The sequence below is a fragment of the Hydractinia symbiolongicarpus genome, chromosome 6 (assembly GCF_029227915.1).
Source record: "Hydractinia symbiolongicarpus strain clone_291-10 chromosome 6, HSymV2.1, whole genome shotgun sequence".
NCBI classification, from domain to species: domain Eukaryota; kingdom Metazoa; phylum Cnidaria; class Hydrozoa; order Anthoathecata; family Hydractiniidae; genus Hydractinia; species Hydractinia symbiolongicarpus.
This window is the reverse complement of record NC_079880.1, coordinates 22,115,646-22,216,804: the sequence shown is the minus strand read 5'-3', so window position 1 is coordinate 22,216,804 and position 101,159 is coordinate 22,115,646. Positions and strand designations below refer to the sequence as shown.

The following is a 101,159-nucleotide window of genomic DNA, read 5'->3' as shown; positions in this document are numbered from 1 at the left end:
ATATCAACACCTGTACGCCAATAACCATAGACAAAAAAAGTTCGGGGTCTAAACACTTGTCCGTGCAGAGTTTAAACATCTTAAGAAGGCTAATGCAAGGCATATGTTTGTCAATTTCCTAGAATTTTCGATTCCAAATATGCCTTTTAAAAATAAAAAAACAATTTGAAGGATGTCAAAAAGAGAAGATACGGGAAGAGACTGGTAATTTGGTCTATATTACAGGAAAATGCTGCAAAAGTTGTATAATGTGGTATCGCCGTTGAAATTGCTATTTTGAGGTTATAAATACGCCGCCAAAAGAAAAGTGAATTTTGGAAAAAAGTGACACGGAAATGCCCTTAAGCAATAGATAAATTATTCAACAATACGAAAGGTCTGGAAAATTGGCAAAACTTGTGTACATGCGCGCGGGTTCTTGTAGGTAAGAAGTAGGTAAACCATTGGTAAATTGTCTATTATTAAAATTCATACTGTTTCTTAAAAGCGTAAGATCCGAAAGGCACCGAGATTATTTTTTTAAATTTTTATTTTGTCTATTTTAAAAGAGGTTCACCAATGTAAAGCCAATTTCTCATTTCTTAAATGGATTTTTTTTTACGAATAAGTGCGCATGTCCTTTGCTCATAACGTAAAATCAAAACATTACGTCAAACATAAAGCGGTCTATACGTTCATTCCCAAAAGGGCAAGAGTCAGCAAAGTTTTTTAAAGTTCACTGCCAATTTTGTAGTAAATGAAACCAAATGATGCTGGAAACAACATATCTTGCGATCAACATGTACCGATTCAGAATCTGTGAACACTGACATATTGACAAGTAACCAACTGAAAGCTATGTCCACGTCAAACAACCGCGTTGTTATCAGCAATTACCTAACACTTTTTAAAAAACCCATAGGTATTTAATTTCCAACTCCACCATGTTTTGTAAATAAAGACGTGCAGATTTGGCATAATGTACGTTCCGCGCCAGCAAGTAAATCAATTCCAGCACTCAATTGCAAATTCCATTTGCCTGTTCCCTCAGCTCCAATAAACATTTTTAGAACATCTACGTAGTCTAAAAATTATAGCCAGAACTTAGCTGTTCGAGACATTTCTATTAATCTATTTCTGCGATCCTTTTATCTCAACGTCAAAAATCGCAATTTTGGTAGATTCTGCAACGAAAAGAGGTGACTTTTTAACCGTATTTGGTATGAGGGGGGGGGGGGCATAAAGTGCCCGCGGCATTTTCAAAGTCTAATAAATTTTTAAATACTGAATGAAATTACCTGAAATTTTTCCTAACTTTTATTGGACTTTTGGAAAATAAAAAAAAATATTTCCAAAAATTGTCCTGTCAATGTGACCTTCTCCTTTTTGACAGGTGGTCATATCAACTTTTTTATTGTAGTGCTAAAAATAAATGCTTCCTAAACTAACAAGTGGTATGAATATGCGATTATGTATGTGATAGTGACAAAAAGTATGCATGTCAATATTGAAATGCATACTGTGTAATTTGCAAACTGGAATGCTTGTAATTTCCTATTTCTCTATTTCTATTGTCATATGATAACGTCATAGGTCATTTTGTCACATGCCAATCTAAATTCTCTTCATTGTGTAGCTACTGACGTAAGTGTTAATAGATATATACCAAGTTTAATCCATAAAGGTGGATCGAGGAATAATACTAGCGTTTCTATGTTCAGTGACTTGGCTTGAGGAATGACAAAGTATAGCGTGGTGAAGGTGCAGGGTGGATCAATTGGAATTGGGTCTATTATCAACAGAAAGGCCACGTTTGATCTTCCTGGATATTTGAAATTGGAGAACTGAGTCATAGACCTAGACCATTTGGACGAACATGACCTTTAAAAGGAAAAGAACTGTCCCAAAAAAATCCATGTGACAGTCAAATGATAAATTTTGAATTTATTTGAAACTAATATGTCATTGAACTTGATGGTAAACAGACCAATTGTTGATGATGGAAGATAATCTTTGATCATGATTTCTTTATTCTTGATCACTTCACTGATACATTAGAATTTTCCTCTTTTAAGAAAGGCTGTCTGCAGTGGCATTCTTACATGCTGGTGATTAAGTACACCATTCCCATAGCATGCAACGATCCATTTTCACTCAAAGTACACACATCATGATCAACATTATGTGCTAACCATTGCACAAACCCTCCTCGTAATTGTTTTGTCGTAAGATAGCCACGTCTTAGTGTTAATTGCATTAATCTTCTGACTTAATTATAGCTACAGCTAAATCCAAAACGTAGAAGTAAATCAACTAGTCATCGCGACCCAAGTACGTGATCAGCATGATTTCCAATTCCAGGAAGTACTGGAGAGAAACAAAAACTTCGGTTTCGAAGCTTGCGTAATCGCCTATCTAATTGCGACTTGTTTAATGTTACTTCTACAAAGGTTTAAATAACTTTAGATATGGTGGCAGCCATTTGAGTGTTTCATCTATTTTTCACATACTTTCCTTACGTGGGTAGTATTCCTAATCATATTTTTTTGATATGAGAGGATATGAGATCCTTTATGACTAGCTTTGCTGCAGTAATGCTTATTCTTCGAGCTTCGTCGTTTTTCTACTTTGCTCTGACATCATTTTTCTTTGATTAGTTAATCGATCATATTCTAAAAACACACTTTAGTTAATTTTTACAATTGCGGCAACAAATCTTACATGCTGCTGATAATGCAATTTTATCATTTTTCATTCACTTTAAGGTAAATACATTCTCTGTAAAACCAACTAACTCGACCATTTTTTGATGAATTTCTTGAAGAGTATAAACTTCTGCCTCTTCTGCCACTGGCCTACTGCTTTAAAGTTCTTCTTGCAAGTCCTATCAACTGATCGTCCAACTGATGTTGACAGGCATTTATTAAAGAAATTCTTCCTAGGTTTATCACTATTACGACCTTTTGCAGCCACTAAATCACTGGTGGCGAGCAACCGCAATCTCATTGCTTCCGACTGTTCATCTTTTTCTTTCAGACATATGTGCAAGATATTCTTTTTAATCGGCAATGTTGTAACGTCTTGCCAATTCTTTCAGTTCGAATTGTTAGGATCAACTTTGCACCCTTTACCGCAATAGAAACAGTCGTATTTCCAGTTGGTCCGGTAAAATCTCTTCGAGCAGGTGCGCATCTTTGGGGTGTACTAATGAGCTCGGTAAACTTTCTCTTCCATACGTTGTATATACCCTTCTGCCAGTCACAATGAATCTTGATCAGACCTCTACTACGATTTTCATTAAGAAATAATGTAAGATAGGTGTCTCCGATTCGGACCTTCTTTTATTATCTTTGACATTAAACAACTTTCCATCAACCAATAATTTTAACCATTTTGTACAGATGTCGATGTCGATTACAGATGCTACATTGAATACGCCCCTATATGCCCATCTTTCAAAAAAAAAAATTATACCTAATTTCAACTTTTGTGCACTGATGCAATTGAAGTTATAATTCAATTTTTTTTGATGTTTTTTAATATGCTCCTTAAATTGACTTTCACTAAATAAACGTCATATATTCAAATTTTTTGACATTTATAATTCCTTGTTTAGCTATTACGCAGAATCCCATATTTTACGCAACTCTGCGTTTAATTATAACGCAGGAATGGTAATATGCAACGTCGCAAAAAAATGAGTTAATTGGGAAAAATAGAATAATTTTGTTCAACTCTGGACAAAAGTTCTTTTTTCCAAATTAGGAGTGCAACATCACAGGAAGATGGCATAAGCATCAATTTTATTAACTTTTTTACATTGGGAAAATATTACTTACTTATTTACTTACATGAGGTCAGAAGAAGACTAAAATGATCCCTAAATTCCAATTTATGAAAATAATGTTGTTTGTGTTCCCTTCTGTTCTCTTCTCTTACACGCATACTACTCGGCCCCGAAAAAGTTGAAAGTATCAAGTCGTGTTTAGAATGTTTCCAAAGCTGAAATTTGTTGAATATGACTTTCATTGTAGACAAAAGGTGCACTTGGTGAAGAAGAATGTAGCAAAACATGCAGAATTGCCAATAAGCCTTACATGTTTACTTTAACAGGCTGAAATATATTACAATTTTATTACTTTTTTTCTACAAGTGCCCTGATATGTTATGGTGTCATGTAGGAAGCAGGGAATTGAGACTCCAGAGTTATAAGTGAATTAGGATTTGCAGTCATTTTTTTTGTTGAGATTTTTAAGTCTTAGGCAGTTCTAATTCCCTAGTGATTTAGGAATGCATCAGTGAATTAAAACTCCAAGGTAATGGTTTGTGAAGTTAATGAATAAAGCAATTTTTTCAAAAAAAAATCATCTTTTAAAAGAAATCAAACAAAATTACAAATAAATTGTATATGTTTATACAATATTAATATTGGGTGTATGTATGCATACATGCAGAAGCATAAAAATATAAAAATGTGCTTTAAAAATAATATTAACAATGGAAATGATAATATTTCAACAAATTCCAAAAATAGTTCCACTGAAAGTTAATTTCGCTCAAGGTACATTATTTCGTTGTACTTTTGGAAACGGTTGCAATTCCTTCACCACTAAATACGAAATGAGATGGCTTCTCATCTGCTGCATATCAAATCCAGCTTCAATGGGCGATTTCCCATCCAGAATTTCGGATGCGTAAGCAGTAGCAAATACGCCACAGTTGATACCGTCTTCTTGCTTTCGAACAAAAAGAAATGATATTGCTTTCCAGTTTAGGTGTCTTTTTCATAGATTGTGTTTAAACTCCTCAAAGTATGCTGACCAGGTTTGTCTTTCAGGCTGTCGCAAATTTGAACACGGTTACAGGAACAAAGGGAGAGTAGCCAATGTTGGTTTCCGTCATGTAACAACATGTAACAATGTATATGCTCGTTACTCACTAATCATAATTTTTTTTTGGTGAATTGAGCACTGACTGGAAGCGGTCTATTTTGCCTAAAGCTTTGCATATAAGTTTTTGGGCACCGTCTATTATGTCATTATTAAGCCAGCTTAAGTTCGGAGTTCAAAAGATCTATTTCATAACAAAAAGGCCTAATTCACTAGTAAAACATGTCTTCATTATTACAACTAGTCGTATTTCTGGTAGAGTCCTAATTCGTCAGTGGATTCCTAATTCACTAGGGTACTAAAACTCCCTAAGTCAAAAATCCCTAGGGATTTAGGACTCATGGGTCTTAATTTCCTAGTCCTAATTCCCCGTTACACCGGAATAAAGCTACATGCGCCTATTTTGAACAAATTATTTTACCCAACCACTTCTTAATAAGCAACTTTACCAAAATCTGCATGTAGAATGTCTGTATGGATTTACTATATGGGTTAAGAAAGTAAAAACAAACAAGTTAAAATTTCGGTATAAAACCATCGTCAGTGCATATAAAATGTTACCAAGTTACAATTATTTAGTAGGTATATATAAAATGAATAGCATAATGGTCCTAAGGGATCAAACAAAGTAAAAAGAAAAATAATTAACTGGCACGTCACGCCATTTCTAAATGTGTTTGGTGACGTGATTAATCACTAGATTTCGTTCAGCTTGTTTTTGGTCAACTCTGTTAATAAATAGACCTTTGATCTCAGCTATATACTCTGCGAGGTTTGGAAATTCATTACCGGATTACATTGATTTAATATTGTGTAACTTTCTCTCGTGTTCCTTTGTTTAAACTCATTTGTAGAGCAGATCCTTTTTCCTGATTTTAATTCGAGAAAGTAGTGAGTTATTGAGTGATGGATAAGACTTTACAGCAAATGGTTGTAAGCAAACTCTGGCAGAGTTTTAGATAACCTTTTTTTTCTTCTTTTGAGCAGTTTTTAAGCAAATTTTACTCTACGTCTAAGCCTAATTCAAGGTTTAGGTGATATAGGCACAGTCCAATAGCCAAGAGAGCGAGAAAAGTTTCGTCAAAAAAGACTGACATTTTTTCTAACTTCATATAATATATGGCGCAATAATCTCCTCTTCGTCATTTAGAGGAAATGTCAGGTACAATTTAAATACAAAGTTATGAGAACATGAAATGCTGATATTGGTAATAGCTATATGTATGTCGTCAGAGTATGTCACGATTCTGTGTTCTTATAAAACCTCTACAGCTTTAGAAATCTGACTGTTTAAGGATATTACTTTAACTTTCACCTTTTCAGGATAACCTTTGGTACGGCAAATCGATTGCAATAGTGAATTCCATGAGCATGAACAGAAAATATTACATCAAGCATTACAGCTGTTCTTTAAAGAAGTTTTGCGAAATATGTCGCAAAAATATACTCCGAATTAAAGCGTTTTTCATTGTTGCAAAATTTTTAAATTCCGGTTTTAAATTCAAACATTTAAAGTGGATTACTTTTACTTTGTCAACTAAAGCATATAAATTTACATCAAAATTTTGTCTTAACGCTCCAACCTCAAAGGTTACCTCCCGCGAAAAAACAAGTTAGTTATATGAAAGAGCTTGAGAATTTGTGTAAGAAATTGTACATTTTGTTTAAAATTCTTGATTGATTTTTAAGAATTTGGAGTAAGAAGCTAATTATGCATGAAGTCATGGCGCATGGATATGTATTTACTAGTTTTGACAAGACAAACTGGGTTAAAAATGTTTTTTGGCTGGTCGGTTTGGCGTTTTCAACATTTTACATACATTTTAATACAATTATAATAGTTATTATACTTATGCTTAATAACACCTTTCATGACGTCATAATTTCAAATAATTAGTGAAACTTTCAAGACAAATATCTCGAAGACCAATAAAAAATTTTCCCAAAAAAAAAAAAGAAGGATTCTTAGCTTACTTTCAAAGATCTTTTATATGAGCCCTTTTTTTTTAGCAAAAGGTAAGCTTTAGATGATTTAAAAAATATTTACCTGTAAAAGTCAGTAAAGTAAGCTGTACGAAAACATTACTTCGCTATAAACACTTCAATGTTACAAAAATTAAAATTCTTTGCTCCACTAATTTTCGCAGAAATATATCTTCCACTCAGAACAGAGCCATACCAGCAAGTGTATTCTCCGTATAAATTTGTAGTGTGATTTTGGACAGATACACAGAGGGAGTTCAGCTCAAGATTATCGCCATTATTTCCTATATAGAGATTAAGATCGGTAAATCTTTCTTCAACCCCATCTTGATCAGGATTGCGTAGTATGATAGATTCTATTGAAACGTTTTTCCCCAAATCAAGCAAAAACCATTGATCCGTGGCATTCATAAATGCCGCACATGACTGCTCCAGTGATTGTCCTGTCGTCATGTCAACCGCAAAAGAGGGGGCGTCATCGTACCATTCGTGAATGTTAGAGGCATTCGTGGCTGTGAGAAGATTCACGTTTACCAGCTGGACTAAAATTTAGATATATCAAAAAATTATTACAAGCTCGTGAGCTTGTATTAAAACGCAAATGTGTCCTACAAGAATGGAAATTTTTGCCTCTCTGAGCACCGACACGGGAGTAGTCGTGTGTTCGAATCTCATCTTGGTAACTATTTTTACTTTTTTTTTCTTCTTACTATCTCGCCCGCGAGGACGTGTTTACAGACTGACCTAACGAAAATTGAAATTTCGAGAAATTTTCTATCAATATTATTGCCTATCCGAAAAGCAAAATATGTCGTGTCTAACTTCAGCTTTTTATACACTTTTTTGGCGAGGTTGTTTGCGTATATCATACGTCTTGTTTTTTGTTAATTTCCAAGGCTACTTTCTATATACGATCCTCAATTATCGTCACCATCAATTTAAGATAGATATCACTTTTAGAAGCGCTAGACATGCTCAAACTGAGAGCTCTAAAATTAGAATGTAATATGTTTAGCAGGGAATACTTACCGCATTCTGAAATAAGTTTTTTTCATAAATAAACTTATGGTCCGAAACGGTTTTTTTTTTACAAAACTCTAAAAAAGTGGCGATATTAGGGCGGTATTATATTTTTGTTGTGATTTGTAGATTTACAAGTTTTAAAAGAACTGTTCTGAATTTCGTAAAAACACTTACTAAAAAAGTCCGATATAATACAAAAAAATTTACAGAAACTTACTGCACTTATATCCTTGACCGGTACAAGTATCTTCGCATTTTTCTGTTGCCGTGCAAGGTTCTGTACTTCTGCACAGAGGACCTTTCTGTTGAATAAAAATAATTTCATTGTTAGATTAGAAAAATAAAGAAATTAAATGATGGATAACAATACGCTTTTCCAGTGCACCTGACAGGTAAATATGATTTTTCAGTTTAGTTTCAGTTCTCAGTTTAAACCGTTCCAGATAGTGAGATATTTACTTGAAATATTTCTGAAATAATTGAAAAAAGTATTTATTAACCCACTGTTGAGTATTTTCGAACGTTCTCGGAATTTTTTTTCAAGTGACTAGTCTACATGACGCCGTATTAACCGACATCAAAACAAAAACAAAACAAGAAAGTTAATTTAAAGTGGTAAAAAATGTTAATTACTTCTTTTTTTCGTCTGATAGACGATAGTTTATTTGACGATTAGAATGAAATAGACGAATTCATAGCAGGATAACAGGCAAAAGCAACAAAATATTGTAATACGTTTGCAGCAAACACCTTTATCAGGTATTGTCAAAACATGCAACAATGTAGACCACCTTATCATATACCAGAACAACGGCACAACACACTGTGTAAACTATTTATTAATGTCAAACAGAAGAACGGAAAAAAATATGAACCTGACTCCCTTACATGACTACATTGGAAAGCTTTTGAATGCAAATGTCCCCGAATTTTATGTAGCCTAACACAGTGGTCACAAAAATATTGATTCGTTAAGCAATTACAAACCAGCTAGTACCACTCACCGCTACAAAATGTCAAACATCTTGAGCTTAAATAATAACCAACTTGACGTACATAGCCATTCGACAGCTCTTAATACTTCCAGTTCCACGCAGTCTTCAACCCTCTCTTCATTTTTTTCCGAAGGAAATTTTAACAATTGTACATTTAATTTTAATACGAACACTCCACCAGCGAAACGACAAAGAATTGAGTTTTAAAACTGTTTTGAAATATTCTGTTTTTAAAAGTTGTATTGTATTGTTTATTTTTGAACTGGTTGTAGATCGAATGTCTGTGTACGTTCGAAATATAAAGAAAGTTACATGGTTTCCACCAAAGCCTTGTCTTTGGTAAAGGTCCCTGGACTGTAAAACCTTATTTTTCAATATTAGGCATGAATCAATCAGTGGGCTAATAAACCTCTGTCACTCACATGGACCTTACTGCGTTCGGTCTATGACGTCATGACCTCAGTCTATATTTTCCCGTATAGACCGGCTAAACGATTATTACGCCATTAATATTTTCTGAAATCCAGATATATAATAGTGCTATTTTTGTCATGAAATAATAGACAGACACGAACACTATTTGCGAGTTATTAAAATGATATACCAAAAAAAATTATTCGTGTTTTAGAATTCCAAATCAACATTTTTGTATTCAGCCAATCAGAATGCAGTTATTATATCGAATTTATTCCTTTTTGTGATGGAATGTTACCTGTTGCACCAAGGGCGACAATTTTCTTTGCGATTGTAACAAAATTGAATTTGTTACTATCGCCTTAAAAATCATTTCGTGGCCTAGTAGCCTTATTTTATTTGCAGGAACCTGTTACAAAATGAAGTCGATGTTACTGGTGACAAAAAATGTGGCTAATATATATAAAAATTCTTACTAAAAGAAAAATCCTTATTCCCTTTTTTACATAACAGAGCAGAGTAAACTGAGCAAATATTAGTCAACATTTTGCACATTTTGATTTGTGGCGCACAATAATTTTTTGTGAAAAAATTATTTTTTGACCATCCGCTGAACGTATATTCCCGCTTCCTGTGGCTTCATCATATATAAATAATTTTTTTCACAAAAAATATTAAAATATTTATAATATAATTTATATTCAAGTAGATAACTATAAAAATTTATTTCGTTGCTATTTTATATCCTAGGTCATATCTCACCATGTAACGGAGCCTGAAAAATAAAAGAAAACCACATGGCTTCTTTCTAGAATATCATTATTTTACATGCATTTTTTTCACAAAAATAAAAGACACACCAAAGCTTAGGGAAATACGAAAAATTCTAAATGTTAGACTGCGCTAGTTCTAGGACTGGGGGAAAAGGAGTTGATACTGCGCACTTGACCATATATTGTACATTAACAACGGTCGACATGCACACAGATCCTAGTGGAGACTCAATCAAAAGAGCTCCTAAAAATGGCAGTGGCAACTTTTGTTTCGTTTCGTTTCGTTTTGTTAATTTGTTTGTTCATATGTTCATTTGTTCATTGGTACTTTGTTCATTCTGTTTGTGCTTCTTTGTTTGCAGCATTCTTCTTTTATGTCTTAATCAGCTGCTTTGACACGCCTTGTGCTTGAACGACCTAGCTTGTGTCGAAATGCCTCAAATCTTTCTTACTGTTGACATCATTCCCACTGTAGTTTCAGTGTACACCAGATGTTTGTCACATGTATGTTGTGAGACGTGAAAGCTTGTGTTATTTTTGAAAAAAGATTACCTTGCTATGGCACTGTACTTTCTACCATTCTAGCAATAATATTGAATTAATTTGAACATTATAGCGCAGCATCTTGAAATAAAAACACAAAATTTTGGCTGGAGCTCATTGGTACCTACCATAGTACTGACAAATGACTTAAGAAGCCAAAATTCACGTGGTTGCCTGAAAAGAAATCAGACTTTCGTCTTAGTCAGTTTGTCATCGTATAAATCAATACTTTTGGAGCAAGAAAAGTACCAAAACTGTTTTTAAAGTCCATGTTGTTTGATGTTTTACATTTTTAAATTTTCTCACTTCTGCCTGGCAATACTTTACAAGTTGCTTTGTTTGCTCAAGGAGCCATGCATACGGTACAACACAGAAAGATAAGCTAGAAAATAGATGATCTTACATTTTGGTTCTGAGAAAGATCTGTTGAGCTGAACATCCATTCATCTGCAGCGTGAATATCACCTCCTGATTGCAAAAACACCAATTCACAATGTTTTCGACTCGTGTGGTAGTTCACAAACTTACATGAGCTTGCACCCACGCAGTGTTTGTAGCAGTCTAATAATGATATGGAATCGATGGATTTTCCAATACTGCCATTGAAATATGAATTTAGTAGTTTGATCGAAAAGTTGGCATGATGGTGACATGGCAGTCGCGTGATGTGTGCGTTCAGTGAGGACCAGAAAACGCACACGGTGACGAAATAAAATGTAAAAGGTAAAATTGTGACTGGATATGCGTTTATTAACAGAAAATTTCAGGTTAGGGCTCATTTGATGAAATTCATGTGTTTGCTTGCTCAGTTAGGATAAAATGCTGGCTTTGCATCAATTAAAATAAAACTTTAGTTGCACTTAAATTGTTTATATGGATCTTATTCAAATTTAGACAAAAACATGTTTCGGAATCTATTACAATTTTTATAACTTTTGTTTTTATCCATACTCATTCTATATTTACCCAATTTATATTGGACTGTTGCTTAAAAGTTATTTAAAGGATATGAGCCTCTTGTGGCTATTATATTGTTTAAAACATGTATATTTTGTAACCCGTTCATTAAGTCTAAATCCTAAAATTTGTTCGATGTGTATTTCGCTTGTTGATATACATCATGTCACTCATACTTCCTGCACCTACACGTTTCTTATAGAAATGCATTGTAGCCTAATGGCAGAGCGTTCCCTTCCAGTGCGAGAGGTCTTGGGTTCAAATCCCGCCCGAGTCATGCCAGACACTAAAAAAGTGTGAATCTATCCTTTCTACTTAGCGTTCGGCATGAGAATAGGATTTATATCTAAGGCTGTTGCGTAGCTGAGCGATTGCTGTGCTTGCACGACTTTTGTAGTTGAAATGGGAGGTTTAATGTACTAAGACCTCCTTCGCAGGACCCTCTTTGATAGCAGTATCAATAAAAACAGAGGAGGCTATCCTGGGTAAAAAAAAAAAAAAAATTAAAATGCAATACAATTCAGTAACGCTAAAACACCACAAAATCCATGATATTTTTGTGGTAAAACTTTGTAATGACGTTCATAAATTTGTCTGTGTCCTATTTTATCGTTTCTAATAAACAAATAAGTGTGATTGTTTAGATAAGTTGATTTTGAAGAGCCCAAACGTAAATAATAATAATGAAACAACAACATATCTTTGGATATTTTTCACTATACTACTTAACACTTTTCCAAATACTTATGTTAGAAAATCTGACGCGGAAGCTTATTTTGTTTAGTTAAAAAATCACTTCATTACATTTTTGCTTTACATTTGACTTAATAATCAACATTTATATTTCGAAAATAGATCTTGAATAAAAAATATTTGCGAATGTTTATCGAGCCACGGTTTTCTATCTTCACAATTATTTTGGCGAATTAGAGTCGCCAGTTAGTGAAAAAATTTTTACTAGTGGCTAATTTATCATGTTTAATATAAATCTCTAAAAATGTGAATCATTTTCCAGTGTACTTGCAAAAAAAATTAAAAAAAAGATTCATACATGATTTTTCTTCTTCTTTTGATTAAAGACATTCCATTTGGTTTGTTATTAACGAGAAATAGTATTTTATCAACATCAAGCAGAATGATACAAGTTTTATACAAAAAAAAAAATTCTATTAACTTTTATATTATTAATTTTTCAAACAATTCCTCACAACAGTTTCAATTCAAGTTTGAATTATCTCTTTAACCTTTATTATAAATATTTTCTTCTTTTAAAGTGTTAATAATCACTATAGTTTGTTCTCCCTCCTAATGTGTCCTAATTCCCTACAAAAGGCTAGTTGAATGTTGTTAAGATGGCGGCGAGAAAGGTCGCACGTATGATACTGCTCTTTCTAATTTTATTACATGGAGTTGATAGCGAACCAACTTATGTAACAGAAGACGAGGTTACGTTAGTAATATTGAAGCATTTACAAGTAGGAAAGGAATGAAGATATTTCACCAGAACATCATAGGTATCTTTACGAATTTCGTACATCTTCAGCAACTTATGCACCGATGTAGTGAGATCGGTATTATGACCCTTTCTGAGACACTTATACAACGTAGCGGATTTAATGATAATAACAATTTATATCAAATCGATGGATACAAGTTTGTTCAACTATGTGAACGACAAGGTAAAGGAGGGGGAGTTGCAGTTTACATGAAGGATAGAATTAATTGGGAGAGGCGAACTGATTTGGAAACAGAAACTGCGGAATGTATATGAATTAAAATGATCATCAAAAAAGCAAAAAATGATCTCTTAGGTGCTTCTTATAGACCACCGAATTCTTCAGATTATTTGTCCACGGACTTTAGTAAAACATTTGACGAAATTTTATTAAATGTGGCAAGAGAAGAGAAAGAAGGAAGGCTTTAATGTCAACTATAGGGAACGCAATGATAATAAGGAATTTAAAGACATAGTACAACTATATGGTTTTAAACAACTTGTTAAACAACCAACTCGTACTACAGAGACCTCGGAGACACTTATTGATATAATTGCGAGTAACAATGCTAAATCAATCTCACATACCAAAGTATTTCCCATGAGCATAGGAGATCACGATATGGTAGGATGCGTCAGGAAAATAAACAGTATGAAACTCACACCAAGAGTTGTTACCTGCCGTAATTACTCTAAATATGACCCAGAGGCAATGGATAAAGATTTTGAACGAGTGAACTGGGATTATATGTACGAAATGGAAGATGTAAATCAAGCGTTAAAATATTTTAATAGCACTGTGAAGGAGGTTTTTAACAGCCATGCACCATATATCGTAAAAAGAATAAGAGGAAGGGCGTGTCAATGGCTCACTCAGGATTTGAAAAACGCTATTACTGATTGATACATGGTGTATTGAAAAAAGCAAAAAATACAAACAGGAAGAAGACTGATATTATACAAAATTAAGATGTCACCATTATGTTCAGCATACTTTTTTTGTTAACTGTGCCAAACTTTGTCGAAAACAAATACCAATTTTGGGCTGAAACGTCATTTAGATGACTTCCCAGTACTTAGGGAGCTTGGGTACGAAGTTCAAATCTGTGACGTTGCAATTGACCATAGGGGAAGGGTTAGTAAGTAAGTCAGTTATACCAATACTATCCTCCTCTCAGAGGAATGTGAAATCCCAGGGTCGATTTTTTCTCAAAAAATGCTCCGAAAGAAAAAAACGACGGTTTTAAAGAATTTCTTACGCCTTCGGGCGCGGAAATTCAATTAGTCATGTGCCACAATGCTTGATTTATCTAGCAGCCAAAAGGCGAAAAGGTTTTGACAGATTCGAAGAGTGGCATCCAGAAAAGACTATTTGTTGCAGATTGATTATATTTTCCAAACTGTGAAATGAACTTATATAAAAGTGTATATTTTCAGAAAGCCACATAAATTTCATATAGAATTTTTGTCATAAAATAATACTACTATATAAATCTACCCAAATTGAAACCTTATATTCTAATTTTATATTTTTTGATGTTTTTTTTAAACAAGTCGCCTGTGCCCTGCAAACTTAGTTATGGCACAAAAAGAAGATTAAAATGCCTTGGTAATCGTGTTTCTTCGTGCTTCTTTGGACCCCATAATGCTTAGATTGTTCAAGCACCATAAAAATATTTCTGAGATTGAAAATGTTAAACATGTTTGTTTTTGCTTCCGATAAAACCATTTCCAAAAAATATTTTAACCTTTTTTACAGAACAGTCTAGAATTTTACACGTGCAAAAAGCGGAATAATGGTGTAACTCCTGCTAGAACTTTAATTGTCAAAATTAGGAGCGCAATATCAGAGGAAATTATTAAAGATTAATCTCATTTCACTTACTTACTTACGTGAAATATAAAAAAAGTCCTGAAGTGCTCCCTAAATTAAAATTTACGTAATATTATATTATAAAATTATAAAAAATGCCCCATCTTCCGAAAATGTTAAAGTATCAGGTCTAGTTTAGAATGCTCTTCAAATTAGAAATTGTTGAATACGTTACACGTTATATGTTACACAAAGTTGTTCAAGGGACCCAAAAGTTGAATCTCTCAAGAATGCTAATTTTCAAGAAATTCGTGTGTTTCATTATTACACAAGCAAAATATGACAATTTTAATGCAAAAAGCGGAATAATACAATCTGTTTTTTCCACTACGGCTAATAATTGGTTTTTAAAATTTCGGGCGCAATATCACACAAGAAAATTTATAGATCGCATAAACATCAATTATTGGAATTTTTTTGATACTTACAATTCGGCGTTTAATCATTACGCAAAAGACCGTATTTTACGCATTCGGACTTTAATTATTACGCAGCCATGATAAAATGTACCATATGCAACTTAACATGTAATTAATTCAATGCAAAAACGGGATAATACGGAAAAATACAATATTTTCGTTTATCTCCGGACAAAACCTTAATTTTCAAAAATAAAGGTAGCAATATTACAAAAAATTACTAAACAACGCAGAAGCATCAATGTTGTTAACTTCTCTTACATTGAGAAAATTTTACTTACTTGCTTACGTGAAATAGAAAAAACTCCTGAAATGCTGCGTAAATTGGAATTTATGTAATATTATAAAAAAATGCTCCCGCATGTTGTCTTTACTCTTATTTTACTTGCTTACTTACGTGAAAGAGAAAACAGTCCTGAAATGCTCCCTAAATTCTAATTCATGAAATGTTATAAAAACATGCTTTTTGTGTTCCCTTTTTCTCACTCGCATGGTGTACTCTCAATCCCGAAAAAGCTGAAAGTATTAAGTCGAGCTTTTTTGTTAGACATTATCTTAAAAATCACGTAGAAATTTAATACAAAGTTGTTTCAGGGACCCAAACTTAAAAGTTGCGTTGAATATTTAAAAAATTATGCAATCCATGTTCATTTTAATCCCAAAGGCGGGATAATACAGTATTTTTATTTCAATGCTGCTAACGAAGACCGTGACCGAAGACGTGTGTTTAATTATTACACACGAATAATAAAACTCACCATATACAACGCAACATGTAATTCAATGCAAAAACGGGATAATACGGAAGAATACAATATTTTCCGTTTATCTCTGGACAAAACCTCAATTCTCAAAATTAAGAGCGCAATATCACAGAAAAGTATTAAACAACGCATAAGCTTCAATTTTATTAAGTATTTTTTCATTGAGAAAATTTTACTTACTTATATGCAAAATGGAAAATTCCTGGCTCATTCTACTTACTTACTTACGTGGAATAGAAAAAAGTCTTAAAGCGCTCCCTAAATTGGAATTTGCGTAATGTTATAAAGAATTGCTCCTGCATGTTACTTTACCCTGATTTTACTTACTTACTTACGTGAAAGAGAAAACAGTCCTGAAATGCTCCCTAAATTCCAATTTATAAAATGTTGTAAAAACATGCTGTTTGTGTTCGTTTTTCTCACTTGCCTGCTACTCAGTCCCGAAAAAGCTGAAAGTATCAAGCTGAGTTTAGAATGTTCCCTAAATTAAAATTTGTTGAATACGCCGCTTATTGCCCACTTTGTTTGACATTATCTTAAAAAATCACGTAGAAATTTTACATAAAGTTCTTTCAGGGACTAAAACTTAAAAAATGCGTTGAATGTCTCCAGAATGCTTATTTTTATGCCATTCGCGTGTTTCACTTTAATTTTTATGCAAAAAGCGGGATAATACAATCTTTTTATTTCACTGCTGCTAATAATTGATTGTTTTTAAAATTTCGGGCGCAATATCACACAAAAACATTTATAGCTCGCATAAACATTAAATATTCAAAAAATTTTAAAATTCACAATTCTGGGCTAAATCATTACGCAGAAGGTTGTATTTTACGCATTTCTGTGTTTAATTATTACGCAGACATGGTAAAACGTACCATGTGCAACTCAACATGGAAAAACTACCTAAATATCATATTTTAGTGCAAAAACCAGGAGAACGCAATATTTTTGACAAGCTTTTATTAAAACCTATTATTTTTAAATTTAGAGGGCAAAAGCACACAATTAATAATTATTGATATTTTAAAACATAAAAACAGTCTTTTTTTTAAAAAAATTAATTATTAGCAGCAGTGAAATAAAAAGATTGTATTATCCCGCTTTTTGCATTAAAATTGACGTGGAACACACGAATGGCATAATAATAAGCATTCTGGAGACATTCAACGCATTTTTTAAATTTAAGTCCCTGAACCTTCGTTTTGTAATTAAGAATAAAAATGTCCATATCTTTTCAAAAAGTGGTAAATTTCTAGCCTCTACGTACAACCTCAGTTCAAGAAGAACTATTTCTTTATGATTATTCCTGATGCCTCTCCGATGGCACTGGCGCGACCGAAACTTTTCTTGTCGTTGTATAAAATGGTCAAAAAACTAGTATCCTTTGCACCAAAATGACACAGCTGAATGTAATTTAAGAACTTTTTCATGAATATACGCTACAATGTATGCGACATATATTTCTATCAAGGAGACCCCCACGGACTTATAACCGGAGTGAAATAACCTTGCTCAATTACAGATTTCTTGTAACTTTACACCTATATTAACACCTATACGCCAATAACCATAGACAAAAAAAGTTCGGGGTCTAAACACTTGTCCGTGCAGAGTTTAAATATCTTAAGAAGGCTAATGCAAGGCATATGTTTGTCAATTTCCTAGAATTTTCGATTCCAAATATGCCTTTTAAAACTCCTATAAATTTTTTTCAAATATTCTGAGATCTGCGGGAATTGTCTTGGTGAAACATGTAAACAAACTTTTTCAGAGAAAATAATCTATAATTTTTTATTTACTAACAATTTGAAGGATGTCAAAAAGAAAAGATACGGGAAGAGACTAATAATTTGGTCTATTGATTTGATTGATTGATTTAATTTATTTACCGTCGGTTATTATATACAATAGTTCTTTAAAAAAATAATATTTTGCAAAAAACTAATCAAAACCGACCAAATATTTTTATATATTTACAATTTAGATGAAAATTATAATAAATAAATAAGGAAAAAATAAGAAATAAATAAATAAAAAGATAAACATTCCCCCTCTCCCATTTTCGTGTTGATTACGCAAGTTATGGAATCAATTGCCGACACTCTGTGCATGAACAGTGAGAGCCATTCCATTTTTTAATCATTTGCTTAAATTTAACTAGATCTTCGCAACTCTTCGTATGAAAAGGAAGTTTATTCCAAACTTTTGGGGCTAAACATCGCAAACTGTTTAGACCAAAGGTGCTTGTTTTTACACTGATGGTTTTTAGGTTGTTCATGTTTTGACTTCTTACTGGCCTATCAGTTTCCTCAAAAAGGAAAATATCTTTCATGAAAGAAGGACTGATGTTTCTCCGAATTTTAAATATTTCTATGCATAAATATCTGTGCCTTAGTAATTCCATATAATGTTTATTTGGGAGGCAATCAACTGGTCTTGGGTCATCATGAATAAAACTTAAAGCCCTGTTGTGGAGTTTTTCAATTTTCAAAAGAGATTTCGAAGAAGAGAAATGCCAAACTAAGGGACAATAATTAAAATTTGCATACACGAAGCTTTGTGCTAAAATAGATCTTGTTTGCAAAGATAGTACATTTTTAAATCTAAATAATACATTCAGCTGGGCTGAGGCTTTTCGACAAAGATTACTAATGTGCAAGTTAAAATTTAATTTATCATCAATTGTTACTCCTAAAAGTTTTACGGACCTTTCTGATTGTATGACTCTATCGCCAATGTTTATTTCAAGCTTCGAGTTATCAATTTTGGCTCTTGATAGAAGGATCGAATGAAATTTGTTTGGATTTGCTATCATTTTGTTTTTATTTTCGACTGCTCCGGCCTGGGTTATTTTTTTAAAATATTCCTTAACAGCTATATTTCGTAATTTGTTTCTTTGTCTTTTATAATTGGCATTGTTTTCCTCAGTTTTATCATTGTTATATTTATTTTTAAACCTTGACCTAGAGTATATAGCCTTTCTTAATTTTTTATTCATGAAGGGAGCATCGTTTCCACGCAATGTTTTCTGTTTCAAAGGAGCATGTTTATCTACAATATTTCTAAAAATTACTTGAAGATTTTCATAGTTCAAATCAGGATCGGCAGTGTCACAACAAAAGTCAGCAGCTTTTACATCAGCCAAAAACGTCTTTTCATCGAAATTTTTATAGTTTCTATAATACAGAAAAATGCTGCAAAAGTTGTATAATGTGGTATCGCTGTTGAAATAGCTATTTTGAGGTTATAAATACGCCGCCAAAAGAAAAGTGAATTTTGGAAAAAGTAACACGGAAAAAGCCCTAAAGCAATAGATAAATTATTTAACAATACAAAAGGTTTTGAAAATTGGCAAAACTTTTGTACATGCGCGCGGGTTCTTGTAGGTAAGAAGTAGTTAAACCATTTGTAAACTGCCTATTATTAAAATTTCTTTAAACCGTAAAAGCCAAAAGGCACTGAGATTATTTTTTTAAAATTTTTTATCCTGTCTTTTTTCAAAGGAGGTTCACCAATGTAAAGCTAATTTCTCTTTTCTTAAATGGATTTCTTTTTACGAAAATTGGAATAGAACTCAGCCACACCAAAAAGGTTTAAGAGAGAAGGAGATAGGGGGGGGGGGGGGTTCACACTAGAAGCATGCTGTATATTTAAAGCACGATTTAAAGCATGCTTAATAATGTGAACGCATTTTTGCTTTATTAAAATGTTTTTCAAATTATGTTTACTTTCTTTAAACATGCTCTAAATAAAGCAAAAATAAAAAGTGCTTCGAGGCCGAATCCGTTTCGGAATGAACGGGTTGATGACGTCATCAAAAATTATTCAATTTCCAATATATTTGCAACCGTTTGTCAAAGATACATGATCCTATGCATTTTCTTGATCAGCGTTTCAAGATCTATACGAAGACAACAGGCATATAAATTGTTAAATAAAATTTTTTGTGTTTTCACGGGCCTTTGCTAACGTCAGCACAATTTTTAAACCCTTATATCTCATTAACCGTTCATAGAGCACATGATCATATACATTTTCTTGATCAGCATTTTCAGCTCTGCACAATAGAGGCAACGTGAAAACAAGGTTTCAATTTTTTTAATTTGTGGATGGGTTGCTGACGCCATGAAATCCAATGTGTCTCCTTCTCTTTTTAAACATCCTTGGCCACACCAATGACGCTTTCACGAGGTCCTTAAATTTGGTTTTGGAGAACATTCTAACAAACTTTGAATTCGATCAAGGCAAACGCAGAACTACACTGTATGAAGCTTATCCGAATTCCTACCGTGCCAACGAAATCCTTAAACGCTATGATTTCATGATGATTTAAAGTTGAACACAACTTTACTTAGATCATAGTCACAAGAAAAAGACTAAGCATAGTCTTTTGACTATGCTTAAATCAAAGTAGCAATAACGCTTTTAAAATCCTGTCATTTACCTTTTAAAGTCAACCCCCGTCGGATGGCTAAAGTAAGCTAAAAATGGCACCAGTAAGTTTCTTAGCCAAAGTTACAAAATACAATGTTTTTAAAGGATCTCTTGTTTTTTTCTATGAAAAAAGGTACAGACAGGTTAAAATACAATAGATTAAAGAAATTAATTTTTTGTATGTCAGCTAAAATTTAAAATTGATGTATATATAATGTAAGAACAAATTTTTAAATACAATATACGAGAGAAAAACAAAATACGGCTGGGCAGAATAACAGTGAAATTCATGATAAAGTTTTGTTTTCCTGTACTTTAGTACAGGATTGCGGTAAAAAACTTTATTTTTGTTGACTTAAATATGTACTTACAATTGAATAACTTATGAGCATAACTTACTTTAAAATTATGCATTCTGAGCCAAAGTAATGAAAATGTGTCTTTTCATGCAAACATTTTTTATCACATATACAATGTACCAGGTTAATTTCAAATGTTTGTGTAACTGCCTTCCTCCATATAATTAGAAAAAAAAACTTAAAAAATATAAAAAACAACAACAACAACCACGTGGTTAACAAAAACACTACAATAACAATGACAAAGAGGAAAACAACAAATTACACAGACTTCATTATATCAGCTTTCCCATTTAAAAAGAAAACTTTCTTGTGATTTTTATTACTGATGTTATGTAAAATTTATTAAAAATAATCTTATTAAAACAGTAAAAAGTTTTTAAATTTTCAAAACATTTTGCGAAGAATCACGCATCTTTTGGTTTTCTAGAATCGCACATTGGTAACGAAAACAAAAACAACAGCAACAACAACAGCATCATAGTGTAAATATCTACGTAGTCAAACTTATAATATATCTAATCTTTACTTGCTTAGGATCTCGTGCAACTATCTCGTTTTCGTCATCATAGCAACTAAATAAGTCTTCGTCCTCTTTCTCCATCGCTGGATCAGGAATTAGTTTTCCAGTCAGCAATTTCGCACCATAAGGCATAGTAATATCGTCCTTCGGGTCTGGATAATTTAATTTCTTTAACCATAGTGTGTGAGCAGAGGCTGGTGGATCCCAACATTTGTTGGTGATTTTTCCCAATGCGACCTTGGGAAAATATATATATATTTTTAAAATTAATTCCGCAGCAGTTAAATACTCAAAACTTTGAGTATGTTGCTTAAGACTTTATTTTGGCTTTTGAAGAAAGTATTAGTTAAATTTATTGAGCTTAAGAATACTATGTTTTTACACCTTCAGTACATTTCAGTTATTATTTTCGCCTGGATATTTTTATATCATTTAAGGACACTCATTTAACCTATTTCGGTTAACCAAGTTCAAAGTTTCTTGTACTCACAAAATATGCCCAATGTGATAATATATTACCTCACAAAGCAAAACAAAACCATTTTTGTAATCTGTGTAGTCTTGTGCTTTGGCAAATTCGTAACTGAAATAAACTCCCTAAAAATAATGCGGTGTAAATGTAAAGTGAGAACGAACGAACGAACAAACAAAAGCACAAACGAATGGACGAACGTGCAAAAACAGATGAGCATCATCAATTAAAAACCTACATCGCCGAATCTTCTTCCAATATTTCTGGCATACATTGGGTTAATTTGAAAACCATTTCTAAGTAGACTAATCAAGTGGACAGCTTTTGTACCATGCCACAAAAGGTACTTGTTTGCTCTTTTTGCATAATACTCAGCATTCGGTTGGTCAATTCGAAATATACCAGTAACTTTCCTTTCTAACAAAAAACAATAACAGAATATTAATTAAGATACTTCTGGGAAATTCAAGACCTTTTAAAGTGATCCATAAAAGCTTACATACCTGCGCGATTGTTATATATGCTTTTTAAGATGGCTTGTGACTCTTCACTTTGTGGTGCCAATACTTCGATGTGGCAATTTAATGCTTTAAAACAATAGTCGAGCGGATTGATATCTAAAAAAAATAGAGTAAAATAGTAAGATACGCTAGAATGTCAGAGTTGAAGTCATACACAACAATGAAGTCTTCCAAATTCGATGCTTTCGCAAATGTCATGTTTGGATTGATAGTTTTTGATTTCACTTCTCGTAAAAACATCGTTTTCCTTACTTCAGTTGTTAAATGCAAATGTAAAATGTAGAGGAGCACTGCTATTGCATTAAAGAAAACGAAAAAATGAACAGTACTACAAAGATTTGATCAACCGACTGGTGGCCTTGTGGTAGATCGTTCGCCTTTATTGCGGAAGGTCTTGGGTTCAGACCCCGACCGAGTCATGCCAGAGACTATAAAAATGTGAATCGATCTTTTCTGTATAACGTTCAGCATGAGAATAGAATTGATATCTTAGGCGGTTGTCAAGTTGAGCGGTTGTTGTGCTTGCACGCCTTCCGTAGTGTAATGGGAGCTTTAAATGCACTAGGACCCCCTTCGCAGCACCCTCATTGATAACAGTTCCTATAGAAACTGAAGAGGCTAACCTGGGTAAATAATAGTAATGATTGCTAAAATTGCCAATCCGAAACAAATCCATTACGACGTACAACAATGTGCATACGTGACGCATAGAATGTTCTTGAATACAAAGGTAGATTTTCACGCAAATGTAAGATAAATCTTTGCTCGCATTCAAATTGTTAAGCAAATATTATACAGCAGTCGCATAAATGTCACGTAACAGTTTTACAACAGACACCACTTTATTGGCATCAATGTTCCACAACAAAGCGACACAAAACTTTTATATATCTACAACAATTTCACAATAACTATGAACTCTCTTTTAAGCCAAAATTAAGCCAGCATTTACGAAACAAAAGGTTACAAACTAACCTTTAGCTTTATGTTGGGCTGCTAGCAGTATCTTCATGGTGGAGCTCAACTCTGTTACATACAGAAGATTCTTTTCTTGCTCTTCCAGCGCATTGAGATTGTTAATAGGTTGAACGCTGGTGTATTTGTGGTGATCAGTAGGCAACAACATGAAAAATTCGTTACTTAAACGTTCAATCTGAAATAGAAATAGTTGTCGTTTCAAATATTATGTATCTGTATGCACAGTTAATTTTAATGTACGTTGAAATTAAACAGATTTTGTAATGAAAGTAAGATAATAGAAATGTTCAAGAATTAATTAATAAATAAGTAAACAGATCGATTAACAAATGACTGGATGACGAAATGAATTTATGACTGGATGGATTAATGACTGGTTGACTAAATGAATTAATGACTATATGAAATAATGACTGGATGAATGACTTAATGGATTAATGACTAAATGAATACCTAGATGATTTTAAGGCTGGATACATGAATGAATGCACGACTGGATAAATGACCGAATAAATGGATGAATAAATAAATGATTTAAGAGATTTATGACTGGATGAATAAATGAATGAATGACTGGAGAAATAACTAAATGACTGAATGAATGACTGGATAAAGGATGACTAGATAAATGAATAAAAGCACGTCTGCATACTTGACTAGATAAATGGTTGAATAAATAAAAGCCTGGATGAAAGAATGATTGAATGACTGGATAAATAAATGAATCACTAAATGGATTAATGACTGAATAAATGAATGACTGGATAAATGAGTTTGTGAATAACTGAACGAACAAACGAATGAAATTAGATTACCTCTGCATACGCTGTTTCTGTACTATCCCTCGCAGCCGCACCAAAAACATCTTCGCTATTTTCTAACTTTTCCAATATTTTCCTGAAAGTAATAAACTGAAAGTCTTAAGAAAATTTTTCTTTTTTGGCAATAAAACAACAATATCTTTTTAAAACCAAATTCTATAAATGGAAATGTTTCATTCTATAAATGTTCAGAAGGATTGTGATGTTTCCCGAATTTTAAGTTTATTATAGGATTCTGCATGGAGAGAAGGGATTACGCGCATGTGCTTTTAGTAGCACGTCTAATAAATTTTATAGTTTAATACTGTTTTTTCTTTCTCGCAAAAGCTGTTGTCGTTAACTTAATAAAAAGATGTACTTAACATTTGTTTTCATCTTTTATAAATTATTTCGACCTTGACGCAATCAAGAAGCACCCTAACTACTAGCATGCAACATTGCTCTAAAATAATCTCCCAACCAAACATCTCCCTAAAGTGATCTTCCAAGCAACCGTACTTAAAACATCTCTCTAAAGTAATCTCCAACCAAACATCTCCCTGAAGTAATCTCCCAACCAACTGTACTTAAAAAAAACATCTCTCTAAAGTAATCTCCCAACCAATCGTACTTAGAAAACTTAATATAATATTCTATCGAAACATTACCTTTCGTTACCAATAAGTAGCAATGTCGAAGCTTTTTTCAACCAAACAAGGCGTAAGAACCTCTAATTTGGCAATTAAAGAGTACGGTTTTTATAGTGGAGTAGTAAACCAATACAATAAAATAAATTGTCGCAATGATGTCAAGCCGACGCTCTGTAAAGTTCACTTGTATTACTTGTACTTGTTTACGACGATTTCAGCTAACGGAAAATACCAATGTTTATCAAAAAGTAGTTGTTTTTGTGCTTGTTAAGAAACTGTTAAAAGAAATATAAAAAAAACATGAGTTGGCTCACCAGCGTCAAATAACGGTCTTAGCATAGCATCCGATTTTAAGAAAAGAAAATGCTGGATTCGCTTTCTTCTTTTTTACGAGTATGTATTTATTGCCAATATCTTTAATCTCTTTAATTTAGATTTAAAAAATTCCCCTTTTTTAACCTTTCCTTCGTCAATGCTTATCTCACAAACTTGACTCATGTTGGTGCGATTTAAGATTACACATTTCTTCTTCTTGAAATCATATTACCAAGGAAGAAAGAGACGTTACCCACCTAATTTTCGCCAAAACATCTTTCGCCAGGTCTGTTTGTTCTTTTTTAACGAAACAAATTAGGCTAGCTGAACGTTGTGTATAGGATTCCAGGTTACAAATCTCTGTTACATCACACTAAAAAAAAAACAATGATGATATTTCAGGTCCATTAATCATATGTGAAAAACTGTGGATATAAAAACCTGTTTTTTCGCCAGGACCAAACACCTATTTCATACTTTTTTACTCATTTTTCTTACAACAAGACGTAAAAATTCGTAACTCTATTGAACTTCAATAAGCACAACTTAATGGTCATTTTGTCATGGTCAAATTGTCTTAGTAAGTGTCTATAACTTTAACCAAAAATCCTGTTTTTACAACTACAGCCATTAGTTTTGTTACAAGCGAACGTGGAAAATCTAAAACTTGAAATAAGCATCTGGTACATATCATGCCGTGTTTTTCATTTTACCTTGGTATCCAGTGGTAAAAGTAGATTTTTAGAAGAAGGACTTTTAAACACGTAGGGGAGTAAATTGAGATGATTTTTATATATTCTGGTCCAAAAATAACACAATTTCGAATCATTTGCCAATTAATTTAAAGGTGTCCTGTTACGTCTCGTTTTAACCAAGATTATGGAACAGGCATAGTAATAATAAAACAGGCAGGTTATTTTTTGCCTATTAAACGAAAGTATTTATCAAATATTCATTTTGCTCATAAATCTTTTACTGACAAGGTTTTTTTTTATCATACATTTAACTCTTCGACATTCGTTTAGGCTTGGGCAAGAATTTTTAATATAAACATCCACTTTGGTACATATCATGCCGTGTTTTTCATTTTACCTTGGTATCCAGTGGTAAAAGTAGATTTTTAGAAGAAGGACTTTTAAACACGTAGGGGAGTAAATTGAGATGATTTTTATATATTCTGGTCCAAAAATAACACAATTTCGAATCATTTGCCAATTAATTTAAATGTGTCCTGTTACGTCTCGTTTTAACCAAGATTATGGAACAGGCATAGTAATAATAAAACAGGCAGGTTATTTTTTGCCTATTAAACGAAAGTATTTATCAAATATTCATTTTGCTCGTCTCGTTTTAACCAAGATTATGGAACAGGCATAGTAATAATAAAAAAAGGCAGGCTATTTTTTGCCTATTAAACGAAAGTATTCATCAAATATTCATTTTGCTCATAAATCTTTTACTGACAAGGTTTTTTTTATCATACATTTAACTTTTCGACATTGGTTTAGGCTTGGGCAAGAATTTTTAATACAAACATCAACTTTGTTATTAAAACATACTTACAATTGGTTTCATAAATTCTTCTAATTCTTTTGGAAGTTTAGATTGTGCTGAGTTTTTAAGATCAAACGGCTTCAACACTTGCTTATGATGCTGTAACATCTTCTCAGGATTATGTTCATTTCTTATCAGCAAATACTTCTTTGGTTTTTTAGCAAATCTTAAAAAAGGAAGAAAAAAGTTAAACGCAGTTATCCTTAGATTTAATTGGTGGCAACACTAGTGAGTTAATAGGACGGCAGACAAGGAAGCATATAGATTCGACCTGTATATGTGACCAAAGTATCCGTTTCTAAAAAAGCGGGGTGCCTTTGAAATCAAATTCAATAAGTTAATTTTCCTTTCGTTTAAGTTTTATTTTACGCTTATTATATGCTTACATTAACAATTTAAATATTTCTAATTTCAAATTGATCTTTTTCTTTTGTAAAAAATGTAATTTTATATCGCTGAGTCTTCAATATTCCAAACTGATATGTCGAAAAATTTCCATATATTTGTGCTTAAAACAAGAAGCTTAGAATTGCCTTTCGCTTGGTTGTTGTATCACTTTCTAGCGTTAGAGACAAATATGCGAACACTCACGTGTCAATATCCTCCCAATCATTTCCAGTCTTGCTTTTGAATATCTTTTTAAATTCTGCAACTGCTTCGTCCGCTGTGTAATATGGTGTTTGCTGATGTTGGCCACGTAAGCCAATGCGTCCCCATTTGTTAAAAAGTATCCACAGCCCCCGACCTTTATCGCACACGATCTAATAAAACAGTTGATACTGATGTAACTCTTAAAGATGTAAAAAGAATTGATACTGAAGTAACTCTTAAAGATGAAAAACAGTTGATACTGAAGTAACTTTTAAAGATGTAAAAACAATTGATACTGAATAACTCTCTAAGATGTAAAAACAGTTGATACTGAAGTAACTCTCTAAGATGTAAAAACAGTTGATACTGAAGTAACCTTTAAAAATATAAAAACAGATGATACTAAAATAACTCTCTAAGATGTAAAAACAGTTGATACTGAAGTAACCTTTAAAAATATAAAAACAGATGATACTAAAATAACTCTCTAAGATGTAAAAACAGTTGATACTGAAGTAACTTTTAAAGATGTAAAAACAATTGATACTAAAGTAACTTTTAAAGATGTAAAAACAGTTGATACTGAAGTAACTCTCTAAGATGTAAAAACCAGTTAGTACTGAATAACTTTTAAAGATGTTAAAACAGATGATACTAAAGTAACTCTCTAAGATATAAAAACAGTTGATACTGAAGTAACTTTTAAAGATGTAAAAACAATTGATACTAAAGTAACTTTTAAAGATGTAAAAACAGTTGATACTGAAGTAACTCTCTAAGATGTAAAAACAATTGATACTGAAGTAACTTTTAAAGATGTAAAAACAGATGATACTAAAGTAACTCTCTAAGATGTAAAAACAGTTGATACTGAAGCAACTTTTAAAGATGTAAAAACAATTGATACTAAAGTAACTTTTAAAGATGTAAAAACAGTTGATACTGAAGTAACTCTCTAAGATGTAAAAACCAGTTAGTAGTGAAGTAACTTTTAAAAATGTAAAAACAGTTGATACTGAAGTAACTCTCTAAGATGTAAAAACAGTTGATACTGAAGTAACTTTTAAAGATGTAAAAACAATTGATACTGAAGTAACTCTCTAAGATGTAAAAACAGTTGATACTGAAAGATGTAAAAACAGTTAGTACTGAAGTAACTCATAAAGATGTTAAAACAGTTAGTACTGAAGTAACTCTTAAAGATGTAGGCGGGCGGGGGAATAAAAAGATTACATAAATCTTTTATTATTTTATAGACCAGACAAGTTGCACCTTCGTTGACTACCAGGCTGCCCCTGAGACTGCGATGTTGCAGCTGTTTAACACCATAAGTTTTACCTCTTTAAACTCCTATGCTGCACCTCTTAAACTTCCCCGTTGCATCTTTTCAAAGCCACAGAGTTTATAACAGCATACCTTTCTATAAGTCATCCTAAACTGACACTAATTTAAATATTACCTGTAGTTTGTAAAACAAATTTAACCCATATTTTCCCCATCGACAGTCCACTTTACTCAACATTGCATCATAACTAACTTCCGTGATTGGATCAATGTATACTTCCCTGAAAATACAAGAATTCATTGAAAAAAAATTGACGTACAATTTCAGTTCACAGAATAGTTTAACATTAACATGCATCTACTTAAATTCCTAACTTTTTTCCCACCCGACAATTCAGGGTGTTTACTTTTAGACTGCAGTGTGTCCAATTTATATTTAAAATTAGAATAGCTGATTCCACCTCTTTTGTAATAAAAATAAAATTGTTGGTTGGATTTTACTATTCTTGATATTCCAGTCGATTTCAGTGTTTTAAAGAAGACAACAAAAAATAGAGCAATTGTCAATTAAATCTCATAATATTTTTTATTAAATGTGCAACAAGATTGTTGTGTAGCATATATCCCTCCTCCATGAGATATAAAAAACTATAAAAGCTAAAATAGAAGCTAGTGGCAAATTAAGCAGCCTCTTGATTAACACCCCACAACAAAAGCAGTCCCTTTTAACCCCTATAAAAATTGGATAATAAATACAAAAGTTTTTAAGTTTCTTCATCTTCATCATCTTCATTGACAATGTTGTGGTATAAACAGGAGCAAACGTGACGAATTCATAAATGATTTCTAAACACACCTCTATCTCCGCATAAAACATTCTAAGCAAACGACTTGAAGTGCAACAAAAAGTAATTGTATAAAAATGTACTTGTTTGTCCCAAACTGAAATTTTTGAAAAATATAAGAAAGGTTGAGAAGATTGTTTGCACGACATTAGAAGGAACAATTTCTAATAGACATATCTAAACGTATTTTTACATTATTGATGTGTCTATTAGAAACTGGCACATTTTCAAGCCAGAAATTTGCTTTAAATTAAATAAAAAGTTTAAAGAGGAAAAAATTCGAGGTTTTAGGTTTTCGCTGTGGTTAAGAAGCACAAAACTAACAATTTAAAGAAATATGAAAAGCAAACCTTACCCAGTTTCTGCAATTTCGATATCAGCATCAACTTTTGCTACCGTGTTAATATCTTGAACGGTTTCTCCGATGTTGTCTGTTATCTCCTGATCAGCATCAACACTTACGTTAATATCATAGTCACAGTAATCACTTATGTTTGTGTTGAATTGGAAACCAGGTTCTTGCGTATTGTCACCATCAATGTCCATTTTATTACCGCTCTAAAGATAAAACATAAACGTAAAAGAAAATGCAGTTGTTTCGCTGAAAAAAAAAGAGGTGTAGATGTTGTCGGAAATATGGCAGAAGATTTTATAGAATCATTGTTTATAATTTTAATTAAATATTTAATTTTAAGTGCCCTCATGTAAACAAATGAAATTTTAACGATATTTTAGTTGTTGTAAGAAAACGTTTTAATTAATATATGATCTGAGGATGCTTCAGTATAGACTGAAGTGAAAAATTGTCAAATAAAATTTTTTTTGTCCTAAACCCAAACAAAATTAATAAGTAAAAAATTGTTATTCGAAATATTTGCGTTTTTTGTCTATTCAAAAGGCATTTTTGGTTTTTCAAGGATATTTTTTTTTTAAATTTGGCAATCTTGCCTAGTAGTTTCTTCATGTTTGTACTGCTTGTGTATTCAGAACATGGATTTCAAGTTATATTCTATTAAAAGGCAGCTCTAATATGATGTTTTGATCTCGTAAAATGCAACCTTCTCATGTGATGCTTTTGCTACGCACAACCTTTATTTACTGTTATGTTGAAGCTTCGTACAATTTTCATTACTATTATACTACTGTTATCCTTAATTTTAAACACATACAAACATGCAAAATTCATTCAAAACCCTTTGTTAGCTAAAACGTTGACATACCTTTGCTTTTCGTTTGATCAGTTCTTTATACATCACTTGAGATTTCTGTCTGCTTGCTAAATCCAACGGAGTCTCACCCTTGAGATTCAATGAATTGAATGGTGCTTTTGCCTTGATGAGCATTTGAAGCATGTTCACATTCTCATGTGACCAATACTAAGGTAGAAATTTTAGGAAGAAATATGATTGTTGGGCAGAAATCAAGGTTTAACCAAACGATAATTAATATCTCTATAAGAATAGCAAATTGGTACTGCAGTAGCGAGACACACGAAATGTGGTGCATAAAGGACGGGCGAGCTAGTGGATTTATACACGAGAAAACCCGTGGATTTAGGTCACTGACTAGTCTCCATAATAATTGTTGTTGTCTGTCTGACGGGCGAAATCGGATGGTGCTGGATTCTCCACGGGCTAATAAATAGTCTATACTGTAATACTCGTCGCATGGCTCTCTGTGATCTAAAGTATACCAAGTCTCTTTTTTGAACACCAGAGCTTTTTGTACAGTCCCCCGTAAATCCCCAAGGGACGTGGTTTGTGAGTTAAAATATAACAAGTTTCTTCTTTAAATTAAAAGCACGGAATGTTTTGGGTCTAGTCTCTTTTTTCAGGCGAATCTGTGCAGCGGCAGCCATTTTGAAGGTCTTGTTGTGACAATTGTATTACTTAACATTTCATAGCATACTTCATTCTGCTCTGCGTATTGAAGCTTTGTTATAGAATAAAATAGTGTACTAACCGGATTAGGTTGGATACAATAGTGGACACATGTGTTGCCATTCTCATCCTGGTGATCCAATCTTGGTTTTTGCTTTAGCAGAAGCTGCAACTTCTTCTCCATATTAAACGACACTGCACACATCATAGCTGATTTACCATTTTTCTACAACAAAATACAAACAAATCATAAAATTCTATGTGGCTGTATTTTCTACCTCGCCACATTCCTTAATTCAAATTAAGTTACAATTTGTTTAGAGCATATAGTGCCATCTATAAGTTTAGTTAACTAGGATACACAAGTTTTTACCATATCATTCACTTAGATTTAACATCTGTGTTTTATCATTTCTTTAAATGTGGTTCCTTAAATAATGCACATAACTCTAAAAGGTATCAAAGAAGTAGAGGAAGATAGTGATTTGAAACACGTAAAAATTCTAACAAAAATTACAAATACAAATCGTCATTGTTAACATGAATTAAATGATCTATTAACAATTATAGAAATGTTTCACTACATTGTGTTGGATAAGGCTATCATACTTACTGGTACAAAATTTACATCAATCTTTTTCTCCAACAAATATTCCAAACAACTCAAATGTTTTGTTTCATCTGCAAAATTTACATCATCGTCAAGTGCAATTATGTCATTTAATACACTGGTAAAATTGCCATCAGAATCTCCTTGGTAGGCTACATCTAAAGCGGCCTTGTTTTCAATTAAAAGCCTAAACAAAAGTGTTGATTTGTGTTACATTGCAAAATGTATCATCACGTATCCCTAGTTTATGTTCATTGTTGGTTACTCTCTTGAAACTCTCCACTTTTGCGAACATCTAACCATTTTAAACAAATATTATGGTGCCTAGTCTCTTTGATTCTCTTGCAAGTTCAACATAGAAAGTCCATTGTATATATGCCAGATATGCTTTTTTGTAAGACCCAAAAAAAACTGAGCTGAGGCTGGCTTTTTTAGTTCTTAATAGTAAGAACATAACTTCATAGTCCATCCTCCTGTTGTTCTTATTTAAAAAAATATGTGTTTAAATGAGGACGTTAGGTGTCTTGTTACCAATGCATCTCCGTAATTGCGTTAGTAAACAATCGACCTAATATAATATTATGTCATAGTTGTTGGGGAGGAGAAAAACGAGTTCAAGCAAAATTTAATATCTGTAGTTTAAGAGAAAATTGCAAGGTAATTAACATCTTGAAATTTCTTATTTCTGGAAAATTCGGACTCAGATTGTTCGCAGTTTTAGAAACAATAACTTAACCTAAGGCTTGTGTTTTATAAAATGAGTAGCCTGAACATATTACAGTCAATATATCAAAAATGAAACTGAACCTAAGTACAATTTCTATGAAATCATTATTGTGGCAAATCCATGTGGTGTTAATGATAAAACAAATCGTTGTGATAATTAGAAGACAAAGCAAGTTACGTTGTGAAACTTGAATGCAATATTATTAATGAGGTCACAAATAATCACATATCATCATACAATTGTGTATCAGTGGAATTGACACGTAAAAAATTTGATAAATGTAGCTAACTTTAAAAATGACAAGTAATGAATCGCTTAGAAGAGATTGCGGAAATAGGTTTTGAGCATCACTCTTTTAGGAAGAGATTTGACTTTTCATTTCGCTATCTGCAATGCTACATTGTTATCATGAACATTAATTTAGGCACCATGGTGGATATACTGTGGCCTGTATGATTAGACATTATACAAAAACAGTTACCTGATAGTCACAACATGATGTTTATCAAGTTTTCCAGCATTCTTTGCATCATTAAGCACGTAAACCAATGGCGTTCTACCATTATTGTCACATATGTTCACGCATTGTGGGAACATATCTACTATATATTCACACAACTCTGAATTTGTGCTTGCAGCGTAATGTAATGTTGTTGCGCCATTTGTATCTTTGTCATTTCCTTTCACGCCAGCTTCCACTAGCAGTTTTGCGATCTAGCAAGAATAAAAGGTGAATACTTCAATTTACAGATTACACAACAAATTAGTACATAACACTGGGATTGGTCTAAGTTTTTCTTTCTCAAACAAACAAATATTTAAATGTATTCTTCCTTTTTTCACATAGCTTTCCTAAAAACACGTTTGATTCCTGGACTAGAGATCTTACATTGAGTTGACCTTAAATCCTATCATTAAAGCTAAAAAAGAAACTTACTGGTATCGCCTGATCTGAAAATCTTTCAGCACATGCCAAGAAATGGAGTAGATTTTTGTTATCTTCAGATTTCACAAGAAAAACCTCCTTATTTCTCTGTTTCTTCATAATCGTCCACAAAAGTTGAGGTTTGTAAGCAGACACAGCAGCCTAGTTGAAAATGTTAACATTTGTACTAAATACATAAAATATTATAATATCCTTAACATTAAAACAAAATATTAAAATATTTACGCAATTATTTCTTCTTACATTATCATTTCTGCTTACATAAAACATAGGCAGGTATTTGTTCTATACAAATACATTAAGCTTTGTCTTAATGGTATGTGACAGTTATAAAAAAGATACATGTGATCTAATGTGAGCATGACTAAAGCTAGTTAAGCAAGTATAAAGCATGGAGTTAAGAATATCATTTTTTTTTTCGCATTCTTCTTCTTTCGTACTTTTCTGATTTTTGTAGTGTGATCAGTTAGGGCAAAGTGCACAACGGGCGACCCCGTTGATTTTTTACGGCCAACGACTAGTAATAAAAAAATGACAAGGCACAATTTTTTTCTAAATCTAAAAAGATGACAAGGATAAAAATAAAGTTTTTAGATTTGGAATGACGTTCCAACCAAGCTGCATTTACGTTAACCACACTTTTTTAAAAAATCTCGGAGGGGCTTTTTTTCTTCTCATCCATTAAAAACCAAAAACCATTAAAATAATCACTAAAAAGCCTTTTTCTTCCAAGTTTACTAAAGTGATACAAGCGATTTTCTTGTACAAGTGTGAGCTATTGGCTTAATGTCTTGCTTCACTCTTTTCTTCACCACAACTTTGCATATTTACTTCACTTGCTTCTGCATCTGCTTTGTACGTGTGACACAAGATTTTGCTAACGTCAAAAAAATTTAGAAATGATACAATATCAACAAATAATCCTACCTTGAAAACTTCAATAAAGGGTAAACCAGCAATTTCCATCATTAAATACGCTATGCCTTGCCAGTCATTCCGAATGGCAATTTGAAATGCTCCTGTTGTTTTTGGAGCAGGCTTTTTGATCACTGTCTTGTAAGCCCATATATTTTCTTTTAAACTATTTTCATATGATTTAAGTTCAGATTGAGACACTGGTGTAGTAATATTGCAGTTGACGTTAGCTCCATGTTGAATTAATATCATTGCACATCTAACAAAGACAAATTAATAGTCATTTTGACAATATCACAAGACCAGCTTGTAAAAGAGAGTACAGACTTTATAAATTTATATACATACATATCAATGTTAGAAACAGTCAAATTTATTAAGTCGACATAATTTATCAGAAAAAATAATGCAAAGCATAAGCACTGTCAGGAGAAGAAACACCTATGCTGGACATCTGCCCGGAAGTTAGTTGCTGTCTTCGAAATAAAAGGGAGATATAAAAAAGTGTGTCATTTAATTGTACTAAGAGCGTAAATGAAGATGTGAATATCAGTAAAATGTTTGTTATACATAATTTATCATTACAAAAAATTGTTAAAGAATAAAAAATAAACAAAGTTAAACGGGTTAAACATTCTTTCTCCTAGGGGTGAGATACTGATCTTATAATGTAATTAATTTTTTTATCAAAGATGTGATCTATCACTACTCTAGTTAGCTCACCACAATTCTAAAGTTACATAGGTGTTCTACGCAAAGTAAACATGTGATTACAAGCTAAACAATTTACTTGTGCTATTGACTTAGAACCTACCCATGGTGATTGCCTCGCAGTGCAAGAGCCAATGGCGTATTTCCATCGCAGTCTTCTCCTGTATCGGATGCATTCATCTAAAAACACAAAGCGTAATAGCAGATAATATTCTGTGCACCTAGTGGAAAAAATGAAGATGATGATATATGATGGATGGATGATTGATACATTTTAAGAACTTTTTAGATTTTCAGGTATATTAATCACTATGCCATAGACATATTACATTAATTAAAAACGATTGAACCTTTTTAAAGTGAAGGCAACATAAAGTTGCTCCTTGTAGTGCTGCAAGGTGAAGTGGTGTTCTTCCATTTTCATCTGCACAATTAATGTATCTTGTGATGAGTTCTTCCTCTTTGCCTTTTCCAAACGCTGTGAGATCTTTTTCATTGACGTCACATAGCATATTTACAATAGATATTGGATCGGCTGCAGAAGCATCGTTTTCTCTATAAAAAGACGTATTATGGCGAGGTATAAAATGGGTAAGAGAATCAAAACATGTTCAGAAAACCGTGACTGTGTTACGCAAGGAAAATTTAACTTGTTTGTTTGTCATTTCACTGAATTTAAAAACAAACGCAACAGTATCTCTAAAAAATGTGTGAATGCGTCACTGCCTAATTTAATTTCCACTTCCCTAATCAAGGACAAACAAATTCAAGCATGTTAAATGAAAGCTAGTGTGTCAGCTAGCAATTATTTTGTATTAAATAATAGTTCACTTGCCAAAGCAAGCATCTATTTTTTCCAATCGCGGATTAATTTCTTTCTTGTTGCTTAGTTGATATACTTTTAAAACTAATCTAAAAAGTTCGCGAAAAAAAAAATCATTCCATATTCCTTTTTTTTATTTGGTGAAGCATGCAAATATGAAGCATATGTTAAAATAAAATTATGGAGATCAACTAAGTTCAGGCAAAAGGTTAAAAAACTAAAGAATGGTTTAGAGTTAAAAAACATGATAATGACTTCGTCATGTTACAAAAAATTAATGTTAAAAGAGCTGTTTCTGCGCTTCTGATTATACATACACATTCCCTCAATGGCCGGACTCTCACAAAAATTCCCAATAAGGACAAATAGTCTAGGCAACAAAATATCTGATATACAAAGTTATTTAATAATTCATAACAACCCAAAGGTCATCTAGACTCTACTGTCATACCTTCCCATTTTCGTGAAAGCATAATGGAGAGGTAGCCGTCCAAATTTGTCTACCAGATCTCTCCTTGCTCCACTATCCACCAAGAAATTTTCGACTTCTGTCAAAGTTTCATAGTCTCCAGTGGTAGCATTAACAGCATAATGAAGAGCAGTTCGACCTTCATTATCCCTACCATGGACATTTCCTCCAGCTTGCAGAAGACATTTTAAAATAGCCAATGTTGTTTCCTCTAGAATATAATAGCAAGACGAAATTCACCTTCAAAGTTTGTGTACAAAATAAAGCGCTGCATTATGTACAACAGTTTTGATTTTAGACACTGACATTGGCATCTCTTTATTATTAGTCCTATTCTGTTCAAAATTCTTGTGCCTAGCTTTTTTTAGAAAAACAGCGCAGAAGCAGATTTTTTTTGTCGCACGCCGCTAAATTTCGAAATTACGACAGAACCCGAACACAACGGAAACATACTGCAAAGCCTACTTTAGTTCAATAGTAATAGTGTCAGGTTTGTAGGCCTTCTGTTGACCTTTTTCTTTTTTGAATACCTTGTATCTATATTACTTGTTACGATGAATATATTAACACATTTTCTAGCCTTATATAAATCTTGAACAAAGCAGTTTTAGGATTTTGGCTGCATACGTAGAATATAAGGAAGCATTAATGCCAGCCAGCTAGGTGGCTAGCCTTATTTATTCCTTATTTCTTAAAGTTGTTACTCAGCTTAGTAAATTATTATTTAGTAGTCGATTAAGCCCGTGGAAAATCCACTGAGGCGGGATAAAAATGAAAAAGAAGGCTCATTTGAATTTCGATGACATCAGCAACCCATCCACAAAAAAAGATTAGAACGTTGTTTTAACGTAGCCTCTATTTTGTAGGGCTTAAAGCGTTGATCAAGAAAAGGTATAAAATGATGTGGTTTTAATGAACGGTTGACGAGATATAATGGTTTAAAGATTTTGCTGACGTCAGGAAAGACCCGTCAAAACACAAAAAATAATTTTATATACCCATTGCTTTCATCGTATAGATCTTGAAACGCTGATCAAGAAAATTTACAGGATTATATATCTGACGTCATCAACCCATCCATTCGAAACGGATTTGGGGATCCAGGTTTGGAAAACTTACCTAAATTGGTCCCAGGTGGTCCCTAGTTACCCACGCGGTGAAAAATCACTGACGTCACCACATCGTTTCCAAGTTATTTGACCTCAAAGTTTTAAGTGCAGGGTAATGGCTTCATTAATAATGTTATACCTTCCTTTCACGTTCATATTATTTTAACGTCAAAGTTTGGTAAATTACAAAACAATTTTATAGGTGATGTTTTATAGACTATTGATTAAAATTGTGAAAAATATAATCGACTTTACAAAAGTGACAGACAGACAGACGGTACTAGCGTATTACTGTTATAGAGATTTGTATTTGAGGTTGTGGTTATCTATCTAACGCTTCAGCTTCCTATCACTAGAAAATGAAAGTTGTCAAATACAGTTTGGCTACATACAAAAAATTTTAAACTCTATCCAAAATGCAGTTATGTTGCTATAAAAACTTATGCTGCAAGATAAAATTTCTGAGTAATTTTTTTTAATTGGACAGGATTGTTTTCTGAAATTGTTTTAACCAAAGTCCCAATAAAATTTTATGGAAAATGGTAGTACGTCTATACTCCTGTGCGACATGGTGTACCTGTAAAGCACTCAGCCTGGTATTAACAATGGCTGTTTGCTGAATTTTTATTTAAGCTGAAGTTGCAATGAAGTCTTTTTAGAAGGTGTATTACGTCTATACATATGTGAAACATGGTTAAACTGTAGTGAATGTTTAGCCCAGTATCGCGATCGATTTTTAAACTTTTACAAGAAATTTTCCTGGAAAATAAAGCAATGTTGCATGATTGTTTTTGCTATGACAACAAGCAGTAAAATGTGTTTTCATTTCAGCTTAAGTTGCAGCAAACTAATTTTTTTAAAAAAATATTATGCCAGAAACACTATGTTGTGTGCGCCTTACTCCATTTGCGACATACTGGATACCTTTAATAAAGCGCTCCACCTGATTGCTTTAAAGTTTGCCGCTCCTATTGAGTCCTTTACAGAGCGTTCTATGGCAAGTCGCACAGTTACTTGTGGCTAAACAAGGTATTTCGACACCATGCCTCCTGGCTGGTCTCATAATATTATTTTGTTCAAAATGGTAGTCAGATCGCTACCTTGTGCTAAAGATACATGAAAAGTCTGGAATATGTGTGAAAGATGATAATCTGAGGACCAGACAATTTATGACGGGTAAACCCTTTAATTTTTCCACACGATAAAGACTACTCTACACATATTAAGTAACAAAACATGTAATCTGTAACAATACTTTTCATTCTAAATGTTAAAAAAGCGATGTTCACATCCTTAAACACAAAACCTACTAACAATGACTACAGCCCTGCAAATTGTGAGATTTTGCAAGATTATCCATAATAACTTAATTGTATATGTTTATGCGGTAAAGAGCTGCAGTATAAATAATGGTTTTAAATTTGCACACAGACATCTACATCAAAACATAATTAAACATCTACTCAACTATACTTTTAATTTTCGAAAGTAAAAAAACAGTGTTTACATTATCCGTAATTACAGAACCTACTGGTAATGATGCGTGTTTATCATAATTACCATTTTTATTTTCAACAGCATATGATATTGATGTGCGACCAGTACACATATCTTTTTTATTCGGATCTGCAGAAGCAGAAAGAAGTACTTTCACAGCAGACAAATTTCTATAATAAAAAACAAAAATTACATATGAAAACACGTCTATAAGTGGATGGCTACAAAAATTTTCAAAGAAAGAAGAGGATTTTAGAGGATTTAAAAGGAGATTTTGCAGTGAATTTAGACAATTTTTTGGCAAAAATAAAAAATTCCAAGAAAAATAGAGGGATCTAGATCAACTTTTTTTTAATTCTTAGTGTCTTAAGTTTAGCAATTTCTGATGTCAAGAACAAATATGTTTAGGAAAGTATTACTTTCAGGATAGATGATTAAAAAAACAATTGAAATAACACACCTTGTTCCTAGAGAAAGTGGTGTGGCACAATGATCTTCATCCTTATCACCAGAAAGCAAGTTTACATCAGCCCCAGCTGTAATCAGGTTCTTTAACATGGCTTCAAAATGTTCACAATCAGGAATGAGTGATTTTTGCTTGATGCACACATGTAAAGGTGAACGTCCATAACGATCCAGTCTATTTACTTCTGTTTTATTTTGTTGTTTTAACATTTCTTTCAATAAGTTTGAAGTTCTATGAAAGGGTGTCAGAACAAGCAAATGCGTAGCAGTACATAGCCCATATTTGCAGTATTCTTTAAACTCGCATTTATTTTCTTTGCTACAATTTGGTTGATAACTCAATTCCAGTATATCCCTTCTTCTGATCTAAAAATATAAAATTCTGCGAAGATACTAATTTGTGGGAATATTTCATTTTGCAGATTGACAAAATTACATTTAGCAGATAAGATAAAAATACGAAATTTTAAATGATTTCTTGAGTATTTAACAAAAGGATAATTTCGCAAATTTGCCTGCTAAAGTACTAAGCTACTATACTGCAGCGGGAAAGGTATGGTGAAATTGGATTAGGAACTTTTTTAAGAAATATCCTCGGAAACCTGGTCTTAACATAAAAGGGTGCTAATAATAGAAGGCGGTGGTGTCTGACAACTGTGATCCACATAATTTAGCCATATTTTCCATGTTTTTTCCCATGGTTTTTGAAAGGTAATTTACAGGAAACTAATCCATGAAGTACAAATAATAATACGCTAAGTGCTTGTGTTTGTGAGGGCACTGTTGACATGCTCGTTTTCTACTAAAAATAATCAGGCAACTATATCTTAATTGCTGAGTGCCAAATTAGTTATTTGATGTAGATTATAATGTCAATATATCATAATTATGTCAATATTATTATTACAATTAGTAAGCCATTGCATTGCCTTTATATATATGGTGCAAAATAAAAACCTGAAAATGTGTGGTGAAGTCAGTAATTTCATCCCCAGTTACTATGGATCATCTGGTATCAAAATATGGTCAATTGCCAAAAACTGGACTAACAACATCATCAAAACTCTTATATCTCCCTAACTCTAAAATCTATGATCCTATGATCCTACACCTTATTCTGATCAGCGTTTCAAGCTTACAATGCAATGGGCTAGCAGATTTATACAAAAAACATTTTTTGATGCGTGATTGAAATATACCTCCATGGGCCATATTTACATGGGCTTTTCAACTAGTTGCTACATTTCTTTATGGATAAAAATATTGGAAAATGATGAGAAAATAGTGAAGCAAAAATAAATCATTATTTTTTTACAAATTTTTACTTACATTTATTCCTTCTGTTTTCTTACCAATTTGTGCTGCAACATTAATATTTTTGCCAACAGAAAGAAGGGTGGCAATAAAATCCGCTGCTTTTTCCATCTCAGGGTGAGTGCGGTACTTGTTGTAAACCATGCATGCCAAGTGTAACGGCGTTAAACCATTATTTTCTCTTGCATTTACAAAATCTTCAGATAGGTTGTACTACAAAAAATTAATGTTACTTGATATAAGGCTTGGGCATGTTATACTAAGAAAAAATTAATATCTCAACTCTTGTACCGTATTTTCTGGTATATAACCCGCAGGTTATAAGTTGATTTTTACGACTTTCACTGTTGGTGAGGGTTATAATGTGGTGTAGGTTATATACCGGAAAATACGGTATATGGACTATGCTGTTTACTCTAATTTAGCTTTGCTATTCAGGCGAGTTAAGGACTAGGTGCTAGCTAGCCTCTATTTTGTTCGTTAGACAGGCAAGGACTAATTGAAAATACTAGTCGAATTCCCAATAAAGCATCTATTTTTTCTTATTACTTACTATTCATACATTGTTACCTAGCTGATGTGTTTGTTTAAAAAAACCCTACCTAACAAAGTCAGCCAAAGATTCATAGCATGCAACAATAAAATTAATTGAATTTATTGATTTGAATCCTTTCTTCAATGTCAAAATGAATTAATGTCAAGAGAGCTGTTTCTAGCATCTGGACTACCGAAATTCAAAGTTTTATTCTCTGAATGCCACCATTGGCCATTCTCTAAAGACTCTCAAAAAATGGAGGTCTAACAAACAGCCTTAACTGTAAATTCTGACAAAGCAATCACAATTTTACATGACAAAACATTTTACCTTTTTTAGTATCTCCTTCAAAAACATGACAGCTGAAATGCAATAACATTTCCGTGCCATAACATGCAAAAAATTTTCTCCAAATTCGTTTCTACCAAGTAGGGGATTTGCGCCATGGTTTAGTAATAACTTAGTCAGATCACCAGGTCCAGAAAAAGACATTAGCAATGCAGTCTCTCCTTTCTTTGTTATGCCATTCATACTGCATTTACTTCTAATTAAAGCTTCAACGATTTCTTTCCAAGCAATGTTTAATTTCTTCTGTGATATCTTCTTCACTATTTCATTGTTCCAATTGTGATTCGTAGAACTTTCGATTTCTTTTTTAGATTCCTAAATAAATAACAAACTAAAAAATAAGTTTTGAACATATCCAGACTTAAGTAAAGTGTTTCACACAAATATGTCTCAAATTAAGCAATAATTTTATGCAACAAAAGTACAAGCCATGAAAGCTGTGTTTCACGAAGTAAATTGGACATATACCACAGTATTTTTAGAGAAATTTGGAGAAAACTTGCAGAATGTAATTATAGCTTAGAATCAGAAACAGTTTGCTTTTAAAAGTTAAAGATCAAAATTGAATTTTTTACATTTTAATCCGCGATTACCAATTATATTGGTAATTTGTTACTTATATATCTGGCAGCTATCCCAGACAATTATTTGTGCAGAATGACTGACCAAAATATATATGATTTTATGTTGCTACCATTTGTAACACTTGTAGCTGAACCTGATATAATATTACTGAGGAAATTTTATCATTTCTTGAACATGATAGTTTAGTAGGCGACGTTACGGGAGATCCATCTCCCATCATGAATACTGGAGAGACAAACCGAAATAATATCTTCACTAATATAATATATTTGCATACCAAAACACAAAATTCGATCTGCATAGAGGAGAGTTTAATGGCTGAAATTTACGTCATTAGTAATTATTTTTATTGAAGCTTTTGGTTGTTACCGCCGCCATTATCAGTAATACAACATTTCTTTTTAAAAGGACAAGTTTACTAGCACGCACTAACTTATAATTAAAGTAACCATATATCTGACTTGACCAGGAAAAAAATATGTGCGTGGTCAACTACCATATATTGGTAATTTATTTAAAACTCTGTGTTTACTAGCATATATATAAACTTGTCCTTGTGAAAAAAAATTACATTGCTGATGATGGCCACTGTTACTGCCGAAAGCTTTAAAAAATAAAAATAATAACAACAACAAGTGATTTAAAAGATACATTTCATTCCATTGCAAAAAAAAACATCACCTCATCTCCATATAGATCTTCAAGATCAATAATTCCATCAAAATTAACATCATCGTTTTTCAGAACAAGATGGAGTATGTCTTCATTTTCATTTACAGTGTTTCCAACAGAAACGTCTGCCCCATTCTTCAGTAAACAATGCACCAATGGAAAATTTTTCTACAAAAAGGTGAAATTACAATGCTACAAAAAACTAATTCATTAACGTCATTGAAGCTTGGAACTTGCAACTTGCAACGTACCAATAAAACAGAAATTATATTTATTCTACCCAAAGTTGCACCAGTGATGTTATGTTATGACCAGTTAAAATCTTAATTTTTAATATTTCGTACATTCGATGTTTAAAATTTTTATATAGAATCTGGAAAGCCCAACCAGAACAATAGTTGCATACACTTGTTTTATACAATTAACTAGCTAGCTGAACAGGAATGTAAACCTTTAACTTTATTAGGCCCAATAGGGTAGCAAAATATGTGATTTACTCTTTTACGAAACGTGTATAATTAGCCCAATTGGCAAGTTAATTTGAAAAATAATGAAGATAAACTATATGTACACCGCTTCACAAAAAACTAAAATATTTCTCTAAACTAACCTTGTTTTTATGTTAGTATGTAAATTTTGGCTGTTTGTTTTTCAGATTGAAAATTAATGTTGAAATAGACCCATTTATAAAACAGACATATTTATAACATTAATGCAAAAACATATTAAACAAACTACCTGCTGAACAGCAATCATAACTGGCGTCTCTCCGTTTTTGTTCATGGCATTCATTTCAACACCAGACTTTATTAAAAATTCAGCAACAGTCACGCAAATATCACTATAGCTTTTGATGAGCTCTGGGTATGAACACTGAATTTAAAAGCAACCATTTGATTAGGTAATGACAACATCCAGGTTTTAAAATCTACCTTATTATGACCCCTAATTTACTACTATGTTTTAAACGCTCATACTTACGTCATATCCTGTATCCTCATAGATGGAATTTGATGCAAGGTGATGAAGCTAGGCATAAAGAAGTGGTATAAGGGTTCTTATTTCAATCTTCTGTTTAACCAAAAAAAATTAAAAAAAATTCTTAGAGACAAAGAAAACAATAAAGAGTAAGTACTCAAGAGTGGCACTTTTGTGCAAAAAGAAAAAGTTTAGTTTTTACTCACCTAAAACATTTTTTTAAACATTGTGTACTAAGAGATAAAAAAATACTCACAATATTCCAACCCTCGATATCAGTTTTGTTGACATCAGAATGTTTTTCTTTTATCAGAAATTTTGTAATTTTGACCATTTCGTCTGTAAAATCTTTCACAACTTGTTTCATGGCAAATGTGCGGCCCATTTCATCAGCATAATCAACATCGACATCAACGCTTAACAGAAGTTCACTAATTTCCATGTGTCCTTTTAAGATGGATACTGCTAAAGGTGTTGTCTATAAAAATAGCCAAAAACATTTCATTCTTATATGATCCTCTTTTATTCATTCACTTATTTATTTTAATGTATTACAAATTTCCATAAAAATTTCAATATTAGGGAAAATTACAAAACCTATAGAGGATACACAGTATTTTCTCAAAATATTTTTTCATGTTTTTCAAGACCTTGTTTAAAAAAGTTTAAAAAGACTATCCATTTCTGCTGGAGTTGAAAAGTTTTAATTTCCTTCCCCTTTTAGGTGAATCTGTGTACAGTATAAAGGTCAACACAAACTATTCAAGCGTTTCATTAAACATTCAGATTTCCTGGTGTTGATGATTATCAAGTTTGTGTATGGGTGAACCTTTTAACGAAAAATTGTGTTCGATGATTTTTACAAAATAAGTTCTAGAACAACACTTTACTGATAAAATAATTAAAACTTCGATGTTTGATTGAGTTGGTGGAGTTTTTCATCAAATATCTTAGCTCTATATGCAAGGTCTTTTAAAAATTTAATAATTTGCTGGTTTGGGGCAACTTTTTGAATATATATTCGACTTCATTTCTGATCATAACTTGTTTGTTATCATCGGTGCAAGGATAGTTTAATCGTTCTTCAAATATTTTGGAAATTTTCAATTCTCTGGTTGCTAAATAAAGAAGGGTTAGTCCAAGTCTGCCAAAACCTGTGTGGTGATATTACTAAGTTTACCCAAAACGAACCCAAAGTTAAAAATGGCCAACCAAAACATCTATTTCATTAAGAGTCTATCTTTGATTTTTTGTTCTTGGATGATATTGTTAAAATGGTCGTTTCATTTTTTTAGATTTACTCAACTCCTTATTTGAGTCAACTTACTCATTTAGTATGGCCAATGTTGTCCCAATCCATTTTGAATTTGTGAATAAATAAACATTGAAATTTTGATAGACTGTTTGGTCATATACAAAAATTAAATTCAATTCCATCAAACATTCAAGTTTCATCAAAAATCACAAAAGAATGTTGATGAAATGTTAGATTGGTTTGCGACCTCAACACAAGCAAAAGAATCGCTACACTCTCCCCTAAATATTTTAAAATCAGGGTTCTCACTCATTTTGAAACTAACTTTTAGCTTTATTTTTTTTACTAGCAGGAAGCACATACAAAAATTTGTAAGATTTTAGGAGAATTAGAATTAGTAAAAGTGTAACTTAGAATCACAAGAATCAAGTTAAAGGAATCAAACAAGGAAGGCAAATTGGATTGATTGAGATTCAGATTTTGGAATTATAGAATGCACAAAAGAAAATCCATTATAAAAATTGAGTGCGACAAATAGATAATCCTTAAAAATGTATGACATTTTTTGGTTTTTAAAAAAAGTCAGGAAATTTAAGAATTTTATTTCTGGCATTTTTTGGCAAGCATTTCACAATATCATTAGTTTTACGCAAGATCTGTGATTTTTTTTAAAAAAAAATCATGTCAGGACAATAAGGAAGACAAAATTTACTTCTTACTGTTGAAAACCTCATATAGTAGAAGTTGATAACAATATACATATCAAAATGTAAGCAACAGAAAAAATAGATTCAGGCATTACCCTCCAATTATTTGGTTTATCTGCATTTGCACCACCTTCCAGTAATAACTGAACGCAGTGATACCAACCATATGCTGCAGCATAATGGATTGGAGTATTTTGTGATGAATCTTCGGCACTTGGGTTTACTCCGATTCTCAGTAAGTATGCAACAATTTGACTATGGCCGTTCATGCATGCATACATTAAAGCTGTTTTTGAACGTCGCACTGTAAAAAATAACAGTTTCATTTTCATACACTTATAATAATATTTCACAAATTCAGTTTTGCGGCTGAATCATATTGACATTGTTTGATATATATCAATAACATAAAAATATTCTACATTTCATTCATTGAATGTTCTTATTTATTGAAAAATTTACAGAATTATCTTTAAGAAAAGTTAGGTATATGATATGTTTGATATTTTCAAGGGCTTTTCCAGGAAATTATTTAATTAAGTATACTATCATTGAACAAGTTTTTGAAATTTTGATAAACTATAGACTGTATCCTTTACTGTATTACGTTAATGTATCACATGAAATTACGTTTTGTTCTTAAGTTAAAAATAGACTTCTAATACGCTTTTACTTCTTATTTTGAAATAATGATATATTTTTAAATTTTAAAAGATCTGCAAAATTTTTAAAATTATATACTTATTCTTCTTTTAGGTGTGAGAATTACTATAACACCCTGTGAAGCCCCGAATGATAAAAATCTCTTTTAATAATTTTACTTTGATTTTAGGTATGCCTTGTGTTGGAGATTAGGGGCAGAAAAAAATGCTACTAGAATAAATCCTGCAAAATTTCCTTTTGCAGATATTTCCTCTATTATAAATTTGTTAATTAATCATCAGTTGCTCACTTTTCTTATCTGGTGAAGCACCCTTTTCAACAAGAAGTTTAACAACATCATAATGTCCTTTTTGTGCTGCAAAACCAAGTGGAGTCATATTCTCTTTACCAGCACCCGTTTGTAAATCTATACTTGCACCAAGCTCAATAAGCACTTTTACAACATCCTTTAAAAATCACATTATCATTATTGAACACAGGGTACAAATATATTTCACCTTTTACAATAAGATAGATAACCATGTCAAAGGAATGCTGGCTCATAAATTGGTTGCTGTGTGATAAAACAACATTACAAAAAATTTGACATTCACAAAAAAGATTTACTTACAATAAACCCACGCTCTGCAGCATAATGGAGGGCAGTCATGGTACCTTTGTTCTTAAAATTGATTTTTACTTTTTTCTCGATTTTATTTTCACCTTCTTCATTTTCAGTATCAATAGTGCAATCCATCAGTGCACGAATGTTATGAGCACGTCCAGTCTTTGCAGCAATGATAAGAGGAGTATTTAGCTTGGTATCGTGACTGTTGGGATCAACCCCCCTAAAATCAACAAATAAATTTCAAAAAACGTCATATTTTTCTTTTTTATAGATCTCATAATAGCTTTCTTTCGGAAGATTTTCATTATTGTACATAATTTTTTAATTTTTTTGCCAAGACATGCCAAAATTTATCAGCTGTTTGGAGCATATAAACAAGTTATATCTAATTAAATTAAGTTGAATAAACGAAGCCTAGAATGGTAAGGCAATGTGGCTAATCTAAGTAAAATTTAGATCAGAGTCGTCATTTTTCATGTACATCAGTATCACCATTTTACTGCAATCGTACCAAAGCTATCAAAATTCAAGCAAACAAAGCTGTTTTAAATTGGCTATGTCAAATCCCAACATGAATATAAAGGTCTCAACAATTTTTCATCAAAGACAATATTTACACATTGCACTTTTGCAGGATTCAAAACACAAAATATTATTCATTTTATTTTATCTTTTTACCTTGAGAGTAAGTATTTCATTGGACCATCACCTTCACAAGCTGCAGCATAGTGAATTGGCCCTCTTTGTTGATAATCAGGTATCGTATACTCAGGTAGAACAGCAAACAGCTGTTGCATATATTCCACATTAGGGTTGATACAAGCGCAATGTAGAGGATAAATCTAAAGGGAGATTCAATTTTATGAATATTTTACTGATGCAAAAAACTTTTGCAGATGAAAAAATATATATGTATATAAATACAAATATTGTAAAAAAATTGACAATTCATTTAATACATAAATACCTGCTTGGAATATGGCTTCTTTGTAATGGACGGACTTCTAAACTTCGATAGTGATATTTTCTTACTTGACAACACCTCTTTGTGTAAAAAATTATACCCATACGCGTCTGTTTTAACAGCATTTGTCATGATAGCACCAGCTAACTTATAGTGTCCGTTTTCTATAGCTACGTACATCATGTCATACAATTCGTCATCCTAAATTAGTTGATAAGTTAAGTCTCAATAGTTTTCTTCAAAGTTAAAAAATAATTTTGCACGTGTAGCATGGTCTGAAATTTAGAGCAGTTTGCTTTTTAGCATTATTAGGCATATTAATGGTGTTAACCATTAGCCATTACAGTGCACTGAAAACTTTGAGGCTAAATTACTTGGAAACGAAGGTAACTAGGGACTACCTGGGACCAATTTGGGTATGCTTCTCAAACCTGGGTGCCCGAATCCGTTTCAGGGTGGACGGGTTGATGAAGTCATTAAAAAACCTTTAAACCCAAATATCTCTGCAACCGTTTGTCAAAGATACATCATCCTATACATTTTCTTGATCAGCGTTTGAAGATCTATAGGATGAAGGCAATGTTATACAAATTTCTTTTTGTGTTTTCAAAGTTATTTGCTGACATCAGCAAAAGCAACCCTTATATCTCTTTAGGCGTACATTGTCCTGTACATTATTTTGAGCAGTATTTCAACCTCTACACATCACAGACAAAGAATAAATAAATTTCGCCAATTCTTTTTATCTGCACTACACTGCTGACGTAAGCAAAACATCTAAAACAAACTCTCTTTTTATATGTTGCTGTTTACCCAGACCATTGTTGAGTAGCATGCAGAATATTTTTTTATTTTTTGCTAAAAAGTTGAAAGAATAGTTGCAGTATTAATACTCAGTTTATTCTCTTTGTCTCGTGAGCAGCATCGTTATAACACTGAACTTCTAATGAATTAAACGTACCGCTACAGCATATTCAGAATTTAAATTTAGCATCATGGCAAATTGACACAGATCAAGTTATGTGTTTTCTTTTTGCTTCTTTTTACTATATGGTTGGACACTTTAATGGTTATTTTGAGCCAGGGAGAACTACAGATTTTGGTATTGCACAACGCATCCCTTCATCATTTGTATAAATATCAGTAGACATAATCTTAAGAGATCAGACTGAGAATTATACAGGAATGAAATAGGAGTTTATATTAAGCATAGGATTGAATAATGACCCAGTGTTGAATCTGTTGATATTGAAATTATTGTGATTATTTCACAGCACACAAAGCTGTTTTTAATACAAAAATGTACCTTCAGTTCAACATTTAAATTTTCTTTAAGCTTGAATACATGCTGCACCTCCTTCATAAGCCATTTAGGAAATACGTACCTGACGCTTAGAGCATGTCAACCATGATATTATAACTGTAATCATCACATGAATATAAAACATGCGCCTGATGCTCAGGGCATGTCATGTGCCTGACTCTCAGATCATCTTAACTGTGTCGTGCGCCTGATGCTCATAGCATGAAGACTGCCAGTAATAAGAATGTGTCTGATGTTCAGGACATCAAATATACTTATGTGCCTGACGTTCGAGGCGTGAGGTATACTGGTTGTACATATAAAAAAGGGTCTGAGGGAGGCTTCCCTTCCCAAAGATATTTCTTAACTGTTCATTGCAAACAGAATTTGTTGCATCTACTCATTTCAATTGAAATACGTTTTTCCTGCTAAATTCTTAAAATTTTTCATGAACTTAAAGCAATTAAATTCTGTAAAAAATTTGGTTTTAAAAATTAAATATACAAATTAAATAAATAAATTTGATTTTTGGTTAGTGACTGCTTTAATCCAGTTTATCAAATTGAATCAAATTAACAAAAATTAATTATTATTAATAAATTCAAACATCCTTGCTGTTAGCCATTATACAAGTTCATTTTACAGAAGCCTGTGAAAATCAACCTTGGGCTACTGTTCAAACTTTCGTTCCTAATACCATAAGCTTTGGAATTTGGTTTAATTTTTTTCTTAAACTTTCCGAACATTTATGTTTATGGACAAATTAGTTGTTTTACTTGATGATAATATTACACTATTCATGAACTATAGCACTAAAAAAAATATAATGTGTAGAGGTGAATTCAGACTAAGGCTGTTCTTAGCTTTTTTCAGCAAAATTGGATTTTCATGTTCTTACAAAAAAGCGTGCATAATCATATCACATTTTCGTTTTGCTTTGATGGATTATTATTATTGAAATTATTTACCCAGGATAGCCTCTTCAGTTTCTATTGATACTACTATCAACGAGGGTCTTGCGAAGGGGGACCTGGTGCATTTACGCTCCAATTTGAGCTACAAAATTTGTACAAGCACAGCAATCACTCAACTAGACAATCGCCTAAGATATCAATCCTATTCTGCGCTAAGCAAAAAGGATAGATTCACACTTAGTCTCTAGCATGACTTGACGAAGGTTTGAACCCAAGACCTTCAGTACTGGAAGTGAACAGCACTCTGCCACAAGGTTACCATTAGCTTTCATATTTAAAATATGAGGAAAATTAGTTAATTCATTCACAAAGGAGAGTGTATAGAATATGGATAAAATAGAATATGGATAAAAGGGATTTAAATAGTACATGTTTTTTATATAAAAATATGGCTTATAAAAACACTTAGTCTGAGATTTAATACTAAGGACGAAGTGTAGAAATTTCATGATGATAAAAAATAACCACATAACTGAGATGCAGTAATAATGCATCACCATATTCCTTTTTAACGCCTCTTAATACTGAAAAAGTTGAAATTAAATTCTCAAATTAACGCTGAGCGTTACAATGGTATACATCTCTTAGACTCCGTAACTGATTTCAAAAAAACTGACTTGAGTACTGTGTAGTGGGAAATTTAATTCTCTTTTTATGGGCCTCTATTTTAACTTTTCAAAGTTGAATAATAGGGTATTATGGTTTACAGGCAGCAAGTCAGTATTTTACCCTCACAGTAATGCCAATTCGGAGAGATCACATATTTCCAAACAAAGAAAAAGTTCTTACCTTCATTTTTAAGAGCCTTTTAAAGTACCACATGATGAAATCATATGAAAGATTGTGCTTAAGTGCAAATTTTAATTGCAAATCAATGTCCGTAAAAATTTCACCATCATTATCAGACACAAAAGCATTGTTTCCCTCTTGATTTCCTCTACTAACTGTGACAACTCGAACAGCATGCCCAAATGTACGGAAGTCATATCTAAACATAAAATTTTTACAAACATGCACACTTTACCAGGATTCAACTTTGCAGGAATTAAAGGATTAAACTTTGCAGGGATTAAATTACGTATATATATTTCATATATTTTTTTCGGCACAACTCTTATAAAATGTTAGCATTGACGTCATCCAAAAAAAATTAGGAGAAAAGAGATAATCTGGGAATTTTTTAAATCTTTATAAAAACATGTTAGCCTTAAACTAGTGCAATTTTTACAATAGCTTTGTTCCAAAAATGCATGCGAAAACTTTGACTCTTTAATTTAGATCTTAAAATCATGTTTGTAACCTAAAATCCACAATAATGTTTTGTCAAGCATCTACTATTCCAATCCACAATATCCACAAAAAAATTAAGGCAATCCTTAAAATTTAAAAAAAGGGCAAACATTGCTAAATGCATATTAAGATCGCTTGACGTCTCTCTGCAAATACTATTTTGTCAACACATACAGTTCCAGCATCATAAAAGCCCAGGAACTTCAGCCCACATAAATGAAACTGTAACTTTTGAATAAGCACCAGTGGTTAAATTATTGGAGAAAGTATATAACCAATAAGATGTTCCATTCTGGCTTTGTGTTAATTAAATAAATTTAAATTTCTTCACAATGATAAGATTTATTTACATGTGAGAAATAACACTTTTATTGACTACATTTTATGGTAAATGTAGATCATTGAAAATAATTTTAAAAAAATCAAAAAGGCCGGCCAGCTCACTAATCTTTCTGGCCAAAAGATTCTTCACTGTATTTTTTTTTAAATGTTTTAAAAGACTGTTAGTGTGTGTTGTTAACCAATGTGAAGAAGTGCCCCTGCAAACAAGATTTACCTCTGTAATTGCAAATGCAAATTGTGAGGGTTGGAAAGAACACTATATGCAAAATTAAATTTAAATGGAAACATTTAGGTTCTATCGATAAAGCCATCCATCAAAAGTTAATCCCAATAAAGTACATTTCACAGAGGTAAAACAAAAGAAAGTATAAAATGGAGAGAGAGTTAAAAATGAGAGAAAAAAAGGTGATACAAACCCTCCTGTTGATATCTCTTCTAAGTTTGTTTTAGGTCTTTCAGCATTAACATCATCTCTGTCTTCGAGATCATGTAAAATCTTTAATGCTTCCTTATTCTCCATTAACAAGGCATAGTGCACAGGTCCATAACTCAGATGCGGACTTCTTGCCCAGTGAACGGTGTATATATTGGCTGTATCTTTGTGTAAGCGCTTCAATTCTTTCATGTCATCTAGTAAGACAGACTTTATTCCCCATTTTACTGAAATTAAAGGTATGTCATTTGGCTCTCCAAACACAGGGTCTTTCTCCAGTAATTCAATGTCTAAGTTGGGAATCAGATTTTTCTGAATTTTCGTTTTTGTTTTTGCAGAACTTGGCCCTTTTGGCTTGCCTGGTTTAGCTTTACCATCTCTACTTCTTCTAGGTCTTTTCTTCAGTGGTTCCTCAGTCTCAGAACCTATAATGGAATGGACGTAAAAATGGAGGTAAAATTACAGTTTGTTTAGAGAGTGAATATACACAATTCATATATAGTTCCATATCTTTCGCTTTCCTTTGTTTGTTATTGCATGAACCTCTTCCTTCTTGTGAGGACAAACGTATATTCATCAGAAATACTGAGTGCCTGTATATAACAGAAGAGTCACTAACCCTTTTCACTGTCTGCTTCAATAACATTACCAATGTTATCCTGACTCCCAATAACTTTAACACCACCAACTGCTTCTCTCAAAAGCTGATTTGTTTCTTGTAAACTTTGTTTTGCTATAAAATACAAACCAGATTTTTTGTCTTCCTTCACTTTAACTTGTGTAATGATGGTTGCTCTGTAAATTGAATCATCATATGAAACCTAAACCGATTATTATATATCATCAAGTATATATTTAGAATTTTTATCATACACATAAAAATAAAAATATCTTAACACAATTCTGATCAGAATCCTTTTTAACCATACCTTGTATGTATTAGAACATACCAAATCATACCAGGCAACATTAATTTGTTCTGTTTCATCTGACACATCTTCAAGAATTTTTGCCAAATAAAATAAGTTATTTGGTGCTCTAACTGTTACGTGGTCATCTGCATAAAATTCAAATTCATTTTCAGTTTCTTTTGGTTCTCGATGTTTTCCTATAATTCAGAAGCATGCATAAATAGATCATAAAAATTGCAGTTGTACATCTAAAATACACAAATACATGTTGACTATTGTTATTCCTAAACTATTTGCTTAAAAAACTTAAATTTTTAGATTTCTAACTTCACTAAGAATTTTAAACATTTATAATGTCCACATGACGATAATTGGTGCATTCACTTTATATATATACACTAATGTCCATCATCATCACAATTCTTCCCTGCATAACCTACATGTTTACCATGCTAGTACGGGTTGCACATGGTATACAATAATGACCTTCAAACCAGGCCAACCAGGTCTTCCAATCAATGCTCATGTGTTACTACTGTTAACATAACACTTACACAGGCCTGTTATAGCGTACCCTTGACATCAAAAGACAAAGCTCTGCTAGTCAACAACCGAAGTAAGGGCAATCGTATAAGGTGTTTATATACTTCAGGCTGTTTGTTTTCATAAAGTTAAGTGCAAACAGACTGAGAAAAAAGTGTGTTAAAAAAAGAATTAATTATATAAATTATACTACCCAATGTATTATGTATATATGAAAAATAGCTATACAAAACATGGCTGCAACAGCTAAGTACATATGACAAAAAACCAAACAGATTGCAAAAAATTCAATTAAGCTTAACACTTAATTAATTCTGAATTTAAAATTTGACTAATTTGGTTGCATTGAGTAAAATTGATGATTTAAAGTTCAGGATAGTCAAAAACTGATTTCCATTAACACAAACTAAAATTTTGAAAACTGAGATAGAACTTTCATATTGATGAGTTGCTAATGTTCCCAGAAAATTCGCAGAAAAATCAAATCATGAAAATAAATCTTTGCATAATTACTTGAAATGACTTATTCGCTAAAATTAATCATCGCAATATTTTTGAAAAACAGATGGATTTTTTTCTCTTTTGTTCTCAATAAAAGATTTTACAACCTTATTTATCGCAAATTTTAAGTTTTTCAAACATTTCGTAAATTTCTTTGCATCAATTGCTTTACTTTCCTTGCGTTTGGTTTGGGATAAACATCCTTGGCGATGTTAAAAAAACATAATTTTTTCTTCGAAAAGTGCCAATAATAATTTCCTCTTTGAACTGACAGTACACTGTTCTTCAATCATCTTTTTGTACCATTGTATCAAAGAATGGTCTGTTTGCGAAAAAATTGGGGAATTATCTGAAATAGACTGATTTGAAAAAAAATAGTATTCATGAAATATCCAAAATTGATTGATTCGTGAAAATTAATCTTCGCAAAATGCACTTTTTTATCTCACGAAAATCAGTCTTCACGAAAATTAATTAACTAAGATAGAAAGTTCCTCATATGCACATCAGGGCCTCAAAATTCAAAATCTTAGTACATGTCATTTCATGTGCCTCGTATGTTAAACAAAAACTTGAGCCTGTATCACATGTTTTTGTACACCTCAAAAGATTGTAGGCTGTACACATTTATGCACCTCACCATGCCCCTCATCAAACATGAAAATCAATGAAAATTAACTAACAAACTGATTTTCTAGAGAGAATTCAAGTTGTTCCGTTTGGCAATGCATTTAAAAGTTCTGTTTTGAAAACCAATATCAAATATTTTAAACTTTATATTAGCATCATTAACAATACTTGTGGTTAAATTAAATACCACTTGTGGTTAAATTAAATCTTATTATATTATTTAATTATATGTCTTGTTTTACATGGTTGAATTAAATTATTTGCTGCCCATTAAAATTATTTAGACTTTTCTTAAAGACAACCTCACAGAAATTTAAACATTGCACACGCCAAACGAAGATATTTATAAATATTTTTTTTATGGGGGTTATCTCAATTTTAAAGGAAAAGTACTGTAATAAATTTCTTACTTTAGAAGCATCATGAAATTAGGTGCACACTCGTAAGCGTGAATGTTCACTAAATTATTAAAGACCAGAAGATGCAAGACATACCCCTGTGCACATACATGCACAGGGGTATTAATCTTAACACACAACAAAAGGTAGAAAAGCACACCTCTTCTTTTTAAGGATGCAATACGACTAGACAGTCGAAATAACTTTGGAATGGAGCTATTTTGTTCTGGAACATGTTCATCTGCTGCATCTTCAGTATCTGTGTCCGCCAATGCATCCATTTCAACATCAGTCATCTTTAAGCCTTAAACAAAATATACAAGATAGCTAAAGCTAAAATTGCAGCTGGTGTTTTACTAAATTGTAATCAACAACACGAGCGAACGCTAGCTATGGCTATACCTAGCAGTTTCTTAAAAATTAATTTAAATAAACCTGTAGCGATAGAGGAAAACACTTATAAAAACGAGGTTTATATAGGACAATAAACAATTGAATTTAAAAAGGCTGAGTTCAGCTAAATTCATATAAACTGCCTGGGCCAGTTTAAGTCTTAGCAGAATACTTTCATCAAATAAACAAGTTTGCGTAGCCACTCGTCTTACTTACTAGATAAATAAATTTTTAAAAAAATGAATTGAAGAATCAAGCTCTGGTCCAACCCCACGCGTCCAAGTTTGTTGTGATATTTAAGGCAATAGAATATAGTTTTCAAAAAATTAAAGCCAACCTTGTTTCCATGACCAAAAAAACAGTCGACAGTGGCGCTACTTGAATCTTTAACGAGATTGCCGTTTTTACATTAGCTCAAAGTGCATAAAACAACAAAACATGAAATTCAACAAAACCAATCGCTTTTGAAGTTTTAACCGTCAAGGTTTTCCTAATCCAACAAAAACAGAAACGATATGTGAAGATTTTATCAGATACAAACTAACCGCTCTCGCAGTACAAGAAACTCATCTGAAAGGATCCGGTATGATAGCGCTTAAATCAGGTAACATAAAGCCGACTTTAAACCGATATCAGTTCAAGTACATCTCCTTACAATTGCCGTCAGAAATGACTATAAGCTACACATCATCAGCGCTTATGCTACTACAAAAAAAACAACTGAACAAAACCTAGAAGAAACAATTAAATTCTGTAACAGTCTCACTGGAAAAAACCCTGAATATTACCGCTAATAACTCCAGATCATACAACGGAATAGAAACGAAATCGGATCACAAAACTGTAATAACCGACATAAGAATAAATATAAGGCATGAAAAGATTATCAGATCGACAAAATAAATTGTACATATATCGAAATTCTACAAACGATAATGTCAAAAAAGGCATTGAAAGGAAATTAAATACTGGCGAAAATGCATAACATCATAAAATATGTACAAAAGGAAAAGTTAGCCAAGACACTGAAAAATCTAGAGAATACAACCAATGACTCTAAGAAAATGTATGAAGCAGTTAAAGAACTTAAAGGCTAACAGCAAAAAAAATCCTTACTCATACAGACGGAATCTATAAAAATGCCGAACCGATTCCAATTGTTAAGCCAGGAAAAATGATAATTCCTTCACAACAGAAGAAATAAGGAAAGCTGCAAATAAAATGAAAAATAAAAAAAGTCCAGAATGTGACGAAATAACAGTCGAGCTATTAAAATACTCACCTAATGAAATAAATCAACACATTCCTTCAATCCACAATAAAACGGCTGAAACAGGCGATGAACCTAAAAAAAATGATACAAGGTATATTATGTGCATTACAAAAACTCGGTAAACCGAAAGGTCCACCTCAAAATTTAAGAGCTATCATCCTTCTTTCAGTTATACGAAACATACTTGTCATATGTTTAACCGAAAGAATTGGTATGGAACTAGATGAGAACATCCCCCCTGGCCAAGCAGCATACCGTAAAATCAGAAGTACAACTGAACATGTCTTTGCAGCTAAACTAGTAATAGATGGAACAATTACATCGAAAACCGAAAGCGTGCGCATAGTCATGTATGATATGAGCAAAGCTTTCGACTCAATCGTCAGAAAATCTTTGATCACTGATTTTTAAATGATACTTCAACCAGAAGGACTTCATCTTGTCTTTAAACTTATCCAAGTGGAATTAGCAGTAAAAATCGGAAATCATACCACTACATTCTTTAAAACAGACACCAGAGCCCCTCAAGGTTATTGTAGGTCAGCGAATGAGTTCAATTTCTACTTAGCCAAAACCTTGGAAAACAGACACGAAGATCATAACTATTGTAAATCAAGTAATGCAGTACCATACCACCTTCAAGAACATAACTACACTACCGTAAGACCAGGCAAACGTCACATTAATATAAATCTTGAATATGCTGACGAGTATGATAACATCTAATCGACTCGAAATTGAGAAGATGAAACAAGAACTACCAGCTAAACTTAAAAACAGAAATCTAATTATGAGTGCCGAAAAAACAGAAGATTATTACGTCAGTAGATCGAGCTATAACTGGAAAATATGCAAATTATAAGGCAGTTTTTTAGACGCGAACGAAGATATAACCAGACGTAAAGGTCTAGCAATTTATGCAATAAACAAAATTAAGGATATCCTAACAAATAAGAAAGTAGCGATAAAAATGAAAATGAAAACGTTCGATACATACGTCACGCCAATATTCTCTACAATGCAGAAATATGGACACTCAATAAGAAAAAAGAGCTTGAGATTGATGTATTTCAACGCAAACTTTTACGAACGAAAGTGTTGAATGTAAAATGGGCGGAAACAATTACAAACGACAAAGATGGTCAGGACATGTTATAAGGCTACTGGATAACACACCTGTCAAAATAGCCCTTGCCTATGCTGAAGGATGGTATAAAAGACCTATTTCGACATGGCTTTTTATAATGAAGAAATAACTCAGGGAAGAGCATGGCCTTTCCTGAAAAAAGGCATGCACATTTGCTTTAGACCGAGACGTATGGCAGAAATATATATAAAAAAAATTATATGCACGCATTATGTAAATTTATTTTAAGAAACAATGCTTCATGATGGTGATGATTGTTTCCATGATGTTTTAGGTAAAAGATATGCGAATATGGGACGCAGGGACAACCTCGTCCCCAGAGGTCTTCTACGCCGATAATGTTCTGGATGGGACGACTCAGTAAAATCCCTGGCCCAGACGGATCTTGACTGGATGCGTATTTTAAATAGAAACGAGGAGATGGTCAAAGATTGTTTGATCTTAAAACAAGGAAAAATAGTGCATGATATACTAAAATTTAAAATAGGGTTGCGAAGCATGTCGCAAGCTGCATGCAAAATTAAATACTTTGAACAATACTTTGTCCCTAGCGCTTCTTTTGTTTTTGTTCGATATATAACAGCGAGGCGCCTATATCTTGCGGAAATGCATTAAAACTGAATATCATAGGCGTAGAAGAGTTCTGCGGACGAGGTTGTGAAATGACCACTCTGCTGAACAATTCAAAAACTAAAGAGCGCCAGAAATAACCACAATATTGTCAGTGTTGATCGCCTTAAACCCAAGATTAATAAAGATTTTGAGAGCGAATAACCATGCAAAATTATCAGTTTACAAAGTTAAAAACCTTTAAATTGAAAACTTCGAGAGAATGCGCGAACATTTTGTCGAGATTTTCACTGTTTTAACCGGAAGATAATACACAGGACTTTCATAATAACAGACTTTCGCGTTACTTCGTGACATTTTGTTCCGCGGAAGAGAAGACCAGTAAAGTAGCTTGTGGTATTTTCACACAAGATTTCAGAATTTGTTATGAAAATATTTTCTTAAAGTCACGAAAACTCTGCCGAGAATCTGCTGCAATGAGTTTCGACAATTCGCGGGAAATAATCGAAACAAAAACAAACAATCTGCAGAATTCAATGTTTTTTTCAACAAAAACAATTTTTGAACTTTATCAACATTTTAAAACAGCTTCAAATGTGTGAGCTTTCACTTTCTTCCTTTTATCGTATGTATTGAAACATTACATCTCTCACTCTCTTTGTATGCAATCTAGAAAGAAAAAGAACACAAGTTTCTAAATACACTTAAGCCAGAGCTTTTGAGGGATGGTATTTAAAGCTATATTTCCAAACTTCAAATATATCATTTTGACCTAGACAAAAAAAATAGCTGATACCATTGCCACCATGCAGACCATATTATACAGTCCTATTGCCATTTTTGATATCGCATGTATACCAAGTAATATCATTAATTTTAATGCATACACGGATTTTAATGCATACGATTGGCCCGATCTTTTTATACCGCAATTCATACGTCTCGCTACTTGCGGTACCATTTTGCGTGACAAACAAACAGACCGACAGACATATATAGGTATTTTATCATAGATAAAAAACTTAGTGTATATTGCTTGTTAGGTGTACACGCTATCGTTTTTAGTATATTTGCAACAACATGAATCAGTGCTACAAGTCACAACAAATGGGTATAATATATAGAAACAACAGTATATAATTACTATGCAGACAACTAGTTATATGAACACATGAGCAAAATGGTGGAAAAAGAAACTGTAATTAATCTGTAACCAAACAATTAGTTGATAAGACTTATTACAAGGTATATAGTACAGACTAATTAGGGGGCACTCAGGGGAATAGAAGGTTTTTCACCTTAGTACGTATTCACTTAGATCATCCATAGTTCGCCTTTTTACATTTTGACGCCTCTAATAATTCTCTATTACTTCTGTTTCCTTGCACAGCTTTTTACAGAAAAAATTGACCAAAATTGATGAGTTCACCTTTTAAAACCAGCTAAAAGCCAATTTTGTTAATGGAGTATACCTGTCTAGTAAACTCGCCTTTTTGATGAGTTGTAAAATAATGTTTCCTCACAAAAATCCATGTTGGATTGGCAGTGGCATTACTATACATTTTTATTAACATTTCCCCCTAATAGTACATAATCAAAGCCAACAAAATCGCTGATGATCACTGACAAAATAGTCGAGAATCCCTTAAAATTCTTGAAGCTTTAGAAAATTTTCTTTTTATCGTTTTGTGTTGAATGAGGTAGTAGTGTCAACCAGTAAAGTTGTATTGTTAAAAAGGTATAAAATTAGCACGTCTAAGAAAACTTACGGTTTATCAAGAACTCAGACATGTTAAGCACATTTGAAGTTTCGATATATATCACACGTATATATTTATGCCGTAATAGTTTACATAACAACGCTTGCGTATGGTCTACCCTCAAAAAATTTAAACCTAGCCTTTTTTGAGGGTCAAGCATTTTAAATGTTTTAATTAGACCTATCTAAGTTACTTTAAGTATGAGAATTGCTTTTAGGTTTTCTGCACCTGCAAAAATGGCTTACCCCGTGTCTGTAAAAACACCTAAATGCAGGACTAACGATTACAGTAAGTGGAAGTAAAGGGCTTTGGTAGCTTGGGTAGCAATCGAATATGGCTCAGATGTGGCAAGTGTACCTAATCGGCTGAGGGGGCTTGGCTTATCCACCCGGTTTTGCGGTAGCAGTAGAGATATACTTTACATTGTTTTTTGGATTACTACTTGCTCAAATCTCCTCAAAATTAGTCGTTGGCCATCGATCGCGCTGCCTTCCCTTTCAATTATTTATGAGCGGTCATTTGCTCGTCAAGTATCAAGTAGGCGTAGAATTAAACAATTTGCAACAACCGCTAGATGCCGATGCGCGCGAGGCCTTGACTTTTCTCAATAACGCTTCTACTCCAAAGGTCCGCATTGGGGTACGTAAGCCTGCACCAGGGATGTCTCTATCAGCTACTTGAGATACTTTTGTTTCGGAATTCTTCTTCCTCGACGCCACACCCTCCGAACCCGTAACGCAGTTCCTTGATATTTTTTGTTTAAATTTGTTGTTTAGGCTTGGCAATCGTTTCGGTCCGTGTAGTTCAGCACCTAGCTGTGATAGAATTTTAAGTACTTGACATTATTGACAGCACAAACCAAAGGCAACTCAGAGTTTGGATGCTCATTTGGTAATCCACATGCGCGGTAGCGCAATACACAGCAAAAGTTATTTAAGTAGACCAAAGAGATGGGTATTCCGCATATTCACAAGCGATGTAGAATGAAATTCGTAGTCGAAAAATATGCCTGGAAATTTCACCTGATAGGAGGAACTCCTATAATGAATAACAACATCTTTTCCATGGGTTGGTACGTAACTAGTCTTTGGATTATATGGTGAATGTGCATCTTTTCCTGTAGAAGAAAGATGAAGCAACCATACATCACAAATATAGAAAACCCTACACTTTTTGACTAACATTTAGGTCAGTATACGAAAATTGGTTTGAAGTCGAACAGCATTAGATCTACTCAATCTATTGACGAACAATGAGGCCGATCCTAACAAAAGCATTACCCGCATCATCTTCATAAGCGAGCTATACAAAATCCAAAATTTCCGGGCCCATATTAACAAGAAATCGAACAACAAGGCTGTGGTCTGTGTACTTGACAAAGTTATATATAGACTTAGGGTAAAGATGGGCTAAGTGAGCTTATGGGTCTGCCTGTACCTGGTGGCGGCAAGTTTTGTGCCGCGGATAATTACGATGGCTGGTATGATACGAACAAACACCTTCAACTAAGATTTGCTTGCTATCAGTTGAATTCCGAGCACTGCTTCATGGATGGTAAAAAGTCAAAACTGACTTTTTTTTGACTAAAACTTTTTTCTCCGTTGCATTTCCCTTTTGTGTATGGATATTATATTTTGGATAGGGACTTTCCATATTCTTATAAATAAATACGGGCATGCCCAGACTCGCTGTTATTATTTGCGCATGCGCAGATGAGGTTTTTATGGGGTGGCTGTAGAAGGTGTTGAAAGCGCTGATTTATTAAATTTTCATAACCATGTAAGATACGCGCTGATGTGGTACTAGTAGTGGGTAATCACTGATGTTGTAGGAATGGGGTGATTGTTGCACGTAGAGTAGCAGCGCTGTGGACAACGACGTGTTCACCATGCTAACAAATATAGGTTATGTCGAGGACATACAAATTCCTATCCCTTTTTTACCAGACTCAAAGTTTCTCTTTTAAAGTGACATTACAACATAAAACTTTTAAAATCTTTTACATTAAGTTCTGGTTGGTTGCCCCTGTTTTTCTTCTTTACAGAGAATAAATTACTAAAAAAATGGGGTTTTAAATGTGAAGTTCTCTAAATTGTTGCCTTGCTTAATTTGCTTTGATTGCAAATAAGAAACTTCCTCTTGACCCCGTTTTGACGTCTAAGTTTTGTGGAATCTTTTAAAAAAAATCTGATAACATGAATATTTTTTTCCAATTTGGAACAGTTGCCAACTTGTTTGTGAAGAACGTTTTTACACCTCGATAAACTAGATGGACATTTACTGACTCTTTCTTGATAGCTTCAGCACTCTCTTGTATAAAAAAGAATTGGACTTACCTTTGGAATCGGACCTGTTTGATAAGCAGGAGGAGTACTATTTTCAGTTTTCAATGGAGGACATTTTGGCAGATGAACTGTTACAACAATAATCTTTTGCTGCATATTTATTTTCTCGTGCTTAAATTGTTAAAAACGTAGCACGAATCTAAGAACTTTAAAAAGAGGTGTTCGTGCAGTACAAGTACATTTGTTAATTTCCTATAATTAGGTAATAAGTTTTTACAATTATTTGTATGCAGTTTAACTGTTCAATCCCGGAAAAAATATTTGGGAAAAATGTGATAAAACAGCCAATTAGGCCTTCATTCCTCATTTTTTATGTCATAACTCCTTTTAACGGTCCCCCTTTCCCCCAAAGTCAATGTTGTTCCCCTCTAAGGTTCCTGGAGTACTTCTGCAAGAGTCAGCTATGCAAATACCATCTTCAACATTGACATTGGGGAAAAGGGGGAGCTGAAAATGAAATTCCCAATATATTTTTCCAGGGTTGTTGGTTCATTTTTTAAACCGTAGCAATTGCCTTCTTCAGGGTCATTAGGCGGAGTAAATTTCCTAACCAAATGTCAAAATTAGTCAAAAAGGGCAAGGAACGAGGTTAAAAATAATTTTGTTAACCTCGGAAACACCACGCGCCACCTATTTTTATTGATAACTTTCCCTTATATGCTTTAATGAGGCGTTATGTTCTGGAGTACCTACTTTATCTTTACATTTATCTCGCAAATGCTTTTACATGGTCTTTCAGTATTTTTTTTGCATTTGTTTTAACGAGGTTTTATTTAGTGCCAATTTTGCTTCGATATTTATCTCGCTTCTATTTCAACATGGTCCTATGCATTTCAGTGTCTATTTTGCCTTGGTATTTATCACGCCTTCTTTCTAACATAGCTGCAAATTTTAAACTTGGTTGACCATCGGTGCATTAAGAAAAGTCATCAAATTTACGCTTTCGAGCACGAAACAATTGAAAATAATTATTTTCGGGAATGGTAATTTGTATGTATTGCATATCACACTGGCTATTTGCTTATTTTATGGGCCTGATAATAATATTCATTGACTAGTAATACTGAGACTCTGGTCAGGTATACCAGCAGTTCCGTCAAATTTAGGATCGCCTTGGTTGAATGAACAAATTTAATATGATATGATGTAGGTCCTGGATTAATTTCTACATCTCCGCAGATTAACAGTAAGTATAAAACACAGACTAAAACAAAAAATACATCAATCTACCATCAACATACAAAACATGCTTGTTGTCAAAAAACAAATATACCTCAAATACATATGGCGACAAATATAGCTCAAATAAGTTGTTGTTGTGGCTGTTGCACATCCATATAGTTGTAATACAATTTTCCGAAAAAAAACTTTATCCCAACTGAAATAGAAACACCGAAAACAGCCAGCCCATCGTTAAAACTGGGCTAAGCGCCTAGCAGAGGTATATCTTGTCGCACATCCATATAGGCGTAAGACCCTTTTATCAAAAACTATATATATATCCTAATTTCGGATTAAATAAAAACACAGGAAACAGCCTGTGTACCGTTCCTTTCAGCATGATAGAAAAATGCGATTGAGCAATATTTTTATCTCACTAATTCGCGTACACTATTTACATATTTAGCTTTTTATAATTAACTAGTTGTTAACCCTTGAAAAATCCACGATGCGCTTGTCCTTTATATATTGTATTTCGTGGCTCTGCAGTACGACGTTTTTCTTGCAGACAGAGAGATAAAATATAGCTATATATAATATAACATATATAATATATAATATGTTACAATACATAATAATACAAAAATGCCTGCAATATCTAAACTTTCGACATAATAAAATCTTTGATATTTCAATAGTAATACGGTTTAAAACCATTGGAAAAATTTGACCACGTTTTGTGCAAAACTTTTGTCTTGCAGATTAATTTTTTTTTTTTAAAGAGGGAACTCTTTTTTGTCACAAAACTTTTTATGAAAAATCACGGAATTTAAATACGCAAAAGTTTTTTACTTACAAACCACGAAATTAAATCGTATTAAAAATAAATATATAGATTTGAATTAACGCCACATTCAATCGTAGTTTAATTTATGTGAAAAGGAAAAAGCATTATAAATACACCTTTATTGTTAATCAAATGCCTGTTTACAAATAAAAACTTCAGTTTCTTTCAAACCGCGATTTTTTTTGTTGCGAATTTTTCTGACACAAAGTTACCAAAATCCAAGCAGGTAATTTTACTTGACTTTATCTGATTGTACTCCAAACTTTGTTATTGAGAATAATATTAATAAATAAAATCCGATGTATACGTTTTGTTTTTATAAGTAACATGCTTTTGAGTTTAACTTAATGGTTATTATTTAATATATTCTAAAAAATTAGTGGCCACAACTCCTCAATATGATCTTTGTATTTTCCTCGCCTGCTTGTACGGTAGAGTCGGAATTGCATGTCACAGAGATTGGCATCGTTCGTTCGTCAGTAATAGCAATATCAGACGTTGTACACAGTTGTAACTCCAATATATTTTCTGAATTCAGGCAGCACGAAGATAAATATAATTTTTCTAACTTGTTAGTGTTTTCTTTACTTGCTTTCTTGATAGATTCTAACAAGTTTTTCATCGATTTTATGGTCATGTTACAATTGTCAGATATATGCAAACTCTTTAAATGAGTAATACACGGTTGGAGCTGATAAATACCATCATCGTCTAAGTTGCAGTCTGATAAACGCAAGTTTTCTAACTTGTTGGTGTTGTTTTTAACTGCATGTAAGATACATTCTGATATGTTTCTTGCCGAAACTAAATTACCAGAAATATTCAAATCCTTTAAAGCAGTAATGCAAGGTAATAACTGATTAATATGATCAATACCTAAGTCGCACCATTTTAAATCTAATGTTTCTAAATTGTTAGCGTTTTGTTTCACTGCTCGTATAATAGACTCCGATATGTATTTCATAGAAATTGGTGTTAATGGTGGCACATGGAAATTTTCATCAATCAGGAAACCTTTTAAACAAGGTATACACGGTTGTAGCTGTTTAATATGATCATCACCTACGCTGCAATCCGATAAATACAATACTTCCAACTTGTTAGTGTTCACTTTAACTGCTCGTAAAATAGATTCTGATATGTAGGTCATTGATGTTGGCGTCAAATTCCCAAAATTTTCTCTAATGTGTAAGAATTCCAAACTTGGTATGCACGGTTGTAATGCTTTAATATGATCATCACTTATATTGCAAGACCCAAGATGTAAAAATTTCAATGTGAAAGTATCTGCGTTAACTGTTTGCGCATTTGAAATGGGAGAGTTGTGTGTTGTTTTCGGTGCTATACAGTCACTTTGGAAAAGACATAACATATCTCTAGCCTTTACAAGTGTCTCTGAAAACTGAAGACTTTCTATTGTAATATAGGGAGAGAAAAAAAATTGTGATAAGTCGGACATTTCACTGGATGTGATTTGACGGTCCTTCGTTGCAAGAAGAATTTCCAATTTTGTTGAAATTGGTTTTTTAATTGTTTTTAAAAAAAATATTAAATGTGTTAAGGTGTGGTGAAAGTAAATGTTCATGAACACATTGTCTGAATGCCGACTATTTTTGTTAAAGAAATATTTCTTTACCGCATCGCTAACATCGCCATGATATTCATAAAACGCCTCTAAAAATAATTCTTTGTCCATGTATTCAAACAAGTATTCCACGGGTTTGTAGTTACTTGGTTCTTTTATATTGCGAACAAATTGTTTAAGATAATTTGGACCACAATAAGTATTTGCTATTATTCCATGCAATTCAGCAACCAAAGGCAGGCAATTGTTCATATTCCACAAAGAACAACTTAATGCGTCTAATGCACAATGGAAGATGTAAACAGCGCATAGAAATTCCTGTAAAATTAAATGCTTAAACTGGAAAAAATCTCCGTCTTCATTGCCTTCAACCTTTACAATTATACCGGATTGTTCGATTTCTTTTAAACAATCACCGTTTTCAAATTCAAACTCATCTTGAGTAAAATAGATCCTTTTCTCTTGAAGAGACCTGAAAGCAAATTTTGACGTTTCTATAATCATTTTCAAAACCTTCTTGTCTTGAGATATTTTAGCCAGCGTGTAATTCTTTCCTTTAAATTCTGTCATGTGGTCTCGCAAAAATACCAAGCAGGCTGCAATATTTAATTTCGTCATCGTATTTAGCTCTGTAAGTTTTTGTTCCGATGCGTACACATTGCATATTGTGTGCAAATAAACAGGTATGTGACACATTGTTTCAAGACTTTTAATTTCACTAAGTGATGTGTATAGAGATTGAATTTTTTCTTTATTTCCATTAAAGAAATTAACGATGTATATAGCGATATTGGTACGATTAAAGCCAGAAACTTCTATTAACTTTAGTGCCCTACTTTGCAAAAATATACCTTCAATTTTATTGAACGCTTGTGGTCGGCCACATACAATCACTTTGCTGTTAGGTAGCAATGACAGCTTGCGAGAAATTATATTGTATACAATAGAAGCTAATTTGTGGGAAGGATTCCCTGCTTCAAGCCCTTTCATGTCTTTAAGATATCGAAATTCGTCAATACCATCTACAATTATCAAAACTCTGCCACTGTTTTCAATTAATTCATCAAAAATCCATCATAAACGTTGGGGAAAAAGTGTCGCACCAATTCTTCCCAGCTAGAGATGTTGTTCAACGTGTTCAATTCACGACATGTAAATTTAAAAACAAAGTCAATATCTTTCATTATTGTCTCATTTGCCCACTGCAGAACAAAATTATCGACAAGTGAGGTCTTCCCCACGCCAGCAATACCTCTAATGAAAACACATTTGTCGTTTTCCTGCACAATGTCTTTTATATGAATTGTGTTTTTCCGTACAGAAGAAGTTTTAAGAAAATGTTCCTTATCACTATCAAATGTCTCGTTCCATGGACCTACTAGTAAATCTACGTATGCCTCATGTCGATCTTTGATTATATACTCTCTTCCAAAATTAGATTTAAATGCAGAGGGAATGTTCCAATTAGACAACTTTGCCTTGTAGTGCTGTCGTAGCGATCTAGAATATCTTGCTAATCCTATATGAAAATATAAAACACGTAAGAAGTTTTTTGCAAGATTATATATGCATGGAATTATTTAGGATTCTGCAATAAAAAATATAAGAATAGGGAGCATTCTAAAATGAAAAAAGAATAAAAATAAGCCTTATTAAAACTACTCTTTATATTGTCTTCAATTGAGATTTCGCACAAAGATTTAATATTTCATATATTTGTCTCTGGAAAAGCTATGTCGCATTGAATTCAGTTTCCAGATAAGCCGACAGAAACGTGTGGGTAATTTTGTAGATGACGTTCTGAGTGGTATGGAATTTTTTGGGATTTTGAAGTATGGGTGGACGGGGAGGAGGGGGACAAATGCTGCGATCTATAATATTTGAGTTGGAGATATGATATAAAATTTGTTGCACTTGTAGTATGGGGCAAGTTGGCATTATCATTTTCTTGCTGACACCAGCTATTTCTTTGTGACGTCATCAGGAATTTTAAAATCAGGGAATATATTATTACCTACCAAAATGACGTTTGAAAACCTTCTGGGAAAAATATTTACCTTCTAATCTGATTTTCTATTATTAGTATAGATGGTTTATAACATATTTTCTGCTTTTTGCACATAAAAGTAGGTAAGTACGGATAACATTTCAAAATATTCGATATATTTCATATAACGTATAAGAATCATGAAATTAAGGAAAAATGGATTTGACAGGTAGCAAAAACCTAGTCTGAAATGCCTGACTAACAAACATGAAACCTTTAAATTGAAATGCTTTTTTTATTATTAAGCTAGAAATTGTCTTTTTTTTCTTCAAAGGGTGTACTATGATAGTTTCGGCCAATGCCTAATAACTTGTGACGTCATCTGCAGGTAGATTTATTTTTTGGAAGAAGGTATTTTTTATAGAAGGAGTAGAGCAATTAAACGAAAGATAATATAATTTTAATTTGCCGAGGACACCTTACGTTCCCCTTTTCCACATTGAATAGGGTTTAAAAATTAAAAGCCTTTTTATTTAAGAACTTTTCAATGTTTCGCAACTTAGGCAAGACTTTTTTCTTTGGGATGTATTTTCAGGGTTCGATATTTGCATAATTCAATTAAATAGGTTTTCGCAAAATCAATTAAAAAACCTTACCATTGGCGAGATTTTATTCTCGACAAGCTTAAACTACTTAAAGTAATTGTTCTTAATTAAACATTTTTTGTAACTAAACCCTTACCGCAGTAAACACTTATTTGTACTGAGAATATGGAATGAGAATATACAGAAAATGATAGGTAATATATTGTTTAATTAAAACATCTTTATTTTTATTTATTTTTTTTAAATGTGAATTTTAAATGGGACCATTTAAAATATCGGGTTAATTTTGTGCGCTTAGTAGTGGTTCTATTTGTAATCCAAAAATTTGCATGGGGTTTAATAACGGGCTGGCAGTGAGATAGGAAGGTGCGGAGAATTATAGGTAGGAGGAAGGAGTCCAGTTAGATAGATGCAGGGATGAAGGAAGGTGAGGAAGAGGTAAGAAGGTGTCAAATAAATGCATTTTTGATACACTTATGTTGTGTTAAAAAATTTTATTACCATGAGTACAACAAGTTTTGATAGCTATTTTGTCAAGAATGTCTTGCCGTAGCATCTTCTCCAACTGATATTTTAATTCCAATATATTTCGTTGCCAGCTTGTTCGAAGCATTGCATCATTTTATTTTCATTAGATATTTCTTCGCTAAAATTTTTGTCAATTTTAAGATTTTTCACCAATATTTTCCAGTCAGCTCCAATCATTTGTGTGACAATGTTTAAAGCAGAAACACTGGTGAGCTAGTTATAATCAACTTCTTGTGCTAAAAATTACGTTATATATAGTGGGTAAATAAAGTGAGATAGTCTAAACGTCAAAAATGAGGAACTTTTGTGTGATAAATATATAGATGAAAGATATCTACAAAGATATGGATGTTAACTGCTAACATTACCATTTCTATTATACATATAATTTACACAAATGCCTCAAAAATATCTTTAAACTCCGTTGAATACCATTTTTATTAACAAGAGACGTGCAGCGAGAAAAGGGAACATCTATAAGTTCATCCAATTTGTTTAATTAAGATTTGTTTGCTTACCTTTGTACTGGCTTTTTATTTCGCATACTTGACCTTCCAAAGCTTCTGTGCGATTTTGCAAGTTTTGACTTTCTAAGTCTTCCATGCGAGTAGATAAACTTTGATGTTCCAAATCTTCTGTGCGAGTAGACAAATCTAAGCAGTTAAAAATACAAAGTAGTGTTAATGAAAATTTTGGAAAATATATCAAATGGACTTTAAAAATCTTTTGGCTTTCAACATTAGTGTCTTACACGAAAATTGAGTTGATGGTGGTTAAAAAGTTTCCGGGCATTGAAATGAAAAACAATACCTAAACCAACTCAAATATCTTTTTTCACATCTAAAGATAACTTAGAAAACTGAGAAAAAGTTTCCTAAATATCTGGTAGTCATAATATAAATTGACATAGAAATTTTATGTAGCTTCTAAATCAATCCTAAATCAAACATTTCAAATCTTTTTTGAGTCTAGTCAATTCTCTTCATTCTTCCAAATCTCTATAGAAGCAAATAAGAATATTGCACATAAAGCAAGTCGAGACAACAATAACTCTAAAATCTTTCTGGAGGTACTTTTTACCTTCCTAAAGCTAGTAAATATAATATTTGTAAGAAATACAAGCCTCTTATTGTGAATTTGTTTCTTCGTCGGAACAAACATTCGATTCTATTGTTATTCGTATATTTTGCAGACCATAGTTACTTTACCGCCAAAAACGGAAAGGGTTGTAATTTTAAAAATGAGAATAAGATCAATGGTAGGGAGCTTACCCAAAACAGCCTTAGTAATTGAATTAAAACAGATTTAGGTAAATATTCAAACGAAATAATAAAAATATGTAGTTAGTTACAGATTTACACGCATTAATTTTTGAAAATAAAATCAAAATTTTAAACACAGAAGCAAGAAATACAAACTTCATACCTTTTACATAATCTTTTAAATAAGAAATATCATCTTGCATTTGTAATATACTTATATGTGTCTGCTCAATATCTTCTCGAAAATTTTTATTCTCAAAGGAATTACTCCATATTTTACATCGCATGCGTTCTAACTTTTCTTCTAAATTGGTTACGTTTAAATTAGTCTGATTTTGATATGACATGTTTTTATTTCTTAATTGATCTATTTCTGCATCATGGTGGTTCAGCTTCACTTGGTTGCTTAAAACAAGTGCGCGAAGCAATAAGTTATTTTGAAGATCCAAACTCACTGTTTTTAAATCATTGACGTTAAACGGAGTGTTGTATTTAAGTCCATTAATTACAATGAGAAGCTCACTCCATTTAGTCGAAAAATCTGGATTCTTTAGGTCTGCAATATTAGGAAAGTGATTAAGGTAGTTACGTAAACTTTTTGCACGAATGCAAAATGCTCCCACAGATATGTCCATGACCGGTTGATTATTGTTTCGCCAATCCCCGTCATTTGGCTTGATAGATGTCAATGCTTCAATAAGGAGCATAATCAGTGTTATGTCAAAGAGATTAGAGTCTGTTTCATTTTTACCACCTGGAAATAGTAGTCTCCATTGCGGTTGTGTGATTACTCCTTTGCCCTTTAACCGTGCCAATAGAGATTTTTTTGAATTTAAAAAGTTGTACAAATCTTTCGGTTGGTTAGGTACTCCATTGTTGTGAAGTACATTCAACAGTGCGTCTCTAAGTGGTCCCAGTATAAACATGGCTAATCTAAGCCATAATTCACACGAATAAATGAATTTTTGCAAAGTCATATCTAAAAGGTAAAATCTATATCTAAATTTTTAACAATATTGATATATTTGTTGTACATGTTAATGCATCATATTCTCTTTTGATTGATTATTTTCTTGCAAAGAAGATTGATGGTTATGGCTAAAAAAAGGTTGCACTATTACAAAATATTCTTCTTGTTGAAGAATTAGCAAGTTATACAATAAAAATTAAAACTAACGTAAAAGTAAGATAAAAGATCATACAATAACAGGTATCCGCAGTACTTAAATACAAGAAATTGTACAAAATAATGACAAACAACACATAGATCAAAAACAAAACAAATAAGCAATTGAAACCGAATCAAATAATAGGTAAAGTAAAGTAAAGTTGGCAACGAGCTGTATGCCAGTGTTTCTTTGGCTTAAAGTTCTGTCTTCACAACCATTGCTACTATGGATTAACCAAAAGGAAGTTCCAGCCCTGCTTTAACTGATACAGACAAGGGTAAACCCCTTTGGCAGTTCGAAAAAATAGATCTAAAAAAACTTCTCTAAAAGGAGTTTGCTAGAAGTGTTATTTCAGGTGCTCTAAGGTGATTGACAAAGGAAGTCTATGTACTTTTCTTCTTTATACACAATTATAATAAATAAAAAGCCTTATAAAATGGACACGTATGGTGGCCAATGGATGCCATCTCGTTTTCGTCATTACTTTAATTTTATATTGAAACTCAATTCAAAGTCAAATGATAGTCAAAATGAATTTTGATTTGAAGTTGATGGTCCATAACACACTGGTTCAAAGGGATCGTCAAGGTACTCACAATTTATTTCCAGATATTATTGCATTGTGGTGATAACGCCAGTTTCTGTTCCCTTGGCGATGCAAATATATGCAGGGATGATGTTTGCTTTACATGCTCAAATACCATTTCCCAATCAATTCTGGTCTGTTTTTTTGTCTTTTGCAATATAGTTACCCTTCTTCTTTTCTCTTTACGATCTGGTCCACTGGTGAAAGATCGTAGGTCAGCCGCCTGTGCTCTTACTAGATCCAAGAGATGGTTCTTCGAACTTTTTGTTGCATAGCTCGATATCCTCGAAGTTCTCCAGACCCTTCCAACTCATGTTTGAGAACTTCTAGCACACTTTAAGCAGAGACCGTTGTATCCAAATAGTATATGATGCAGTGGCGTAATCTTCTATCAATTGCTCTTATGCTTCAATTAAAATGACCGAAGTTCCTCCGCATGTAGTTCAATATATCATGTCGATGTAAATTTGTGTAACAAGTTTTTTCAATGTTTTTAGGATTTATATAATTTTCCTACCCAGAAGAAGCCGCCATCTTTATTAATCAAATATAACATGCACCGAAAACACTTTTAATTTATACTGGTATGGCAGCGACGGGCCAATGTTGAAATCAAAATCAATTTAAATAAATGTAACTTTTACTTTTAAATTGAATTTAAACGAAGTAAGTTTATCAAAGTTTGATTTCAATTTTAATTTAAAATTAAAATTAAAATACTTTGCTTTGTTTATTTTTTTGCATGGCAGCCATGGACCATCATACACAAGCCACTCCAATTGCTTGTGTGATACACATTCTTTGAACGAACCATCTGCTTCTGACAAACCAATTTTACTAGATTTTAAAATATTTATAGAATTTTGTAACGAATTTTTTTAGTTAGCATTATAGTTTTTGCACAGTAAGGGTATTGTAACTTTAAAAAAGTATCTTGGGACCTTGTTAGTCTTCTAACAGGTGTTATTAACTTTTTTATGTTTAAGTGTTAAATGCTGATGCTGAGAAACTTTGTTGCGTGAATCTTAATAGTGAGCTCAATATTTTTTTTGATAGGCTGTATGGTTGGTCATCGCATCTTTTCGCGATGATGCCATCAATAAAACGGTAATATAGTTCTGACTGTTAGGTTCTTACGTAAAAAAGGTTCTTATTTGAGTAAATAACAGAAGGATCAGGCATGCTGCTTGTAATGAATTATTTCAGTGGAAAGATTTTTTTTACAAAAAACGTAGAAATTTTTCTTAAATTAATTTTACCTTATAAAATAAAGTAAGTAAACAAACAGGCTCTGTATAGCCAGGACAATACGTGTTTTCTAATGACATTAAAAGCGATTTAAAAAGTTAATATCGTATCAAATATAATGGCATAAAGGCAACTCGGAAAGGGAGCTGAAGGGATTCAATTGAAACAGCTTTTGACCAATACGTAGCTCAATTTCTAATAAATCAAGCAAGTGTTTACTTAATAACAAAGTTATACACTAACGTTCATGTGCTGTTTATGTTGTTTGGAAGTTACAAAATTAACAGTAAAAAGACTGCAAACAATAATAGACAATTAAGCTTAAAGGCGCGTAATCACCCTTTTTAAAAAAAATAACATATACATTTTATTTATTCATTTCAAAGTTCAGACGGAGTTATGCCTTTCCTGAAAATTTGAGGTTATAAAACTTACTTGAAATGGAAATAATGGTAGTTTAATATCTTAAATTTATTGTTGTTTTTTTCTAGCCGCCATATTTAACGATCTTGTTGTTCTCTTATGCCCGTCTAATAAGCGGGCCGTTGCAAAATGTTTGTGTGAAACTGTAGGTAAACAAACGAACTTAACTTTAAATGAGCACTGAGATGGAGTTTGATAATATCGCTATTACGGCAGGCTCCGTTCACGCCGTATTTTTGGCTTGCTTTTTCTTTGTAAAACATGGCATAAAAAATGGAAAGAAATTTTATCCCAGGAGTTTCTATTGGAAAGACACAGAAGAAAAAAATAATTTTCTCTTTATTCTATTTGCCATTGCTTTTGGAGACCAGAGACAAAACGAAAAGTAAGAAGAAATCACATCATTGTCTCGTGGTTATTAATTATGATAATTAATGTTTATCACCCTTCGTCTTTTTTTATTAGCATGACCGAGATTATTGCAATTATGAGCAAAAACACCCAACGGGGGAGAAGGCACATTGTGATAGCTAAAGATAGTTGAAGCACTATGGAGATAATTAAATTTAGAGCATGGAAGGGAAAATTCTTAAAATTTAGGTATTCTAATTTTCTAGATCTGACAATGTCTCCATAAGGAAACGACTAACTGTTTGAACAAAGGAAAATAATCAAAAAGTAAGACAGCTAGCGAGGCGAAGCTGTCTTCAGAAACAACAAGAAGAGGTCGGTGTTGAAGAGAAGTCTGATTTCAGTAAGTTAAAACGTTTAAATAATAAAGAATAACACAGAAACTTGGATTGATTTATCTGATTTATCATGTTCGGAACTTTGTTGATACATTTTTAAAAGCATTACGATGGAAACTCCCTCATTCATTATTTTTTCTGTAATGGCATGAATCCAGCAGCCATGTGGTCGATTTTGCCGTGCGTTTATTATCGCATGATTCGTGCAACGAAATGTAATGGCGGTTCTGTAGGCGAAGAGAAATTGGGGTGAGTATTGCCATTTCTATGAAACATTTGAACATATTCTGGTTGTCAGTTTTCAATAAAATTTTCAGGATAATGTTTTCTCATATATATCTTTCAATTTTTACAATAAAATAGGTGCCTCAAAAACAGTTGCCTACAGGGTGATTACGCGCCTTTAATTAAATCAACATACAGAATAGGTAACTATACCTTATTTATAACATGAATATCATAAAACGGATAACCATTTAGACAAAAAATACAAAGTGTTTGGTAAACTGAAGTATGTTTCGAATGGTGATGGATTTTGCAAGGCTTTATATATTTCGTAACAGCCTTTACGGTACAAAACCTCTACGAAGGAGACAATCCAAAGCTACAAAGTGTAATTTATAAATACACTAATGTGATTATTACTGATGGCAACACAAACCGCAGAGAAGGTTATTGACGTCCATAAAATTTGTTTAACTTACGATGGCTGAGAGCATTGTTTTCCTATACAATGTAAATATTTGTTAAAAATGCGAGTTCAAATATAATGTTAGAAAAATGATATGTGTTGATAAATTGCAACGGTTCGTCCTATCTTTCTCCAAATAACAAGCTTTCTTGTATTGAATACTTGAAACAAAAAATATTTTACATAGTAAAAGAAAAGGATTAGGGAACAAAATTGGACAAAAAAGCGAACGAACGAACCACAAACAAACACACACACACAAAAAGCTACAACGAAACGAAACAAAAAGAAAAAGCAATTTAAAAAGTGGTCGAAATTATTTTTTTCATTTAACTAGAATAATCTGAAAAAAATAATAAAACGTAAAAGGTCCGATGGTCTTCTCATTGAGCTTGCCTTTATAAAACAAAACAAAAAAATAGTAGCAAAATTAATAAAATAATATTTTTAAGATTTATTATCACGTAATAAGACACAACTGATACATAAGTAATAATGAGTGAAAAGAGATATTGTTTTAGGGAAAAAAAAAAGATTTTGAGTAGCGTTTTCTTATGATCACAGAAAATAGGAAACCATAAAATATCAAACACAAACGAGGGAATATTTTTATTTTTAAGCTGATAACCTTACTTACTCGGAAATCAAAGACAGACATTTCTGTGTATTAGTAAATTTGATGGTTTATAAATACTAGACGTTAAACTAGACCTGTTACAGCAAGTATGATCAGTTGGAAATTATGCATATTCTTCAGGTGTTAGGTATGAGGATTAGGGTTCAGGATAATCTTATTATGCATAATTCTCGAATTTAATACAATCCCCATAACATGCATATAAATAAAACAATCTTACCTTCTTTTTGAGATTGTCTTACCGGTTTATAGCGTCCAATCTAAACCGCTACAACATTTGTTTACTGAATTTTCAAAAAAACTCTTTTGACCCAGTTTAATAATAACTAATTACAGCCGTTATTTCTCAATTGCATTTATATTCTTTGAGTTGATTTTTTGTGATGTGAGGTGACTTTTTGCGTAACAGTATTAGATGTCTTCGTTACAAATCGAAAATTCTAAATGAAATAACATGCAACGGCTTTTGCAGATGTTCATGAAACTTGATTCTTGTTATATTACAGACACTGTGTTATTGGTTGCTAAGTGAGTGGATATAAACAAAGGTTTCAGATGATTAAAACAACGTTATATTAACCACACTCTCCGCTGAACAGCCTTGATTCATGCGGAGCAGAAGAATTCATTTTACACCTGTCTCTTTACAGAGGAGTGTAATGCTCTCGTCGGTTTCCGTCCTGTTTATTAACGTTTGTCCGCCCGTACAATTTTATGTTTTGCGTAGTGCCCCGCGATCCAAGGAAAAAAAAATCGTTTCCTGCCTTCATTATTTACGAAATTATCACGCAGGGAAAGTAGGTCATGCAAACGACTAGAAACGATATTTATCGTATACTTAACTGTAGAAATCATAAAGAAACATTTGAACCTTGATGCAACAGAAGTAATGCGGGTTTTATTCTTAGAAGCTAAGAAGATAGAAAGAGAGAAAAGATGAAACTGAAAATATTCTATGCATTGAGCGCGGTGCTAAAGCAGGTGCTTTATTCAGCTTGTGATTTTGAATCTAGCGCTGTGAATTTCTAACAAAGTAATAATTAAGAAACACATTCTCTCATGTTTCGGATATTTATACTTAGGTCTCCACCTCAGTGTTGAATCCCTAATTTTATGTAGTATATACCAAGCTTAAATGCTTTGGACATATTGTAGGAGAACCCACTTTTATGTTAATTATACTGAGAGCATTTTCCAGTTTGATTATGTAAACTATTTATTTGGTAGTTCTTTTCACATCTCCCTAACAAACACAAGGAGAACGTCGATGTGAGATCATTGCACGAAGACGATTACTTTTATTGTAATCGCCTCCTACTCCAGGATAAATAACACCGTGCTCTGTAATAGCCGAACTTTCTTATGCTTTTTTCGGTTGGGAAAACCTTTCAGATTGCTACTCAATGACGACGTAAGCAATTACTAACATAATTTTCTATTTAACAATGTTTAGACGGAATATTAAATATTAAACTATTGTTGTTTGTTGCGTCATTCTTGTTTTGGAAGATGTCTTTTGCTTTTAAATTGATTAGATAGTGTCTTGTTTCGTCGAGTTCGACATATAAAAGGAAGAAAACAATTGTTAAGTACTAAAGTTAACAACTTGTTGCGCGAGAGAAAGAACAGTATTTAACTGTTTAATATATATTAAACGCGCTCTAAACAGCGCATGCGCGTAATTTACGCACTTATTGCAGTGCAGAATCCGAAAAGAAATTTTGTTTCCCGATATCCTCAAAATCAGGAAACATCGTAGTACTTATGTTCCGTATATACCTAAAATTCGTTATTTGTTTGTACTAATGGGCTTTTGAATAAACGCACGGAACTTATTTCTAAATGCCGCCACAGGAATAAATTCCTTATTGAAAGTGTAAAGTAACGTTTTGTGTATTCCATACTCTAATGCTCTAGAGAATATCTTTAATATACTTATATCTTGTATAATGTACAAACAATGTATTAGCAGTTTACAAATTGTAGTGGAACATTAAACTCAGAGTAACTGCAAACTTCGTGTTTTAATTTCTATATACAAGATATTCAAATATTTTTAAATGTTCTAATATGCGCTTAAACATCAAATTTACAATTGAGTCAAGCAAATTAGAAGATAAAAATCAAATCATTATTTTCCTTGGCGTAAAAGTAATACTTACTAAAGATAAGGAAATCTAACCGATATATACTATAAACCGTCTAATAGTCCAGAATATCTTAACTATAAAAGTGATCACCCAAAGCATGTTAAAGATAACATTCCTTATAATCTAGCCAAGAGAATAGTACACGGCTGTTTCAGAGCGGAAACTAAGACTGCGCATGTGTAAATAATTACGGCCACGTTGAGGCGATGGCGGGTTTCGAACAAATTGCCAAGTCCCTTGAGTTAATAAAGTCTTATATTTTGAGCTGCTTAATTCCAACCCTGATAATTCGAACATTTCGCTAATTCAAACAATTTTTTTAGTCCCAAAGCTACATTATGCTAGTTAATTCGAACTTTTGTGTATCAAAAAGTTGGAAAAGTCCATGGCAGAGTGATAATATACGTGTACGTGTACGCAGTGTGTGTGTGTGTGTGTGTTTGATTTCCAAAACCGAACGTTTTTTAAAACGTTTTTTTAAAATACTTAAGAATCAAATGAAATGTTTTGTATTCAGCTGTTTGTATTTTCGTTTGCTATTCACGTTTAAAGATGTTAATTGCTGGAAAACGCAAATACAACCACAAAAGTTTGCGTGAAAAATGTCAGGCCTTAAAGGATTTGCAAAAAGGAATGAGTAATAAAGATGTAGCATCAAAATATGATGAACATGAAATATGAAAAACACTTTGTCAACATGGGTCAAGAATAAAGAAAAACTTTTGGATGCGCTAGAAAAAGGAACCAATTTAAATCGACAAAAGTTGAGAACAGGTGACTTTGAATTAGTAGACAAGGCTGTTTTAAATTGGTTTCAAAATGTCCCAATATCAGCAGCCATGCTTCAAGAGAAACCAATTGTATTCGTTAAAGAATTAAACGTTGAAAATTTTCAGGCATCTGATGGTTGGCTACGACGTTGGAGGGAAAGAAACCACATATCTTTCAAGACCATATCAGGAGAATCGAAATCAGTTACACCAGACATGGTTAATGATGGTGGGAAACCTTTCTCCCCACACTTTTGTCAAACTACGAGCTTCAAAACATTTATAATGCTGATGAATTTGGACTTTTTTACCAATGCCTTCCAAATAAAACGTATCAACTTAAATCTGAAAAATGCTCCGGTGGGTAGTTAAGTAAAATACGCATTACTGGCTTGGCAGCAGCCAATGCTATTGGAGAAAAACTACCGATGTTTGTCATTGGCAAGTCTAAAAAGCCACGGTGCTTCAAGATCATCAGATTTTTACCATGCCGCTAAAGAAATCAGGGTAAGAGTTGGATGGATAGTGTTTTTTAAAGAGTGGGTTAGAAAGATGGATAGGAAATTTGCTTATAAAGGCAGAAAAATCGCATTACTCATTGATAATTGCCCTGCCCACTCGGATATTGAAAATCTGAAAGCAATCAAGTTGTTTTTTTTCCGCCAAACACCATTTTTCAGACCCAACCAATGGATCAGGGTGTAATTCGCTCTCTTAAAGCGATCTATCGTAAGAACGTGGTTTGTAACATTATCAGATGTGTCGAGTGAAATAAATTGCCTCCAAAAATTTCTTTGCTACAAGGAATGCAAATGCTTGTTACAGCCTGGGATGCAGTGACAACAAAGACAGTTGGTAACTGCTTCCGGAAGTCTAAAAAAAAATAATTTATAAAGAGGTGGCAAGTCACCGCAATGATGAACTCAACCTGTTAGGTCTTTGGAAACAAGCTAGAGGTTGTACTCCTCTAGAGAATATGCCTCTAAAAGCACAATTCTCCCTTTTTACAAGGAATTAAAAAAAATATAAAAAAAATAAAATAAAAAGGACACAACACATTTGAAAAGATGAACAGAACTTTACCCAAGGGCAGGTAGGTTTCGACCCATATTTCTGAACCTAAGTACCCTGGATGTCTAGCTGGGTCACCTCGAAGAGGTCCGCGGACGGTCATCAGCAGAAATTAGACATCCCTATCTTCCTAAAATTAACTTTGACCACTTTCTGTTCAACTGTGCTATTCTTTGTTTTTAACTCAGGTAATAAGTGGAGTCGTTACTCTCCAAAGACAAGATCATGTGTGATCAAACCCCCCTGCTAATATTTTTTTTATTTTTTATTTATTTATTTTTTTTATCTGGGGTAATAAGTGGAGTTGTCACTCTCCGAAGACAAGACCTAGTATGATCAAACCCCCTTGCTAACTTAATTTTTATTTGATTTTGTTTTATTTTTGACTGGTGTAATAAGTGGAGTCGTCACTCTCCAAAGACAAGACTGAGTGTAGTCAAGCCCCCTTGCTGACTCATTCCGGTTAAAGTATTCTTATCTCAGCTCTTCTAAAAAGAAATCATCACAGAAAATTACTGCTCTATCGCTGCAATGTATCCACCTGTGTACCATTTGGTCGAAGGCTATGGTTGTGTAGTGACCATTATTTAAGTTGCCGCAATGGTTGATAATAGCCCTTAATTGAAAATATTTACGAAATTTCACTTCTCCATCTACGGTTAAAGGTATGGAAAGGGTACCAAGGTAAGCAGTAATACGAGAGGCAATTTTTGACACAAGGCCGTTGGCACTGGCAAAATGTTTTAGCTGTAAAATGAGACGGGAACCGCACGACACTACCTCTTTTCAACTGGAGCAGTTTGATGAGCGTTGCAAACATGGCAGAAGTAGGCATTGGTGTCTGACAACTCCTCGCTTTCGAAGAAATTATCTAAGGAAGATTGTAACGTAGGGTGCAGAGAAATTTGGATGCATGGTGCTATAACTTCTGAGGAGCTGGTAATATGACATGAATTGCAAGTGGTTGATGTCTTGATGCCAATACTAAAGATGATTTTCGCGTGCCATTTTTCTTTTTTTAATTTTTGGTTTTAATTGGCTTGATTCAAGATTTACATTACCAAAATGTTGATTTAATGTATTTTGTAACCGCTAGACTGGGTTTTTGATGCAGCTGTACCTGCTCGACATTCTGTTGATTTCATAATGCAAGCTTTCTCCACCTTAAAAATGGTAAAATATGACATTTAAGCTAGCTAAACATTTTCTGAAAAATAACACATTTTTGTAAAACACAAATTTTGGTGTTACCAGGTTTTAAATTTAAGTGGCTGTTTACCTTGTTTGCCAAAAAACTCAAATCCAACTTTCCATTTTGCTATGAACTCAGTGACATGATCTTCGAGCATATGCAGTTTTGGTGAAATATTAACTTTTGGCCAGTTGGTTTGCAAATGCATCAAGAGTTTATCAATTGAAACTTCTATAACAAGAAGCCCTGGGGGCTCTAAGAATTTCCGCTCGCTACCAAAATATTTGATGACAACCTGCTAATTCTTTGTGTTATCGTGCCAAACATTCGAAGAGGTTTGGTGAATGCAGCTCTGAAGATAAAGCACACAAGTGACATTATGTCTTACAACAAACGCAAACAAAACGAAACGTGTCATAATAAACTCACATTTTAAAAGGAATTGCTAACAAAAATACAGTCTGTCATTCATGGTTGAAAGTCTTGCGATTGAAACGTTTATGGTCTTAAACGGCATTTAGTTGACAAAAAATCAAAATTTTGATCTGACCATCATGTTCAGCATACTTTATTTGTTTGCTGTGCCAAATTTTGTTGAAAATAAAGTAGTTTTAATTTTTGGACTAATTTTGGCCTAAAATGACATTTAAGGTGGCAAAAAACCAAAATTTTGATGCCGACCCTGGGATTTCAAGTTCCTCTGAGAGGAGTATAGTTTTAATTTTTGGACCAATTTTGGCCTAAAATGACATTTAGGTGACAAAAATCAAAATTATGATGTCACCATTATGTTCAGCATACTTCTTCTGTTAACTGTGCCAAATTTTGTCGAAAACAAATACCAATTTTGGCCTGAAACGTCATTTAGATGACTTCCAGGTACTTAGGGAGCTTGGGTACGAAGTTTAAATCTGTGACGTTGCAATTGACCATTTGGGACAGGGTTAGTTAGTTAGTCAGTTATACCAATACTATCCTCCTCTCAGAGGAACTTGAAATCCCAGGGTCGATTTTTTCTCAAAAAATGCTCCAAAAGAAAAAAAACGACGGTTTTAAAGAATTTCCTACGCCTCGGTCGCGGAAATTCAATTATGTACTATATGTATATTATTCTTCCTTTTTGTTTTGTTTTTGGCAAACGAAAATTAAAAAAACAAACTTATTTATTTTAAAAAAAGGAACAAGTTTCTCACAATTTCTGCAAAGGAAGTAAATAACATAATTATCCATTTCTAAATTTACACTGTGAATAAGCTGGTCATCATGTTGTTGTGTTGTAACAATCTCTTCGATGCTGGATGTTAAATTTCGAATGTTTTCTTTCTATAAGAGCAAGATCGTTTTTTACTTTTTTTTAAATAGGTTTTTTTAAATAACCACATCATTATTAGTATTAACAAACCTTTTCCAATTTATGTACATGATTGCCGATGAAACTTGGTCATGGTAGGCCTGACGTTCAACACCCATTTTTGCAGTGTTTTATCTAGTGAAGAAGCACAAGGACCAACACCTAAAATTAGATGCTATATACTACTACACATAGCTTTAGATTGGTGAGAATATAAGGCTTGCATCATAAGAACAGAATTAAAATTATAATTTTAAAAAGTTTTTTCTCGGGAATTAAAGTTCTGGGAATTTCCAGATAAAAAAACATTTGCGAATATACGAATATCACAAAAAATTATCTAGGTAATAAAAATGATCACACCCACTAAAACTCTTTTGTTGTTTGCCAAGGTTGAAATTTCTAATTCTAATTCTGTGATTTTCTTCTCAGTTTGTATTATATTTTTCCCGTGCGTCAGTATATTTCGTTGTAAGCCACCAGATATTACAAGCCAGTTTAACTGATCTTGCTGGTTTGCTAGTTGGGCTTTTTCATCTTCCACCTTTTGCTGCAAGTCAGTCGTTTCCAATACGACTTCGATGTAGTCACCATAATCTGAATCCATTCATTGTCTTCTGTTGCCAATAGCAGAACTATTTTCACGTCATAGTCTTAACAAGAAGCCTCAAACAATTTGAACATCCTTTGATATACACCCAAGGAAATATGAAGACCAGGAATACAAACCTAAAATTAAGTGTTTACATAGATTTTATTTTGGAATTATTAAATCAACTTGCAGTAGAAAAACATAAAAATATGATGTATACTTGATCGATTGGTATGTCAAAAAAGATGTTGTCAATAACATTATAAAATTCTTTTGCATTTTTAGTGCTCCCACCACTTTCACTGAAATCTGATAAATTTTCTTCAAGTGTTGTTCTTAAATTTCTTGCAAGTAAACACTGGTTTTAAGGAAATGTTGCAAAACAAACAGCCGTGACGCCCTAAACACAAATGTTAAAGTATACATATTTTATTAGAAACTTTCAAAAAATAACCGTTTTTAACTACGCTTTTACCATATCTGCGTACTAAAAACCCATTGTTAAACTACAGGAACTTTATTAAATTACAAAAGTTCTGTAAAAATTAATTTATTTTGATTATCAACTAGCAACGTGCCCCAGATCTTAAGTATTTATTTACCATTCGCGCTATACATTGCACACATAAATTCGTAGTCGCCATACATAAATACACGGAATATCGACTCTTTATATATGACTTGTTGCATCTTTTTTATTTGTGGTCGAAACCTTTCAAGGCAGACTCTTAAGTTTGCTCTTGTGTCTTTCCCTAATTTAAAAAAAAATATATAAAAAATGTTTTGATTTCTACTTTAGATCACTTAGATCGTTTCTACTTTAGATCACAATTAGACATCACATGCATAGAATTTTGGATTTTCAAATTTAATTTTGCTGTTTTCATATTTGTAATATATGTTTCTTACCTTCAAAAATGCTAAATAGTATTGTATTTTCCTTCTTGTTTGGATTTAGAAGATTGCCTACTTGATATGCCATTTTAAAACTATTTCCTCCATGGTCTCCACCAATTTTAACATGGATCTCATTGTAAAGTAAATTGTGACATTCTAGTTTTTTGAATTGATACATAGTGACCAACTACATTATATAGATACCCCCAGGGCCTAGGTATAACGGATACCCTGTTTCCAACTGATAATTTAGTGAGAGGAGACAGCTCAACTCTCAGTCCTTGGCCTACCCATTCAGCAGCGACAATTCTTGCTTATTTTTAGATTCAATTTTCACGTTAAATGTTTTTAACCAACGTGATATTTCGCGTAGTTGATTCCATGGCGTGTTTAAATTTGATTTCATTGCTGTGATGTTATTTGCTGAGATAATGACTTCTGTACCCAAATTTTTAATGATAATGTTCCTGTGACTTTCTTCCATAGACTTTAGCAGTGCTGTGGTCTGTTTTGTGACGGATTGTTTTGTGACCAGATATCAGATGACTAACTCCTTGGCTGAATTTGGTCTATATCGCCCATTCGTTTTACATATTTCATCAGATGACTTGCGAGGAATTCTAATGGGTGTTATTGTCAATGGCTAAAATATGGAACATATGTTGTTGATTTGTTTTATGTAAAATGTAATATTAGTATTAAAATTATCATATTGTTACAGACAGTTATCTGTACTTTATTTAATATGACATAGCATGGTTTTTGTAATTTTGTATAAAGTAGTTATACACATTTTTTTCTTAACACATCAAAATTTTGGCAAATCTCCTAATATATAGAATGGTTTTTATTGTCCCCCTAAACTTCCCATACTCTGCGACCACTCTAGCCACTTGAAATATTTATTATTATTATTATTTACTCTGGAGATTTTAAAAATTTGTATAAAAAATGTGTGGAATTGCAAAAAAATTATAACCTAGGTATGCACATCTGTAAACATATGCAAAAGCAACTTATTTTCAATGTTTAATTCAGCCTCAAAATTGCTAAGTATAATGTTAAATTTTAGCAAATTTTTTGCTTTCTTAGCCGATTGATAATCAATTGCTTGTTAAAAAAAGTCAATGCCAAATCACTTTTACTGAGTCCACTCCATACATAAGTAATCTTACTTCCACTGGGCAAATGGACAGCTTTATTAGGGAAGTTTGAGTGTTGCATTTTTATTCCAACCACGTGAGCAATGCATTTTTCTACCTTTTTCGGTACAGCCTTGGAAGAGCTCAACTGCATCATCTCCAGTGTTGTAAATGACAATGCTGAAGAGCATGTGTGCGATTGTGTAGACAGCAGTTTAAATGAACAACCAAATTTCCCCTTGACAACTAGTGTGTTTAATTAAATCCTGGAATTGCAAAAACCAGGCGAGACATCCCGGGTGTTGTTGGGATGCTGCAGGTGGGACATCTATTTGAATTTTGCAACGAATTTGTTAAACACAAGGCACAAAACACGTGGTTACATTCGTTTATCATTAACATCCTTTTTAAAATATTGCTACACAAAGCACAAATCAGATGTTCCCAGTTGCCTTCACTGATATTTATGCCTGAGAGAACGTTTCCAATATATTTAAAAATTTCAGAAGTTTTTCTGTAAATCTTATTAAGTTTTAGGGGTGTCAAGTGTTTTCTGCGGAAGCAACAGCTTTGTGTGCTGGATTACCACCGTCCCTACTTTTCATAGCTTTGCCACCTCTCTTTTTTTGCGCACTTAGTATGCATGTTGCGCACTCGGTATCTTTATGTGTATACCATTTAACAGGCACCATAGCGGTAGCTGAGTCACGTTTTAGGACATTACTTATGGTACCAATGCACGAGTGAGAGAATTTTTTTGGATGAATGCTTTCCTGAATAAAAGAATAAAAATCAGCTCTGAAAATAATATCCAAGTTCTTTATGTGCTCTTAGACAATTTGCGATCGATCAGACAGAGCGTTTCCGCACATTCGGCACAGCTTGTTCAACCGAGCTAGGTGTAAATCCCCAGTAGCCATCTTGAACTTTAACAATAGTTTTTTAAAAAAAGTACCTAACGTTTATTACAATCTCAATTCTTAATGTACGGACACACCTACAGTTGTTTTTTTATTCGAATCTCGTAACTATCTTAGAATAATTTTTATAAAAATTATCTATGGGATAACTTCGTATCTGAAAATATTTTGCTTTAAGTTGGCATGGTGTCCACGGTCTTTAAACCGGAGGGTGAAAGTTTTTGTTTTGTTTTAGCTACGCAACAACCCAATAGCTTTGTATTTGAATTAACCTTATTGGTATAGAACTATATTTTATTTAAACCACTTAGTTTCCAATCCTTAAGTTGGTTTATGTTATTAAAATGCCTATTAAAACTGGTGCTAGCTGAAACAGCCGCGTCTCGCTAGCTGAAACAGCCGTGAGTAGTATTTGTATCCGATTATAAAAAGACTCAACAAAGACTAAACGAGAGTAGGAAATGGTTGCTAAATTGCAAGTACCCAAAATACGTTGCAGAAAAGGGTACATATAACGCTCAACTACAAGGTCCCGCTCCCATGAAACATAAGAAAGTAAATATACCATTTGTGTCAACATTTGTAACTTTACGAATCAAAATATTATTAAAAGAGCAAAGATACTTTAAAAACCAGTGAAAATGAAAAAAATAAAGAAACGTTTAATAATTATAACATAGTGCTTGCTCAACGACAGCCACCTATTGCGATTATTAACAAAAGAAAGAAATTCTGCCTCCCCTGGTTTACTGAAATGTAAAGATGGGCGATGTAAACTATGCAGACAATATATAGAAGAAGGAGATCGATTTGTAATGTCTAACAACCAGGAATGGATCATAAAAACCAAGTTAACAAGTCAATCAATTAACGTAATTTACTTTCTAAAATGTACAACCTGTTCCACGACATATATTGGTGAAACAAATAATTTCCGCCTTCGAATGAGCAAGCACATCTCCAGAAACTATCTCTTAAATAGCGTTCTGTTTTAGTGCGTTAAAATAATAGAATACAAAGTTTGGATGTAGTTTTAGTTAAAAATGTTTAACGAAATTTGTCAATTTCCATTGCATATGGTTGTTGATTTTGGTACTTGCTGATTCTATTTTATCCATGGGGGTTGGTTTATAAATAAAGTAATTAGAAGAAATTAGAAGAAATTTTAGAAGAAATTAATTATTAGAAGAAATTTTAACTTGTTAAAAACTACACATAAGGCGTTAAACTCAGTATACTGGCCTTCTACATGTCATTTAGATGTTAAAGTGCACACAAGAACATTGCAGAACTCTGATACCCGTATTAAACCATCGGTTGTATCAGGAACTTTCCAAGATTTTGCTATTCAGTTGTTGAATGAGCTTCCGTCAAAACTAAAAAACGAAAACGTTTATCCCACCTTCTGCAAGAACGTTGCTACATGTTAGATGTTGCAATGGCAAAATCCCTTGCGAGAAATTGATGTTTTATTTATTTATTCATTTATTTATTTTTTCTTTGCATATTTGCTCCATTCCCGTGCGTTACTCAACTTCTTTTAATAATATTTTATCTGTAATATATTTTTTGTTAATTTTTATTAGGATGAAGAGCCATTTTATTGTAAATGGATAAGCCCTGAAAATATATTTTACGACTTACTAATTCATAAAGTAGAATCTACTTTATGAATTAGTTTAAATGGAAAATTTTTATGAATTAGTTTAAATGGAAAATTGTTTATGTGTGGTGGAGAAGTCCAAGAAAAAAGATATGACTAACGTGAAGGCAGCTATTTTTCAGTATTTTTAATTTTTGTAGGTTTTACTTATTTAAACAATAGACCTTTCCTGAATTTCTTAATTATGTCAAATTCTATTAAAGAGGTCGCTACTAAAAATGATTCTTATCCTTAAGATCCTTAGCAAACGGTAGAATGAATTACCTAATTTCGTAAATATATTTATTCGGTAAGTGCCTTAATTCCAGGCTGAAAGTTACGGTCAAACCCTTTATATAGCCAGGCTTCCTAAGAATAGCCTTGTTTTCAAAATAATTATTTTCTTCAAATCCAAATAAAATCCAACTAGAATACTATATTGCTCTAAAAAATTCATTTTTATCATGATAATTTAATATTCTATCTGAAGAGCACAGAACCATTATAAAGTTGGGATGACTTCATAATTTATGAAATTCGGGAAAGGTGTATTTTCTTCATGGAAAAGTGTTATTGATATCTAGAATTCAAGCTGTTGATATTCGGTGAAACGTGTCGAAAGAAGATATATTCAATCTTTTATATCGTATACACTATAAACAAACAAAGCACTCAAGATATATGAACACTTTAACCATGGTAAATGCTTTAACAGTCTTTCTATATTATTATAAATTATCCAGAAGTTGTGTGTAGAAAGTTATCTTGATATATATTTTATATAACTAGATGATAAATAAATCAAAACATTTTTTAATTTTCAGCTCAAACAAGAGTACAGTAACCACTGTTTCGTACAATTGTGCAAAACGTGCCGGTTAAAGCATCGTCAAACAGTGGTAGCTCCTCTTCCACCAATAATATCAAAGTAATTTATGGAGAGGATGCAGGAAACTACTACATCTCAAATTTTAATGAAAGTTATCGATTTGTTAGAAATGAAACATAGATTAATTGTATTATCAGGTTTTGATGGATATGACTATTGCTGCAGATGGAGAGTATAAATTGATCCGTCATGTGGTTGATCACTTTTCCAAATATAACATTCTTTTCACTTTGTACAAAAAAGACGTGAACGAGTGGCCTGGAGAATGCAAATTAGTAAATAAAAAAGCAAGATCTCCATGGGTGCAAGACCTTGTAGAAAGAAACAATGCTTACGTGAAAACATGATTGCAGCAAAGCAAACAGATACACAAAGTTAAATATACTTTTTTATAGTTGCATTAAACACAAGAACATCTCGATGCACAAAGAAAACTTTATTTGAAGTGTTTGGTCAACCACCTAATAGTTTGGCAAGGTTTAATATTGATTCTTCATTTGATGTTTTGCAAGAACAAGAATTGGTTACCACCATATGTCTGTCTTTACACAAGCGCAAGTTTTTGTTCACTTTAGTTCTTAAACTAAAAGTAAATTCGGTCATTTTAATAACCTTATCGTATGAGATATTGTATAGCTTTATCCATTCAATATTGGCTGTGAAAATAAAATGAGTAGCCTCTGTGGTATGAGCAAACTAAATTTAAGGCAAACTTATCCCATTAAACAGGCCTGGAATAAATTAAATTTCGGAAAAGTATTTTTAGATTCGAAAAAATAATTTTTCGCAAAAAATCTTAAAATAGTTCATTTGCGAATATTGTTTCTTCATAAACCTCGATAAACTATTGTACTTACCTTTCAAAAGACGCTTTTAACAAAAAACAACTCGCCCAATCCAACTTCAGTTAGCGTAACTCGCGAAGGAGTATTTGGTTCAATACTTCAGCTGTATGCGTACTCGGTTTGGACCAGGTACGTCATTGACCTACTTGGATCAATGTCTTATTTGGGTTACAAATATATATGATCTTAAATATAATTCTGAAAACAAATGTAAAATTACAATCAGAACTTGCATATCATTGAATTTTTCTTTTAAAATAACAAAAAACTCTTCAGCTTTCCTTTAGCTAGTATACAGATGGTGCATACCCACACTTTTCCAAAAATCACGGTCAAACTCTCATAAAAAATTTCATATACATTTCACTTATGACGTCACAGCTTACATCGCGTCTCATCGCGACAAAATCCGCTGACCATCAGCAAAAAATCAAGGCATGCGCAGTAACACAAAAAGTTCACTAATCATCAACGCAGGCGCATACGTCCACCCTTCAAGGTTGAATTGTGTACATAGGGAGAAGATGAGTTGGTTCAAGAAGGCCCCAGATCATATCAAAACGCATGTGCAGCTGGATAGTTGGGAATGATCCCTACCAGCTTATGTATGTGCCAGATCATAGCAAAACGCAGGACATGTGCGACAAAGCTGTTGAAGAGGTACCCTTGACGCTCGAGTTTGTACCATACCGGTTCAAGACTCGGGACATGTTTCACAAAGCTTTCAACAACCACAGCGAGCTGTTCTGGCTTATTCCGGATCAATTTAAGAATCAAGACATGTGCCTTGTACCAAGCAAGTTCAAGATCAGGGCATGCTCAACAGCCTGTGCAACAACATATGCCCCATATGTAGGTGACTTGACGCAAAAGGAATTCCTGGCCTTGGTTTGAAACCAAGATTATTTTACAACCTTGAAGGGTTGTAAGATAAGAACCAAAAAAACTTACTAATAAATCAACCGTAAATCAAAATTCGAAATTTTCAAAAATGTAGTAGCTATTATCTTTATCACAGGTGTTGGTATCTCTCTTCCACTGATGGCCTTGGCCTTAGTACAAGAATCGTCGGGGGAGATGGAGAATGAACAGGCAATTAAAGATTTAGAGGATCGTATTCATGCTTCTGAATAGCTACCCCTCAGGTTATAAGATAAATGGAACAATGCAACGACTGCGAACATGTGCTTGACGAGTACGATAGTTGTAGCTGCGGGTGGAGGTTTGTGGTAAAGACTAGAATGTTGCATTGGTGCTGCTACCAAGAGTATATCACGTATAACGAGGGTAGTTGCGTGTGTGCGAGGAGAAGCAATCCTCTTACGTTGTTAAAAATTCAATAAAGGAGATGCTAAAATTTAAAGAGGAAATTGTCAACCCAAAATATTTTTACAGTTTTGCTGCTATTTTTACAGATATCAATGTCATCAACATGGACTATTTAACCGTGTCAGATCCCATTCCTGCCAATGGAGGTAAAGATAATCGTTACATTGTAGGGTACCATACGCGAGACATCGTAGTAGCACCGAGGGAAAAAATCTGGTCCCCGAATGGCGTTACCCCGTACAATTTCAGTGCTGTACCAGCTCTTGATTTCGAAGAGTACCCTGATTGTGCTGCTAAGTATCACCAAATTTGGGCTAAAATGGAGGAGTTGATTTCTAAGAAATTGACGACGGAACCGGTAAAAAAAGAGCGTTACATTAACGCCAAGCTCAAATACTACAAGTACGCGATCACGACTAAATTCCACGGTATGCGGGTACCCTACGATGGACCATGTCAAGTCAGTGCCATCCTGCCACTATCATCCGTTTATATGCAGGGCCAAAACTACTACCCATAGGTACATGTTGTGGAATGTAGGTATAAGGACTTTAAAGTCGAATGGTTGCTGAGTGATGACTAAAATGTTTTACAAGCCCCATAGGGCTTACAAAACATACTAAGGTTTGTACTCAGGTGTAGACTCTAGGTAGCGCTGGCATACTGTACAGATTAAAGGTTTCTTAAAATTCATCCTTCCATTCCTGTCTCCCCTTCGGTACAAGCTGAGCGCGCTCTCGTTCGTTGATGGAGTCAACGATTGATTATGAGATAACAAAACAGCAAGCTGTAGTGATTTGACTAGTCGAATGACTCTTATTTTAAGTGGTAGAGGTTAAACCCTCTAAAAATCTCTATACAAAGCAAGATCTCCCTTTTACAAGGATGGTCTGTACAACCAAGTTAATTGAAAAAGCAACCCTGTGGACAATACAAATATTGCAACAACAAAACAAAACAAAAAACATATAGTGACATAAAACGTATATTTTAACACGTTGTCGAATTTGCTCCTTGAGTACCTCATAACGCTTTTTTTCGTGCATAATGAGGTTGAATTCATAGTCATTAATATCCCCATTTTCTAATGCTTTTAAACTCAGATCAACGATGGAATTCAATTTCGATCAGCGAGTAGCCTTACACTCTCATGTTTTTATTAGATTTAACACCATCCATGGCAATTGTAATACCTCCCATCGATATACCGAGTGGAGCTCCTAGTCCCGAGGCTAAGGACCCAATCCGACACATGAGGTGGTAATACTCACACTCAGCAGACCATGGTCACAATACCTCACCCACGTCCCATGCATTATAAACTTTTTTTGCAAGTCTGCCGCGCTCTTTTATTTCACTTCGAAGGCAGCTATTTTTCAGTATTTTTAATTTTTGTAGGTTTTACTTATTTAAACAATAGACCTTTCCTGAATTTCTTAATTATGTCAAATTCTATTAAAGAGGTCGCTACTAAAAATGATTCTTATCCTTAAGATCCTTAGCAAACGGTAGAATGAATTACCTAATTTCGTAAATATATTTATTCGGTAAGTGCCTTAATTCCAGGCTGAAAGTTACGGTCAAACCCTTTATATAGCCAGGCTTCCTAAGAATAGCCTTGTTTTCAAAATAATTATTTTCTTCAAATCCAAATAAAATCCAACTAGAATACTATATTGCTCTAAAAAATTCATTTTTGTCATGATAATTTAATATTCTATCTGAAGAGCACAGAACCATTATAAAGTTGGGATGACTTCATAATTTATGAAATTCGGGAAAGGTGTATTTTCTTCATGGAAAAGTGTTATTGATATCTAGAATTCAAGCTGTTGATATTCGGTGAAACGTGTCGAAAGAAGATATATTCAATCTTTTATATCGTATACACTATAAACAAACAAAGCACTCAAGATATATGAACACTTTAACCATGGTAAATGCTTTAACAGTCTTTCTATATTATTATAAATTATCCAGAAGTTGTGTGTAGAAAGTTATCTTGATATATATTTTATATAACTAGATGATAAATAAATCAAAACATTTTTTAATTTTCAGCTCAAACAAGAGTACAGTAACCACTGTTTCGTACAATTGTGCAAAACGTGCCGGTTAAAGCATCGTCAAACAGTGGTAGCTCCTCTTCCACCAATAATATCAAAGTAATTTATGGAGAGGATGCAGGAAACTACTACATCTCAAATTTTAATGAAAGTTATCGATTTGTTAAAAATGAAACATAGATTAATTTTATTATCAGGTTTTGATGGATATGACTATTGCTGCAGATGGAGAGTATAAATTGATCCGTCATGTGGTTGATCACTTTTCCAAATATAACATTCTTTTCACTTTGTACAAAAAAGACGTGAACGAGTGGCCTGGAGAATGCAAATTAGTAAATAAAAAAGCAAGATCTCCATGGGTGCAAGACCTTGTAGAAAGAAACAATGCTTACGTGAAAACATGATTGCAGCAAAGCAAACAGATACACAAAGTTAAATATACTTTTTTATAGTTGCATTAAACACAAGAACATCTCGATGCACAAAGAAAACTTTATTTGAAGTGTTTGGTCAACCACCTAATAGTTTGGCAAGGTTTAATATTGATTCTTCATTTGATGTTTTGCAAGAACAAGAATTGGTTACCACCATATGTCTGTCTTTACACAAGCGCAAGTTTTTGTTCACTTTAGTTCTTAAACTAAAAGTAAATTCGGTCATTTTAATAACCTTATCGTATGAGATATTGTATAGCTTTATCCATTCAATATTGGCTGTGAAAATAAAATGAGTAGCCTCTGTGGTATGAGCAAACTAAATTTAAGGCAAACTTATCCCATTAAACAGGCCTGGAATAAATTAAATTTCGGAAAAGTATTTTTAGATTCGAAAAAATAATTTTTCGCAAAAAATCTTAAAATAGTTCATTTGCGAATATTGTTTCTTCATAAACCTCGATAAACTATTGTGCTTACCTTTCAAAAGACGCTTTTAACAAAAAACAACTCGCCCAATCCAACTTCAGTTAGCGTAACTCGCGAAGGAGTATTTGGTTCAATACTTCAGCTGTATGCGTACTCGGTTTGGACCAGGTACGTCATTGACCTACTTGGATCAATGTCTTATTTGGGTTACAAATATATATGATCTTAAATATAATTCTGAAAACAAATGTAAAATTACAATCAGAACTTGCATATCATTGAATTTTTCTTTTAAAATAACAAAAAACTCTTCAGCTTTCCTTTAGCTAGTATACAGGTGGTGCATACCCACACTTTTCCAAAAATCACGGTCAAACTCTCATAAAAAATTTCATATACATTTCACTTATGACGTCACAGCTTACATCGCGTCTCATCGCGACAAAATCCGCTGACCATCAGCAAAAAATCAAGGCATGCGCAGTAACACAAAAAGTTCACTAATCATCAACGCAGGCGCATACGTCCACCCTTCAAGGTTGAATTGTGTACATAGGGAGAAGATGAGTTGGTTCAAGAAGGCCCCAGATCATATCAAAACGCATGTGCAGCTGGATAGTTGGGAATGATCCCTACCAGCTTATGTATGTGCCAGATCATAGCAAAACGCAGGACATGTGCGACAAAGCTGTTGAAGAGGTACCCTTGACGCTCGAGTTTGTACCATACCGGTTCAAGACTCGGGACATGTTTCACAAAGCTTTCAACAACCACAGCGAGCTGTTCTGGCTTATTCCGGATCAATTTAAGAATCAAGACATGTGCCTTGTACCAAGCAAGTTCAAGATCAGGGCATGCTCAACAGCCTGTGCAACAACATATGCCCCATATGTAGGTGACTTGACGCAAAAGGAATTCCTGGCCTTGGTTTGAAACCAAGATTATTTTACAACCTTGAAGGGTTGTAAGATAAGAACCAAAAAAACTTACTAATAAATCAACCGTAAATCAAAATTCGAAATTTTCAAAAATGTAGTAGCTATTATCTTTATCACAGGTGTTGGTATCTCTCTTCCACTGATGGCCTTGGCCTTAGTACAAGAATCGTCGGGGGAGATGGAGAATGAACAGGCAATTAAAGATTTAGAGGATCGTATTCATGCTTCTGAATAGCTACCCCTCAGGTTATAAGATAAATGGAACAATGCAACGACTGCGAACATGTGCTTGACGAGTACGATAGTTGTAGCTGCGGGTGGAGGTTTGTGGTAAAGACTAGAATGTTGCATTGGTGCTGCTACCAAGAGTATATCACGTATAACGAGGGTAGTTGCGTGTGTGCGAGGAGAAGCAATCCTCTTACGTTGTTAAAAATTCAATAAAGGAGATGCTAAAATTTAAAGAGGAAATTGTCAACCCAAAATATTTTTACAGTTTTGCTGCTATTTTTACAGATATCAATGTCATCAACATGGACTATTTAACCGTGTCAGATCCCATTCCTGCCAATGGAGGTAAAGATAATCGTTACATTGTAGGGTACCATACGCGAGACATCGTAGTAGCACCGAGGGAAAAAATCTGGTCCCCGAATGGCGTTACCCCGTACAATTTCAGTGCTGTACCAGCTCTTGATTTCGAAGAGTACCCTGATTGTGCTGCTAAGTATCACCAAATTTGGGCTAAAATGGAGGAGTTGATTTCTAAGAAATTGACGACGGAACCGGTAAAAAAAGAGCGTTACATTAACGCCAAGCTCAAATACTACAAGTACGCGATCACGACTAAATTCCACGGTATGCGGGTACCCTACGATGGACCATGTCAAGTCAGTGCCATCCTGCCACTATCATCCGTTTATATGCAGGGCCAAAACTACTACCCATAGGTACATGTTGTGGAATGTAGGTATAAGGACTGTCGAATGGTTGCTGAGTGATGACTAAAATGTTTTACAAGCCCCATAGGGCTTACAAAACATACTAAGGTTTGTACTCAGGTGTAGACTCTAGGTAGCGCTGGCATACTGTACAGATTAAAGGTTTCTTAAAATTCATCCTTCCATTCCTGTCTCCCCTTCGGTACAAGCTGAGCGCGCTCTCGTTCGTTGATGGAGTCAACGATTGATTATGAGATAACAAAACAGCAAGCTGTAGTGATTTGACTAGTCGAATGACTCTTATTTTAAGTGGTAGAGGTTAAACCCTCTAAAAATCTCTATACAAAGCAAGATCTCCCTTTTACAAGGATGGTCTGTACAACCAAGTTAATTGAAAAAGCAACCCTGTGGACAATACAAATATTGCAACAACAAAACAAAACAAAAAACATATAGTGACATAAAACGTATATTTTAACACGTTGTCGAATTTGCTCCTTGAGTACCTCATAACGCTTTTTTTCGTGCATAATGAGGTTGAATTCATAGTCATTAATATCCCCATTTTCTAATGCTTTTAAACTCAGATCAACGATGGAATTCAATTTCGATCAGCGAGTAGCCTTACACTCTCATGTTTTTATTAGATTTAACACCATCCATGGCAATTGTAATACCTCCCATCGATATACCGAGTGGAGCTCCTAGTCCCGAGGCTAAGGACCCAATCCGACACATGAGGTGGTAATACTCACACTCAGCAGACCATGGTCACAATACCTCACCCACGTCCCATGCATTATAAACTTTTTTTGCAAGTCTGCCGCGCTCTTTTATTTCACTTCGAAGGCAGCTATTTTTCAGTATTTTTAATTTTTGTAGGTTTTACTTATTTAAACAATAGACCTTTCCTGAATTTCTTAATTATGTCAAATTCTATTAAAGAGGTCGCTACTAAAAATGATTCTTATCCTTAAGATCCTTAGCAAACGGTAGAATGAATTACCTAATTTCGTAAATATATTTATTCGGTAAGTGCCTTAATTCCAGGCTGAAAGTTACGGTCAAACCCTTTATATAGCCAGGCTTCCTAAGAATAGCCTTGTTTTCAAAATAATTATTTTCTTCAAATCCAAATAAAATCCAACTAGAATACTATATTGCTCTAAAAAATTCATTTTTGTCATGATAATTTAATATTCTATCTGAAGAGCACAGAACCATTATAAAGTTGGGATGACTTCATAATTTATGAAATTCGGGAAAGGTGTATTTTCTTCATGGAAAAGTGTTATTGATATCTAGAATTCAAGCTGTTGATATTCGGTGAAACGTGTCGAAAGAAGATATATTCAATCTTTTATATCGTATACACTATAAACAAACAAAGCACTCAAGATATATGAACACTTTAACCATGGTAAATGCTTTAACAGTCTTTCTATATTATTATAAATTATCCAGAAGTTGTGTGTAGAAAGTTATCTTGATATATATTTTATATAACTAGATGATAAATAAATCAAAACATTTTTTAATTTTCAGCTCAAACAAGAGTACAGTAACCACTGTTTCGTACAATTGTGCAAAACGTGCCGGTTAAAGCATCGTCAAACAGTGGTAGCTCCTCTTCCACCAATAATATCAAAGTAATTTATGGAGAGGATGCAGGAAACTACTACATCTCAAATTTTAATGAAAGTTATCGATTTGTTAAAAATGAAACATAGATTAATTTTATTATCAGGTTTTGATGGATATGACTATTGCTGCAGATGGAGAGTATAAATTGATCCGTCATGTGGTTGATCACTTTTCCAAATATAACATTCTTTTCACTTTGTACAAAAAAGACGTGAACGAGTGGCCTGGAGAATGCAAATTAGTAAATAAAAAAGCAAGATCTCCATGGGTGCAAGACCTTGTAGAAAGAAACAATGCTTACGTGAAAACATGATTGCAGCAAAGCAAACAGATACACAAAGTTAAATATACTTTTTTATAGTTGCATTAAACACAAGAACATCTCGATGCACAAAGAAAACTTTATTTGAAGTGTTTGGTCAACCACCTAATAGTTTGGCAAGGTTTAATATTGATTCTTCATTTGATGTTTTGCAAGAACAAGAATTGGTTACCACCATATGTCTGTCTTTACACAAGCGCAAGTTTTTGTTCACTTTAGTTCTTAAACTAAAAGTAAATTCGGTCATTTTAATAACCTTATCGTATGAGATATTGTATAGCTTTATCCATTCAATATTGGCTGTGAAAATAAAATGAGTAGCCTCTGTGGTATGAGCAAACTAAATTTAAGGCAAACTTATCCCATTAAACAGGCCTGGAATAAATTAAATTTCGGAAAAGTATTTTTAGATTCGAAAAAATAATTTTTCGCAAAAAATCTTAAAATAGTTCATTTGCGAATATTGTTTCTTCATAAACCTCGATAAACTATTGTACTTACCTTTCAAAAGACGCTTTTAACAAAAAACAACTCGCCCAATCCAACTTCAGTTAGCGTAACTCGCGAAGGAGTATTTGGTTCAATACTTCAGCTGTATGCGTACTCGGTTTGGACCAGGTACGTCATTGACCTACTTGGATCAATGTCTTATTTGGGTTACAAATATATATGATCTTAAATATAATTCTGAAAACAAATGTAAAATTACAATCAGAACTTGCATATCATTGAATTTTTCTTTTAAAATAACAAAAAACTCTTCAGCTTTCCTTTAGCTAGTATACAGGTGGTGCATACCCACACTTTTCCAAAAATCACGGTCAAACTCTCATAAAAAATTTCATATACATTTCACTTATGACGTCACAGCTTACATCGCGTCTCATCGCGACAAAATCCGCTGACCATCAGCAAAAAATCAAGGCATGCGCAGTAACACAAAAAGTTCACTAATCATCAACGCAGGCGCATACGTCCACCCTTCAAGGTTGAATTGTGTACATAGGGAGAAGATGAGTTGGTTCAAGAAGGCCCCAGATCATATCAAAACGCATGTGCAGCTGGATAGTTGGGAATGATCCCTACCAGCTTATGTATGTGCCAGATCATAGCAAAACGCAGGACATGTGCGACAAAGCTGTTGAAGAGGTACCCTTGACGCTCGAGTTTGTACCATACCGGTTCAAGACTCGGGACATGTTTCACAAAGCTTTCAACAACCACAGCGAGCTGTTCTGGCTTATTCCGGATCAATTTAAGAATCAAGACATGTGCCTTGTACCAAGCAAGTTCAAGATCAGGGCATGCTCAACAGCCTGTGCAACAACATATGCCCCATATGTAGGTGACTTGACGCAAAAGGAATTCCTGGCCTTGGTTTGAAACCAAGATTATTTTACAACCTTGAAGGGTTGTAAGATAAGAACCAAAAAAACTTACTAATAAATCAACCGTAAATCAAAATTCGAAATTTTCAAAAATGTAGTAGCTATTATCTTTATCACAGGTGTTGGTATCTCTCTTCCACTGATGGCCTTGGCCTTAGTACAAGAATCGTCGGGGGAGATGGAGAATGAACAGGCAATTAAAGATTTAGAGGATCGTATTCATGCTTCTGAATAGCTACCCCTCAGGTTATAAGATAAATGGAACAATGCAACGACTGCGAACATGTGCTTGACGAGTACGATAGTTGTAGCTGCGGGTGGAGGTTTGTGGTAAAGACTAGAATGTTGCGTTGGTGCTGCTACCAAGAGTATATCACGTATAACGAGGGTAGTTGCGTGTGTGCGAGGAGAAGCAATCCTCTGACGTTGTTAAAAATTCAATAAAGGAGATGCTAAAATTTAAAGAGGAAATTGTCAACCCAAAATATTTTTACAGTTTTGCTGCTATTTTTACAGATATCAATGTCATCAACATGGACTATTTAACCGTGTCAGATCCCATTCCTGCCAATGGAGGTAAAGATAATCGTTACATTGTAGGGTACCATACGCGAGACATCGTAGTAGCACCGAGGGAAAAAATCTGGTCCCCGAATGGCGTTACCCCGTACAATTTCAGTGCTGTACCAGCTCTTGATTTCGAAGAGTACCCTGTTATGCTGCTAAGTATCACCAAATTTGGGCTAAAATGGAGGAGTTGATTTCTAAGAAATTGACGACGGAACCGGTAAAAAAAGAGCGTTACATTAACGCCAAGCTCAAATACTACAAGTACGCGATCACGACTAAATTCCACGGTATGCGGGTACCCACGATGGACCATGTCAAGTCAGTGCCATCCTGCCACTATCATCCGTTTATATGCAGGGCCAAAACTACTACCCATAGGTACATGTTGTGGAATGTAGGTATAAGGACTTTAAAGTCGAATGGTTGCTGAGTGATGACTAAAATGTTTTACAAGCCCCATAGGGCTTACAAAACATACTAAGGTTTGTACTCAGGTGTAGACTCTAGGTAGCGCTGGCATACTGTACAGATTAAAGGTTTCTTAAAATTCATCCTTCCATTCCTGTCTCCCCTTCGGTACAAGCTGAGCGCGCTCTCGTTCGTTGATGGAGTCAACGATTGATTATGAGATAACAAAACAGCAAGCTGTAGTGATTTGACTAGTCGAATGACTCTTATTTTAAGTGGTAGAGGTTAAACCCTCTAAAAATCTCTATACAAAGCAAGATCTCCCTTTTACAAGGATGGTCTGTACAACCAAGTTAATTGAAAAAGCAACCCTGTGGACAATACAAATATTGCAACAACAAAACAAAACAAAAAACATATAGTGACATAAAACGTATATTTTAACACGTTGTCGAATTTGCTCCTTGAGTACCTCATAACGCTTTTTTTCGTGCATAATGAGGTTGAATTCATAGTCATTAATATCCCCATTTTCTAATGCTTTTAAACTCAGATCAACGATGGAATTCAATTTCGATCAGCGAGTAGCCTTACACTCTCATGTTTTTATTAGATTTAATACCATCCATGGCAATTGTAATACCTCCCATCGATATACCGAGTGGAGCTCCTAGTCCCGAGGCTAAGGACCCAATCCGACACATGAGGTGGTAATACTC

General features: G+C 33.2%; 4 protein-coding genes across 6 annotated transcripts; all 4 read right to left on the bottom strand.

The window, feature by feature from the left end:
* Positions 1-5,383: 5,383 nt before the first annotated feature.
* LOC130647594 (uncharacterized) lies at positions 5,384-11,347 on the bottom strand. Its single transcript, XM_057453512.1, has 3 exons — positions 11,003-11,347; positions 8,092-8,176; positions 5,384-7,393 (listed from the first exon to the last, which is right to left on the bottom strand). The coding sequence occupies exons 1-3, from the start codon at positions 11,036-11,038 to the stop codon at positions 6,951-6,953; spliced, it is 564 nt and encodes a 187-aa protein (XP_057309495.1). The 5' UTR covers positions 11,039-11,347; the 3' UTR covers positions 5,384-6,950.
* Positions 11,348-20,651: 9,304 nt separating this feature from the next.
* LOC130647592 (poly [ADP-ribose] polymerase tankyrase-like) lies at positions 20,652-56,331 on the bottom strand. 3 transcript variants are annotated; one of them, XM_057453510.1, is made up of 39 exons: positions 56,151-56,331; positions 55,702-55,845; positions 53,488-53,666; positions 53,178-53,379; positions 52,542-52,983; positions 51,283-51,481; positions 48,220-48,417; positions 47,931-48,094; positions 47,256-47,472; positions 46,935-47,091; positions 46,078-46,286; positions 44,277-44,498; positions 44,024-44,071; positions 43,781-43,915; positions 43,052-43,210; positions 41,768-42,100; positions 40,918-41,115; positions 39,584-39,954; positions 39,187-39,293; positions 36,500-36,728; positions 35,576-35,780; positions 35,329-35,405; positions 34,527-34,773; positions 33,591-33,740; positions 33,135-33,367; positions 31,930-32,113; positions 31,399-31,542; positions 30,657-30,812; positions 29,792-29,994; positions 28,767-28,872; positions 27,308-27,477; positions 26,726-26,882; positions 25,420-25,535; positions 24,213-24,294; positions 23,395-23,572; positions 22,402-22,515; positions 22,137-22,315; positions 21,946-22,023; positions 20,652-21,663 (listed from the first exon to the last, which is right to left on the bottom strand). In XM_057453510.1, exons 2-39 carry the CDS (start codon positions 55,835-55,837, stop codon positions 21,397-21,399), a joined length of 6,951 nt encoding a protein of 2,316 aa, XP_057309493.1. In that variant the 5' UTR covers positions 55,838-55,845; positions 56,151-56,331; the 3' UTR covers positions 20,652-21,396. The 3 variants fall into 3 exon arrangements, with proteins under 3 accessions (XP_057309493.1, XP_057309490.1, XP_057309492.1); XM_057453507.1 differs by lacking the exon at positions 56,151-56,331 and adding an exon at positions 55,944-55,991; XM_057453509.1 differs by lacking the exon at positions 43,781-43,915 and having other exon boundaries at positions 56,151-56,251.
* An 8,716-nt stretch (positions 56,332-65,047) lies between these two features.
* On the bottom strand, positions 65,048-69,850 carry LOC130647588 (uncharacterized). The gene is made up of 2 exons (XM_057453503.1): positions 69,716-69,850; positions 65,048-68,141 (listed from the first exon to the last, which is right to left on the bottom strand). The coding sequence occupies exon 2, from the start codon at positions 67,610-67,612 to the stop codon at positions 65,414-65,416; it is 2,199 nt and encodes a 732-aa protein (XP_057309486.1). The 5' UTR covers positions 67,613-68,141; positions 69,716-69,850; the 3' UTR covers positions 65,048-65,413.
* Positions 69,851-69,855: 5 nt separating this feature from the next.
* On the bottom strand, positions 69,856-72,286 carry LOC130647589 (uncharacterized). The gene is made up of 3 exons (XM_057453504.1): positions 71,168-72,286; positions 70,261-70,395; positions 69,856-69,978 (listed from the first exon to the last, which is right to left on the bottom strand). The coding sequence occupies exons 1-3, from the start codon at positions 71,979-71,981 to the stop codon at positions 69,956-69,958; spliced, it is 972 nt and encodes a 323-aa protein (XP_057309487.1). The 5' UTR covers positions 71,982-72,286; the 3' UTR covers positions 69,856-69,955.
* Positions 72,287-101,159: the final 28,873 nt, after the last annotated feature.

Excerpts from the sequence above, each read along its gene's own strand:
- LOC130647592 (XM_057453510.1), bottom strand. The coding sequence starts at position 55,837 with ATGACTGATGTTGAAATGGATGCATTGGCGGACACAGATACTGAAGAT. Across the intron at positions 53,667-55,701 it reads TGCATCCTTAAAAAGAAGAG|GAAAACATCGAGAACCAAAA; the intron begins GTGTGCTTTTCT and ends TCTGAATTATAG. Across the intron at positions 51,482-52,541 it reads GAAGAGATATCAACAGGAGG|ATATGACTTCCGTACATTTG; the intron begins GTTTGTATCACC and ends TTTTATGTTTAG.
- LOC130647589 (XM_057453504.1), bottom strand. The coding sequence starts at position 71,981 with ATGACTTTGCAAAAATTCATTTATTCGTGTGAATTATGGCTTAGATTA. Across the intron at positions 70,396-71,167 it reads TTTAAAAGATTATGTAAAAG|ATTTGTCTACTCGCACAGAA; the intron begins GTATGAAGTTTG and ends TTAACTGCTTAG. Across the intron at positions 69,979-70,260 it reads AATAAAAAGCCAGTACAAAG|CACAAGAAGTTGATTATAAC; the intron begins GTAAGCAAACAA and ends CGTAATTTTTAG.
- LOC130647588 (XM_057453503.1), bottom strand. The coding sequence starts at position 67,612 with ATGAAAGGGCTTGAAGCAGGGAATCCTTCCCACAAATTAGCTTCTATT.
- LOC130647594 (XM_057453512.1), bottom strand. The coding sequence starts at position 11,038 with ATGTTCAGCTCAACAGATCTTTCTCAGAACCAAAAT. Across the intron at positions 8,177-11,002 it reads ATCTTTCTCAGAACCAAAAT|AAAGGTCCTCTGTGCAGAAG; the intron begins GTAAGATCATCT and ends TTTATTCAACAG. Across the intron at positions 7,394-8,091 it reads CGGTCAAGGATATAAGTGCA|TCCAGCTGGTAAACGTGAAT; the intron begins GTAAGTTTCTGT and ends TCTAAATTTTAG.